At 45.6% G+C, this 144,179-nt stretch overlaps 1 protein-coding gene across 1 annotated transcript; it reads left to right on the top strand.

The window, feature by feature from the left end:
- The first annotated feature begins 239 nt into the window (after positions 1-239).
- Positions 240-69,260, top strand: LOC108939247 (cadherin EGF LAG seven-pass G-type receptor 1-like). Its single transcript, XM_029249958.1, has 35 exons — positions 240-3,778; positions 26,613-27,251; positions 29,916-30,138; positions 31,207-31,322; positions 32,625-32,713; positions 43,266-43,423; positions 44,770-44,933; positions 45,134-45,259; positions 49,157-49,323; positions 49,670-49,855; positions 50,210-50,323; positions 50,520-50,694; positions 50,891-51,032; positions 52,740-52,860; positions 53,029-53,212; positions 53,548-53,649; positions 55,068-55,162; positions 55,291-55,500; positions 56,460-56,643; positions 56,855-56,998; positions 57,452-57,632; positions 57,993-58,160; positions 58,267-58,393; positions 58,509-58,709; positions 60,670-60,844; positions 61,163-61,275; positions 61,697-61,776; positions 61,932-62,058; positions 62,394-62,519; positions 63,878-64,014; positions 64,653-64,756; positions 64,852-65,013; positions 65,568-65,807; positions 66,396-66,669; positions 67,274-69,260. The coding sequence occupies exons 1-35, from the start codon at positions 304-306 to the stop codon at positions 67,296-67,298; spliced, it is 9,054 nt and encodes a 3,017-aa protein (XP_029105791.1). The 5' UTR covers positions 240-303; the 3' UTR covers positions 67,299-69,260.
- Positions 69,261-144,179: the final 74,919 nt, after the last annotated feature.

Consider the following 144,179-nt stretch of genomic DNA (forward strand, 5'->3'; position numbering starts at 1 on the left):
AAACGTAGCGAGCGGAGCGGAGCGGCAGGTTTCTGGAGGCGCACCTACGGACGGACGAGAGCGCTGGAGCCATTTTGAATCACTTCAGACTCTTAAGTGTCTTGAGTGCGCCCAGGGCCCCGCGCGCTGCCCACACCCCGCGAAGAACCTCCCGAGCGCGTGAACACCCCCCCCTCCCCCTCCTTCCCACCCCTTCCCACCCAGCAGGCGGCCGGAGAGGCAAGATGAGTCGCCGCGCGCTCAGTTAAGACCTCGTTCTGCCGCGCGGCGCTCCGGTGAACTTTGTGGACGGGACTGCGGACGATGTTGCCCGCGCTGTGCCCGCTGCTGCTGCTCGCGCTGCCCGCCGCGCTGCCCACCGCGAGCTCCTTCCAGGTCCACGTCGCGCAGGGCGCTCCCCGCGGCACCGCTGTAGCCAACCTGTCCGTGGGCGCGCACGGCTGGCTCTACTCTGTGGACAGGACGGCGACCCCCGCGTACGTGCGGGATTTCTTGGAGTTAGAGAGGCACTCGGGAACGCTCACGGTGTCCGGGAAGGTGGACTGCGCTCTCCTGCGGAGCAACCCGGCGCATTTCGCGGTGACCCTGTGCGCCTCCTCCTCGCCCGCGCGCCGCATCTCCGCGCGTTTACGCGTGTTCGTGCACGGCCCGCGCTGCCACTTCAGGCGCACGAGGAAGAGCGCGCGCGGTGAGTCCCGCGTGCTCCTGCACTACGTGCTGGGGCCGGATGACGCCTCCTGCGTCCCCGCTGCCGCGCTCCTGCGCGAGCTCAGCATCTGCCTGCCTGCGCTTCTGTGGGGCGCGCGCGCCTCTGCGCTGTCCTGCGCCCACGGTGAGCTGCCGGCGCGCGCTGTCGACGAGCGCGTCTGCGTGCGGAGCCCGGAGCGCTGGGAGTGCGCCCTGCGGAGCGCCGGGGTCGAGCGCGCCACCGTACGAGTCCACGCGCGCATCTCTCGTGGGCTGCCGGAGTCCTGGGGCAATCGGCTGAAGAGGAACGTGAACTCACCTCCCCAGTTCCAGCTGCCCAACTACCAGGTGTCGGTGCCGGAGAACGAGCCCCCGGGTACGAGGGTCATTACTCTGAAGGCGAGCGACTCGGATGAGGGCGACGGCGGCACGGTCGAGTATGCCATGGAGGCACTCTTCGACCACAGGTCCAACGAGCTGTTCCGAATCGACCCTCTCACGGGAAGCGTAACGACGCTGCGGCGCCTCGACAGGGAGGTGAAGGACACGCACGTGTTTAAGGTGACGGCCACGGACGGCGGCACTCCCCGGAGGTCGGCCACGGCCTACCTCACGGTCACTGTCAGCGACACCAATGACCACGCCCCCGTGTTCGAGCAGACGGAGTACAAGGTGCGCATCCGGGAGAACGTGGAGGTGGGTTTCGAAGTGCTCACCGTCAGGGCCACGGATGGCGATGCTCCATCCAACGCCAACATGGTGTACAGGATCGTGAATGGCGACGGCGCGAACTCTGTCTTTGAGATCGATCCTCGGAACGGACTTGTTAAGATCAGGGTTCGCCCTGACCGCGAAACCACGCCTCGGTACCAGCTCATAGTGGAAGCCGACGATCAGGGCCGAGACCCAGGGCCCCGCAGCGCCACGGCCACAGTGCACATCACGGTGGAGGATGAGAACGACAACTACCCGCAGTTCAGCGAGAAGAGGTACGTGGTGCAGGTGCTGGAGAACGTAGCGGTCAACAGCAGGGTGGCCCAGGTGGAGGCCACCGACCGGGATGAGGGCATCAACGCCAAGGTGCACTACAGCATTGTGAGTGGCAACGTCAAGGGCCAGTTTTACATCCACTCCCCTACGGGCATCATCGACGTCATCAACCCGCTGGACTACGAGACGATCCGGGAGTACAACTTGCGCATCAAAGCTCAGGACGGCGGCCGACCGCCCCTCATCAACAGCACGGGCCTGGTGGTGGTGCAGGTGGTGGATGTGAACGACAACGCACCCATGTTCGTCAGCACACCGTTTCAGGCCACCGTGCTGGAGAACATGGCCATCGGACACTCTGTGATACACATCCAGGCCATCGATGCGGACTCCGGGGACAACGCACGTCTGGAATACAGGCTGCTGGACACGAGCCCCGGCTTTCCGTTCGCAGTGAACAACAACACCGGTTGGATTACGGTCGGCGTGGAGCTGGACAGGGAGACCACGGAGTTCTACTCCTTTGGCGTTGAAGCGCGCGACCACGGCTTTCCCGTGATGTCATCCTCGGCCAGCGTCAGCATCACGGTGCTGGACGTGAACGACAACGTTCCCACGTTCACGCAGAAGGTGTACTCCCTGAAGATCAACGAGGACGCCCTAGTGGGGACCAGCGTGCTGACGGTTACCGCGGTGGACCGCGACGTCAACAGCGTGGTGACCTATCAAATCACCAGCGGAAACACGCGCAACCGGTTCGCCATCACCAGTCAGAGTGGCGGTGGACTGATCACACTGGCCTTGCCGCTGGACTACAAGCAGGAGCGCCAGTACGCCCTGACGGTGACCGCTTCAGACGGCACGCGCGCTGACACGGCACAGGTGTTTGTCAATGTCACCGACGCCAACACCCACCGGCCCGTCTTCCAGAGCGCCAGTTACCAGGCGCTGATCAGCGAGGACCGGCCCGTGGGCTCCACCGTGGTGGTGATATGTGCCACGGACGAGGACACTGGAGAGAACGCGCGCATCACGTACATCATGGAGGACAATGTGCCCCAGTTCAAGATTGACCCTGACTCGGGTGCCATCATCACGCAGATGGAGATTGACTACGAGGACCAGGCCTCCTACACACTGGCCATTGTTGCCCGCGACAACGGCATCCCCCAGAAGCAGGACACCACGTATGTGGAGATCATCGTCATGGATGCAAATGACAACGCCCCTCGCTTCCTGCGAGACGTGTACCAGGGCACCGTGTTGGAGGATGCGCCAGTGTACACCAGCGTGCTGCAGATCTCGGCCTCTGACAGAGACTCAGGGTCCAACGGGAGGTTAAGCTACACGTTCCAGGGCGGTGACGACGGGGACGGGGACTTCTCCATCGAGCCCTACTCGGGCATCATCAGGACGGCCAGGAAGCTGGACCGGGAGAACGTGCCCAAGTACAACCTGAAGGCATATGCGGTGGACAGGGGCGTGCCTCCGCTGAGGGCGGCTGTGGACGTTCAGGTGTCCGTGCAGGACATCAACGACAACGCGCCCGTGTTCGAGAAGGACGTGCTGGACATCTTTGTGGAGGAGAACAGTGCTGTTGGCTCCACCGTGGCCCGGATCGCTGCAACGGACCCAGATGAGGGCACAAACGCTCAGATCATGTACCAGATTGTGGAGGGAAACGTCCCGGAGGTGTTCCAGCTGGACATATTCACAGGTGACCTGATCGCCCTCTCCGATTTGGACTACGAGGCCCAAACGGAGTATGTGATCGTAGTGCAGGCGACGTCGGCTCCCCTCGTCAGCAGGGCCACCGTTCACCTGCACCTTGTGGATGTGAACGACAACGACCCCGTCTTGCAGGACTTTGAGATTATCTTCAACAACTACGTGACCAACAAGTCTAACAGCTTTCCGTCCGGCGTGATCGGAAAGGTGCCGGCGCGGGACCCGGACGTGTCGGATAAGCTGCGCTACAGCTTCACCGAGGGCAATGAGCTAACCCTCCTGGTGCTGAACCCGGACACCGGCGATCTGAGACTCAGCGGGGACCTGGACAATAACCGTCCTCTGGAGGCGACCATGAAGGTGTCTGTTACAGGTGAGGACCTTCCCCTCCGCACCCGTCACCTGTGCAAGGACGTGGCCTTTTCGAAAACCTCCTTTGGATGCGTTTACTGTCTTCTCCTCCAAAGCATCTTAAAGTGCTTGCTGTGTATTTTAAGCTCTTTGCGATCCTGCGTCCAATTCGACACTTACATGCAATGTTTACTGCGTCCGTTCAGGGTAGATACCCGGCTACAGGGTACTAGAGGGTACTGGAGCAGGAGCAAGCATTCGAATCCAGCTCCTTCAGTCGCAAGGCATTGTCTCTAACCTCTACACCACCTGCTGCTCCCCTTGTCATCCTGCAGCTTCCTCCGGCGGTGTTGTTCTGATGTGTCGGGACGTGTACGTGAGCTGTGAATTTTCTGTGTGTGAACATCTTATTAAGCGGTCCTGGGAAAGGATCAGGAACACTGCACTTCGTTGTCAGGTAGAAATGTGTTTAAGGACTGTACTGGAGCCTGTCTCTAAGTGTAAGGTATCTCGGCAGGTGTCTCTCTGCAAAGTTCTCCTTTTTTTTCCCTCCGTAAACTTGTAAAACTATGTTTTTGCATCGCGTGGGTTTCATGTCCATTAAACACGTCATTTGCACCTGCCGCCCTTGATAGCGGAAGCGATTACGGCACGAGGGAACACGGCGACTTCTGTGCATTTTATGTGCATTGCTCCCAGGATGGTGTTTGGCTGTGGAACTGCGGCCACTGCGGAGTCCCTGTGACAGCTGCAGTGCTGAGGGTTCAAGCAGTACAGACCTTCCTCTGTGCTCTTCATATGGAAAGTCAGCTTGTAGATCCCTGGAACGCAACTTTTGCGTTATGAGGATGGGGGGCTTTTTGCCCTACCGCCTCGCCTCGTACAACAGTTCTGGTGTCTGCAGAAACGGCTTCCCAACAGGCGAGAACATCGAGGGTCCCGTTCAGAAGCCCTGTGCTGAGGTTTCAGCACTTTGGTGTCAGGCCAAGATAAAGAGCTTAAGAATGGTCAAAACATGGTGTGAAAATCCACAAAAGTACCTGCTGAGGTTGTAAATGAAGTGTGTATAAGGAAACACACACACACACACACATTTTCTGAACCGCTTGTCCCATACGGGGTCGCGGGGAACCGGAGCCTAACCCGGTAACACAGGGCGTAAGGCCAGAAGGGGAGGGGACACACCCAGGACGGGACGCCAGTCCGTCGCAAGGCACCCCAAGCGGGACTCGAACCCCAGACCCACCGGAGAGCAGGACTGTGGTCCAACCCACTTATAAGGAAACAGTGTTGGGAAATTTCAGTTAATCTTCATAATACCGCAGTCCTCCGGCAGCACTGGGTGTTTGAGAAAGGCCGTGTTGTTAGTCTTGAAGAAGAGATGTGTCATTCGAGAGTAGGAAAATCACGTGTAGTCATAGTTTTGGCACGGACCACCTTTCTGGCCTTCTTTACGGAGACACGGACACACATGAATGTGGTTCAGAGCCAAAGTGTGTTGTACCAGAAAGGAGCAAACATGGCACTGGTGGGGAAATTCACACTTTTAAAAATGATCTCATCCGTATGTTTGTAGAAGAAAGCATTTTTCTCGCTACAACCACATGTATTATTAAAGCTCTCTGTTCATGTATGCAAACTACACCCCCCCCCCCCCCCCGGCCGTTCCATATGTATTTTTGGCTCTGTTTCACCACCAGAAAGATTTGTTGAGACGGTTAAGGGCTTGCCAGTTACTTGATAGATTACTTCAGTAGCTGAATCAGTAGGATTTGTGAAGGACTGAAGCAATATGGAAGGGCTTGAGGTCCCCAAGGAGGTGTAGATAACAGGGCAGTGGAAGGTCAAGGAGGTCTGTGCACAAAGGCATTGTGGGAAATGCTTCTGGAATTTACATTATATTTAGTAAACACTTCTCTACAAAGCAACTTACAAGTGTTTTTTCTTTTTTTTTTTAACTGAAGCAACTTAGAGTAGGTACCTTGCTCATAGGTACAACAGCTGGAGGTCCAATTTGAACCTGTGACCTTTAGAGCCAAAGGCAGCAGCACTAACAACTACTCTACCAGCTGTTTACAGGGTGTTGGGGGTGGGAGTCAGTTTTCACTTGTATCTCAGAAGTTATCAAAATGATGAAAGAAAATAAGTGGCAATTAGTAAATTATCATCATTCAGTGAATACAAGAGTCTGCGGCACCTTTTTTTTATTTCTGAATACAGCTATTTGAAACACCGTTAGGATGTGTCATTTTTCAGAAACATTAAAACCTTTTTGCTGGAGCAGAGCGGTGTATTATTGAGTCGTTTGCTTTGCAGCTGTGCGTCTGTAGACTGCTGCCAGTTTCCACTCGCTTGTGGCAGTGGGCGTTGAGGAAAAGCGGTTGTGGGTTTGCGAACAGGTGTAAGAAACGGATGCAGATCCTCCGTTACTTCGGGAGAATCATCAGTCTTAAACGAGCGTGTTCCCTGAGTGTGTCGACTGAGCGGTGAGCGTGCGAGTGCAGGACTGTTTGTTTAAAGGTGTGCTGCTTTGCCGAAGGCATACGGAAGAGCCGGGCTGGTGAACTCCAACAGGTCCTTCAACCTCTGATGCCACAACGCATCGTCATCGCCCTCCCCTCCATTGAGATTAATAAGGGACTTGACGCCCAACGCCAGGTACTTGTGTCTGTAAGCAGAAAAAGTCCGTTACGAAAGAGCGAAAGGTGAGACGTGTTCGGCGCACGGGACAGTTGCTCTTCGCAAGGGGGGGAGCCCGGGAGCGGGAGCAGATTACATTTCAGCTGCACGGTTAGGTGGGGTGTGGTGTGGTGGACTGGCATCCCGTCACGCTGCACTCCGCTCTTGGGGCTGGATGGCTGAACCTGTTGGGTGTAACACGACACACTCTAGAGCTCTCTCCTTCCTCTTTCCTCCTCATACAAACACGCCTTTGTGTGAACGTCCAGTCCCGAGCAGGCGTCCGATTCCAACTGTGGAATCGTTGTGTTGTCACAGGCGTCCAGTGGTCAGTGCCACCGTCAGCAGTGTCTGCAGATGAAAAACTGCAACCTGTTTCACAACCTTGGGTAACCGCTTGTCTTTGAACACTTCTCTGCGGGTTTCCTTCATTTCTTTGATCTTGTTTAGATGTCCCAGGGCTTGGGATTACATAATGCCAGGAACTGGTCAATCATTGTCATTGTGTAGAAATACGTACATTTAGCTCGGGTAACTTAGACTTTGAAGTATGCGGTTGCAGAAGTACGTGTATTTGTCTTTAAGCATGGTGGTACAGCGAGTAGTGCTGCTGCATCGCAGGGCCCAGGTGGTGCATGAGGATGTAGGTTTGATCCCTACTCAGTCTGTGTGCAGTTTGCATGTTCTCCCCATGTCTGTGTGGGTTTCCTCTGGTTGCTCTGGTTTCCTCCCATAGTCCAAACATATGCTGTTCAGGTGGATTGGTGACACTTAGTCACCCATAGTGTGAGTGACATTGAGTGACATTGATCACTGATGTATGGATGAGTGAACTTTTGTAAGTAGTGTATCTGGCAGTGTAAGTCACCTTGGTGAATAAGCTGTGTGGGCTGATAAGACTACATAGAGTTCATTGAAAGTTGCTTCAGAGAAAAGTGTCTGATAAATGAAGTAATGTAAGCAGCTGAACCACCACCAAATAGTGAACGAGCAGTAGCAGCAATTCTCTGTGGATGTGAGTGTATTTTCTGTGCTGGGCTTGATGACTAGGTCATCAGCAGTCTCTGTGCTCCCATAAGACCTGGCAGAAATCAGATTCCTAAATGGCTCTGCTGCCCAGTTTCATCACTGGTGTTCACTAGAGAGATCAACTTCTAGATCGTGTGTCTCAAACTGCCTTCTTCTCTTTTAGTTAGAAGGAAAACGTATGGAAGGAGATCCAGTCAGAACCAGATGCTGATGGGCAAGTTCTCAGTTGTAAAGGAATATACTGAATATATGCCTCATGTAGCTGGGGGGCACGGTGGTGCAGTGGGTTTGGCTGGGTCCCGCTTTCTGGGGGGTCTGGGGTTCGAGTCCTGCTTGGGGTGACTTGCAGTGGACTAGCGTCCCGTCCTGGGTGTGTCCCCTGTGTTGCTGGGTTTGGCTCCGGTTTGCTGCGACCCCACGTGGAATGAGCGGTTTCAGACAGTGTGTGTGTGTGTGTCTGTTTCATGCAGGGCATTTAAACCAAAGGTCAAACCAAAAGACTCTTTTCCTGAATTAACCTTAAACTCCAGTGTGTGACAACACTGTCATTTTCAATCTCTGTGGGTATCATTGACCACGTTCTCCAGCAGGACAAAGCACCGAGTGGTAGAGACCACTTCATTGTTTCCTGTAGATGGAAGCTGAACATACACACTGAACGTGTGGCGGAAGCTTCATATTGCATGAATTCCATATTGTCATATTTTATCTAACACAAATAAACCTGTTAGATTCTGTGTTTAAGGTTCATTGCTGTGTGAAATAAAAGAACTGCTCAACTGGTCTCTCTTCTCCACTCTCGTGTCACTCACTAGTTTCTGGAAGGGGGAGCGCTGGAGGGACATCTGGACGGAGTCCCCGATGGCCTTCATCTCATCCTCATGAGAACCGTCCACTTTGTGCCTGGGCAGCGTTCCAGAATATGGCGCTTGCAGAGCACTGCTGCTGCGGCAGGCATCCAACCGGAAACCGAGAGCAGGTGCTTGATGTCGGAAGGGCGCTGCCCTTGCCCCGTGGAAGTTCACAGCAGCGCTCGGACAGATTTTGCGTGCGCGATGCAGAAACACGTCGACGGGTCTTCTCGCTCGTCCCCTAGCGGGCGAGGGTTAACCCAAAAGTAGGATTGAAGCTCCCTTCTCAGAGAACGGGGAGTGAAGAACCGCTGATCTGGTTGAAAGAAGTGGGTGTGTCTGTGTGTGTGTTGAGGTGGGGGTGGGTTTATTGCATCTTTCTAGAAGCCAGGTTGCCCCTCCCTCCCCCCTGCACCCAAATTCTACACCCATAATTGATTAGTGAAGAAAGGCTTTGCTCCTATCTGGTTGTTAAGTAACCACTTTGCCCTTTCATGTGTGCCTCTTCACAGACACCCTGGCCACAGGAAGGCTCTCGGGGACTTCCTGTAACATTGGGGGGGGTTGGGATTGCGGGAGACTCCGCTTGTTTTCCATCTGAAACGCCTCTTCTCGTATGCTAATTTTCCCGTCTTTGTTGGCCGCTAAGCCCCGGGTTCAGAGCGTTGCTGCCTGGCTGACCGCACCGCTCAGCGGTCTGCTGAATTGGGAATGAGCCGTGGAGCGACGAGCTGAGCGCAGAGGGGCTCTGGGGGATGTGCTGGGACAACAGGCTTGCTGATGGATGTGTACGTGAAAGATGGTGTGTGTTTGTGTGTGCGTGCTGTGCCATGCGTGCTCTCTGTTTGCGCTGGGCAGGGTTCCGATTGCTGGGCGCCTGTTTCATGGAGAAGCGTTGAAAGGATGTACCCTCTGGTCTGCGGCACCTCTACCGTGGCACTTCCAGACAAATGGATGAACCCTTCCTTCGCTTCTAGCTTTCAAACAAGTGTACCACCTGTAACACAACTGTCCCCGACTTTCTGAATGGTCATTTAAGGCATATTTATTGATTAAAATGCTGCAGGTGTTCTTTCAGTCTCATGAGGGTGGCGGTGAGTTCATTACGCCCCAGAAGGACATGCGTGTGCTGAAACTCCTGCGCTCAAGGCACTACTGGTGATGGCAGTGCACTGTGGGCATTTGATTCATCCCAAGTTTCTGTGATAGTGTAACCAGCGCTCCCTGCCCCTCCTTCTCATGCAGACACACATGCCACTCGACACACACTGCCGAACTCTTGCACCTGCAGAAGGTTTTATGAGAAACACGCCCGTCCCACCCCAGGGCAGTTCCAGGAAAGCATCTACCCCAGTGCGAAGTGAGTGACCCCACCCCCCCCTTCTCCTGAGATGAAGTGTACATGGGCCTATTTTGGGGGTGACTTGGAGGCAAGACTGTGGAGGAGGGGCCAGCACCACGGGGGTGTCACCATAGCAACCAGAAGCATTCTCACAGACATTTTGTGGGGATGTTGGCAGAGCTGGGGCCCCTTTTCAGTGCAGAGGTGGCTGGGGGGAGTATGGGCTTGGGAGCAGGATGCTTTGTCCCCATGATGATCCCTGTCACCGAAAGACAAAGAGCCGGCAGAGCGCTGTTTGCGCGTCCCAGTTGCTTGCAAGGCATAAGAACGTGAAAAGGAGGCATTCTTTCCCCATTTCAGCTTCACCGGCCTCCTCTCCGCCACGGACCAACAACCCGCCTCTCCGCAGACCAGCCTTGCAGGGCGTCTCTGGGTGGCAGGATGAATGAGTGGGTATTTATCTCCCTGTCCTGGAAAAAATGGGGGGCAGGAGTCAAGCGCACAATTCACTGCCTCTGCGACCCACTGGGCTGCGACCACCAGCGGTCCGCTCATGCAGACAGGGACCTTTGTTCCCAGTTCACACACCTGTGTCCACTTTTGCTTCCATTTCCCATGCTCCTGTAGGGGGGTGGGAGTGGGGAGGGGTTAATTTAATTTGTGTTATATCTATCAGGCAATTATTCTTCGCTGCTGTACGCAATAGATGCCGCTGTCCAAAGTGATACACGGTTCGGGGTGTACACAAGTGTGTTTCGGATACCAACGGGCCATTATCAGAGCACAGCTCGTGTGATACCATCGTTCTTGTCGCCACACATTACTGGAGCAGCTGCCTATAGAATTGAGTCATATATACAGTATATTGGAATGATCATGTATGTGGATAGCTATGGCTAACGGAGTGGTACAAATTCATGTCTCAATTTATGTTGTGTTATTCATGAGACTGTCAGAAAAATGGGTCTCAAAAGATAACTTTTGAGACCCATCATAAATGGTGGGGGATTCAGCAGTTCTGAGGAACAGAGGGAGCTCATTGTACAACGCCAAAAGAGCTTTATGGTCATTGCAAAAAAGTTTTTAAATGTCATTTACTTTCAGCCAACTTTTATTGCAGAGGTGATTCCGGTTTCAGTACATCTGACTCAACGCAGGATGAGTTGCGGTGCCAGATCCCCCCCCACTTTCCCTCCCTTTTCCCGGTGTCTCCCTCTGTGGTTCTCAGTACCAGCAGTGCTGACTTGCAGCCATTGTTCACCCTGGTTACTGATAAACAGGGAGCTTAGTTACCAGCCCCCAAATGATTGGCTGACTTGCGTTTGAAAAAAGCCTTGCCAGGGAACACAAGAGCTTGTGTAAATTTAAAAGAAGGCGGCGAGCTCTATAGCGTGGGGGTGTGGAGCTGTTTTCACAGTGATTACAAACTCTGAGACAGAGAGTGCACCCCGGTCCTCTGCTCGTGCTCCACCTCCCGCCTCACAGCTAGGCTGAAACCACCAGATTGCTTTCTTTCATGCTTCAGGACGCAGGACAGTGCTTCGTTCAAACAGCACCATCTTCTTACCCTACGTTGTACCGTTATTCAGAGGAGAGGAGTACAGAGTGTAGGAAAGTGCCCTTTATTTCAGACAGTTAATTACCGGTGGTCCGACGACCCTTTCGTAAGTCGACTGCGCTGTAGGTCGAAAGTCCGCTTGTATTGTATGAACCGTAAGCGTAACGCAAAAAGTGAACATGTGTGAATGCTACATTGTAGAACAGGACTTTGCTATGTTTTTCTCCCAATTTCCCACATTATTCTTGTTGAAATAATGCAAATATAGAATAAAAATATAGAGTACCGTATTATTAAATTTTTGTTATAGGATGGCACAGTGGGTAGTGCTGCCTCCTCACAGTGCCTGGGTAGGTTTGAATCCCTGCTCAGTCTGTGTGGAGTTTGCATGTTCTCCCCAAGTCAGCGTTGGTTTCCTCCGGGTGCTCTGGTTTCCTCCCACAGTCCAGAGACATGCAATTCGGGTGAATTGGTGATGCTAAATTGCCGTATGTGTGTGCGGCTACCCTACGACGTTTTTTTCTCCAAAGAGACGTACATCTCACATTTAAAACAACAAGTACGTTGAAGAAAACTACAAACCAGCACTAGACCCAGGTAGTCAGAAGTAAGACCCCTGGTCATTGGTAGACTTCAATGCTACCTCTAGATATTGAGGCTCAGAATCAATAGAAGGGTTAGTGACACAACCCCTCTGAGTGCAGGTGGTCATAAGTTGTAACTCCATGCATTGTGAAAGGACAGATAGGAGTAGCTGTGCCCAGTTATTGTAGCAGCCCTGACTGTAGCATTTCTACGAGTCACATCAATGTGTTGTCTTGCCGCAGGGCTCCCCCCGGGACTGTGTCACATGCTTTACATTCTTGTACGAACCTCTGCCTTTACTGCACAGTGGAGGCTGAGTAAGATGTGAACACAGTGACAGCTTCTCGTATGCTTGCATAAGTAGAATTTCCATGCCCAATTTGTCAGGCTCAGTCCCCCTCTTTTACTTTGTAGTGCACCAGTTTCACACCCTCAAGGATTTTCTATGTAATAACCGACACATTCCTTCGCATGGCTGTACTTCCGCTGAAGAATAGTGCGAGTTGTGTGAGATGAGCTCAAATCCTAGGTCCACCTTTTTTAATCTAGTCTGCTCACGATAACTTCCGTGACCAAGCTGACCACTCTGTCCACACTCTGTCTTCAGACTTCCAGCTAAAGCCTATTGGTTGGGCCCGGCCATGCCCACGCTTACTTGGGTTTGAGAAGGCCACGTTCACATTGAGTTATGGCTCCAGCTGCACACTCTCCCTAGGAGGCCAAGGGTGGGGGGAGTAGGGGGTAGGTCCGTAAAGCCAGTGCCGCGATGGCAGTAATCCACCTCATCCTGCTCACTTCCATGCTTTACAGCTCTTCAGAAGTTGGAATGAGAGTGAGCACCAGCGCTGACTAGGATGAGGCTTCCAATGAAATGGCCTTCTGAGGGGTATCCAGGGGCTTTTTATTTGCTTTCCTTTTTCCTGGTGATACCCACATGTGGCTTCCATTGTCCGGGCCTCTTGTAGCGGACTTTATGGCACGATGTGGGCACCTTTATGACCAGAGAGTTCCATTCACTAGCTACAGGGTGTGCACCTTAATGCCTTTTATGGTGAAGGTGTGGAGGGCTGAGACCGAAGCTGGCTCTGCTGTCTTATTAATGAGACCGACTGAGGAATGTGGTGCGTGCAGCGTTTATCCATACGTGTGCAGAACTGATCTAGCTTGCAAGAGGCAGAGTGCTGGAATTGTAGGAACGTCCCTTCGCAGGAAGAGACATTTTAAATGTGCGCTGCCACTGTGCATTTTTCCAGGGGCACCTTAAGTATAAGCGAGTTCCGTGCTGTCGTGAGCTGGAGGCGGTTCTGATTTGTTGGGTGGACCCGAAAACATCTCGGATCACGGAGGAGGGCCCTTTGAAGTGCGGGGAATGTAAAAGAGAAGGACATGCTTAGCCTGCACCCCAACGCCCCTGGGCGCTCCGCACGTTCCCGGCACATTCTATGCGTGATGGATGAGGTGACAAACAGGAATTACGCGGGCCGGTCCTTCTCAGCTCCAGCAGCCGGGCTTGGCTCTGTGCCTCACCCTAATCACCCCCTCAAGGGGCAGATAAGAGGAATTCCATCTTCCTTTTAACCAGGATTCCTACTTTTTCTGCACCTCTTTCTGGTCAAGGGGATGAAAAAATGATAGATCGTTTGGTCTTCAATGTTGGTGAGTAAAAAAAGAGAGCCTCCACTTCACAGGCATATGCTTGAGCTGCTGAGCAAATTTTTGCCAAGTGCCGGCATGCTTTCCGAGGTGTTTGCCGTGCAGGAAGATGAATCCTGGACAGTGGTACGGAAGAGTCCCCTTGTGATTCTTATCCACGTGTGGGGCTTTGTCTGCTTGTGGGTAGATGCTGTGATCGAAACCTCCGGCAGATGCAAGGGGGGGAGAATTCGAGACCTTCAGCCAGCTCAGCCCCAGGGATCAGTTATAACCCCAGATGATGATGTCACATGGATATTGCCTTGTTTTCTGTGGAAATGCATCTTGGCCGTGTTCAGATGTTCGGAAGACAGTCGGTGGGTTTGCGGTATAGCAGTTGGCCAACCCTTGTCCACAAAGAACTCCGACCTGTTGTTGTGTGGACACATTGAATGTGTTAAGCGGAGAGGAAAGGACAGGAAATGCAACTACGAAAGCAGAGCAGCTTTCGTCCTAGCACTGTCCCCAACACCTGGTCATAGACGAACAAAGAGATTCCCTCACACGTACCGTTGTCCAGCCCGCAGACACCTGCTATGGGGGCAGTGGGCTGAGGATGGACACTAAGATACAAACTGTAGGATTCTGAATTGGCCCGAATGGGTGGGCGCATGTAGCTACAGGTGGTCGTCGACTTACGATGAAGTTCGGTTCCTGTGAATTTGTCATAAGTCTCAAATGCCCTTATACCGTACTGAATGAACCTTAAGGGCACATTAACAATTAACATACACGATGCTATGCTATATATCAGGGCTTTGGTATATTATCTCACTAATTTCATGCATTCACGTTAAAATAGCAGCAGTGTACAATAAAAAAATTTGTACAGTATTGTATTTTCAAGCTGTGTCATTATTTTCACTTGTATTTCTGAATCTGTTCGCTTTCTTTAATTTTTTCGTGCAGCATTTGGGGCGGACGTTGTTATTCGTTACGACCAAGCGTCAGGACTTGAAAATAATGTAAGGTTGATGGGACGGTCATCGTAAGTAGGGCTGGTCAGAAGTCACACGTTGTAAGTCCATGACCACCTGCATTAATGATTTAGGTGTCCGTGTCAAGAATTAATTTCAGTTTCTGGTTCTGGCTTTCTGAAAAAAATCAGAGGAGGCCAACTTGTGGTTTGTCCTTTGAATTTTATGAAAGTGGTGTGATGTAAGTGTGACAAGTGTTGTGCTTTATGACACCTAATGCCTGTGTGCAATACCCTGTCTCAACTTTGTGAGGTTTGTCTTGGCACAGGGAGCTTTGAAGGAATGTTGTGGAGTCCAGAGAAGAATAGGGCTGAGCTTTGTAGTGTACTGACATGTGCATCACACGGAACAGCACCACCTGGGCCTCGCGTGGTGTCGAAAGCAGGGGCAATCCAGGAGGGGCTCTGTGATGGTACCTTAGAGAAGGTCTCGTCTGATTTGCACCAATACATCTTCTTCCAGCCATGTCACTGGCCACATATGCTAGGCACTTGGGACAAAAGTGTCAGCTGTCCAAATTAGTAGCAGCTGTTCTTTTGTAGTTTTCCTGCATTTTTGGAAAAATAACTGCAGCAGAAGTAGAATTTAAAGGCTGGGTACGATACGCATGAATACTACAGTCGTGTTCGTGTGTGGCGTGCTGTGTTAGTAGCAGAACCACATTAACATACGACACAAAAACTGCGCTCAAATGAATTTCGGCAGCTTTTTCTGCAGGAGCCCAACACGTCTGTGCTACCGGTGTGGCAAATGTGCTGTGCTCCGTTTCGCCCTCATCGGTACCTCTCCGTACGGGCGGGCGTTCCGCTGCTGTACGCAAGTTGGCCTTTAAAGCACGCTCTAGCGGAAGGCACCTGACTGCTCTTTAGCTGGAGGAAGGATTTTGTCAGACGCCACTGAGTTTACACCAATGCTGGGATGTTTTTGTTTTGATAAGATTGGGCACGTTTTCAGCTGTGTGTTGTGTCGTCGTCTCTGCACATCGCCAAGGGCTACAAAAGCTTCTAATCTGATCTCTCCTTCCTACGCACACGTTTGCTCTGTGTCTTTGATACTGTTGATCTTGGAGCAAGCACACACACACATTCTCAGAACCGCATGTCCCATACGGGGTCACGGGGAACCAGAGCCTACCTGGTAACACAGGGCGTAAGGCCAGAGGGGGAGGGGACACACCCAGGACGGGACGCCAGTCCGTCACAAGGCACCCCAAGCAGGACTCGAACCCCAGACCCACCAGAGAGCAGGACTGTGGTCCAACCCACTGCGCCACCGCACCCCTCCTTGGAGCAAGCAGCTTATTCTTATTTATTCACTGATGGCATTTTGAATGTTGTCGCCAAATTGCATTTTTATGGAAGCGACGTGATGTAAGTGTGACAAGGGTCGTGCTTTATGACACCTCATGCCTGCGTGGTGTAGCTGGATGCAAACATGGCCCTGTCTCAGTGTGATGAGGTTTATCTTGGCACAGGGCGCATAGGGTAAAGTAATGGTAAAGTTCTGCCGCTGCCAGCTCCCTTTTCCTCCGCCAAGCTGCTGGGGTTCGAATCCGCAGTGTGGGAGCATGGGAATGGCCTCCCCATATGGCTTTTCCCCGCTGCTGCTTTCTTTGCTTAGAGATTGGAACAACTATTGGTCACCCCCCCAACCCCCTCGCAGCAGCTCTTTTGTATGCTGACGGGTGCTGGACTGCCGCCAGGACGCGGGCAGCGGGATGTTATTTGGGTCAGCTGTCGGTCAAAGTGTTGCTGTGGATACAGAGGACAAGCTCTCACAAGAGCAGCATCTCGATTGCACTGTGCAGTTCATCCGCCATGGGCTGAATCGTTGCTGACCGCAGCCACCGTCTGCTCCCCTCCCCGGGGGCCTCATCTACCTGGCAAGCCCCTTACCTGACAGTGGTCAAGGAGCTGTAGGGGTCAATGGGTGGTGTAGTGGTTAGAGGACCCTGGATTGAATCCCAGCTCCTGTAGTGCCTTTGAACAAGGTCCTGACCCTAGAAATGGCTCCAGTCAGAAATGACCCAGCTGTGTAAGTGCATCAGTAAACCAGTGTAAGTAATAGCTAAACATTGTATGTCACTGTGGAGAAAAACATCAGCTGAAAAAATAAATCTAAGTATGGACTATACTGGCCCCCATTCGAGTAAACTCATGAAAAGGTTCATAGATCTCCGATAAAAATGGAATCTTTGTTAGTTACATTTACATTTATTCACTTAGCAGACACTTTCCTCCAAAGCGACTTAAAATAGATACGATGTAGTGTTACTAGCCCACACACCCTATTCACCAAGGTGATTTACACTGCTAGACACACTACTTACACTGGGTCACTCATCCCTGCGTCAGTGGAATTGTTATTTAGCCGACGTCCTAATCCAAACACACTTGATAATGATGTACACAGAGTTGTATAGCAGAGTATTCTTACTGTAGTAATTTAGGCTTTGGATTGCTAGTGGTTTCTGGTGTCATTGGGAAAAAGGCAGGTAGAGAGCTGTGTGCTCAATGCCACGCTGGCCGAAATGTTTCTTTGCGAAAGCTAAAAGAAGAGAAATACCGTGGACAAGAATTACATCTGTGTAAAATCACATTTCATGTACCACAGTGGCACAGCGAGTAGCGCTGCTGTCTCACAGCACCTGGGTGGTGCGAAAGGACATGGGTTTGATTCTTCCTCAATCTGTGTAGCTTGCATGTTCTCCCCGTGTCTGCGGGGTTTCCTCCCATAGTCCAAAGACATGCTGTTCAGGTTCACCCATCGTGTGTAACAGAGTGTGTTCCACTGATGTATGGATGAGTGACCCATTGTAAGTAGGGTATCTAGCAGTGTAAGTCACCACGGTGAATAAGGTGTGTGGGCTCATAACACTACGTAGAGTTTGTTGGAAGTTGCTTTGGAGAAAAGGATCTGCTGACTAAATAAATGTAAATGTAGGGCTCACTGGGGGGAGTCAGTCAGTACTAACTGTACTGTGGTGAGAGGACCATCCCAATTTGGACAATAAACACACTCCCTCCATCATTGATGCAACTTAACTTAATTGTGCACGTGATGGAGTTACTTTCCCCCTCTCTCCCCATTTGAGTCCGTGCCAGGAAAAGCACAGCACGGTGACGGCCCACAGCCCTTCTGTTCTGTGACTCCCACCTGTTTTGGTGTGGAAGCCTCTGGAACCCTGGTTAAACAGAAACTTGTGTGAACTCAGAGCCGCATGATGGACTTTCGTGGAGTTCCGTTTTTTTGTTCCTGCTGCTCTAAGAAGGAGCCGCTTGAACGTGTCCTGTAGTCTTGCTTCTCTTCATCACCCTTTGCTTGACCTTCTTTTAAGTGCCCGAGTGGTTACTGATTGTGGTAAGAGGCAGGGCAGCGATAGGACGGTAATATGCAGGACACACTCGTAGAGTCATCCCTGAGGTACGCCCATTTGAGTTACCAGTGTTGGGTAGGGTGGGATGGGGGCTTTGGCCTGCAGCGAGAGAATGGCAGGAATGTGTCGACACGAACGTGTCTGTGTGTTTGGGACACACTTCGAACTGTGTGAGGAAAACACAGATAGTGTCAACCAATGCAGTCAACATCCCTGTATCACTTTACAGAAGCATATTAGACTGGACGAACGAGGGAGTCACAAAAATAGGCTCTCTGAATTTGCATGCGCTTACGATGAAATGGAACCGCGGCTGCTTGGCTACACCTTAGCAGTCGGAGTTTATATGTGGAACGTGCAGAGCTTCACGTGTCCAATAATGCAAAACTGGCTCTGCTGTCCGTTTTAATCTTTTCAGTTTCACTGGAGATGTTCACTATGCGATGCTTATTTTTAAATGAGACTTTTACTCCAGAAACATTTTGTCCATCTTTTTTGCCCTAGCAAGTTAAAGCAGGTGGGTCAAAGGTTTTGGCCACAATCTCTCACACACACACACACACACTTTCTGAACCGCTTGTCCCATACGGGGTCGCGGAGAGCCGAAGCCTAACCCGGCAACTCAGGGCGTAGGGCTGGAGGGGGAGGGGACACACCCAGGACGGGACGCCAGTCCGTCGCAAGGCACCCCAAGTGGGACTTGAACCCCAGACCCACTGGAGAGCAGGACCCAGGCCAACCCACTGCACCACCGCACCCCCCTTGGCCACAATCATTGCTGTAAATTTTTCCAAGGGCTGCGCATATGAAAACCGTAGTAAGCGTCGTCTATCAAGTCGCAAATAGTGAGTTGAATCCTAAATGTCTAAAAGGAAAAATTATTTATTTTACTGTATTTTACCTAAGTGCAGTATGTGTCTATAACTGAATCATCATGTGATTCCATCAGAGCTTAGTATTTATAGTAGGTGTAGTGTATAGTAACTATTTTCCCGATGTTCCCGTGGGCCGTATGCAGCCCCCAAGCCGCATGTTGCACATCCCTGTTTGTTTGTTTGTTTGTTTTTCTTTGTGCATGTTCTTCCTCCCGTGAGAAAGACTGCAGAACCCAGAACGCAGCCCTGCGGCGCTCCTGAAAAGGCCTGAAAACGCTGCTGCTGCGTTGCGTGTTTTTTGCTTTTCCGCAGGTCGCGGGTTCGACGCCGAACTGGTCTAAAAACAGAACAGCGGCGTTCTCCTTTTTAGGTTTTTATAATGGGTGAGTCCTGTGAGCACATTGTCTTGTCAGCTGGAGGTCCATGCCATTTTTGTTCTCGGGTGCGTTACCTTTCGTCCCTTCAGTACCTGTCCTCAGTCGTGCTCCCTCCCCTGCCCTTGCTGTTAATCTTTGATTCAGTGGTATGTTTGCTTGAAAAAGGACACTGATCGCCAGTAAGGTTCCTGTGGACCGGGACACGATTCTCACCCTGGCTGCGTTCCAACGTGCCGAGGACCAACTCCTTGTTTGGGGGGGGCATGGACATCGGCACACTTCGAGATCCTGCCAAGCTCTTTGAGAGGTCAGGGCAGCTGGAAGTGCATTCTCGCCATTTCCACCGAAGTCAGTGCCAGGTGCGCGTGTCGAGGCAGATGTCAGTGATCTCCTCTGCGAGGACAATTTATGCGCAGTGATTTACTTTGACGGCTTATAACTTTACTGTATGAGAGAACACCTGCACTGCGCCTTGCCTTATGCTGTTAACCCGTGTGACTTAACTTCGCTTAAGTATTAATATTGTACAATGCAGTACAGTTTCAGGTGCTTTCATGGACCCAGAGGTTGCAGGTTTGAATCCCACCTCCTAGTATAGTACTCTTGAGCAAAGTACTTGCTTTACATTGCTTCGGTACAGTTGTCCAGCTCTGTAAATGTATCAGTAATTTTAACTCTGTTAACACTGTAATTCGCTTTGGAGAAAAGCTTCAGATGAATGTAAATATGCCGAGGCGAAGCATGTGGGATGTTTCTGACTCTGTGGGTCGGCTCTTGAACGCTCCGAGATCGCCGACTCTGTGCAAAAAAGCTTTAGGAGATCCAGCAGGGACTTCTTCTGTTGGAAGTTTACTTTATAAAGCAGCCGTTCGTGGAGAACACACACGTGTGCGCAACAAGCCGACCGCACACCCTCTTTGCTTTACCTTGCGCCCGTGTTGCACTTTCATGGTTTGCTCCAGCTGTGTGTACTTTCTCACTGACTGTTTCAATGTCTTTGGACATACAGACGACAGTTTCCTTCGTGTTGCTCCGGCTGTCTGTCCTGCTCTCTTAATGGGTGGGAGGTTTCTTAAGGAACTGCGAAAATCAGAAGACGCCTTTCTGTTTGATATATCATGCTCGTGTAATCGCATATGTTTTTCGGATGAGAACCTGCATTTCATGTTTAGTGTTCATTTACGCATCAGAGAAAAGTGCCGGGGACACAGAAAGGCTGGGCATGTGTGAAGCTTGTGATGTAAAAGGAGCTTCACATTGCATATTGCTTAGAGCCCATATCCAGGCCTTGAATCTCCCACTTTCTGTAATACTTTCGAGGAGGGTTTTAACCCTCAATTGTGGCACTTAAAAGTTACCCAGCAGTGAGACAAAGTGAAAGTTGTGTGAGTTGTGTCTGACATTTTCTAAGAAATTGGGCCCTTTTGAAACGTTGTTGATAGTTTTTAGACATTTGAATATTCAGCTGAAAGTGTTGGTACTTGTGTTTCTTATTATAATTTATCCGTGTCTTCATAATATTTTTGCTATAGGAAAACAAAGGGAGCCCAGTTAAATTGTGTGAGTGTTCCTCAATGAAGTGTAAACATTGTCTCTATTTGGGTGTGGACAGAACCAAAATAAGTTGCTAATTTGCAAGGGAAGAAGGGTTATTTCTGGAAAGAGGCAAGGGAGGTCAGAGGTCAGAGGTCAGGGCACAGACGACCTTCCCTGTGTGGCTCTAGCACAGGCAAGTCAGCTGTATGTGTCGGGGGGGGGGGGGGTCCTACCCTCCTGCTTAACAGCTTTGTGATGGGACTGTGGTTCTGGCTGCTTGTGGTCCCACGCATGTGAAGACGGGGTGTCTGCTGTATACAGCGTGCACATGGAGGGCCCCCACAGTCCTGTTCCTCTGTCCCTTTTCAGAGTTACTAAAAAGTGGGTGGGTGGCGGTGGGCACATGCTGGAGGGACACTGTTTGTGGGGTCTGTGGGACAGGCCTGGCTTGTCACTCATGGTCACATCCAGCTGTTGGACAGCGGTTTCTGTGGACGGCTCAGTGTGACACATCACCAACTGAACGTCTCCGCAGACTAAGTCCAGACCTCCAGTGGCTCAGTGGAGTGAGGGCATCTGCATTGTGCCATCGCGGCGCTAGCAGTGCCGGTCACCGCGCGACTTGCGCAGTTTTGCCACGTCTGTTGGAAATGTGTGTGTGTGTGTGTGTGTGTGTGTGTGCGAGAGAGAGTGAGTGCAGTTTATCAGTTCTGTGAAGCGGCTCCAATGCACTCATACGTTGCCGTGAGCGTTGCCTTATCACTTCTGTCTGATAAGTTCTCATTCATTTCTCATCGGTAGAAGCTGGAGAGTCGCCAGGAAGACATTTATACGCTGATAAAAGTACACTGTTGAATGACGGTAGCAGCTAAGATGTAAATGGTGTTTGGCAGTACCGGCTGTTTAATAAAAAGTGTGATACGTTATCTTGCTTAGGTCTTTATCCACAGCAGCTCACAGTGATTTACCCATTTATACTCTCACTGCAGTAATCCACAGTAAGTACCTTGATCAAAGGTACTACAACAAGAATGGGATTTGATCTAGGAGACTTCAGATACCAGGGTGACATACTCAGTGGTGCCAACTACTGAAAACCGAGCTGAAAAATAGGGTGTGTGGTATGGAGTCAGCTGGTGGTGTAGTAGGTAGCTCTGATGCCTTTGGACCAAAAGGTTGCAGGTTTGATTCTGACATATAGCTGTAGTACCCTGAGTTGCTCCAGTAAAATTAACATGCTGAGTAAATAGGTATGGGGGGTGTGGTGGCGGTGCAGTGGGTTGGACCAGGTCCTCCTCTCTGGTGGGTCTGGGGTTCAAGTCCTGCTTGGGGTGCCTTTCAATGGACTGGTGTCCTGTCCTGGGTGTTGTCCCCCCGACAGCCATATGCCCTGTGTTGTTGGGTTAGGCTCTGGCTCCCCATGACTCTGTGTGGGACAAGCAGTTCAGATGATGTGTAAATAGGTGAATATCTTAACACTGTAAGTCATGTGGGAGAAACACACACACACACACACACACACTTTCAGAACCGCTTGTCCCATACGGGGTCACGGGGAACCGGAGCCTACCCGGTAACTCAGGGCGTAAGGCCGGAGGGGGAGGGGACACACCCAGGACGGGACGCCAGTCCGTCGCAAGGCACCCCAAGCGGGACTCGAACCCCAGACCCACCGGAGAGCAGGACTGCAGTCCAACCCGCTGCACCACCACACCCCCGCTGTGGGAGAAACACATCATGTAAATGTAGTGGAAAATAGTACAAACATAGGGTATTGGTTCAAGACACTTTCAGCAGTGTTAATCCTTTGACTAGAAGGTCAGTTTTGCTCTTTTGATCTGAAATGGATGTGACTACAGTGTGTGTTTGGCGCAAAGCACTCTTCCACACGTACACATGTAATTCATGTAGGGGTGATCAGTGTGTTGGCTAAATGTACACTTCTCCAGAGTCCCTTCCTGGATCTCAACATGCTGCTGGTGGCTGCTGGTGGAACACTGTGGAGAACATGGGCTCATCTTGTTGGACCTGGAATGTGTTTTTTTCTCCTGGTGTAAGAGGTGTTCAACTTCAGCCACGGTGTGTGTAATTCCAGTGTCATGTTTTTACGTTATTGGTGTGTCTGTCTGAAAGCACAAGATAGTCGTTTAATGTGGCTGATCATCCTGAGTGACTCTGCAACTGAGGATATTTCATCACTAAACCAATAAAGGCATTTCTTAAGCTATTAAACATACCAACACACACACACACATACATTTATTTTTAAGGAAGAAGAATAATTTTGATGGTGGGCACTTTACTTTCTTCAGACTGAGGTCATTTGGCAGCAACACTGCTAATGATTACAGTTTTCTTAAGAGGAAACACAAGAAATGTTGTCATAACCTGGTCACTGGTGACATGACTTGGCTCTTTGTTTTGTCCTTATTTTGCTGTGTGGATGAAGCAGTCAGACAGGTGTTCTAGCAGTGTCCATGGCATGGAGAACAGGTGGAGGTTGGGGGTGGTGCAATTGTTGAGATGCTTGTAAAAACACTCTTCTTGACCCTTGTACCTATTAGACTGGTACTCAAAAGGGTCTTGGTATGAATGGCCAGAAACTACCAGAAATTAGAAGAATCCTTTCAAACCATTGCATGGACTGTATTGAGCAATCAAAAGTTATTGATACACTGGCTCTCTGTATTATGAATTGTGAAGTCACACATTTTCAAAGATAAAAAGTTTTTTACATTTTATTTATTTCTCATTCGCTGCATTTTCTTACGTATTTTCGAAAATATCTACTTCTTGTGGACTTGCATTACTCTGCATGGCTGTTAGTTGACTGCGCCCACGCAGGATTGAAGTCTGGGATCACTTTAATTCACCTTGCTGGTACCGTGTTTACAGCTCCGCACTGAGGGATGAATCGGTGGATGATCATCACTGAATAGGAGTTGGCGGAGACAGCATATTTTTATTTTCACTTGAAATTAATTTTAATGTTGCTCAAAGTTAATGATTTTGTTAAAATAGCTTTAAAAAGGATTTTTTTTATTAGAACTATTCAAGACCGCTACAGATCCGATTTTGAAAAAGCGAAAGGACATCTGTGTTGTTAATTAAGGTTTTATTGATTGTGACTTAGTGGTAAAAGTGACTCTAGGACTACAAACAAAGTTAGGAAGAGACTGTCTCAGGAGCCTGCTCGCATGTTTACGCAACATTATGACGAAGGAAACCCGTTGGCAACAGTACTGCTCAGCGTTCGAACCTGTGGCAAACAAAAAGGGGCGCCTGCTTTTCTCGTAAGCCCTTGTTTTTGTACCCGTACACGTGGATTCTTTGTGCGAGCAGCTGCTGTGGTGAATCAGTGTATGAATAGTGTGGTGTGTGTGGCTGGGAGGGGGTCGAGCGTCGGCCCGAGCGTGCGCTGTGTTTGTAGCCCGGGAGACAGCATGCGAGTAGACAGTGTAACCGACTGGAAACGACGCGGCTCCTTCTCTCCTTTGTTTGCCAATTATAATGCGCTGCTTTCACATGATAGCAGAGTCCTCTGCCGAACGCTCTCGGCGCACGAGGAACAGACACCTCGCACCCCCCCCCACCCGAGAGAAACACCCGAAACGCCAGACCCCTTGTCGCTGACCGAACAATGAGCGAAACTGCCGTGACCTCTGCTGACCTTGAATGCTGTTCTCTGGACACAACCAGAGACCAGACTGTGTTACTGCATCTCTACTACCTAACCCCTGTGTTACTATCTATTTTGAAATGCCTCATTATTGAAATATGTAAGAATGGGACACTTTGTGCTTCATAGGAATATCAGTACCTGTGAGTGAACAAACAACATGAGCCTGTTGCTCTTCATATGGCCCTTGAAGGTAGGGATAGGTGGGAATCCCGCACACCCGACTGCTCCGTTTTACACTGTGACGAGTGTCAAACAACCTCTTGTGCTCCTTGCGACACGGCTCTTTCCTCCGCTCCTTTGCTTTGCTCTGAAATTAAATCACCGTTTTAGTAACGAGTTGTAGATGCTCCGCAAAAGAGAAGCGGCACTGAGAGCCAGACACAGCAGCACACACACACTGCCAGCTATCAGAGAAGAATAATATTTGTCAGGAAATCAAAGATGAAGCCCTGGAGGTGGAACAGACTTTCTCATAATAGCAGGAACATTTTTGGACCACATCTTCTCTTTTCGCATTATTTTCCTTAAATCCAAACCGTAATTTCACTGCATTTATGTCTGTTCGTTTAGTTGACACTTTCCTCCAGAGCAACTTGCAGTGTTAGACTATCTTCAATTATTTACCCATTTATGCAGCTGGGCAATTTTATTTGAACAATTTATGGTAAGTACCTTGCTCAAGGGTACTATAGTTGGAGTTTGGGTCCAAAGGCAGCAGCTCCAACCATTATGCTACCAGCTCCCCCTACAGTAATAACATATAGTTCTTTAGTGAAAAATATGGTCATCCCTCAATTTATGACGTTACCCTGTTCCTGAAAGTGGCACGGACACCAAAAGCTTATTTCCCATGATTTTAAATGGAGAAAAAAATGTGTCCCCAGCTCATCCAATAACCCCAAACCAATTTCCCAAGTGTCACTAAAATATTAGAAAATACCCATATAATTATCAGGCCATAATTTCATCATGATATAAAGCACCTCCATTCACATTTATGCATTTACCAGATTCTTTTCTCCAAAGCTTCATACATCTTAAACAACACAGAAGTGCATGACACCAACAGATGGAGAGCTATAGGCTTCATGATTATGATACAGTTAATGAGGTCATTAATGGGTCTGTTTCTATGCGGTAAACTGGAAACCGTGTTGTCCTTATGTCCACTGAACAACTACGAATGTTCAATAAGTAAAATTAAGAAAAAGGTAAGTGCAGACAACAATTTTAAGCAAACAAAGCAAATGACTGTTACTGTACTCAACAAGTGAAGAGAAGAACAGTTGATTGTGAGTTGCATGTGGAGAGGGGGGCAGGCTTGGCAGTCGTTCTTGCACTGGCACTGCATAAACACATGGAACAAAGTAAACACGATACAGGAAACAAATGGGAAACAGCAGATGGTATGTTAGCGCCAACTGCAGTACATTACTTCGCTTGTACTTTACTCATGCAACTTGTAACTTTCAACATTTTTTGGATATGTTTTGGTTAAATGGTCTTATCGTTATTTAAATAACAATTTAAATATCGTTATTGTTGTTATTTAACATTATTCGTTTAATTTTCGAAATTAAAAATTGAGTATCGAAAGCAAAGAGCTGTTATATGTAAATTTCGGATAAAGGAAGTTTGTACAAATTTTTGTTCTGATAGTGATTCATACCATCCATGATTTCAGTGAGGAGGTAGCATAGCAGGATTAGGTGAAATATTTGACTAGTTCAGCAGAAAATATGCTCTGCTTTATTATTTCTATTAGGTAGCTGTAATGTCCCCGGGAACAAGCAAAGCGGCAACACCTGCATCCAATCAAGAAGACCAGGGATAAAAGAGGCTCCGCTTGCAATCGCCCTAGTGGTCTTGTGGTTTCAGCATCGGTGCCTTTCCCGTCATGTCTTGCTTGTTCTGCTGGTCCCGGTTCTGACCATTGCCTGTTCCTTTTGACCTCTGAGTTTGGATTACCTGCCTTGTCACGTTCGCCCCTGGAAAGACCCACGTTTGTTCCTGACCCTGATCTTGCCTTGTCCCTTGAACCTGATTCGCGAGAATAAAGACCAACCCGTAACTGGGTCCAAAACTCACCTGTCTTCTGTCCTCATGCTTGACAGTAGCTGATGCTATTGTCCGAGTCGCTGGCCATGACTGGTTGTTTTTCACTTGTTAAATGTGATCGAGTTGGTACAGACTCGCTCCGAGGGTACAGACGCAAATAAGACCATTAGCAGTGCTGTGGTGGTGTGTATGGAGCTCGTACCTCATGATGCCCAGCTGCGTCTCTCATTGCCTTTCAGATGGGATCCATGGTGTGACAGCGACATGCACCCTTCGTGTTACGATCATCACGGATGACATGCTCACCAACAGCATCACGGTGCGTCTGGAGAACATGTCCCAGGAGCGCTTCCTCTCACCGTTGCTGTCGCTCTTCGTCGAGGGGGTGGCCACCGTCCTGTCTGCGGGCCGCGAAGACGTCTTCGTCTTCAACATCCAGAATGACACAGATGTGCGCGGCAGCATCCTCAACGTTACCTTCTCGGCCCTGCGACCAGGTGCCGGGCCCGGGCGTTACCTGCCGTCGGAGGAGTTGCAGGAGCAGATCTATCTAAACCGCACCCTGCTGACGCTGGTGTCCTCGCAGCGCGTCTTGCCTTTCGATGACAACATCTGCCTGCGCGAGCCCTGCGAGAACTACATGAAGTGTGTGTCGGTGCTGCGCTTCGACAGCTTGGCGCCCTTCATCGCCTCGGACACCGTCCTCTTCAGGCCGATCCATCCGGTGAACGGCCTACGCTGCCGCTGCCCCCCTGGCTTCACTGGGGACTACTGCGAGACCGAGATCGACCTGTGCTACTCGGGGCCCTGCCGCAACAACGGGAAGTGCCGCAGCCGCGAGGGCGGCTACACCTGCGAGTGCCTGGAGGATTTCACAGGTGAGAGTGCCATGCCTCTATCCTGCTTTCCCTCCACATGTACCAGTTGCCTCTTTCTACCTCACCGTTTGCTGGGTACCATGGTTGGGCTTCTCTCCTCATTGCTCACGCAGACAGCTGTGCTCAGCTGGACGCCTACAGGGTTAGGGTTAGGAAATAGATTAACAGTGAAATAGGTCTTGTTAACAGGGGGGCGCGGTGGCGCAGTGGGTTGGACCAGGTCCTGCTCTCCAGTGGGTCTGGGGTTCGAGTCCCGCTTGGGGTGCCTTGCGACGGACTGGCGTCCCGTCCTGGGCGTGTCCCCTCCCCCTCCGGCCTTATGCCCTGTGTTGCCGGGTAGGCTCCGGTTCCCCGCGACCCCGTATGGGACAAGCGGTTCCGAATATGTGTGTGTGTGTAGGTCTTGTTATTTATATTGTTTTACTGATAAGCATTCACAGCTCGTGTGAAACTTTCTTTGCTTCTGTTGAATTCGCTCGGAAGGGGGGCCAACTAGAATGTATTCTGTATATGTACTTCTTATGTGTTTTTGCAGCAGGTGGCTCTGGTTTCTTATCATTGTCTCATTGTTTATAGAAATTGCCATGCGGTAACTGGGGGTGCGGTGGCGCAGTGGGCTTGGCCAGGTCCTGCTCTCTGCCGGGTCTGGGGATCGAGTCCTGCTTGGGGTGCCTTGTGATGGACTGGTTCCCTCCCCCTCCAGCCTTACGCCCTGTGTTGCTGGGTTAGGCTCCGGCTTGCCGCGACCCCGTTTGGGACAAGCGACTTCAGCCTGTGTGTGTGTGTGTGTGTGTGTGTGTGTGTGTGTGCGCGCACCGTGCAGCGAGCTCTTTCTTACTATTTGGAAATGAAAACACTTCTGAGAGAAAGTGGCTCAGCTGAACTCTAGTTTGTGCCATTAATTCTCGCAGTGCACTATGGGAAGCGGAAGGGGCCAGTAATGGTTGCAGGAAGTCTTGCGTTCCTCAGCCTTGCAGACACAGAACGTCATCCTATCAGCGCCTTCTGTCCGGAGCTTCTCCTTCCCTGCCACTGAGGTCTGCTTCTTTGTCAGTTCCTCCCCACATCTGCACAGCGGGCGATTCATCCTGCTCCACCGCTTCCTCCATGGGGGCAATTACCAGCTAATCGCCCAGCTCCGGTGCAGGGCTCCAGCCTTTGAAGGTCACACTTCTAGTCCAGGTAGCCTCTCGTTATTATGGAAGCGATGACAGCCTGGGTGCCCTCCAGCTTCTCACATTAGAGGAAGACGGATCCGCCTGTTTTGCTCTGAAAAGGGATTATTCCTCTGGCAGCCCAGTTGTCACCATCATGGTGGCTCACAACCCGTGTCCTGCTATGCAACGCCGCTCCTAGTTGTGGTGATGTGTGACACGTGAAACATGCTGGTCAGGCCATGAGCACCGCACAGGGTTCCCAGCAGGACAGTGTTTTAGTGGAGTCTGACAGTGTGTTAATTCAGGTCCTGGGTTGTAAGAAAATATAATTCCAATCCAGAGGGAGTGTGGTGGCGCAGTGGGTTGGACCACAGTCCTGCTCTCTGGTGGGTCTGGGGTTCGAGTCCCGCTTGGGGTGCCTTGTGGCGGACTGGCATCCCGTCCTGGGTGTGTCCCCTCCCCCTCCGGCCTTACGCCCTGTGTTACCGGGTTGGCTCCGGTTCCCCGTGACCCCGTATGGGACAAGCGGTTCTGAAAATGTGTGTGTGTGTATAATTCCAATCCAGTAAGAGAACTTTCCGCTGGGAAACAAGATTTCTTGCCTCCACCCCGGGTCTGTCCCCACGGCCTGGGGGTTTCCTTCAGCCTGCCCGCACGGCAAGGGCAGTAGTGGTCCGCTTGCCCCACACACCTTGGCTTCTCTTTATCTCCTCTGTTAGGGCTTCAGCAGCATTTCCTCAGTCATTAACCGCGTGTTCGAGCCGCTCACCGAAACCGCGCAGTAGTGAAAATTGGCCGAGGGAGTCCTTCCCAACTACCGGTGCTGCCGGTGTGCACTATGAGCTTTAGTGCTCGCACATCTTTGCAGGCTGCTCCCTGGATGAGAATGAAGGGCTGCGGCTGGGTCGTGACACTGCTGACTTCCCCTCTGAGAGGCTCACGTGTCCCAGAGGTGTCGATTAGTGAAAAGCACATAGTTTTACATCAGCCTCTAAATATGCATTTTTCTTTCTAAGACACAATCATTAAGAATTAAGAATTAATCACTGATACGGGTGTGGTGTGGTGGGGTGGTTTTTACGTCATGGTATTCATTGACTGGCTGGCTGTGGATAGGATGAGCCGTGTACAGACCGCAGGAGCGCGACCGTGAGGAGGGAGACGCCCTGTTTTTGTACAGGCGCCATGCTGTGGGTTTACCAGGGACGCCAGCGGTGCACCACGCTCAGGAACACAGCACTCGCTACGGGGTTCTTTTCGACACGTTCGACCAAGTGTCCGCTCAGGAACCTGAGCAGACTCGCTACCAAAATGACAAGAGTGCTCTCAACAGTACATTGTGCTTCAAAGTCGTTTCATGTACATGTAAATAATTGTTTAAATGGGTATAATCTTTATTTGCAGAACATGTAACTTGTAACTTTAATCACAAGAATGTTTATAGCAGCTCTGGCTTAATGAGCGTTGCGTCTCCCATCCGTAGTTGACGTGTCTCCCTCGTCCCCAGGCGAGCACTGCGAGGTGGACGCCCGCTCAGGGCGCTGCGTGCCCGGTGTGTGCAAGAACGGAGGGAAGTGTGTGGACCTGCTGGTGGGTGGCTTTCTTTGCCAATGCCCCGCGGGAGATTACGAGAAGCCCTACTGCGAGGTGACCACACGCAGCTTCCCCGGCCGCTCCTTCGTTACATTCAGAGGCCTGCGCCAGAGGTTTCACTTCACCTTGTCCTTCATGTGAGTGCTGTGCAAACTTGTTAGTGTGTTCATTTACACCGCGCTGTCTGCCTTCATGTCCCACCTGTGTGTCATTGCTTGTTCTCAGTCTCTGTATCCCTGATACCCCCCTTTCCTTTGTGTGTGGAGCGGAACTCCAGCTGACTGTGCCATAACCGCCTCTAATTTCTTCGCCCCAAAGACTGAACGTTCACTGACTGTGTCGTGCGCGCAGTCTTTCGTATGTCTGTCATATGCAGCGTATTCCAGAACTTTCCCCAGCTCAGCATGGAGTCCTTGGCCATGAAAAGATTCCCTGGTAATGAGAAAGTGGGGTAAATGGATCGTGCGCTCAGGGGCAGGTGTTCTGGAACAAACCCCCATTAGTGGAATACGTGGCCTCGCTAATGCCCAGAGCGCAGGAGCGCGGTCTGTGAGTTGGACGTGTCAGGACACATGTGGGCTCTCCCTCATTCCACCACCTTTGAACATGGACACTGCACCCTTAGGAATGGTGTCCAATCACTGAGACCACATTGTTGAACTAAACAGAATTAGCTGTACTAATGACTACTGATGGAGCGAATCAAAGATTCGCAAATATTTATTTATTCCTGTAGTTGATGCGGTTCTCCACAAAATGTCTCGCAGTGCTACACTTCTGTAGTAAGTTGTAAACCATTAGTTACCGGTGCGTGGAGCCCGAGGGTGCTGCATTGGTGGGGGCTGCGGGATTGCGGAGGAATCAGTGTGGGCAAACCATGGATCAGCCTTGGAAACAGGAAACGGTTCATGGTGTGGCTTCCTGTGCCTGTGCTATCTGGTCCGTGACTCCTCTCACCCCAATAGCACCCCCCCCACACAAGTGTCGCGGAGATGTGGCTCACACGGCCAGTACCATGGTGCCAAAGCGCTCCTGTGGGTCACTCGTTCAACTGCCCCTCTTTGGCTTTCCTCGCTGTTCCTGTCCACCTCCCTCCCCTCCCTTTGTTTACGGCCCTTTCCTTTCACCCATGACCTCGTGTCTATGTATGTCTCCCAACACCTCACCCTGGGGTTGTAATGGGACTCCTCCGAATGGCTGCACAGGTTTGCAACCCGAGAGAGGAACGCCCTCCTGCTGTACAATGGCAGATTCAACGAGAAGCACGACTTCATTGCCCTGGAGATCATCGAGGAGCAGGTCCAGCTTACCTTCTCTACAGGTATGAAAAATTACGGTAGTGACTCCTATCAGCACTCGAAAACGCTGAGGAACGGTCACTTTGGTCACATCTGTGGTCTCCATGTTCAGAGCACTGTCACTTTTACTGCACTTCGTTCCACTTAGATTTTTGCACCACTTCTGCGTTCGTTCTAAGTGTGTTGGCTCTACACCAATAAAATCTATAAGGGCCAGGAGATGTTGTGGTAGTTAGAGCTGTTGCCTTGAAGCTGGAAGGTTCTTGAGGGTTTCAATCCCTGACACCGTATGTCATCTTGGAGAAAGATGTGAGCTGAATAATGGATGATGATGATGATGATAATAATAATAATAATAATAATAATAGGCATAATATTTTTCCTCATAGATGCTGAGAGCATGTGCCACCTAACCGTAAAGCTGAGCGTTTAAGCGAGGGGGTGAGGTGCGAACTGTGAAGTCTGGCAGCCCTCATCAGTCCATCGTCCGGGGCTTGCTGAGGAAATAGCTGGCCAGAGTGCGATAAGGCACACATTACCCTTGTTCCCCACTCTTTCCAGAACACGCCCACCCACACCTCACACCAGCAACCTCAGGTTACAGCCTTCATAGACCGTGTGTTGGCATCATCCACAGGAGCAGTGATACGCGATCAGGAGATAGCTGCAGTGTTTTGCTGTACTTGCCTGTGTTAGAGAACAAAGCGCTGCTTAACCGTTCTTGACGGGCTCGTCACACAAGTGTGCGTTACAGTGCTAGCAGCACAGCAGAGAGAGTGTGATGGCTGGCAGCATTATCCTGGTTATTAATGGTGAGTCGCAGAGGGTCCCCAGGAGTTCCTGGAAAGATACAGTTAACATTGACCGCACTCAAGAATGACATGTCTCCATCCAAATCCCTCCCTGTGTTGGTGCGATGCACTTTTTGTACTGCTCTCTAAGATGAACGTCGCTTTGGACAAAAGCGTCTGCTGAATGAATCAGTGTAAATGTAAACATGGTAGTTGTGTTACCTGCTGCTGCTTGTGAACTCTGACAGGTGGGTCTTGCCTTTGGAAAACACCTAATAGCTCCTCTAAATCGTTGCCGGTCTGTACCGCTCTATGAACACCATTTTTTTACCTGTGAATCCCCAGGCATTTTCAACACATGATTTATGGGCACTTCTGTGAAACTTGTTTTGAGATGGAGACAAAGAAATGGAAAACTTCCCCTTTCGGAATAACCATCGCTGCACAGAAGAAATGAAAGCGCAGCTGAAAAGTTGGTGTAGGTGCTTCTTCAAGTAAATCCTTCTCTGCTGTTTCCTTGTTCCATTGCTAAAGGAGAGACGAAAACCACGGTGTCACCCTTCGTCGCCGGGGGAGTCAGCGATGGCCAGTGGCACTCGGTGCAGCTGCATTACTACAACAAGGTGAGCGACGGCCGCAGTTCCGATGCCGCACCCAAACGCTCACCGGTGTGACTGAGGGGGCATCGGCTGTTGTTGGTTCCGATCTGTGGTGCAACGCTGCCACAATGAAGGTACGCGACTTATTACACATTTCTGCTCTCTCCAACTTTACACAGTTGTCTCACCGCTGTAAGAGCCTGCGGAGATTACACAGTGCAAGTATCTCTTCGATGTACTACAAAGGCAAAGAAGTTTGCCTGTATTGTTTGGGTTAGGGCTATGGAACCATGCTCCAGTATCATGTACCTTAATGAGGAACACATCAGCGTTTCAGTTGTCACACGCTCCAGTCAGATGTTTGTTAAGCACTGTGTCCCTCTGAACGCTTCTCCCCTCATGTAAAGGTGTGAATCATATCTACTTCACAGATCTGGACATGTAAAGTTATTCTGCTGTGTTCTGCTTGTTTTCCTAATGCGCCTCTGGCTTGGTGTTTATGGAAACGTCTCTATGGGAACCACTGCGGTGATTTACCTCGCAGCCTGTCTCAGGTTATACCCTTTGTTTCGCTGTTACACGCTTGGATTCCTTGCTGTTGTCGCTACTCCTGAGTGTGATGCCGCCCATTTGGTAACCTTTGAGCTAACCCGCTGGTGTTTGTCATCGGGACTGGTGCATGTAGACTGGACATGGCTGGCGTGCCGGATGGGTGGGTGTGGGTCCTGGGGAGGAGCTCGCACGCCGAGTCCCCCGGGAGAGCACAGCTATTAGAGCTGGTGAGCAAACGTGATGTGTGGTGTCAGACTGACTTAAATGCCCTTACCTCCCAAGCACAATGGCAGGACAGAGGTGTCTCTTAAACTGCCCAGACATACCTCTGAATTCATGTATTATTATTATTATTATTATTATTATTATTATTATTATTATCATTAACCATTATTTACCCGACTTCTTTGTCTAAGGCAACTAACAATATTAGTTTTCCATTTTAAGCTACTTGCAGTGATTTTCACGTTTAAAGCAGTGTACCCTTACCGCACCAATTCAGGGTAAGTACCTTGATCAGTAGTACTTATGGGGTTCGGTGGGGTTCAGGACCACCAACTGTAAGAAGATGTCTGTAATCACTACAGTACCGCTCGCCACCCCCATATACATGTCCTTTGGCAGGATGTGGTGTGGACTCTGATACACCTCAGGGTTAAACTTTCAAAAACAAAGATGCAGGGGCTCACTGGCCCCAGCAGCATCTCGCTCTGAGCTATGGAGTCAGAGATCAGCTGTAGAAAGGTGATGCCCTGCTGTGCACTGGGGAAAAGTGAGCTGCAGGTTCTCACCGCGTATGAGGAAGGCCTCGGTGGTTGCCGTAGGAACAGACACCTTCTTGTTAACTGTTGTGCTCAGTTGCACGTGTGGCTTGTCTTGAGGGACATGCAGTAAGATAAAGGATGAAAGAGACAACGAGAAAGGCAGGATGTTTCTCCAAATTCCTTCGTATGAAAGTGTACTTCTTTCAGGATTCGGACTTGTTCAGGTTAGTGTAAGCAAAGGGGAGTCCCAAAGGGAAGGATGTTTTTGGATCAAGAAGCTCAAGGTCTCAGTGTTTATGGGACAGGAAGTGATGTGATGTGATGTCATGCCATTAAAGATATGTGATGCCCTTTCATCGCGTCAGCCTGCAAAAAGAGTAGCTGCGCTGTTCGTTTCGTCTCTGCACATAGTGCTTTCTCATATTATCCATCAGTGATGTAAACATGGTGATCAGCGGGTTGTTCAATTCCAACGTGCTTAAAACAAACAGGAGAACAAGGGCCTTCGCTAACAGGAAGCTGCAGCTCTGGCATTTTGACGGATGCTTGAAAGGAACAGGAGGCTATTATGTGTGATAATTACGGAGGTGTTAGAGGAAGGAGCCATGCTTACTGTGCCGTGTGCATCTGGTGTCTGTGTTTGCACATCCACGCTCATTTGGACGTAATTAGAGCTACCGGAACTATAAAAACATACACAGCAGCGTGTTATTACTGAAGAGGTACGTAAGTGAGGCTCTGGGCAGGAGTACGTTCAGGCAGAATGGGACAAATCTGCGTCTCCCTGTACCAGCTGCTTTGACATGTCCGCTAACAGACAGGCTTTTTCAAAAAAACAGAAAATAAGAGCTGCAGAAAAGTGAGCCTAGATTTCGAGACTGATCCGTTTCATGGCCACGTACTGAACGGACAGTGTGGGGAGGGGGGCAAGTGTTTTAAAAATTGAAGTGTGTCGAGAATGAGGAGTTGGCCATCCACTACGGTAGTTAATCTGGATGATTTACTGAAAACAGAATCCAAGCAAAGATAGCATTCTAAAAATGTACTCATTATGATTATTTTCCTGTGCATATGCATGCAGATTCATCACACAGCATTTCTTTTTACAGAGTGACATACATAAATGTGAACATTTCCACCCTGCTCCATGTTAAGATCACTGCACCATCGTTGTCTCGATGATGGCAAGTAACATTGCTGATGAAGTTAATATGAAGCGTAGTCAGTATTTAATGTAACTAATGAGTTAGTTTTAAAAAAGTTGTTTAAATTTCACATCAGTATGCATACATGTCTGCTAAATGAATAAGAGTAAATGAGAAGAAATGCATGGGGGCGCGGTGGCGCAGTGGGTTGGACCGGGTCCTGCTCTCTGGTGGGTCTGGGGTTCGAGTCCCGTGTGGGGTGCCTTGTGGCGGACTGGTGTCCCGCCCTGGGTCTGTCTCCTCCCCTTCCGGCCTTACGCCCTGTGTTACCGGGTAGGCTCCGGTCCCCTGCGACTCTGTATGGGCCAAGTGGTTCTGAAAGTGTGTGTGTGTATGTGTGTGTGAGAGAGAAGAAATGCGGGGGGTGCGGTGGTGCAGTGGGTTGGACCAGGTCCTGCTCTCCGGTGGGTCCAGGGTTTGAGTCCTGCTTGGGGTGCCTTGCAATAGACTGGCGTCCTGTCCTGGGTGTGTCCCCTCCCCCTCCGGCCCTGTGTTGCTGGGTAGGCTCCGGTTCCCCGCGACCCTGTCTGGGACAAGTGGTTCAGAAAGTGTGTGTGTGAGAAAAAATGCTGTTTGCTGATGGTGATGGATACATCGGTGCAGAACTGGCATTGAGATGGAGTGACTGGGGTCCCGACCCATGTGCGACCTCTGTACAGAACAGGTCTGCAAAAGGGGTTTCCCCTTCATCACAACTGTTTTCTTTACCCCCCAGGGGTGGGTTCTCACCTCCTGTACCTCCCCTCCTTGTGTGCCTGTCACAGGAGACCTTGTTTTACAAACGCCAAACACCGCCCGTGCTAATTTGAAGGAAGCGTGGCGGTTGTCCTGCGACGAGCCTCAGAGCAGTTTTCTCCTGACCCGTGAGGGACAGGTTATCAACACAAACGTCTCTCCACAGCCGCCCAGCTGCATGCGCTTAACCTTGACTCGCACCGCGGGAGACGCCACGTGTTTCCTCTGGCTCAAACAGCCAGTTTTTTCTGTTTTTTGGCACAGTGACCAGTGAAAAAAAAGGCTTGTTTGAAAATGTATTACTTTGTAAGTATCGCTGATATTTTCAGATTTAGAGATAATCGTTGAGCTGGTTACGTTTAAAATTGTTAAATAAAAAATAAACCAAGCGCAAACTTTAAGAAACTCTTCTTATAACATTTTTGCTTGAACTCCATAAAATGGTGCCACATGTCAAATAAACCGGTGGTGGTAGCCCATTTTACTGTAGAAGAGCTCAGTTTTTCACCAGCTGGTCTCACATTTGTACAGTCAGACTGCAGTCTAGCCTGAGGAACATCTGTGGTTCCCTTCAGGAAGGTTTTGCAGCATAAATAACTGTACAGGTGATCAGCCTGGAAGCTGAAAGGTGCTTAGAGCACATCATGGTACAGGCTTCCCTTAAAGACAAAGATGAAATGTTTCACAGTATGATGTGGACACATACACTGGAGTGCCATGAGCAGATGTTCACATTACTTGCTAGTTTTCTCCTTTGCTCCCCCAGGACTGTGTGCCCTCCCTGACCTTCCTCCTTATCTGGATGTTGAACAGAAAGCTGTGATGTGGGGGGGGGAAGGGGGTGCAGTAGCGCAAGGTCAGGGCTGTTGCCTTCTACATTTACTTTTATTCAATTAGCTGACACTTTTCTCCGAAGTGACTTACAATGTTAATCTACCGACAGTTATTTACCCATTTATACAGCTGGGTAATTTCACTGGAACAATTCAGGGTAAGTACGTTGCTCAAGAGTATTACAGCTGGATATGAGAATTGAACCTGTGACCTTTGGGTCCAAAAGCAGCAGCTCCAACCACTAGTGTATGAACCTCACGTTTTAAGTCACCTTGGAAACAGCCATCAGATAAATGTGTAAATATATATTATATATGTAGAAATGTGTGTTTGTCACATGGAACCGAGGACTCGGGGGCGGCTGGACCCAAGTGCAGGATCGGTTGTCAGGAACCAAGGGATCAAGCAAGTTCTTGTTGTCGGGGACAGGCGAAGAATCGGTCGATTGACGATCAGAGTGAGAGCGAGGGTTGAAGAACGTGGTCAGGAAATGAAGCGAAGGGTCGAAAGCCGGGAAACGGAGACAGGGAGCAAGGGACGAGGAAGAACTAGACATAGCGCAGGAGGGATGGTTGTCTCAGCGAGATTCCGCGATTGTACGGGAGCTGAGGAGGGTCTTTTAAAGGTGAGCGCTCATTCAGGTGCTTGATTGGTGTCAGGTGCTGTCGATCGCGGTGCGGGCGTGGACATGACAGTGTTGTTGTTCTCAGTTTTTCTGTGTCTGGAAAATATGCTCCTTATAATTCTGACCTCCGAATTGATCTCAGTTGTACGTTTCTCTTCAGCCTGTTATGTTGTAAACATACAGTAGTTCATAAAAGACAGGTTATAAAAAGATTTAAAAAAAGAATTAAAATTCATTTGAATGAAAAGACACTTAGCAGAGGACAGAGAGCAGCTTTTTCCTTTTCCTGCACTGCTGCCAGCGAGCACGGCAGTGTGTGGCCGAGTTAAACATTCATGGTGTGTGATGTCAAGTCGCCCTTCGGTGGAACGTTGCCGTCTATCTGCGCAGGCAGGAAGATGGAACCGGAATCGAATTTATGTGGAATGTGTGGGGGAAAAAGGGAGGGGAACGTTTCCATTCACTGGAGGGCGGCACTCTGGGGTTTAAAGTCTCTGGTCTGTTAAGTTGTGCTTTCAACTTTCCCGGTGCATTCTGGGTCATTCTCAAAGCATCCACCGGCATATTTGCTGGAAGTGCCGCTGCATCCTACCAACCTGAGGTGCGGCTATAGTAGATCTGCTCAGCGTGTCATTTCTCTTCCTTAGGGTCAGGGTCCTCACCTAGCAGTCGCTCTTACCCTCAGTGGACACAGTAAAAATTACCCAACCCTATAATTGGGTCAGTCACACAAAGGTATCATCTACAGTAAGGAAATAAGTAATAATCCTGTGCATGTTTTAATTCTGTACTTTAACTGGGCAAGTTTCATTTGAAGTAAATTCTTACTCTAGCAATGATGTCGAACGCTGGTGAAACCAGTCATTTTAAATGTGAGCGTGTGCTCACGCTGGAATTGCGGCGCCACGTCGAGCCGCAGTAAGCGTGTATTGTGAGCTGTGCACGCTCGCGTTTCAGCCCATTACTCCTGCCCAAACTGCAGCGACACACAGGGCCGCTGTCGCCTTTTGCGCTCGCATATTTCCTCGGGGATCGGAGCTCAGGTTACCGCCGGGACAAGAGTTTCAGTAACAGGGAGGAATTTTATCTTGCGGAGCCCCTCTGGCCTTTCTCAGGGCAGCAATGTCCCTCACTGTGGCCCTTGGCAGGGCAGCGCGCACACACACGCGCGCGCGCAGTCAGCTCCTGTCGGGGTGTTTTCAACAGCGCACATTGGTATCGCACAAATCTGTCAGCAGTACAAGTTCGTCTCTCAGTGACATTTCTCCGGCATGAGTGCGGTTCCAGACCCCTCTCCTTCCGCAGGCAGTCATTTCGAGATCCTTTCATAAGGAAACTGGTTAAGGGGCAGCTGCTGCTGCTTTAGCGCTATCAATATACATATATTTGATGAGTGACGGAAATTGCCGGAATGTTCCCTACTTGTTTTGGACTCTTCCCGGTAGAGATGCTCTGTCGCAGCATGGCCACGCGTTTCCCGGCGTCCGCGGCGCTCCGGCCGCGTGAATCCACACGCTGTGCTGTTGGGCCGCCGTGTTGAACGCCCTCACGAATTCTCTCCGGACGTGGGAAGGAGCGCCATAAATTTTAATGGTGAAACGGCAGAACTATGTGATCTGTGCGATTTAGTGTCTACTCAGCGGCGCTGATAAAGACAGTCAGTGGAGGATTAATCTCTCAACTTCTTTGCTCGTGTGCCATCTTAACACCCCTGAGGTATGGCTGTTAGTTGTCTCCAAGTTCCAGAGAGCAGGTTAATGTTAGCGGGATTAAGCACAAATGCCACCTGTCAGCCGTGTTTAATACCCACACAATGGCTGCACAGGTTGTGCCAGAGCATCGGGATTAAACTCACTGTACGTTTCGGCAAAAAGGTCCACTTTGAGCATTTCCAGAACTCGCACTTCCTTTGCTGAACCTTAGTTTAAATGTCATTCCATTGAGCTGGAGGTGGTTTTGACTGTCTCGGCCGGCTGACCGGAGCGAGGCCTCGCACACCGACTCTGTGATCAGCAGGTTGCGTCGAATGTGTCCTGCTGTGTGTAGCTCTGTGCAGTACGTGCTTCCTCTTTTCAAAGGGAGGCACGCTGAGCCCCACCGTGTAACACTGGCATCACTTTCGCAAGCAGTACACACCGATAGACTTACGCACGGGGTTCTGAGATCCTCAGCCTCCTGGCTTCTGCTCCCACTCATCAAGTCTTCACCTACCACCTACTCACACCCCGAATGTGTCTTTAAGTGTCCGTTCCAGAGTCCAGAGAAAGTCAAACGCCACATATCTTCCTCTCAATCACCCAGATTGTCCTAAAACTTGAGCCATCGACGGCTGCGGTGATGTGGTGAAGCGCGCGTGTGCTCGTGCGCGCGCGTGTGTGTAGCGTGAGCACCGGCTGAAATAAAACCCTTTGCTCATCTCTCACCGTGTTCTTTGTTACGTACTTGAAAAGAAAACCACAGAACAAAACAAGTGTCTGTTTCCCGCTCCTGAAAAAGGGTGCGCTCTTGACTAATGGAGCTCGTAGGATCCTGGCTAGTGATATGACCGCCGTCATGTATAGCTTTGAAATGAGCTCCTTGTTCAATGTATGTCCCGAGGCTGCCCCACTGTTGAGTCCCATAGGTTTTCTCTTCAGGACGCGGTGCTGGCGGGAAGTGAGCTGATGGCTGGGGAACCTTGAGAATGTCAGGAGGAGCCGCACGACAGGTGCTTCCAACCCCACGTGCGACAACAGAGAGTGCTCCCTCGTGGCTTTCGGCACTTTCCCCGTTCACACAGCCAGAGGATACTGAATCTGTGCTGTGCGCCAGGATGCGACCATCCAGGATTTGGACCTGCACCTTTCTGTCCAACGTATAGCTCCTTCAGTGTGTCCTCATGAGATGACTGTGGTGCTCATCCTGCCACATGGACAACAGCAGTTTAGGGCCATGATAGGCTGAGGACCAGGATGACCTCTCACTCTTTCCTTACCCGATAACAGTTTGTCCCCAGGGCTTCTACATGCAGTTTCAGTCGTGTCCTTCTCTAGGACATGACTAGTATTAAGGTAGGGTACACATATGGTAAGTGCCATCAAGTCGAAGTCAACTCTTGGCAAGTACATGTGTGGTAGTCCTGGGGGCGGACGCTGTTTGCCAGCGGGAGTAGAGGTTTGTGCGTTTCATTTTCACACGAGAGAGGAGTTCCCTGCAGGTGCAAGCCCCATGTGCCACCTCTGGACCAGCATCTGCGCAGAAAAAGCTGGAGGGAGCACCTGTCACGCATGCACTTGGGTGCACAGCCAGTGTGTTTTCCTACATGAGCTCTGTAGAAATGGTTTTATTTCCCTCACAGGTTGGTGAAAGCTTAGTCTGACAGTACTCTTCTTAAGGATGTGGCTGTAATTATGACGGCCGCTGTTATTATTATGAGTATTTACATAGCAGCTCACACTTTTCAGAAGTATGAACAAGAATAACAAATTAGAGGTATTACAGTTAGAACAGAGTACGGTGCGGGGGTGTCTCTGGATGCCGTGCTGCTGTTGCTTTTGCATTCTTCAGTGGCATTAATCCACCCCTGACATCTTCTTGTGGCAGGTTCTGGAATGCTCGGAGCATTCAGTTGCTGGCTCACGTTCTTCCTTCCATGAGCGGGTAGACTTGGCAGCTCAGGTTACCCCACTGATCCATAGCCGCCTCGCTCAGCTGTGTACCTGTCGGGTATGAAAGGACTGGGAGCACTGCGAGCATTTTGTTTGTGCCCTACCTGTCTACTGCTGCACACCGCCTCCTCGATTCATGGCCCAGACCGGAGTTATTGTGCAGACTTTCCTGTTAATTCAGTGTGACCGACGGGCAAGTATCTCTCTGCCAAGGTGCTCCCATTCTTTTCCAGGCTGAGCAGGAAATCTGCGCCACTTACCTGTGTTTGCAGATGGGTGGGCCTCATCGAGAGGCTTTATCCCACTGGAAAAGAGCGATCCTGGCTTCAGCTGCTGGCTTCAGGATTCAGCTGCTGCCTGGCAGAAGTGAGCTGTATTGGCGTGCGCCAAAAGCACTTGCTCCTAAGCCTGCTCTTGGAGTGTGTAAAGCAGTTCTTGTGTCAGCCTGCTTGGGTAATCTCTCTCGCTCATGGTCAAATAACAGGCATCAGGCTGGAATTTCTTACGCATTGTGTGTTTGGGGTTGGGCTGCGAAAAGGGGGGGCACCCAGTTTCTGTTTTCACAGCGGTGCACTGAGTAGCGCCGTTGTCTCACAGTGCCTGGACTCTGAGACATTATGTAGGTTTGATCCCTGTTCAGTCTGTGTAGAGCTTGTGTGGGTTTCCTCCCGGTGCTCTGGTTTCCTCCCACAGTCTGAAGACTGGTTGCAAGTTAACTGATGACTCTAAATTTGCCTGTGTGTGTGTGTGTGTGAGAGAGAGAGAGAGAGAGAGAGAGAGAGAGAGAGAGAGAGAGAGAGAGAGAGAGAGAGAGAGAGAGAGAGAGAGAGGGGGTGGTGGTCTTTTGTAGAAATGAGTGATTGACTGTAGATGGTGCACTGTAGTGTACTGTTAGCAAGCTCGGTCAAAAAAAGGGTCAGCTAAGTACTACAGTGTGTTCACTTTCATATCCCAAAGTGTTCATCGCAGAGCTCCTGGGATCTGTTCTCAGATGTTGGTTCAAACCTGGCTCAGTTAGTGTGGGATTTGCATGTTCTCCCTGTGTTTGTGTGGACTTCCTCCCTCAGTCCAAAGACAGATGACTGATTGATTGATTATTGATAATAGATGGATATCTGCACTCTTCTTCCTTGTGCTGCTCACCAGTGTGTTGATTCAGAGCTTTGGAGGAAAACTAAACCGGCCACATGGAAGGCTAGACAGAAAGGATACAGGTTGGTTGCCACGGTTTAGGGGAAGGTTCTCACATTTTACATGTACGTTTATTTAATGAGCAGATGTTTTTCTCCGAAGCGGAATATATATAATATACAATACAATGAGGGCATTACATCAAGAGAAGGAGATCTGTTCATGGAGACACATGATTCTAGAGTACAGTCACTTCTTCTGTATTAGGAGTAGCGAGTTTCACACTGTGTAGTGTTGGCAATTTGCTCGGATGAAAAATGGTCCACTGGGAACCTGTTCTGAGGTTCTTTCGTTGAGAGAGGTTCCAAGTTGAGATTTGAAAAACAGCAGCTGTGACTTTGGGGTTATAGGTCAGAGGTGAGGGGAAAACTACAGGTTTCTTCTCTGTTACACATGTGATCTGTGGGACTAATGGTCTGTGAAGAAGCCTCTCGCAGTTTGAAAGAAGCCATGGCCAGGCTCACCTGTCAAACAACGCCGGTGAATGGCAGGTATTAGCTGTGAATCATTTTGCATCACAGCGGAATAACAGCGATTTTCGCTTTGTTTTTCTGGCTGTAAATTGACTTGAGAAGCTCTGGAACTTTAAACATTTTTTATGACCATGCTCTGTTTTGTCAGTAGGTCGACATCAGGGTAAGGGTGTGTTTTGGCACTCTGTTCCACCAGTAAACCCATCACTGCGTTTGCTTGAGCTATAAATTAAGGAGACCCGGCTATTAATGATTTTGAAAACCTTTGCAACGTGCAGCTAGATGCCCGGAGGTATCCCATGAATCCTTGTGCTTCTGGCCTCGTGCACACGCACCCTTGTTGTGGACAGGTCGTGCTCCATGAGTGCTCGCTGGCACATCCGTGGAGTTGGATTGTCAGGTTGTCATATTGTTCAGGAAACGCTCCTGTGTGTCTGTGATGTTCACCGCTGTTGCAGCCTCTCCTCTTCACCTGTGTGCTCTGCCGTCCTCCTGTTCCTGTTTACCTTCGCAGTGACTCACCTGTGTGCTGTTGTGGTCACCTTCACAGCCCAACATTGGACGTCTCGGTGTACCCCATGGGCCCTCTGGGGAGAAGGTGGCTGTGGTCGCTGTGGATGACTGCGACATCGCCATGGCAGTGCACTTTGGCAATCACATTGGGAATTACTCATGCGCCGCTCAGGGCACCCAGACGGGACAGAAGAAGTGAGTCCGTTTTCCCGTCTGCCTCTGGTCTGTCTGGATGGCACCAGTTCACAGCCCTTCCTTTTGCTTCAGATGCCTGCTCTAGGGCTCTTAACTCCTCTCTGGGATTATGGAGTTCTCAGACTTTTTGTGGTTTCATAACTAGTTTTTCGGTGACTACCTGTCAAACGTTACTCGAGCGCTTGGTTACTAGTTCATGCCAACTGTCCTGCCGGATCACTCTGGCTGTCTACACCATGTTCAGTTTTCAGAGTGTTGTGGACCTGCAAACATGTTTGATTCAATCCGTACGTTTTAGTGCCTTTAGTACATAGTACAGTGTTTCTGCTGTTAAAGGAAGGTGGCGTGACCGTGCCAGTGAGGCGTAGAACACAGCTTGAACAAAAATGATAAACAGTTAAAGATGGAGTGAAAATAAACACTACTTAAGCACAGAACCAGTCTCTCCAGTCTGATAAGCAGCGACCTGTTTGATAACTTCTCTTGCCACTTAGTGCTCAGGTGAGGTCTTCATTTCTTACCGACAGGTGCGGCCTACGCGGTCTTCGCTCACATCAAAAACACAGTGTATACAAGCACTTCGCTGGTTAAAATGTGTCAAATTACTGTTAAGAAAAGTAGTTACAATAATCTGAAAAACAAGGGCAGTGTGTCAGCGTTAGTCTCAATGATTCCTGACAGTTTTAGGGTTTCAAATTTTATGCCTGTAACTAGGGTAAATTTGAGCTATGATTGAGTAAAAAAAATCAAATGACCACACTAGAGTGCCGCCCGTTGTGTGCAAATGGCTCCATTATCATAGCCGCACATTATGCGATGTTATTACATCATTACGTCAGCAGGCCTTAATGTGACACCGTAATCACCTTAATTTACCTGCCTGATTAACCTCCTTCTTAGGCTAAGTCTATGTGGTCACTATATGTTGAGCAATGTGAGCCAAAGCCCATTTTTTAGAAGTTTCCCATGCAACTAAGCCCTGCCCTTTACTTCCTTAACGCTGTTAGCCACAGTTCTGTTAATGCTCTGCATGGTGGTGTGGTTAAGAACACTTCATGTGTAAACGAGTGGTTGAAGGACAAGGGTGAAAGAGACCCTTCTATGGCACTCTAGAAAAAGGCACCTAAAGTGGAAAACATCTAGCTGTAAAAACAAGTGAATTTATGTTGCTTTCAGTAGAAGTGTCAGCTATGCAGTAAAATAATAATAATAATAATAATAATAATAATAGCTTAAATACACTCATTCTTATTCAGCGTCATACAGAGAGGCCATGTTCCTTGTTCCATCCTCTTGGCTTCTCCTGAGGGAACTTTGGTGATTCATCATCTTTCTTGTCTCTACAGGTCTCTGGACCTCACGGGCCCTCTGCTCCTGGGTGGGGTACCGAACCTGCCCGAGGACTTCCCCGTGCACAACCTTGACTTTGTGGGCTGCATGAGGAACCTCACCATCGACAGCCAGCCCATTGACATGGCTAGCTTTATTGCCAACAACGGGACCACAGCAGGTCCGCATTCCCCGTGTACATCAACTAATATGTCTATTAGTGTTTGCGTTCATGTTTTCATATATTTCACACGTTTCAGTTTGATAGTTGCCAAATGTGCGATAATCTTATTTGTCCATAACGCTCATTTTAACAAGTAGAATGATCTATTTTGCCACCATCCGCATTTTATACAATGTTTTCGTGTGTACCGTGTGCAGGATGCACAGCAAAGCGTGACTTCTGCACAAAGAATGTGTGTCAGAACGGGGGCACCTGCATAAACAAGTGGAACACATATTCCTGTGACTGCCCGCTGCGCTTCGGGGGCAAGAATTGTGAGCAAGGTGAGGGGCTTCAGACAAACGTCCCCTGTGTGTGTGTGTCTATGTGTATCTGTATTTGTGTGTGATAGAGAGAGAGAAATTCTAAAGTAGCAACAGCCCCCGGCTATAAGTGATTCATCGGGGGTGGTGAACTCTGCTGATTATACAAGGCATATGTACAGGATACAGACACTGGGATTAAAGTGTCTAAACTTCCTGTGAAGGAAACATCTGCCTGAACAGTTATATGGCCCCATCAGGAAACTTCGCTGTACTCGCACTCCATTGACTTCTATCCATTGCAATGCAAGACGTAGGAAACGGAGGATCTGTGTTGTGTATTTGCTAAAGAAGGGAAGCATCATGGGAAGCAGGTTACCTGATTCTCTGTATCAGGGCAAACAAACGATGTGCCCGTGCTCATGGGTACCAGATTTTGGAGCATAGTGTGGCCAACAAGAAATATAAAAGGGTTTGCAGTTGGTAGTTTTTTGTAGAATTAATAGGCTTTTCTGATGTAGCTGCCTTTAGTATCCACAGTCTATTTTAATTTTAATATTTTTCTTTGTTTTTTGCCTTATAATTCCATCCATCCATCAGTTTTCATCAAATCCTTCTCTGGTGGGTCATGGTGATTTGGAATCTATCCCAGAATCATAGGGTGTGAGAAAGGCAGGGAATGTACTGGATGGGCAGTCTTACATGCACATACAGTCATACACACAGTACAAGCAATTTTGGGTCACCATGAAACATGTCTTTGGACTGTGCAAGGAAACCCATGCAAACTCCATACAGACTTAGCTAAATTCAAACCCTTGGCCGAACCCAAAGCCCAGGAGCTGTAAGGCACCAGCGTTACCTGCTGCACCATTATGTGCCCCCTTTTTTTATTATTACTGACCTATAGATACACTTTTATGTAAAATGGGGTCTCCTAGCACCATGTCATATAATTTTGACAATTCGCTGTAAAAGCACATATCTAGTGTAAACCTCTGTTATAGAGTCACTCCATAATTCCGGACTTCCTGACAGTGATACAACTGTACATACACGAGGACTACTAGTTACAGGACAGGTAAACACTATGAGAGAAGTTATGCTTTGGTCTTCACCAGCCGTAGCAGTCAGTGGAAGACTCCAGGTCTTCTGTGTCCTAATGACAGACAGGTTGGGGTAATGGAGACACAGGGAGGGGCTGATTCACACACTTGCCAGTTTGCACTATACAGTGCGTTATGTGGTGTGTGTTTTGCAAGGTTTATCTGGTTCTCAAATGTTACCCTGTGAATTACATGTTGCACTCCCTTGTGGAACTACATTAACAATGGTGCTGCAATGGAATGATGTTAGCAAACCACGCCAGTTCAGTACACCCTGGGAATGCAGTAGCTAATACACTTGTAATTAGAAATGTAAATTGAGTGAAATTGTACCTTTTAGCAATTACAACAGTCCTCTGCTTTCAGCCAAATACAGGGTATTGACAAAATATTAGAAACACACACACTTTCTGAACCGCTTGTCCCATACGGGCTCACGGGGAGCCAGAGCCTAACCTGGCAACTCAGAGCATAAGGCTGGAGGGGGAGGGGACACACCCAGGATGGGACGCCAGTCCGTCACAAGGCACGCAAAGCAGGACTCGAACCCCAGAGCCACTGGGAAGCAGAACCCGGTCCAACCCACTGCGCCACTGTGCCCCCCTTTATTAGAAACATCTCAAGGACCCAAGAAAGAGTAGGGCCACCCTTTGCCTTCAGAACAGCTTTAGTTCTTGTTGAAGGCTTTTATAGAAGTCCTGAACTGTGTGTAATGTGATGATTTTAAATTCACCCTGGTGCTCTTGAAACTACTCACATTGTTTGGCAGTGCGTATTGACCCATTATTGTCTTGCAGTTTGGTGACGTTACTCGGGAACAGTGTTTGCACCAGAGGGTACACTTGGTCCTGTAAAATGGCCTCATTTGCACAGAAATTATCGGCCCAAATCAATCAAAACAGCAGAAGACAGGACAGTCATCACTAAACAAGAAACAATTAACGCGGTAAAAAACAGAAGCTATTACAATATAATAATAAATACTATAGATTTAAACATACTAATTAGAATTTCTCCTCAACAGTAATTACCTTCCTCTTCTTCTTCTTGCCAGTAGCAAGAGACACAGATGGGCGTTTCATATATTTACATTTATTCATTTAACAGATGCTTTTCTCCAAAGCGACGTACATCTCAGTGAAAATACAATTTGTGCACATGAAGGATGCACAAAACACAACATAGATACGGGAGAGGGGTATCAAAAAAAAACTCTGGAAACACAGAAAACTGTAGAGTATCGGTTGTATACACTTGCGACCGCATGATAGACTGTGAGATGTGGATCACTGCCACTGCCCAGCTGCCCAGCATCACGAGAGAGTATTGTTCCGTGTATCACTTGCCCAGGAAAAAATCAAAATTCAAAGTACGGTTTCTACGGAATGTCTATTGGCAGCTCACCATCATAAAGTCAAAAAATCCTAAGTTGAACCATCATAAGTCAGGGACCACCTGTTTTCGTTTAGGAGACGTTTTTCTCCAGAGCCACATACATTTCTGAGAACAATTAAAACAAAAAGTCCAATTAAACTGTTCCTCTTTGTCGATGCAATCTGTCCATGTTTGGCATATGCCGTCATTATTTTTCAGACTGTTCCCTTTTACACATAAAATAATTTTGCAATTTTTGCAATCAATGCACGTGTCATTCAGGTGCTAATTATTTTGCCTCTTTAGAACTCTTTTAGTTGCCTCATGTTGCTCATTATTACAGCTCCTTTATAACTGCCACATACTGTTAACTTGGTCATCAACCTGACGACTCACCTTTGCAGTTGCATTTGTAATTGTGATTTACAGTAGTTCTTCCAAAGTTAAACTCCTTTTTCATGGAGTGTTTCTATTATTTTGTCCAACACCTGTACTCTCCTCCTGGTATCTGTAGTGACTGTACTTTTTGCAGTATGGCTACTGTTTGATTCCAGGAGAAAGACAGAGACTCATAGTATAGCTTCTGAACAGCTGTTCCACAACCTCCGCCCTTCTTAATAAGTGTGGTCAGTGCTCATTTGCCCTGGAGGCCTCATGGATTGAACTCTCCAGTTGCTTCCAAAGGAAGTGACCTGAGTAACGCTGACAAAGCCGCAGGGTTGGTGCTCTTCCAAAATCGTTTCCTGTGATGCAAAAAGAAAACAGTCTGCATCTGGGTGTTTTCTTTGTGAGATTGTGCTGGTTTTGGGATGACATCTTCTTGGAAGCACTGCAGGTTTTTTTTTCATGACCATGTCTGCTACTGGTTTTGCGGTATGTTTGGAGCGCGTTGTCCTTTCTTCATGCTTTCTCAGTTTGAGACCCTTGGCCGCGGGTTAATTGAGGTACACATTTCTTCCACATAGAATCGGGTGGGTCCACAATGCAGAACTTCATAGCTTGTTGCACCTTGTAGATGGTGACAGTGAAAATGGATGGATTCTCTGGGATTTGTACATTGCACTGCCTCCCTTTTCTGCTCACTTCTTCCTGGGCCTTCCTTTCTGTCTGGTTGGGTGTTGGTGCTGCAGAATGTTTGTGTGCACTGTGCATCGACCACAGAAGGTGGCAAGATGCTTCAGCAGGTAACCGTTGAGCTGCACAGTCAACCCTAGGTATGACTCCAACTCAGAGCGTGCAGAGTTCGCACACTCTTCCCGTGTTCGCTGCCTAAAGATATGCAGAAGAAGGTAATGGTAAACCACTTCGGTACTCCCCCTTACCATGAAAATCACACAACTGGTTGCCATGAGTCAAATTTGACTCGACGGCACCTACCCTTGCCTTACTGACCCAAGCAAGGTTCTGATCCATCACATCTTTCTGTGTCCTGTTGTAGCTATGCCATCCCCTCAGTACTTTGACGGCCAGGCTGTAGTGTCTTGGAGCGAGCCAGACATCACAGTTGCCATTCCCTGGTACCTGGGCCTGATGTTCCGGACACGGCGGAGCAGTGGGACATTACTACACACCAGCATCGGGATGTCTTCCAGGATAAACCTTGAGGTGCACCAAAGGCATCAAGTTCTGCATCATGCTCCAATACACACTTCACTGCCCAGGGACAATTCACTGTAACTACTGTTTACATTCCCAGCCTGAAATGAAACGTAGATAAACAGCCCCAGTGTTTCTTTTGCATGCTTTTACTGTTGACAACCTTGCTGGACTGGTGCCACAAGCTTTGTGGACTATATACTGTTGCTCCAAGGTAAAGTCACTGGTATTCGAGTGTGGTCCCAAAGGGCTCTAGTAGTGCCCATAGCTCATGTTAAACCTCCTTCAGATGAAGACTGGAGAGCAATATGGGATTTAGCTGCAGTTTCACCCCTTGTCCCGATTATCCTTTCAGATCAGCAATAAGCACTTGAGCTTTAAGGTGTTCCTCGGAGAGCAGAGGGTCGCCAGTCTGGAGTTCGCCCAGGTCCGGGTCAATGATGGGGACTGGCATCACGTCCTGGTGGAGCTGAAAAGCATCAAGGATGGAAAAGACATCCAGTATATGGCTACGGTCTCACTAGACTACGGCATGTTCCAGGTGAAGTTGTCTCATACAGAAATTTCAGTATCACAGGTTTCATGTCCAGCCATGTTCAGAAAGAGCTGCTGAAATCAAGAGATCTATATAAGAGCCTCCAAAGCTCATACAGCGCTGTCACATGCTGTGCCCACTGTTGAAAGTCTAGTGGCCTGAAGGTGTAACTATGGAGGTTAGGGACTACAGCAAGCATCTGCAGTGTCACCTACTTGTGAGATTTCAGATGTTCACAGTGGAACAGTTGAGGAAGGATCAGTTTAACTAGGAATGGTAAACACTAGCAGCATGTTTAGGTGTTAGGGATTAACCTGATGGGGGTGGGCTGTTATAATAACCAAAGGATCTGTCCCACAGAGCACAGTGGAGATTGGGAATGAGCTTCCAGGTCAGAGGCTGAAGAGCCTGTTTGTGGGTGGAGTCCTAGGCCCAGATGGTTTGGTCAAGCATGGCTTCCAGGGCTGCATGCAGGTGGGTTCCTGTTTCCATCTGACCTCTCCATTCTCCTGTGCTCCTGCTCTCTGATTTAACTGTATGACCAACCTCATTTTACCTGTGTCTGTATGCAGCACCAGTTCCACACACCTGTTTACCTGTATGTACATGCAGTGGCTGAACAACCCAGCTATTCACCCGGAGTCTTACGGATGACACCTTTGTCCTGCAGGGTGTACGTATGGGGGAAACAGCCACCAACACAGGCAACATCAACATGCTCCAGGGCCTGAAGATTCGCGTGGAGGAGGGGTGTGACTTGGCCGACCCCTGTGATGCCAACCTGTGTCCCGAACACAGCCACTGCAGCGATGACTGGAGCGCCCATACCTGTGTCTGTGACCCAGGTGGCCTTCCATAACCCTGCTACCCCCTCCCAGTAAAGCTGGACTACCCATGATCCTCTGTATCGACCAAAACTGCAACAGAAATCCCCAAAACACAGCTGGTCACACATTTCCACAAATGACAGGCATTTGCAAAGGTTGTCTCTGCATGTGCTCTGGAGACAGGTGCTGAGACTGCTCTCTGCTGCCTCCTCAGGTTACTTTGGGAAGGACTGTGTGGACGCCTGCCAGCTGAACCCCTGCGAACACACTTCCAGCTGCATCCACAAGCCGAGCTCCTCCCACGGCTACACTTGTGAGTGCGGCCAGAACTACTACGGACAATACTGCGAGAAAAAGTATGACCCTCACCTCTCACTCGCCCAACCGTCGCATACACATAAATCCTTATACCTTTCAGTCCTAGGATACATGAGGTATTTTGAGGCCACCTACTACCCTGTCTCACGACAGATTGGTCTGTTCATGGTGGGAAGAAGAACAGCTTTCTTTTAATAGCTTGGCTGCTTGACTTTGCCACACAGGGTGTGTGTGAGTGTATATATGTGTGTGTGAGAGAGACTGTGAAGGCGATGGCCTCCTGCAGCATTGCACAATGCTCAAATCAATCATCCTGGCAGACTCTGCTGGGCTGTAGTGGAAGCTGTTGCCCTGTGATTTATACCTCTGTGTCGGTGTCCTGGCAGCCGCCCTGTAGCGCCGGAGGAAATTACAATAACCGACGTGCTGCATGTTCGTACAGGTGCCCGTGTGTGTTTGGCATTTCTGGTTGTTCCTCTGCACACCCTGCTGACGCCCCATGCAGAATCACCTTCTGTGAGGGGTAGCAGGTTGTCTGGAGGTCGACCGCAACTTCAGTATATGTTGTTTAGATCCCAGCAGAGAGTCCTCTTGTTGTACTCTGAGAAGGATATAATATGTGGCACTCTATTAGAAATATTCAGCGAGTTCTTTATCAGTTTTGGATTAAAAAATATCCCTTGAGATGAACTGGCAGCCCATCTGGGGTGAATCCTGCTTTATTTCCTATGCCTCCAGGACTGCTATTGGTCACTGAAAATGAAAAATGGTCAAAATGACAATAGTAAATATATCCTTTGACAGTAACACTGAAACAGGCTGTTGTTAAATTAAGAGTGCCAACGAGTTACCGTGCCAGGATCCATGTGTGGACACCCGTGGCTTCTCAGCAGACACATCCCTGAGAGGCCTTTGGTACCTGGAGGAATTTCTTCAGCAATTACAACAAGCCAGATGTGCTCGGTGTCATGTGATGCGCAGCAGTCCTCAGTGCTGCCTCTCCATGTAAAGTTTTGACTGGGTGTGTTGACTCTCGCAGCCATTGACTCTTATGGCTTTTATTGCTCTTCCCCCATGGTGGTTTGTATTGTCGTAACTGATGTACAACATGTTCCCACCTCCTCCCTCACCCTCTGCGAGCTTCTTCGGGGCCACAGTTCTCTTTGAGGGATACATATAGGTTCCTGTACCCTTATACTATGTTCATGAGCAAAATGTAAGTGGGCATCTCTCAGTATGGAGAAATGTGAGAAGCCTCAAGGTGTGGTGGACCCGCAGCCACTGCACCACCCGCCAGCGTGCCTGCACAGCCGGCTTTACGCACGGCTTCCACGTCTCGTAGGCCTGCAGCAGGAAGAGCTTGCCGCTTCAGCGAGTCTCTTTAGATGTTTGGTCTTTCACTCTGCGGTTGCCCTCTGATCACCCTGGTGCTTGGGCACTGCGTTGTCTGGGCGCGTGAAGCAAAAAGGGCTTGAAATCACATCTGTTTGCTCGAGGTGTGGGACTAAAAGTGCCCGAAACTACTAGTATGCACAAGCAGAGCATCTTTGACTGTGAAATTAAGTAAGATCCATAGTCAGTTATTGTTGTTGATGCTAACAAAGAAAAAAAATGCTTAAAGCCAGTAATCAATGTTCATTTTCAGTTTCAGGTGATGAAATCCTGTTAATGTAATAGCAACTGTGGAGGCATCTAAAGTCGGAGCTGTTGACCGTGTCATGTGCTTGCAATTTGTGTTCACGCAGGGTGGACCAGCCTTGTCCTCGCGGTTGGTGGGGGAACCCAGTGTGTGGGCCCTGTAGCTGTGACGTCATTAAGGGTTTCAACCCAGACTGCAACAAGACAACGGGCGAGTGCTACTGCAAGGTAGGGCTACAGTGACTGGAGCTGCTCACTCGACATATTGCCTGTCAGCATTTAGTCTCGCAGCTCTTGACGAGAAGGGGTTTCTGGGTGTTTTTTTTTTTTTGCTCACCTCACGACCACTGTCAGCCTCCACCCAGCAGGAGGTACTAAGTTCTCCCTGGTTTTCAGGACAATTACTACAGGCCAAAGGGTGAGGACACCTGCTACCCATGTGACTGTTACCCTCTGGGTGCTCACACGCGCACCTGCGACCCCCACACGGGCCAGTGCTCCTGCAAGGCAGGCGTGATTGGGCGCCAGTGCAACCGCTGCGACAGCCCCTTCGCCGAAGTGACAGCCAGCGGGTGTCAGGGTAGGTGTCCACACAGAACTTTCAGAATGCCCTAGCTTTCTTATATGTAAAACATCTTTTTATGATTAGCTAAAGTTCAGATGTCTGCTTCTTCACTGGGTAAGTGAAATTTTAGCAAATCGGGTTGTCTCTTTTCAAATTAATTATTAATATTTCTGTGTTGTGAGTATTCTACCTTTCAAAAGCGTGGGAAAATTACAATAACTTGCAATAACTGGTTTTTCTTTAATGTGAACTGTTAAAGGAACTGGATTGTTGGGTCAATTAGGCCATTGGTGAATGTATATTGGTGTGCCTCGCCTTTAACAATAATTCTTGTTGTGTTTCATACACAGTCGTTTACGAGGGCTGCCCGAAGGCCTTTGACACAGGAATCTGGTGGCCCAAAACCAAGTTTGGCCGTCCTGCAGCCGTGAACTGTCCCAAGGGATCCGTTGGTAAACAATATTTATTTGTTCATGTAAAGATCTGTGTTTAATTGGCACCAGCAGGATGTGTGACATTTAGTGCTTTAGGCTTGTAGGTCTGAAGGTTCTTGAATCAATTCCTATTTCTGCTATGGTACCCTAGATAAAGTACTTACCCTCACTGATTCAGTGACAGCACCTTGCTGTATAAACGGGTAAATCAGTGTAAAATTGATTATCTACCTCTGTAGGTCAACCTTGGACAAAGGTGTGTGAGATAAGTACAAAAAAAGCATTTAAAAATGTTTTTTAAAAAGCTAACAGTTTCTCATTTTGCAAGACACAAGAAAATGCCAATGACTGGAAACATATTAGTGCAGTATTTTAAAACACATACGTAGCTAATGTGTGTCTTGGCTCTTGTGTTTATTGGAAAGCACTTGGAGACAGAAGCTGAATTGTGTGGTCGCTCTGGCTCCTGGCCTGAAAGGCTTCAGGTCACTGGCTTGTTGAAGCGTGTTTTCCGACAGAGTTCTCATTAGCCCAGATTGGCACTGAGAAGCCTTAATTGGCCGAGCACGTAGATGAATTGTCCTCCCTGGCACGCTCGGCGATTCCCTGAAGAAAATCTCCGATGGGTCAAATCTTTTGTCCTGGTGACTTGGGAGCGCTGCCCGAAGGATCCCTGGATGTTTCTTGTAATGGAGCACACTCGGTGGCGCTCTGTGCGGAGAAGAATGGCCTCCAGCTGATTTCAAGTGCTTTCATAGGGCGAGAAGGAGCAGAGATATGGGAACAAGGCACACTCACAAAGGGCTTTTCTCTCTCACTTTTACCCCTGCTGGTGCCCTATACTCTCTGGTTCTGCCTTTGAGTCCTTTTTTTTTCCTGGCTTGGAGTCCCCCAAACTTTGAGACAAAACTCTTTATTTATTCATTTTTTAAACTGCAGGACAACAACTAATGTAGTGCTTAGAACTGCTGCCCTGCAATCATAGTATCTAGGTTCAAGTACAGCCTCAAGTACCCTTAAACAAGGTGCTTACTTCCGATTGCTCTGGTAAAAATTGTGCTGCCATATGAATGTTCCATGTCTAAGTTGCTTAATGACAAAAGTGTTTGATCAATAAAATTTTTTTTTTTTTTTTGCTTAAGCAGTCCAATCAGTATTTAATTTTTTTTCATTGCTTAATTTTTACTTTTTCAGTCCAGTTATTGTGATTCTGAAGATAAATACACTGATGCATATCTATATTTCAGTTTTGCCCCCTTCTCAAAGGTTCCTTCCGGTTTGTGGCAACATCTTTTCTACAAATACACTTTCTCTTCAGTTCCCAACCACTGTACCACCCATTGTCCAGAGACAGTCACAGAGGATGTTGAGAAGCCACATCCTAGCTGTCCTTTGTGGATCTTTTATTCCTTTCTTTCCATGTTCTTCCCCTGCAGGCACTGCCATCCGACACTGCAGTGATGAGAAGGGCTGGCTTCCCCCCGAGCTCTTCAACTGCACCACCGTTACCTTTTCGCAGCTCAGGAGACTGGTGCGTTTCCAGCTAGTGTCGTTTGAAACCCTGAGCGTGGCTGGAGAATAGCTCTCCAGGAGCAAAGCTCATCTGACTCTTCACTTCTATGCATTTAACCTGTCTGCTCTTCTCTGATCTCACTCCAGAATGAAGAGATGCACCAGAACGAAACAATAATAGACGGCGAGAAGTCCAAGAGCATTGCTCGAATGCTGCGGAACGCCACCGAGCACACAGACACCTTCTATGGCAACGATGTGAGGACAGCATACCATCTTCTCTCCCAGCTACTAGAATATGAGAGCCAACAGCAGGGCTTTGAGCTTGCAGCTACGCGGGACGCTGATTTCAATGAGGTCTGTTGCTCACCAGTTTGTAGCCGCTAGAAAGTTTCACCTGTTCTTTAGCCACTCTCAAGCAAAATCCTTGTAGCTATATGACCTATGGGAGTTTGGCGTACAGTGAATTGGCGTACTGTCTAGCTGAAGCCTAGAATCACACTGCATCTTTCTGGCATAATAATAATAATAATAATAATAATAATAACAGTGGCACAGTGAGCTTTCCCCCAGTTTCCTCCCACAGTCCAAAGACATGCTGTTCAGGTTTCCCCATAGTGTGTGAGTGACAGAGAGGGTATGTTCCACTGATGTATGGATGAGTGACCCATTGTAAGTAGTGTATCTAGCAGTGTAAGTCACCTTGGTGAATAAGGTGTGTGGGCTGATAACACTATATAGAGTTCATTGGAAGTTGTTTTGGAGAAAAGTGTCTGCTAAACAAATAAATGTAAATTATATTATTCACCTATGCTGTTAACTTAAATCTGTTTGTTAAATGCCTCTTGTCAGGTCAAGTATGTTTTTAGTAGATTTTGCCCTGTAGAGGAGTGCAGTCCAGGCTCTGACAGACACAGCTCAGAGGATTATGCAATACAGCACATGGTAACAATAGCCTGGTGGCCGGGAGTATGGCTCTCAGTTACACTCAGTTTGCCTGCTGTATCGCCCTGCTGAGCACAAACAGTGTGGATTCCTTGAGGATCACGTCATAATGGAAGGTGTTGGCAAAAGGGTCAGCCAGGACCGCTGGCAAGGACAATGGTTGCTGTGACCACACTGGTCATAGGCAGTAGTAGAGCAGGCCCACAGAGACCTCAGGTGTCACCAGCGGTGTGGTATTGCTTCATTGAATGACCTGTGCTGAAGGAAGGTTAAGACTGATAGTCTTATCCTCCTTTATCCTCCTGCTCACATTGATTGATCAGTCCACTCTGAGCCTTCCCTCTCACCGCCTGTTTTTGTGAACATTACAGAACATCATCAAGGCTGGCAGTGCCATCCTGGACCCCAGGAACAAAGATCACTGGGAGCACATTCAGCGGTCTGAGGGCGGTACTGCACAACTGCTTCGGCACTTCGAGGAGTATTCTGACATCCTGGCGCAGAATATGAAGAGGACCTACTTGAAACCCTTCACCATCGTCACAGACAACATGAGTGAGCAACTTATCTCTAGACTTACCATGGAGTGCACACTCTTGTTGAAATGAAAAATTTAGTTCAGATTAATGAATATAATTTCTATAAAAATTTGGGTGTGTGTGTATTGAGGAAAGGTCAACTTTATCTTCACACTGTTACTCCTCAGATTTCTCTGATGCACACAGTCACAAAGAGAGTAACTGTACTGGTTTTTCCTTACGTCCAGTTGTAGCCGTTGACTACCTGGACACCTCCAGTCCGGATCATGCCAAGATGCCTCGCTTCCGGGAAATCCGGGATGCCTATCCCAAAGACCTGGAATCTTCCATCCAGTTCCCCAAGTTCACCCTTACAGCAAGTGATGGCAAAGGTACGGCTGTGCCCTGTTCTCAGCTTAACCCACAAAACTGTTGCATTTAACAGTGAGTCTCTACACATCTTTGCTTCTCGCAACTTGTGTGAAACACCCAGGCTGGTCTCAGCTCAGTGTGAACATGCAAACAATTGAAGTTTAGCCCCCGATCTCTATATGGAGACATTGCATGAGGAAAATCTGTTTCATGTGTAAATGCTTTACACACAAGTTGTGTCCATGTCCATACATGGCTGCTCACTATCAGTTGTTAGTCCCATGTCTGTGTAAACTCTGCACACACACCATAGTCCAGATAACAATTTCACCCCACAAGTTGCTGTTTCTAAAAAAGGTTCCACCCAGTCTGGGGCAAGCCAGAATGTATTTATTATAGAAAGCTGCTCCCCCACCCCATGCTAGTGTAAGTAATGTGTCTTCACCATGATTCCTGCCCTTGTGCCTCCTCAGGGGAGTCCACAGAGGAGCCTTTCACTCAGACGGACAACACTGGGGTGGACTTCACGCCATCTGCAAAGAAAAGGCGACATGCAGACGGCAACGGGCCGCTTCCTGTTGCCGTGGTGATCGTCTACAGGTCCCTTGGCCAGCTTCTGCCCCAGCGCTATGATCCGGACCGCCGGAGCCTGAGGTAACGTTCTTAGTGAGGGAGCCACTCCACAGTAAATTACAGGAACCTGTCACTCCAGAGAGACCACCAGCACAGCAGCAGCACCTCTGTTTCTTTAACATGACACGACTATCAGCTGAGGTTGTAAACTGTGCATCACAGTCCATGTACACAAAACGGTCTTCACATACAGTTCAGAGTGGAAAAGACTCTTATGCAGTGTAAATGTCAAAATATTTAACTAGGCTTTTACAGATGGTTACTCCAGAGAAAACACACTGACACAGCATACTCTGAAGTATCTGAAGTTGGCCACTTGTCTTGTCGCCACATGCAGAATGAATGCATACATAAAGAGGTCCCATTTGCCTCTGTGTCTAGACTGCCCAACCGGCCCATCATCAACACTCCCATTGTGAGCACGGCAGTCCACAGCGAAGGGGTGCCGTTGACTGCGCCCCTGGAGCAGCCCATCACCCTGGACTACACCCTGTTGGAGACAGAGGAGCGCACAAAGCCTGTCTGCGTGTTCTGGAACCACTCCATAGCGTAGGTCAACCCCCTATCCCCTACACCCCCATCCTCTTCACGTAAATGTTTACGTATGCAACCGTGCTGTTGGAAATAATGATCCTCGTCGGCTGATTTGGTCCAGGATTGGAGGAACGGGTGGTTGGTCCTCAAAAGGCTGCGAGCTGGTCTTCAGGAACAACACCCACATCCGGTGCCAGTGTAATCATATGACCAGCTTTGCTGTGCTCATGGACATCTCCAAACGAGAGGTAGCCTCGTCCAACAGTACCCAGTATACTGAATAAGCCCCAGTGCTCTCTCCAAGGCGCCCCATGCTAATTTCTCATTCACCCACTGTCCCTGCTCTGTCTACCACCCCCCCAGCATGGGGATGTGCTGCCCCTGAAGATCTTCACCTACACTGCAGTGTCAGCTTCTCTGGTGGCCCTTCTGCTCACCTTCATTCTGCTGGCTATAATTCGAAAACTGCACTCCAACCTGCACAGCATCCACAAGAACCTGGTGGCGGCGCTGTTCTTCTCCGAGCTCGTCTTCCTCATCGGCATCAACCAAACAGAAAACCCGGTGAGGAGCTTGTTGCCTCCTTCTCATGTCTAAAGCCCTCACGCAGTCCTGTGGTGTTCCTATGAGTTCATAACGTCAAGTGTACAGTTATAGTTACCAAGCCAAGCAGCGAACAGCAACAACACATGCTAAAATTACACATCTTTTGTAGCCTCTGAAAAAGCTGCAAGCAAAGGATTAACTTGAGTTCTCATCCTCCACACTGAAAAGTTTTGAAAGTATCTCAGCAGCAACAACTTCCAGATGAGAAAGTAAATTGTTGGCAGTGGGCTGCTGTTCGCTTCCTCTGGTTCATCTAGTAAGTTCTGCCATTTCTTTTGAGACACATGGTTTTTGTTATATCTGCAAACCCATCATCTTCCTTAAGAGTTTAAAGTGCATGATTGCACATGAGGAACTTTGGCTCTAAACAAACTGAGGGGATTAAGTGGGAGATGGGCGTCTGGGGCTGCGTTAGGAGTCGGACAACATTGGTGAAATAAGAAGGCAGATCTGAAAAACACCACACATCAGAACCACATTGATCACACTGGCTCAACATTTGACAATTAATAGTGTATTTTTGATCATGATACAAGAGAGGCACTGCTTCAAGGGGTACAACACAATGACAGGGCAGAAGAGGGGCCGATGTGAAGAATTCTGTTGCCTGTGGCTTGGCAGAACTATGGCAGGCAGGGTGATTAGAGCTGGGATTTATGGGTACAGAGCCCATGTAGGTATGTCTGCCTGGTTGAAAGCAAGGGGTTGGGCGGAGCTGGGAAGAGACGTCGACTTTGTTCGCCCCGAGCACTCCCAAACATTGGCGATGACAGGAGATTAGCTCACAGTAAAGGCGTCTGCCAAGGCATTAGGTTTGTCTTTTGTTTGTCAGATGGCGTATCTTCTCTCCAGCTCGCAACGGGCATTATGGCATTTTCAGGACCCATGCTTAACATAAGCTACAGAAAGCGCATTAAACATCCAAGATGAGCTTGTTGCCAAATACAGGCACACATCCAAATATGTGTTTGTAATCGTATACATGTTGAGAATACTCCTTTTTGAGCCTTGCTGAATGTTGCTGCAATTCACTGGTAGGTTGGTACGCCTCCGATGAGGAATCTCAGTGCAAACACCCTATGCTACTCTGGACCATTGTCTTTGAGAAGGTGCCAGGTTGTGATAGTCGTGGCTTCTTCCTTGCTGTAGGTTCACAGATCATAATTTCAGGAATGCTTAAACTTCACAATGGCTGCTTGTGAGAGAGGGGAATGGGTGTGTGATTTTTTTTTTCCTCCTTCCAAACCCTGCTGGGTGCCTCACACACTCACCTGAGAACATACAGTGTGACCCACCTACCAAACCACCCACACAGAAAGGGGGAATTCACCATGTTGTGGTGATTTATTGCCTGTTGGGTCCTCGTGTCTGCGGCACGCAGCTCAGCTGAGACCCTGTTATGGCGTTTGTGGATCTGCCATGGCCCACAGCGCAAGATGAGCTCCTCACCTCCTCAGGTAGGGATCAGGCTCTGACAGGCACTGCCTCCATACACAGGAAGAACTGAAAGTAGTAGAAATGCTGCTAATTAGCTGTTCTCAGGCACATACCAGCAGTCGGGAGATGGGCCGTGCTCTGGTCCATCTGTGTTCTCACCATGGCCAACCAGAATGATCCAAATCCACCGCTGGTTCTCATAGAGCACATCTGCATATTAACATCCTCAGTCCATTACAGCAGGCTTAAGGAACCCCAAGATAGAAATTCCCCGTAACGTCTTCATCAGGATTTTCAAGTTTCAAGTTTATTGTCATAGATACAGTACAATGTACATGTTTTCTGCCTTCAATCTCAAGAGCTCTGTATAGTTGGGAAAGCAGAATTAACTGTTTTGCAGCTTAGTGTTACATGTTGATCAAGGTTAATGGTTCTTCTGACCTCTAACCCTACCCTTTTCTGAAATCTGTCTCTCCCCTAGTTCTTGTGCACCGTGATTGCCATCCTTCTGCACTACTTCTACATGTGTACCTTTGCATGGATGTTTGTGGAGGGCCTGCACATCTACCGCATGCTAACCGAGATGCGCAACATCGACCACGGCCAAATGCGTTTCTACTATGCAATCGGCTGGGGCATCCCTGCTATAATTACTGGTAAGAGTTGCTGCTGCAGCTGCCATGTAGTTCCGTTGAAATTAGGCATTTTCTCTCTTTGTGAAAAGTTCTCTCCAGATGGCTTCTCTAGATGATCTGAGATGCCAGTTGCCACAATTCAGACTCATAAGATTTCAGGTTCCAAACTTGGCATGAGGAAGCTGGCATGTGGAGGGATGGACACCAACTCACAAACTAAAAGGAATCACTTGGATTTTCCTTACAACTCACTGCTGGCATAAAAGCCAGTGAGCTCTTTGGTAGTGCAGTTCTGCCCTTGGTGCAGAGCCATTCATACTTTTTTGGGTCTACTCTCAGGTCTGGCTGTTGGCCTTGACCCGCAAGGCTACGGAAACCCAGACTTTTGTTGGCTGTCTGTCCACGACACCCTCATCTGGAGCTTTGCTGGGCCCATTTCTGTTGTAGTTCTGGTAAGCTCATATGAACTTCACACTTTACTTCCTGCAGCTGGTAGTGTAGTGGTTATAGCTGTTACCTTTGGACCCAAAGGTTACAAGTTCAAATCCCACCTCTAATTGTAGTACCCTTAAAGACGGTATTTACCTTAATTTGCTCCAGTAAAAATTGCTCACCTATATAAATAGTTGTTGCTAGATTAACATTTGTTACTTTTGAGAAAAGCATCAGCTGATTGTAATGTAAATGTCTGTGCTTTACTTTGCCCCGTGCTGTCTCCTTGGTATGGAGAGTAAAAAAAAAAGACAAAAACTGTGTCTAGATCTTTATGCAGCCTGAACCTGTTATTTTCAACAGCAACATATCATAGGTTGAAGTGAATGGTTTGAATGCATTTGTGTGTTTTTTTGAGAGTTTTTCTCTCCTCTCCCAAAGGTCAACATTGTGGTGTTTGTGTTGGCTGCCAAGGCCTCGTGTGGACGAAGACAGCGAATGTTTGAGAAATCAGGAGTCATGTGAGTCTTAAACAATGATCTCTTCCCATCAAACGGTGAACATGGTGAGCGTTGAAGGATGTGTGGAAAGAAGGCCTCTTGTAATGCTATGGTTCCTCAGGGAACTCAGGATTTGTGTTCATTTACACTCATTTACCCCCTACCTATCCCTGTAGATCAGCTCTGCGCACTGCCTTCTTGCTGCTGCTGCTTATCAGTGCCACCTGGCTACTGGGCCTGATGGCGGTCAATAGTGATGTCATGACCTTCCACTATCTCTTTGCTGTGTTCAGCTGTCTGCAGGTGAGTGAGCCCTCCCGGGCAAATTCCTGATGAATGTGTCTATGGTGTGATGTTGTGGGGTTGTAATGTCATCATGTTGGATACAACACTAATTGCTTTATACGCTGAATCAGGTATTACATATGCAGCTTTAATGTAATGACCAGTGTTGAAGTTCTTGTCCAGTTTCCAAGTACTGTCTTGCTCAGGTGGAGGGATTCCATATGATGCTGATATTGCTGTACCAGGAGGTACACAGGAAGAGGCCGCTGGAACGCCTGATCCTCGTAATGGAATGAGTGCGTGAAGCTGAATACAGCCCTTGTCTCACATGCATGCTCTCCATCTCCTTTTAGGGCATATTCGTTTTCTTCTTGCACTGTGTATTCAATAAAGATGTGAGAAAGAATCTGAAGAATGTCTTCATGGGCAAGAAACCACTTCCAGATGAGTCGAGTGCAACCCGTGCCACTCTGTTGACTGTAAGTAACCTGGCTTCATGCTGCTGTCATGGGGTGTGGTATATCACAGTTAGGATAGGGGTTTTTGTCCATTCTGTTTTTTTCTCCAAACTTTACTGACATCAATATAGTATCTATAATACAGCAAACACAGCATACTAAAAAAAAATCAGACACTTCCTATACATCACAATACAAATAATGACTGAATCCGAAACAACATACACTTACAAGAAGCCATATTGAACAAAGGGTTTTGAACAAAGTCCAGCCTCTAACTAAAAAAGAACATACTAAAATTTAAAAACCAAATTGTCACTTGCATTTGTCAGAGTATAAAACCCACAGCACCAACAAACATTAAACCAATAATGGCAATAAATAAAACATCCAACCTCTCATCAGCTAAATTTCTGAAAATCAGTCCGCGCCATCACCAATAAGTCTGTCATCATCAATAAACCATACATACTGTGTATTTATTCAGTCCACATGACATTGTCCATTCAGTTACCCATGTTGTCATCAGTTTATTTCTGAGATAACACTGCTGACCCAATATTACGTAGCTCGATGTAACATGAGCTTATTCATAACGTGGTCAAGGATGGGCCCCTGTTGGCTATGGGTGTGTGTAATTCCAGTACGAATGAATAAGTGCAGTATAAAGTGGGCTCCTTTATAGCAGGGCCAAATAAGAAAAGTTTCTTTCCTCAGGCCATCTACCTCATGAACACCTAAATCTCTCCCCTAGAGAGTAAACCAGTGCAATACATAATGCTGTTTATATTTACATTTATAACTTTTTATCACATCATATCTCTTCTCACACTCCCTTGCATTTGTAACTAGTGACTATTTTTGTATATAATATTGGGTACTGTATATTTTTATATATTTTTCATCCCTTATTCACATACTCTATCTTCTCATCTATCTCGCCACTGTCATTCTGTCTGTGCTGTGGAAGTTCCTGTCACCAAGACAAATTCCTTGTATGTGTGAACATACTTGGCTCGTTCTGATTCTGATTCTGATTCTGATATCTTAACCCCAGCATCCACGTTATACTGGGTTTACAGTCTGTATATAGTCGTACGCAGTGATGAAATTTGGGCCACTTTGATAGCTGAGAGATTTTTTTGTACTGTAGTGCATGTGCTCATTACTTTTGAAATAATGAGTCAAGGATAAGCAGCAAGGTGGGCTCAGGGTTAGTGGGGATGAAGATGGGTTCCACATAGCACTGATTTAAACTCTTTAGCTCTTTAGAACTGCTTTTATTGGGCACCTTAGGAAGCAATGTAACAAATCCAGGTATACAGATGGTGCAATAAAAGACATGGTACTAACTGCTCTCCTCATCCTCCCACCTGCAGCGATCTCTGAACTGTAACAACACATACACCGAGGACGGAGCCCTGTACCGCACACCCATTGGGGAGTCCACCGTCTCCATGGAGACCAGCGTCAGGTCAGCCCACAGCCACCGCAGCTACCTTACTCACGTTTTCAGGTACTCAGCACTGCTGTTCTATGCCCAGCCAGGCTTTCGAGTGTTTGCAGTCCCCTAAGGCCACTGTTGATCGTGCCAAGCTAATGCAAATGTAGGGATGCTGTTGTTGCCAATTTAATTGTACCATACATTTTGCTGCTTATTCCAAATTAATGCTCACATATATTCACTGTGCAAGGTAATACTAAAACAAGCCTGATGCTTTGCCCAGTTAACAGTAGCCCGCTGCTCTTCACTGCCTCCCTCAGGGGGCCTCTTTTTGAGGGTCTGAGGTGCGCACTCATGCATGGGCATGTACGCAGATGCATAAACATGCTGTAGCATTGGTGAGACTACTGTGGATGTTAGAAGAAAGATCTTGCTGACAAAGATATATTGTAGTTCACCTCAGGGAGCACTGGCTATGGTCCAGCCTCTGTAGGGCCCCCGCCGCATGTCCCCAACCCACTAAATAAGAAAAGGTTGGGCCTCTGTGTCCGAGGCCCAAAGCCAGACATGAAACAACTATGGTGAGGTGTCATCTTATTCACTGAAGAAAAGGAACGTTTCTCAGTATGCGGTCAGCTGAGGCCTCACACAGCTCATGGCCCCCTTTCATTTTATTTCCTATTCTTACCCCACCCAAACTTCAATCACAGGGACGACTCAGGACTTAAGCCTAGTGGTTCATCAGGCACGGCCAAAGTTGGACACGCTGACGGGGAGACCTCCATTTTCCAGGGGAATGGCACCAAAGGAGATGGTACAGTGCAGGCAGGGCCGGAGTTGTGGACAGGTGGTCAGTTTTTTTTGTTTCCCATTTTGCAACATGTCTGACTCAATTTCATATCTGGATAGACTCAGATTCGGACAGCGAGCTCTCACTTGACGAGCACAGCAGCTCCTACGCCTCCTCACACTCCTCAGACAGCGAGGAGGATGAAGTGGACATCAAAGGCAAATGGAACCCAAGCACACCCAAGAACAACGAGCGCCAGCCTCTGCACAGCACCCCAAAAGGTATCGGGGTAGACACGACTCTGAAACCAAATCAGGAATCAAAATCCCAAATCCCAAACCTAGTCCTCATACCTCACTAACAATCTTTGTTTGGCAGTCCTTCATTTAATGCCACTCAAATGAAAAGCCTTCTCACTTCTACTCATTACATCCAGGCATCTTGTGCTGTCTAGACCTAGGTTCAAATCCAGCTCAGTCTGTATGGAATAAGTCACCTTGGGTAAGGGTGTCTGCTAAACCCTTGTTAATAATCGTTGTACATCACTTCGGAGAAAAGCATCTGCTAAGTGAGTAAATGTAAATATACAAGTGTATGGCCCATCCCCAGTGCAGTTCTCCCCTCAGTACACCCCCCACCCATGTAATTCATGTGCATTTTAGAGTTTTCAATACATATATACACATACTCAATACATGCTTAAGCTCAGTAATCTCAATGTCATCACAACATCTAGCTTGACTTGGTTTCTAACTCAGCTTCAAGCCAGGGATGTCCATCAGCGCACTCTCACGTGGTCTCACTCAAACGGTTTCCTCGTGTCCATGTGCTACAGTGGATACGTTGTCCAATCACGTGAAGCCTTACTGGCCGACAGATGGAATGACAGCCAGTGACAGCGAGGATCTGAGCAGAGTGGAGAAACTGCGGGTGGAAACCAAGGTCGACGTGGAGCTTCACCCAGAGAACAAGCTGAACCACATCAAGGACCTTCCTGAGGATAAGGAGCTGTCGGGCAAGGAAGTGAGCCCACCCAGCCAGCTCAACAGCAACCACAAGGCTGAGCAAAGGAAAGGTGAGGGGTGCTACCAACTCTGGATGAAACCCACTGCATTGCCTGCGTTCCAAAAAAAAAAAAGCTATCAGGGCTGAGAAGATCATAGGAAGCTGAGAAGGACTTCAGAATTCCACAAGTCATGTAGTCAATTGAAGTAGCGCTGCTGTCTCACGGCACCTGAGTGGTGCGAGAGGACATGGGTTCAATCCCTGTTCAGTCTGTGTGGAGTCTGCATGTTCTCCCTGTGTCTGTCTGGGTTTCCTCCCACAGTCCAAAGACATGCTGTTCAGATTCACCTGTTGTGTGTGAGTGACAGAGAGAGTGTGTTCCGTTGATGTATAGATGAGTGACCCAGTGTAAGTAGTGTATCTAGCAGTGTAAGTCACCTTGGTGAATAAGGTGTGTGGGCTGATAACACTACATAGTTTATCTGAAGTCGCTTTGGAGAAGAGCGTCTCCTAAATAAATAAATGTAATAAATGTAAATAAAATAATTTGTCAAAACTTGGAAAAGCAATCAACAAAGACTAACATGATTATTACCTAAAATGAGCTGTTGACCCACTGCTTACCATCGATAGTAATGTGAAGTTTGTAAATTCCCAGGGATTCTAAAGAACAAGATCACATACCCACTTCCGCTGACAGACAAGAATATGAAGAATCGCTTGCGGGAGAAGCTGTCAGACTACAACCCACCTACCATCACCAGGGCATCATCTCTAGGGTCCAATGAAGGCATTCGGCCGGCCCATGGGAACAACGGCGTAGTCATCAAGCCGCCACATCGGCTCTCGCCAACACCCAGAGAGCAGCCCAACGGGGTTGCCATGAGCCTGCGGCGGGGCTTAGTCAATGGCGATGACGACACGGACTCTGAGTGAGTGACCACACGAGCCGCACTGTCAACACACGTGAGCACACGTGTACACGGACACGCCACAGGACACTGAATAGAAAGGAAAAACTAAGTCATATCTCAAAAAAGATTATAACCATTGATGATACTACATGGAGGGGTGCGGTGGCGCAGTGGGTTGGACCGCAGTCCTGCTCTCCCGTGGGTCTGGGGTTCGAGTCCCGCTTGGGGTGCCTTGCGACGGACTGGCGTCCCGTCCTGGGTGTGTCCCCTCCCCCTCTGGCCTTACGCCCTGTGTTACCGGGTAGGCTCCGGTTCCCCGTGACCCCGTATGGGACAAGCGGTTCTGAAAATGTGTGTGTGTGTGTGTGTGTGTGTGTGATACTACATGTGCTGTGGAGATAAAAGAACGATCAATTCACAGCCCCAAACATCACCTTTCAATGTCACTGATGTTGAACACGTGTGATGTAGCGCTTGGTCTCATCGGTTTTCCTGCTCGGTGAATGGCTCATTTTCTTCCGTAGGACTCAAGGAAAGTGCAGTATCTGTGTGCGCGTGTGTATGTATGTGGGGAGACCTCTACCTGATCCCTCATGCATCCGCTTCTTCTCTTCCCGTGCAGTGGCAGTAACGAAACCTCGATCTGACTCTCAGGATGCCTGTGGAGACTGCCTCTTGCTGGTGGGGATGTCAGAATTCCCACGCAGACCCACCGTCGAAAGCTTACAGCCCACCAGCTCTTTGGCTCCTGTGGAGTACAGTATTAACGCACACTTCTGCCTGCCAGAGAAAAAAGGAATGAATGTGACCACACGGCCACCAGAAGGGGACAGGGACTCCACCCTGAGCATGTGGCTTCTTAAACTCCAGACTGTATGGAACTCTGTGGTACAGGAAACTGTCACTAGGGGGCCATGTTTGCCACCATTGGTCATTTTTGCTCATTTGTGTTATTGCGAACTAAAATCAGACACAAGTGCAGTTGCTACTGCCACTGTGGGAGGGGTCCGCATCATGTCAGTGCTTGGTCCTGACCTCGTGCACAATGCAGAATCTCCTATGAATCCATTCTCTGGGCAGGGATGAAGTCACTGCACCACAAAACCATGTTCCGGTCAGTCTTCCTTCCAAGAAGAACAGTCTAAAATTAATGACCTTTGAGTGAAACTAATCTGTAGATACATTTTGAATGTGATATTTTGTATTTTGTCACCTTTGTTGAAAAGAATGGGGGGATAAATTCTCATGTGTAAATTGCAACTATTTTTTTTACATCTCAAGGTGAAATGTTCTGCTCTGGAGGTTAATTTTACACTTTTTCTTCCAGCTGTGTATTACACAGTGTGTCAGTGTGATTGTGCCATATGGTTTGTTTACATCAAAAAAAGCATTTGCTTTTGCCTTAGAAAAAATGTTTTGGGGGTAAATTTGAAGCATTATTTCAGAAAGCTGAAAAACAGTTCAATCAGTGATGTACCGTGATGCCTTCTTCTAAGCATTCCCACCTCACACGTCTGCCTTAGACCCAGAAGCAGGAGTTCGAGGGGAGGGTCACCACGCAGTGTTACGATATCCCCCAAAGTAAACCCCAAAGGTCTGCCATTTACAGAAGCAGAAGATGCTTCATGGACACCGGGTGTAGTAGAAACCCAAATGGTTTGGTACCAAGTGAGCAATCCATTCAGTTTTATTTGGCACCCATCAGCACCAAGCCTCCTCTGAGCCTTTGATATGAAGTCTTATGGGGAACAAAGGCATGGAACAGATACTGCTGGCAGCAACGAAACCATGTTGCAGTGGATGGTGTCGCAGTAGCAAGGTGTTCGCATTGCAGGATCCTTGCAGAAGCCCTTGGTTCGGAGCAAGGTGGCCGACACGAGCTCAGCTGCTTCTTGAGGAGCGCTCACCCACCACCAAATGCCTTACAGTACAGTGAAATGACAGCTGGAACTACTCTCAGGCGTCGGGAGCCATAACTCCACCGAGGAGCACAGCGAGGCCCCCTTCTATAGCACCAGTCTCCGCATTTACACCCATCCTGCGAGTGTTCACTCTCTTACGGTGTCAGATATCTGAGAATAAATTTGGTCTCGCTCATGTAGATCATTTTAACGTTGCCATAAAAGGAAGCGGCTACCAAGGTTTTGCACTAAACATGCTATTAAAGAATGTTCTCAAAGTTTTATAATCAAAACTGTTGCTATGGTGACGGCATGCCCTAGAGTACTGGGGTGTACTTTTGAAAATCTTTTTCTGTGGTATAGCGCCCACAGTACAGTCTCGAAGACTCCGCATTTGTTAAAGAGCGATTTTACGCCAAGGACTACTTCTGTAAGAAACTCGCTGACGTAAAACCTACAAGAATGAATCATAGCGCAGATGGGATGTTGGTGACAAGCAATGTATGACCGCTACCGTCCCATGTCAAACAACTGAGAAGACCCCCCCCTCAGTCACCACCTCAAGTGACCACATCTTTCAGCTGCTTTTCTCTTAAAGCTGTTTTTTTTTTTTTTTTTTTTTTATGAACATACACACTGGATATGCTTTGTAACATAAGTGTATTTATTTTTATTTACTTTCAAGACACTGGAAAAGAAACCATTAAAACTGCAAAAATTAAACTGAAGATGAATTTTTGTAACTTATGATGTTTTGTCTTTACACAAAGGGACATACATAAGTGTAGGTGGCATGGTGGCGCAGTGAGTAGTGCTGCTGTCTTGTGACACTTGGGTGATGCCAGAGGACATGGGTTTGATTTTTGCACAGTCTGTGTGGAGTTCATATGTTCTCCCTGTGTCTGTGTGGGTTTCCTCCCACAGTCCAAAGACATGCTGTTTAGATTCACCTGTTGTGTGTGAGTGACAAGAGTGTGTGTGTGTTCTACTGATGTATGGATGAGTGACCCATTCTAAGTAGTATATCTAGCAGTGTAAGTCACCTTGGTAAATAAGATGTGTGGGCTGGTAACTCTACATAGAGCTCACTGGAAGTCACTTTGGAGAAAAGTGTTTGCTAAACAAATAAATGTGTTGTCAACTAGGGATATCATTAACCCACAATACTTAGAAAGCAGTCAAATGTGCTGTAAATAAAGTGCCATATTAGAAAATTTTTGTTGGATTGGGATCCTTAACTGCGGTGCACTTATCTCACTGCTCACCACATTGACCGAGACACACCTGGGTCCAGCTGGGGTGTGGCATTAACCACAAGAGTTTGCGCCAAGACCTTGTATGGTAATGAGTCTCCTTTTAACACACTTGTTTGAATTGATCTTCTTGGACAATTGTGAGCTCTTTTGGAGACGTAAATAAAGTGGTTTATCACAGTTCTGGATGGAGCCCCCCCCCCCATAATGTATGTTAGCCATTGCAGACAGCTGCACAGCCACAGTCTCACTGCCAAGCTTATACACTCCCCTCCTAATCTATTTGAGACGATAAAATAAGACCATCCAAAGAGAAGCTTGGTATTCCAGAAATTTCCAAGGCAGACAAAAGTGACAGCATATGAGTAAGATTTAGTGGAGTTCAAATGACATTACATTTACATTTATATTTATTCATTTAGCTGATGCTTCTCTCCAAAGTGACTTACATCTCATAGAAAATACAATGTGTACATTACATTAGCAGAAAGGGAGACATAGTTGCAGATGTGATTTTTAAGTACAGTTAAGTTTCTTTCCACCATGTGAACCAATGTTCATCACATGAGTAGCTGCATAAAACTATCAGAATATCAATGATTCCTGATCACCTTTCTAGTAATTTTTATTTTTGACATGCATTTAAACATGTACATTATAATACAGGAGTAGCTGCATAAAGAATTGATCTGGGCATGATCTTAAAGTTATACTGCATGAACATTTATCCCTTACATGAAATTAAGAGGTCATGGGTGAAGTGAGTCTGGAAGAGATGAGTTTTAAGACCCTTTTTAAATGTGGACAAAGATTCAGCAGTTCTGAGTGAGACATTATGAAAACATGGTAAATATAGCAGAGGACACAATAATGAATTCTCCAACACGCACACACTAGAATGGCCTAAATCGGTGCATGTGACTTTCCAATGTCTGTTAGCTGCTTGTTTAATTCTGCTCACACAGTATTTGCTGTAATACAACACTAGTGAAATGCGTGATTCCTTTATGGTACGATCTGGGCAGAAAAGTGAACGCAACTCAACACACAGGTGTTCTATACCTCTAGGACTATCTGTACCCATTTGACACAGCGTCTCATTTCCTGAATGCCTTGTGAACAAATTCTACATTGCAGAAAGTGTACTCAAAGTTTCGACTAGAATATTAAGAGCACCAGATGGTGTGGTTGTGAAGGATGAGGGTTAGTCACCTCCAGGCTTATGAGGGGCCCAGCCTTGAGCAAGATGCTCAAACTTGAACTGTAAAATATACAAATCTGTATAGATGAAGGAGATTACAAGTTGTCACAGATATGCAATGAAGTAAAATCCGAAACATTTAGGATGGGAGGTTTGCATGGAATGTGGGTTAGGGCTTGTTGGCTTTGAACTCACGTGTTCCAGGTTCAAATCCATCTGGCTGATATACTACCTCTGAGCAAGGTGCTTACCTTGAATTGCTGTAGTAAAAAAAAATGCAAAGCTAATGATAATTGGTGATAACATGGCAAGTTGCTTTAGAGAAAGGCATCAGGTAAGTGTAAGAAAATGTCCATTTTAATATAAATAAGTGATATAAGTAATATACACACACACATTTTCAGAACCGCTTGTCCCATACAGGGTCACGGGGAACCGGAGCCAACCCGGTAACATAGGGCGGAAGGCCGGAGGGGGAGGGGACACACCCAGGACGGGACGCCAGTCCGTCACAAGGCACCCCAAGTGGGACTCGAACCCCAGACCCACCGGACAGCGGGACTGTGGTCCAACCCACTGCGCCACTGCACCCCCCATAAGTAATATAAATAAGTGAAATAAAAGTGATTTATGCATTACATATTCATTGATGTTTTTTCAAATGGATAAATATTGAGAGACACCATTCTCAATGCTTTTTACAGGCTCTAAAAAAATTGAGCATTGTAGATTGTTAGTGTGGCACATTAGAACACATACCCACACCTCATACATAGCATGCTATCAGGCTGAATGTTTTTGGTAATGTTCTTGTAAACTATTCTTGTGTTTTTTTGTTTTTTAAATAGCACTGTTTCACTAAAGTTGTGTGTGAGAAGCAGGACCTGTCTCATACTGCCACATGCCTGTCACTGAGCTGTGATTGCCCATGATTGCCAAGTAGTGGACTTGTCCTGCAAAAACTCATTGGCTGCCATTGATCATGAAATGTATGCAGTGTTGCCCTGTCTTACGAAGGTGATGCATTCCAGAAAAATCCTTCTGGATTCATCATCTAGAGCTGCATGAAAAAAATGCAATCAAATTTGAGGGGGATGTTAGGGTCCCCCCCCCCCCACTACTTCTGTCTTTCCCCAGGTACATTACCTCCCTCCATACGTATTCATATTTCCCACCCCATACCTTTTGGGGAACTCTGGGCATTGGTGGATGAGATCACTGGTGTGGCAAACAGTGTCAGGTGCTCCTCCTCCATTCCTGGATTTCCAGGAGCCCCCCTGTTGTGAGTATACCAGGTCCAGTAGACTCACCACCTCCATGTAGACCCTGGAGGGAGCGCAGGCTGTCTCAGTGGCTTAGGCACGTCGTGATGGGAGAATCGTTGGTTACTGTATAATCAAACTCAATTTCTGTAGGATAGGGTATTTGGTAGAAATCAAGCAAAAAACTTTGTGGTTATGGTCCAGCAGGTGGCTAGAGTGAGCAACATATTGTACCTTATTTCAAACCAAAAACAGGTGATAATTACACGTGATATCACAACATGAGGATAAACTTTTATCAAATTCAATTTCTGTAGCACAAGACATATGTGAGATATAGTACAGCAACGCTTGTGGTTTATATAACACATTTTACATTATTGCAAAGCCAAACAGATTTAAACCCTGCACTGTCTACATAATGGACATAATATGTGGAATGAAAGTCAATTAGGTTTTTAGCGGTACTACAAGGCATTTGAGCAGTCGTGTTAAAAAAACAAAACCCATGTACAAGGTCCGGCACGTGGCTATGACGTGCAACATATTGTACCCTGTTTCAATCTTTAAAAAAGATGAAACACACATTTTACACCACAACATGAGGATAAGCAGTGTCTCTGGGAATGATACCCCTCATCCTGCGCTACGGCGCCTAAACACATATTGTGATGATGGAAGAGAAATTTAAATGAGAGAGTGAGCAATTGAATAAATAGATGTCGCATGCGTGTATAGGGTGTGTCCGATCATGCCAGTGTGTCAGCAAAGGGGCCAGGTCCTGTCAGGCAGCGTCCCGTTTTCCCACCGTTTCCCTTTGCTTCACATGCCATGCGCGTACCCCTTTGATTGTCTCTCTCTATGTCACAGGTGAAGGAAAGGAGAGGTCAGGGAGGGGCTCGTCACAACTTACCACACACCGGATGGACCTCCCAGCCCAAGGCGAGCTACAACCGGGCCCAGTGGCAAGGCTCTTCAGCAACTCCGGTTTTTATTGAAAATATACAAATCTTTTTCCTTTTACTTAGGATTTCCATGGAGAGAGACATGCTTGAGTTAAGACTTTGGAAGGCAGTGGGCCGCACCTTACGTCCATTAAAAACGAAGCACCTTGCCCCTATCCCACATTGCCAGGGTACCACGCAACCGAGGCAACAGTGTGGGTGCCTAAGGGGGCAGTGCTCCGATCAGCCACCTTTCACAGTGTTGTTGCTCAGTGTCTTACATTTTTTTGCCACTAGGTGCGGTTGATGAGCTTAGCAAGGGTAGAGAGGATTGTAAGGTGTGCCCAGTAGGTGGCTTGACCGCCACTGCCACGGGGTGATCCTCTACTCCTGAAGGCTTTATTTTCCCTTTGTATAGTCTGAGAAACCTAATGCATATTGAGCAGGTGGCGTGACCGCTGCTGTCACAGGGCAAACCGGAGATTTCTATAATCTTTAATTACCTTTAGTTTAGAGTATCCATTAATATTTTCTTGGCGAGATCTTCATGTGTGGGGAAGGAAGCTATAATGGATATGACATTGAAGAATGCGGATGGAACGGTGAAGACAGAAACTGGTAGAATTCCTCTTGCCAAATGGAATACGGACAGCAGAAGGAGGACTGTTAAAGAACACTGCCCTGTTTCATTTGAGGTTTGAGGAAGACAGACTTCCATGACTGACTTACCTTCATTAAAGAGGTAATTCTAGGTCTCCTTGGGCTCACTGTGGAAGATGTCATTTGCATCCAACAAAATAATCCAGGGGTTCTTCGATGTCAGTTTGGCTACAGAACTGGGATTTAAAAGGAAGATTTAGAACTATAGAGTTTTATCTGATCATCCCATCTTAAAATCCAGGTGACGTCTGGGTCCCATCTACACCCAGTAGATGTCTGACAGCCTGAGCAACTCCACGTTCTGAGGGCATCCCACCCAGCGGAACCATTGATGCAGCAGGTGTAACGTCTTCACTATGTTGAAGTGTCTGACTCTGGCGGGCTGCGTATGCGCCACAGCACAGCTACGGGGAATGAGCAGCCGCCACAGGACCTGGCCACGCACTGGCCTTTCCCACCACCTGCACAATAGCGCCCCCTGCAGGGCAAGGCTGTCTCACTGTCAGCAGTAAGACTTGATGGTGGGCCCGTGCGAGGTAATGGAAATCTGTGGACGTTGCCCTGACTGCAGGAAGCCCCAAACTATTGCCAGCTACAGGTTGGTCTCCTGGGACACGTGGACCAGCCCCGCGTTGTCTGCGAACAACCCGTCGTTCGCTGTGTCTGCTGCCGGTTGCTGGGTTGAGAAGGATGCCTACAGATGCAATGATCACTGTCGCTGGGAGAGGGGTGGGAATTAGCAGCAGGATAAAGGATAGCTTAGCTAACACACACATTTTCAGAACCGCTTGTCCCACAGGGGGTCACGGGGAACCAGAGCCTACCCGGCAACACAGGGCGTAGGGCCGGAGGGGGAGGGGACACACCCAGGACGGGACGCCAGCCCACCGCAAGGCACCCCAAGCGGGACTCGAACCCCAGACCCACCGGAGAGCAGGATCCAGTCCAACCCACTGCACCACCGCACCCTCACTTAGCTCAGCTAACAGTGAAGAACAAATTAAAACAAAGTAAGGAGCAAAGAAGAACAACAACCATTTGATATTATATATAAATATATCAGAGAATACTGTAGAATCACTACATTATTATTATTACAATGTATTATCCTTATTGTTATTATTATTAGTAGTAATATAAAACCTCAAAGCAGACGTGAAAGTCAAGGTGTACAAAGCCATCGTCCTGACCACCCTGTTGTATGGCACTGAGTCTTGGGTCACATACCATCGGCACCTACGACTTCTTGAGCTCTTTCACCAATGCTGTCGCCATGCCATTCTCAACATCCATTGGATTGATTATATTACCAACATCAAAGTCCTTCAAAGAGCAGAGTGCACTAGTACAGAGGCCACGCTCCTCAAGATACAGCTGCGTTGGGCAGGGCATGCCTCCAGGATGGACAACCGTTGCCCGCTCAAGATTCTACTATGCCAAATTGTCCACAGGTTAGGTGGGGGCACCACGGAAGCGATGCAAGGACACTCTGAAAAAGTCCCTTGCATTCTGCGGTATAGATCACTATCAGTGGACATCCCAGGCTGCCGACAGAGACTTGTGACAGCTGACAGTCCAGCAGGCCACTGTACAGTTTGAGATAAACTGCAGGGCCAGCATGGAGGAGAAGAGAAGAAAGCAGAAGAACCCTATTCTCTCAGCACCCACCCTAAACCAGTCCCTCCCATGCAGCCACTGTGGTAGACTCTACCTGTCTCGTATTGACCTCATCAGCTAACAGCATGCCTGCATCAGACATGGACTCTCTGCTTTCTAATCTTCATTCACCAAGAGTAGTTAAAGTATTGTGGCCCACAACACCGTAGGTTTGGATGGGGTGAAGAAGGGTGCAAAAGCAGCATTCATCTCAAACATTTTATTGGAACACCAGCACACAGAAAAATGATGCTCTCTATCCAAGGACCTGCCTTCCTCTAAGACCTGTGCTTCTAGCCAGCCTTCCCAGCCCACATAGACTGGCAAACCGGTCACCCCATCATTTTCCCCAGAAGTGACCCCAGTGGTTGCACCTTACATTCCACATTTTTCCCCATAATGCAACTACTTACATTTAACAGGTTTCCCACCTAAAACACACTGTAATGTGGGTCGTTACATAATTATATTGCCCAGTATGTTGCTTATTAGGTTACCAATAAAAATGGGTAATTAATTTTATTTGCTAAAAATCATCACTGAATTGCAAATGTAGTACTAGAAATTAATTTAAAAACCTCTCTGATCTCTTTAGATAGGCTCAGACTATAATGTTTATAGTTCACATATTTTAGTTTAGCTATCTTGTACACTATGGTTTTCATAGTGTGTGTCCAATTAATGGAATTGGTTAAATTCTCTCCTGGGGAATAATAATAATAATAATAATAATAATAATTTTTTTGTAGCACAGTTGGCCTCACTCACCTTGACTCCATCAGCTGAGATCCCTATAGCAGAGAGGAAGGTGGTCAGCACCCACCTTAATCTGTTCAAGATGTCTCCTTCATCATTGCTTGGTACAAAGAAGATTGAGGCTATACTCAACACAATAGGCTGATTTTGCCACCTTTAAGATGATATATTGAAGAATGCCAAGTACGTCAAATCAATGCAGTGGGTCCCACCTGGTACTGGAACTAGCAACCACCAGGTACTTGTAACAAAGTACTGAAGGTCTGAATCCTTGTGATTTTTTTTTTTTTTTTTGTCAGTGTCATGCAACAGAAAAACAGGACTAAAGTTTTCATTTTAAACTCTAATTTGTAACTTTGAAATGTTTACTTCCCATTTCACAGTACACATGACAATTCTTTTTGCTGTCTCTTTTAAATAATGCTGAGGGGGCTTGGTTCACAGTTGACTTGCATAACATACCTGTGCATGCCACTCCCTGCACCCACATTCAGGCACTGTCTTATCTGCCCCAGTCTCACGCAGTCACCTGCCCTGCTCTGCCGTTGGCCAAGCTGGACACGCAGCTGTCCCATCGCACTTGGCAACAGGCTAAGCTGGGCCTGGCAGTCCCCCTGGAACCTTTGTACCATGTTCTGTCTTGATAGGTATGCTTTGTTGTAGAGCCAACTGTTTTCATAAATCTCCAAAGTGCACGTGGAATAGACAGCTATAATGCCAGCACCAGTCATCCCTTGCATGCCACAGAAGCTCACACTCATCGCAAAGTAAAAGAGAATGTATTACTTCTCTTAGGGATGTTTACATCGGGACTCTTCATTGACTGAAGTCAGTTAAGCAGGACTGAGAAAACCAGGAGGATTGTGTTTGTTGGATTGCAGCAGTGAACCACCTGATACAGCTTTTTGAACCCAGAGCTTCTTGAACGCTATGTCTCTGTGATGTGAGGAGTGTTCAATTTCAGGAGTGATTTTTAATAGATACATTAATATGCATTTCAGCTAATGACCCTGAAATCAGAGACTGAGGATGTATTTAGTGTCCTTTCACTGCATCATATTTATAGATTATAGACACGGAACTGACTTAAATGTGGCCTGTTTATCATTTTTGTTTGCAGTTTTATTTATTCACTTATCTACTCTGGGGGGGGTGCGGTGGCGCAGTGGCGCAGTGGGTTGGCCCTTGTCCTGCTCTCCAGTGTGTCTGGGGTTTGAGTCCCACTTGGGGTGCCTTGCAATGGACTGGTGTCCTGTCCTGGATGTGTCCCCTCCCCCTCCAGCCTTGTTCCCTGTGTTGCTGGGATAGGCTCTGGCTCCTTGTGACCCTGTATGGGACAAGCTGTTCAGAAAGTGTGTGTGTGTGTGTGTGTTGCTTATCTACAAGACCTGATCACCCACTACACCCCAACCTGACTGCTACTCTCCTCTACCTTTGCTCAGTTGTGGTCCCAGGCCAAAGAGGTCCACAAGCACACAGGTTTTCTGTTTGGCTCCAGCGTGGTGGAATGACCTCCCACTCTCATTCAGAGCTCTTGAATCGCTCTCTAAATTCAAAACTCACCTCTTTCGGACACGCTTCTCCTTTGATCTCGTAAGCGCACGATAAACGTATAAGTGTTCATGTTTAAAAATTTTTAATAATTGAATAAATAATTGAAAAGCCTTTATGTAGCCACCCACATAATATATACTGATTCATATAATGGAATTTCACAGATGGACTGTACTCAGCAATCAAGTGTCTGCATCCATATCTCTCCATCTGTTGATGTAATGCACTCTTTGTGTGATGTACATTGGTGTGGTGAAAAGTGTCTGCTAAATGAATGTAATGTAATCTGATACTTTTCTCCAAAACAACTTACAACCATTTATTCATTTGTACAACTCGGTAAGTTCTTTTGTAGGTTTTTTTACTTCATTGATCCAGGGTAAGTACTTTGATTAAAGGTGCTACAGCAGGAGACAGGGTTCGAACCTGAGTCCGTTAGGTGCACAATGGCACAATTAATGACTGCACCACCTGCTGCCCCAGGTTAACCCTAATCCTAAATCTTATATCCCTTATTTCTTGTTTTTTTTTTTTTCTGGTTTCTATGTTAGTCTGTGTTCAAGTAGCACATTTGGGACTCAAGTAATGCAAACCACATTGATGCACTGTTCTTATTTTAGCTGCATGACAGTTTCGCATAACAGATCACAGTGTACATTTATTCTAAAACCCTTTAAATGGGCACACTGTGTGCTATGTATAAAAAAATGCTGCTACACAAATGACTAACTCACCAAAATCAGCTTTAAACTAAGTTGGAAAAACATGTAAGCTAAATAAATAAATATAAACAAATAAATGTAAACAAATACATAGGGCGTTATTCTCTGTGCCGCTCCTCTGCCGCTTTGAAAACCCGGTACGACAGTCTTGGCTTAGGTTTCACCTTTGGAATATCGGGATTTGATTTCCGGATAATTAGAGGGCCGGTGAGGACGTGAAACTGCAGTGAAAAAGCAAACAATTGTCTGCAACTTTGAAAGTGGGACGGGGGGATGGGAGAGAGGGAGGAGGCAGCAGGACGAGGGAAGGTGTTGCGGTCACCACAATGCCCCTTTCACATCAAGGCAGACTCCCCGACAGAAGGCACCCAGAGAAAGAGCAGCCCACCTGTAAGACAGTCTGCTGTATCGTTGCCTTAGCCTCACCGAGCGGCCCTGGGGGCTGTAATTATGTGGGCCCCTGTCTCCTGGCACCTTTCTGCAGGCAGGTAATCTGACCACCCTACCTGGGGTCACCCCCTACTACCCCACACAGAAGGAGCCCCACCTGTCCACCAAGATGTGGGTTTGTTACCATGCCGTTAAGCCATAACCTCTGATTCCCTGTACAGCCTGTCCACTTCCCCCTTGTGCACCTGTCAGCCAGGTGGGAGCTTATCACACAGCCTCGCCCCGCCCTGTGTGTTGATTCTTTCACAAGGTGCAAGGACAAGGAGAGTCCTCCCATGGTGCCCTGTGCTGAACTCCAAGTATTGTAAGTATCAGCAGTCGTGGTAAGCCCTGACATCAGGGTCCTGTCCTTGTGAAACTCACATCTTACACCATAGTGAGATTTAAAATAGGTCTACAAGGGTACAGCACCTCCCCCTGCTCTTGCTGGTGTAGGATGTATCTCAGGAGACCAGGTTCCCCTGATATCCAGGGGTTTAAAACCCAGGTAAGGCACAGCTTTTGCTCCACAAGACCAAAAGAAAACAACATTAATTAAATCTGCTGAAAAGTCGATGTCATTTTATTGAAATTCTCAATTCCACTTTAAGGATTGTACCATAGAGTAAAAAAGAACCTTTTTTTCTTTCCCGCTCTGGGAACATTGGCTGAAAGCGGCAGTTCAAAGCGCCAGGCCTAGCAGCTAAATGAAGGGCTTTTTAACAAATGTCTTCCAGATCAGCCCAGTTTCCAGTAAAAATTAACTTGTGATCAAAGTGCAATGTGTTTTCTGGCAGGAATGCCCCAATAACATTCTAGCGCCGTCATCAGCCCTCCCTGATTAATGAATCCCTGAGCCGTTAATTTGCATACAGGTGAGAAAAAGAAAGAAAGAAAAGCCCAGGGCTTGAGGGCCAGAAGGGGAAAAAAACACTTAAGGAGTGTGTGTATGTGTGTGTGGTATTAAGGGGGTAAAGCAATTTTATTGATGTATCAATATTGGTATTTCGAGAACTCCCTGCAGCTGTCTATAAGGCTGTATGATTAGTTGAAAGGAGGGAATTAGTTATCCTGTCTGTTTTAAGCCTTTTCATCATGAACATACTGACTGGAGTCTCCTCTAGATGGCAGTAGCGTGTGCCGTGTCGCCACAAATGGTAGAGCTTGCCTCCCTGCTGTCTTCTCAGTCCTCCTCAAGGGACAAAAAAGATTTGTCCCAGTTTTAAGGAGCAACTGCAATTTAACCTTACCGTACAAGAAACCTTGTTTTAAAGGCTTTAGTATAAAGTAATACTGTAAGGTAATGCTCCCATGCGACTGCTAGTAACACAGCTGGAGAGTTGCTGCCATTGGAATCATACATTTATTCAGTTAGAAGATGCTTTTCTCCGAAGCGACGTACATCTCAGAGAACCATACAAAAGTGCCTTTCACCAGTAGAATGAGATCTTGATGCAGACCTGCGATTCCTGAGTAGTCAGTTTGTCACATACAGCCATATAAACATGTATACATTGCATTTTTTTTTCATTTGAGCAGATTACATATGAGATGTTTTTAGGGTACATAAGAGATCAGAGGAGAAGTGATGTGTTTTGAGACCCTTCTAGAATGCTGAAAAAGATTAAGCAGTTCTGAGTGAGAGCTCATTCTACCATACTGGAGACATAACCAAAAAAAAATTGTGCTTTTGACCTCTTGTGCATGGGCCTATGAAGCAGGCAGAGGTGGAGTGAGTGGTGGGCTGCAGGTTTAAGTATTTTGATCAAGGGTACTACCACAGGAGATCTCCTACGGGAATTTCCTGCGTTATTACCCTTGGTCAAGGTACTTACCCTAAAGTTACTCCAGCAAAAGCTAGCCTGATGCATAACTATGTAAATAACCATAGGTAGCTTTACAATATAAATGAAGCATTAGCTAAATGACTCTATGTCGATCATTTGAGAAAGAATGATTTTGAAAGAAAATGTGAGCGTTTTGTTTTTGGGCTTGCATAACAGTTTAAGAGCAAAGACACGGCACCACACGTCCCAATATACATTCGATGCCACCACCCAAACTTTCCATTAGACAGTGTGTGTCTGGTTGATTTCGGTAGCCCGTTTATCCTGGCCCAATCTCTGCCTGATGTGACTTTCAACATTGCAGGCAGCATCAGAACAGAGGGCTGTGCGTTGGCCAGCAGGCTGCCTGATAAAGCAGTTTGGAGCTGAGAGAGCCAGTCAGCCTTATCAAACGAAAGCAGGCACCACGTTACCACACCCCCTGCAGAGGACATCAGTCTCAGAGCCCAGATATCACAGGAGGTCACACATTTATACATATAACTCTCATGTAAAAAAAAAAAAAAAAAAATCAGAAGAGTCAGGGATATGGCATCTTAAGTTTCTTGGTAATCGCTCTTGAAGGAAGTACTCAAGGTTTCCCACAGGATCAGGACAATGTGCTCAGTCTTGGCCAGGGAACTCGATTACCTTCTCCCTCCCTCCTTCCCTCCTTGCTTCCCTTTTTTAACCTTTCAGTTTTTGGAGGGAAACCAACATACTTTCTCCTGTCACATGACCCGTCACGCTCCCCAATGAGTGGTGATATGCCATTGTTCATTTTGTGAAACCAGTTTTTTTAAGATATTATTACATATTTTTGGGTATTGTTCCATTCCTTAGATTACTTCCCCACGACTTCAGTTTCGCAAGCTTGTTTAACAGAATAGGCAGATATTTGAAATAAGAACTCAACCACCGCAGATTGTTTTTTTTTCTTGAAGTAAGTCTTATTTATCCTCTTCTTACCGTTAGCTCTGCTTGTTCCCAGAGATGAACCAGATGTCTCCAGCTTTCCTCACACTAGAGATGGAGTGGTGGCTGTGTGCCTCCCTGGTTCCTGGTTGTAATGAGTAATAGGAAGCCCATCCGGACCTAGATCTGGAAAAAAAGGCAGTTTGTCCTGGTTGCTATGACCCAGTGGTATCCCTAGCCCATAGTCTCTGTTGGTTGCCCATCCTTTAGCCCATAGTCTCTGTTGGCTGTATGGCACGTTTCCCACATTTATGCAGCCATCCACCCTTCACCCGTGGTGTCCTAGTGATGTCATGGCACTATTTCCAAGGGCATTGTGAGCTTTCTGTATGCAGAGTCCGGTTGGAATTGACTTTGGTTGTTATAGAGGTGGGGGGTGGACCTTTTGGATATAAATTTTCACATCCATAGCTTGAACATTGCTACTGATGATCCTTCAGTGTTAGCACTTCATTATTTCATTACACCCAGTATCAATAACATCTGAACAGCTATTTTTATTGTAGTGACTGGAAGTTAGAGGAATTACTAAGGCAAATGTATGTGTGTGTGTGTGTGTGTGTGTGTGTGTGTGTGTATTAAATAGCTTTATTTACTGGTGTTGTGAACATGTACACTGGCTCATTTTAAGCTGGTCAGATGCAGGATGAGTGTGGCTGACAACCTGAATTTCAATTATTTCATTTTAAAAAAAGAACCAATTAATTTCTTTTTCCCACAGTTTCTGAACAACCATGTAATTGTATTGTCCTTTTATTAAGTACATGGATGAAATTCCAATTCCCATGTACAGAAGGAGAATAAATATAAAACCATATTATGCAATACAGCATTCAGTTGTCTTCTAATATACTGTAAAGTAGACCATCTGTAATGAAAAATGGAAGTATTGTCAAAAAATGAGGGGTGCGGTGGCGCAGTGGGTTGGACCACGGTCCTACTCTCCAGTGGGTCTGGGGTTCGAGTCCCGCTTGGGGTGCCTTGTGACGGACTGGCGTCCCGTCCTGGGTGTGTCCCCTCCCCCTCCGGCCTTACGCCCTGTGTTGCCGGGTAGGCTCCGGTTCCCCGTGACCCTGTATGGGACAAGCGGTTCTGAAAATGTGTGTGTGTGTGTGTCAAAAAATGCTGTTGTGAAGAAACAGTCTTGTGTTTCTGAAGTGACAATCACAACCTTGTTCGGGTGCCATCCAGGCATGTGGTACTCACTCTTTTATTTCTTTGAATAACATAGGGATGGTCTGACCCCAATCATAACAGATGTGATTAAACTCTTGATATAGTAGAAGGGTTAAAGTTGACCATGGTAAATGTGGAAAGAGTTTGGTAACTGTGGATAACTATGAGCAGATATAGCCTCTATGTTGATAAAGGCCTATCAAAAATTACTTCCACTTGTGCTTACAAACTCAGAATCCAGGATCCAAAGACTGTATCCTATGTCTGCTCTTGCATTCAGCAGTTTCTATATTTATACAGACAATGATGACCTGGAGATGCTGACTTGTACATGACTGCAGTCTTTTACTCACATTACCGAATTGAGTTTTCTTATTTCAGGCTCCCTTTGAAAGATTTATTAACATTTAGTCATTCAGCTGATGCTTTTCTCCAAAGTGACTTACAATGTTAAGCTAAGTGCAATTACTTACCAATTTATACAGCCAGGTAAGTTTACTGGAACAATTTAGGGTAAGAACCCTGCTCAAAGGTACTATAGCTGGAAGTGGGATTCAAGCCTGTGACCTTTGGGTCCAAATGCGGCAGGTCTAACCACTGCACTACCAGCTGTAAAAAAACAGCCCGATTGGTGTACAAAACTCTAATGGATTTGAGAATCTGGTAATTTTTGGAGATTTTCCGGTGTGCTGTTGCGGAGAGTTGCGAGCACGAGCAGAGGATCGTAGGGTGATTTTTAAAAATTTTAATTAATATGTAAAAAAAAGCAGAGGAGGAAAACAGGAAAAAAATGTGATGGAAATTAAGCTGAGTGCAGCCTTTCAAGGAAGAGGCTGAGGGTGGGGGGACATGAGGGAGTTTAAGAGTGGGGCGCCCCCCCATGCCCTTGATTAACACTGCTAGTATTTAGCATGCTGACACACATACCTCACACAGTTGCCATCGTTAACAACAACCTGTCAGCCATTCTTGTTCTGAGCGCTGTGCGGCCTTTGTGCTGGGCGGCCAGTGGGCCCTGCAGCTGTCGAGGAGACTCGCCTGGCAGCCTGTGATCAGCCAGGCATGAAATCTGGCCTGAACAGCTCCATATTCACAGTTCTGACGGGTCCTCCCCACCCCTACCCCGCGACTAAATCTTCCCCAGGCATTCGGGGCACAGCAGTTGCTGGCGCCAGTTATTTGTTACTCCTTCTCCTTGACTCACGTGCTCCTTCTCCTCACCCCCACCCACGCACACATGCCCCCACCCCCATCACCCCAGTCTTTTCCCACTCCTACCAGATCCACCCTGGTCCGTTTCTTCACCTTCATCTAGGGCACGGAACCACATCTACAGCACAGTTTGTCGTAGATTTTATCCAGATGCCTGCGGGAATAACCTTGACATTCATGCCTTGTGTGAGGGTAGCACTGAATGAGTTCATTCATGAGAACGAAGTTTGCATGACAACATCAATGGCACAGCCGGTTATTTTGCACCTCAGTATAATGTGTATTAATCTTGGCAGCACATTTAATAGGTCAGCCCTAATGCTGACTTCTGATACATAGCTGTGATGGCATGATGCAACTGTTAAATGCTGTGCTTGCATTTTAATAACCAGATTTCTCATTTGGACTTGACCCCGTTATATTTTACGTAGTGTGAGTAACTGTGTGCAGTTAAAATCGTTTCAGACAAAAGCACCCACGAAAAAAATAAACGTGAAGTTGGAGAGATTTGATTTGTTTACAGTAAACATAAACAAACTCATACCAGTTGATCCTGTGTTTTGTATGCAATGCAATACGTTGAAATCTGGGAACAAGGTGGTGAGGGTGGGAGAGCTTTCGGATTGGAAAATTAAGTTTTTCTGAACATGTTACTGCTTCAAAGGAGTGTCGACTTAGGCCAAAGAAATAGAGTACTGAACCCAACATTAAATGTTACGTAGCAAGGACTGGAAAGCTGTTGTGTCTCTACAGACAGAGTTTCAGGGATCTGTATGGAAAACAAACAAAATGGTAGTGCTTCCCTACATATTGAATGGGCACTGGCCCAGCGCAGATAACAGTACAATTTGATATTCGAGAAGGCATAGTTCCTGTTCCTGTGAGTTGGGGGAAGATCTGCAGCCACAACATGATTTCCCAGCTGCATACGGGAAGAATGTACCATTTGCCATAAAGAAATTTTTATAACAGGCTATAGGTCCTATCCAGTGTAAGGGGTTCTGGCTTTGATATGTTGTCTTCACCGTTTAAGTAGCTTTGATTGAATTACTATAGAAGAAATCACCACGCTAATTCGCGCAATGAGATACCTGTCGTTTAGACCCAGTCCCTACTAAATCACTTAAAGCCACAATTTTTATTCACTCGGAGCCTATTGTTAATATCATTAGTACTTAATTTTACTCAATGACATGCTTTTAAAGTTGCCATTATTGAGTCGTTACTAAAGTAATTAGATCTTAACTGTAATGACCGAATAAATTACAGGTCTGTCTCTAATGTGTCATTTCTGTCCAAAATTTTAGCAAATATTTTGGCTTCAAATGGTAATATAAATATTACCATTACAACATGTTACCATTGGGTGATATTATTCATAAGCATAATGCAAGCTTTCGTTCAACTGCTGATGACACTCAGCTGTATGTTATGCCCCATGATTAATCACATTATCATTTTTTAATCTCTGAATGCCAGTATAACAAAGGTACATGTGGTGGGTGGTGGTGCTGAAACCCTTGATGCAGGCACATTATTCTATACTACTCAGGATTAAGCTTTACGGGTACATATTTGTGTCTTACGTTGCTCCATTGACTAGGTTATGCTTGCTTCAGTTGCAAAATATAGCTAAATTAAAATGATCTTTTTGTAGGCAGGATTCAAAGAAACTGGTTCATGTTTTTGTTTTGAGTAGATGGAAATGTAGTAAAGCTCTGTTAAAGGGTTTCTGTAGTGGACTGTGTCCAGGTTACAGTACAGAATGCTGCTGCCAGAATTCTTACAAGAACTAGGAAGTACGACCATGTAACACTGGTGCTTAAATCACTGTATTGGCTTCCCGTTAAGTTTCGAGTTGATTATAAAATCTCACTTTCGACCTATAAGTTAGTAAAGGGCATTACTCCAGCTTACCTTAGTGAGATAATTGATTTTTATGTTCCAGAATGTTGTATTTCTTGATTGGGGGTTACCCTAAGGTACCAGTTATCAATAACATCTCATTTGGAGGGCATGCCTCTATAACTATAGAGCACCTAAATTTTTAAATACTTTTAAGCTGCTTACAATGATTTACCCATTTATAGAGCTGAGTAATGTTACTGGAGCCACATAGGGTAACCACATTACTCAAGAGTACTATAGCTAAAGGTGGGATCAAACCTGCAATCTTTGGGTCTAAAGGCAACAGTTCAAACTACTATGCTACCAGCTTTTGTTAGGAACAGTCTATTTCTCTCAGCCTTTAAATCTAGGCTTAAGACTTATAAATTCACTCTGGCACATCCATGACCAATGTAATTCTTGTTTGCTGAGTTGGTGTTTTTTAAGTATGAAACTCTTTAATCTCGTGATGTCTTTGGTTACTAACCCTTTCTTTCTTGTTGTGCATTGTTTCCCTATGGTGAAACCTGGGAAGCTGACAGTGATACTAACACTTCCATGTTGATGACGACTGAGAACTGCATGCCATGGTAGATGCGATGTGCAAAAGGCTATAAATATAAATTGATTTAAATTGACTTAAAACTTATTTACTAATAATAATCTCAACTATGCAACAATAATTGCATAGTGATTGTAGTAATTTAATATTTAGCCAACCATTTATTTATTTATATTATGCCTCTGATCTTTTTCTTTGTGCTTTTTCTCACTGTGTGAGAAGAGTGCTCTATAAAAATAAATTGAATTGAATTTTTCTGTCCAGGTTACACCCAGTTTGTCCTCTCTGCTCAAGACAGCAGTAGACACCTTTGTATGAAACCTTCAGTTTCCTGACAATCTGACACATGGAATAACTTTCATTTTGTAAAGCAACAATAGACTAATGTGTTTCTTCAGAAAGCTGATTTGCTTTGGCCATTTTTGAATTCAGAAATTAATTTTAGGAGTACCAGTACCATGCAACCCAAGGAAAGACGATTTACTTGCTTTCTTAAGCAGAATTATGTGTTTCAGCTGTCGTAGCACAATTACAAAGATTCCTCCACCATTACGATTAGAGTTTGCCATTAGGACACAACTGAAGACTGCTGAAAATGAGGCTTTGCTGTCATATGTAAATGATAAATGATAAATCAGTAATTTCATCAGGAATAGCCATTTACAATAATAGTAATGATGCCTGGCTACAGAGTATATTTTAATCAGTTTAATGGTACCTTGATTTTAAAAAGTATGAGTTCTTTCAAAAGATAAAAATGCCTGTTATTCCAAGTGTTTGAGCTGTAGTGTATATTATTATTGTTATTATTTTTATTATTATGCTGATCTGACCCATAATGACAAGAGCATGGTGATAAAAACATACACATCCATTTCTCTGTATGAGCTCCAATGACACTGACTGCCCAAATGACCCTTACTGTGACAAAGGGTATTTTTATGACAGTGAAGTTGATCTGAAATCATTCAGGAGACTTAATTATGAAGGGCGCATAATGACTTCACAACCCGCCTTTGTGTAGCATGTCAGGGCCGGTCACATGGTATTATGTGTCAGAATAAGGCTGACCCAGACAATGATGTATCTGCGGTTTTGTGCATGTGTGGTCTGGAGCATCCTGGAATTATGGGAACTCATTTGTATGCAAACCTTGATTTGAATGCTTATTACAAACCATAGCTACATATTGACGATCTGCTGTGGGAAAAGACACAGGATGTTTGGTTGGCGACTGAGTAGCGTGGTTGACTGGATTGTTTTGGAACCTTGTCCACCACTGTGTCCTTTGAAATGGACAGACTTGTCATGACAATTCATCTGGAAAATCATAGTGGGTGACAGACTAAAGTATATATTTTTTTGCTCACAGTGGAAGGAAGGCATTTATGTATTTTTTTGCCCCCAGTGGAGAGTAATCATTTATTTTGTTTTCTGAAACAGTTTCTTTGTAAATAACTAAAGTGTCTCAATTGCAACAAACTTAGGGGGAGGGGGGTACATTTAAAAAACGACTATGACTGAATACAAAAATAATTTATCAGCTGTCTTTTGCTTATGGTGTTTCATCATGGTAAATATTGTTCTGATGCTCTTGTACTCTTCAACAAAGTTCATCATCACTGCCCTCTTCACCATGTGGGTACCTTGATGCCGAGATGTATTACTATAATATTGTATTGTGTAGTAAAGTTTAGTATTATAGCACCAGTTTTTTTTTTTTTTTTTTTCCCCCACTAAACATTTGCTTTAAAAGTCTGATCAGGAAATATACACCATGTATTCCAAGCTCTTCTGCAGCAGTTCCCAGAGATGTAGGACACTTGTGGGTTGCTTTACTTTCACTCTTCTGTCCAGTTTATCCCATAAAGGTGTTGCCTAGCTTGAACAGGCGTACCCTCCCTTTGGCTAGTACTATATGTACCTGAAGGTCAGCTGCCCACACCCCATTGCATTTTTCTAGTTCTTAAATTTACAGTAGTATTGATGCTTTTTTTGCTTGTTTGCTTGTGACTTCGTCTTCCCATTCTTCTTTTTTCCTTTTTAACAGGGTAACTTTCTGTCTCTGTCTCTCTGGGGGAAATCTTCCCCTTTCTATTCTACCTCCCTACACTAGTTCTTCAACCTGGACTAGTTTTTGCCTGGTTGGTGTAACCTAAAATTGAATTTCATGTATTAATAGAATGTGGTCAAAGAAGTATTTGCTGAAAGAAAGAAAAGTTATAAACCATTAAAATGGATGTATGTATCCTAGATACCACACAGATATATATACACACACACACCTTTAAAAGAAATTTACAAATGCACTTTAGGCAGCCCTATGGATTATTGTGTAGCAGGTCATGTGTTAGTTCAGTAAATGTACACTTGGCTGAAAGTGTCTGTGTCCAAAGTCTAATAGGCAGCAGTGGTTATGTCTTTAAATCTGTCACAGCAAGTAGCACTTCTGTCTCACAACACCTGGGTGGTGCAAGAGGATTTGAGTTCAATCTCCGCTCATTCTGCATGGATTTTGCATTGTTCTCTACCTGTCTGTGTGGGTTTCCTCCCACAGTCAAAAGACATGCTGTTCAGGTTCACCCATAGTGTGTGAGTGACAGACAGAGTGTGTTCCACTTATGTAGGGATGAGTGACCCAGTGTAAGCAGTGTATCTAGCAATGTAAGTCACCTTGCTGATTAAGGTGTGGGCTGTTAACACTACGTTGGTTCATTGTATGTCACTTTGGAGAAAAGTGTCTGCTAAATAAAGTAACGTTGGTTCGTGCCCAGTTTTGTTTCAATTCATATGCAAACACTAAGCGTGCAAAATATCAAAATTAATAAAAGGGCAAAACAGGCATGTTTTACACTAGAGATAAAAGCGCAGTAAAAGAATCAACTTCCCATTCCTCAACAACATCTGCATTTCACAGGGTTGTCATCAAAACTCCAGAGTTAGTATGACTGCACTGGGCCCGAGAAGGGGTAGAGAAGCAAACTTTAGTCGTGAAAGGGGCTGATGGATGGGTGGGGAGCCTGTGGAAAAAAACTGCCTGGCGATAGAGGGGCAGGGGGGGCAGGGGCTGTGTTTCAGTGGGAAGGATGTTGAAGACCAGTCCTTCACCTGTGATTAGAGTAAAGTAGTCAGCTGTGACACAGTTAATCCACTTGAGATCTTGATGTGCCTGTTTAGGTGTTTATGCTGGTGTGTGGTGGTGGTATGGTTTCCTTCTAATGCTGCTGAGAAAAATTGTACCTTAATGTACATCAATCAGGGCCTTGCGATCAAAAAGACTTGGGTTCAACTTGCTCTAAATTTCTCTTCTAAAAATTTCCCAGTTGTACATTCACAAATAGCACGGTAAGTCACTTAGGAGAAAAGCATCAGCAAAATGAGTAAATGATAATACTGCATTTTTTTCAGCCAGTAGTGTTTTAGGAACTGATTCAGTTCTTACTTTATTATTTCGTATATGACATGAGGAAATTTTTAAAAATTATTTTCCTTTGGTCAGTTCTTTCCTGTTTGTTAGCTAGTTTTATAATCTCCTGTATTTCTCAGTTAAGCACTGGCAAACAGAAGCTTGTCACTATTACCCTTTAAATGAGAAATTTAGCCAAAAACTTGGCATACTATTGGTTGTAACTATTTTATTGTTGCTTAGCTGACAGCTTTGTCCAAGACAACTTTCAAAATCAGGTTAATGTACTAAACTACTAATTTGCTTATTTATACAGCTGGATAATTTTTAACCAAGAAACTCGGAATACATTTAGTACCTTGCTCTAGGGTACTAAAGCTAGATGTGAGATTTGAAATCTGTACTTCTATTCCAAGGAAACAGCTCTAACCACTACACCACTTGCTTTTTTGATTTTATGTTTTGTGTCAGGCCCTTACACTCTGCAGTTCCCATTATAGATTGCTTACACGCTAATTCAAAGTGGAGGGTCCTATGTAAACTCAGTCTGCTACAGCCCCAGAGCTTTGATCCCACCTCTCTGGGTGGGAAATGGCAAACTCCAGGTTGCCCAGAGGGGTGATGACTGGACAGGAATGCCAGGGCTGTTTATTTACCACAGTCTCCTGTTCAAGCCTGGACAAAAGCCACTTCCAGGCTCCCTTTATCCGGAAGAGTTACTGTTTTTTCCTTGCTCCAGATCCCGGGCCTCCATTCAGCTTTGCAGGGTGAGATTTGTCCTCATTCAGTCAGAGGTCAGGCAAGGACAGACAGTCCCTGTGTCAGGTAGGGTCAGCAACTGGGAGGCCCATCACATTACTTCAGCTCTTTCAGGCCTAAGCTCTCTCATTTCACAATTTCCTATTTTTATCCATAACTTAAATTAATTTGAAATTAGATATCATTCTCCACATAAAAAATTTTCTGCAGCACGGTGTGGTAGTATTTGATTATTTGCACTGAAAATGAGAATCCACCATTTAACATTGTTTTAAATCTTATTTTTAATTTTAAATAAACAAATGTAAGGATGGGTGGGTTTGGCTGGAGCCTGCTCTCTGGCAGGTCTGAGGTTCGAGTTCTGCTTAGGGTCACTTGTGGCGGGCTGGCAGCTTGTCCTGGGTGTGTCCCCTCCCCCTCCAGCCTTGAGCCCTGTGTTGCCGGGTTAGGCGCTGGCTCACCGTGACCCTGCTTGGGACAAACAGTTTCAGACTGTGTGTGTGTGTGTAAATAAATGTATAAATACATACATACTGTAAGGGACTGAGATCTTGTCCAAAATGTATCCCTCTCAGCCTTGCACGAATTGATTTCCAGATAGGCTCTGGACCCCCGCAACCCTGACTAGGACAAGCAGTTAATGATGGATGGACAGGCATGCTGAAATACCCTTAAGCAAGGTCTAGTAAAAACTGCTATGCTCTGTATATCAGAATAAATAAATCGATTAACTTTGTATGTTGCTTTAGAGAAAAGTGTCTATTAAATGAATAAATATAAAGTGAGCATAAGTTCAGGTGTAGTTTATGAAATGGTTTCAGTGTGTCCTCTGTGGAGGCTTGTAGGAAAGTTAAGAGCTTCTTTTCATTCTGCAGCAGGAAAGGCGGCAAAGGGGTGGCAAGGTTTGAGATAACAGTGCAGATGATTAAATTTCAAAAGCATGTGGCCAATTGCACAAACAGGCTCAATCGGTGACTGGTACAGTTGAACCACTTATTCTGCTGCTTACCTCAAAGGTGAGTGTATTCAGCTCCTTTTCATCCTAAGCAAGATATTTTGAAAAACTGCAAGAGACTAGGCAGATGAGCAACTTATATTTCGTGGCTCTAATTATTGTTTGCTATTATTTGGATATCTACTTACAGTGATTTACCTATTTAATTTTGCTGTATTATTTTAGGATAAGTACTCTGAACATGTATGTGAACATATGCCCATGGACTGCAAGGCAAAAACTGTAACTGCTATGCTACCCCCTTGCCCTGTACGTTTTTATATTTAATAGAAATGATGGCAAATTGCCATGTTTTGCATGTGTAGAATCTCAGTCCTTTATTTTTTCCTTTAGGTCTGTGTTCAATTCAGGCACTGAAACTTCAGCAAACTTGACACAGCAGTAGACAGTGAGCGAGGTTTGAAGTGATAGCTCGAACGGGGAGAGAAAGGCTTTGATTGTTTTTTTTTTTTTCCCTCTCTGCCCCCGCAACTGACCTGGGTGCTTTTTAAAAGAAGAAAAGGAAAGAAAGAAGGGCGGAAAACTGGGTAGTTTTTTTTTCTCCCCTACCCAGCAGCTGCTCCTGTTGTTGTGTTTAAGAGGAGAAAGAGGAAAGTGGAATGAAAGCGAGTGAGAGCACGGAGCCCAGGCACACTCCACACAGACCCAGACCAGGGTTTATGGACTTTCCTTGCCTCTGAAGTTCCTTTGACAAAGCTGTCATTGTTAATGAGCGGGTGAGCTGGAGCTGAATAGCGTGCCAATCCCCCCCAAGCCCCAGCTCCAGCCCAGCGACCTTCTCCACCCCACCAGCTGCCCCTGCAAGCCGTTTCATAAAAAAAGTACAGTACAAGGCTCAGGTCCGTCAGCTGTGTGGCCTACAGATTATGTGAAAGGAGGATTGCTTTGCAGCAACCTGCACTGTTTGACTGCCCAAGTTTCGCACCAGTGCTGTGACTTAGACACCCAACCCATGCATTTGGGAAGGCCGTTCAGGCTCCACACTTTTTTACTGTCATCATGTTCACTGGTGCTCTGATGGTGGTGTTGGTGGTGATCATTCTAATGCGGCATCTTATATGGTACTGCCTCTGTACTCTCATTGGGAATAAGCTTTTAGAAAAGGATTCCAGAGATAGGAATAGCAGATGACAATGGGCATACATGTGAAATGATTTCTGTAGTATTCCATCAAAAACATTTATGAAACTGAAAAATCACAATAAATAAAACAAGGAATTGTCATTCTCTCCTTCTGTCTTTTTTATTTTGTGTGTATCTTTAGTGCAATATGACTTTAGCTCCAAGAAAAGCACTAAATTCCACCTTTTAGGAAATTTGTAATTTGATAATTTTGATAATTTTAGCATAATTTGTATTATCATTAATTTTTTTTTTAATTGTTCACTATTAGGGGGGCGCGGTGGCACAGTGGGTTGGACCGGGTCCTGCTCTCCGGTGGGTCTGGGGTTCGAGTCCCGCTTGGGGTGCCTTGCGATGGACTGGCGTCCCGTCCTGGGTGTGTCCCCTCCCCTTCCGGCCTTACGCCCTGTGTTACTGGGTAGGCTCCGGTTCCCCGTGACTCCGTATGGGACAAGCTGTTCTGAAAGTGTGTGTGTGTGTGTGTGTGTGTGTGTGTGTGTGTGTGTGTGCGTGTGTGTATTACAATTTTGCTCTTAATTATTAAGCTCTTCATTACAATTATTAAGCTCTTCATTACAATTTTGTAATGTAACTGGCTCCTCTTGATGCGGAGGAGCAGCGGCTCTACTCCGAGCTCCTCCCAATTCAATTCAATTCAATTCAATTTAATTTCAATTCAATTCAATTCGCAGAGTGCTCTTCTCACACACTGACACAGAGTGCTGCACAAATGGTTAGAAGCATAATACAAATAAATGGTTGGCAATACATTAAATTACTACAATAATTATGTAATTATTTAAACTGTAAGCAAGCTGGGGGTGCGGTGGTGCGGTGGGTTGGACCACAGTCCTCCTCTCCAGTGGGTCTAGGGTTTGAGCCCTGCTTGGGGTGCCTTGTGACGGACTGGTGTCCTGTCCTGGGTGTGTCCCTTCCCCCTCCGGCCTTACGCCCTGTGTTACCGGGTTGGCTCCGTGACCCTGTATGGGACAAGCGGTTCTGAAAGTGTGTGTGTGTGTGTGTGTGTGTGTGTGTGTGTGTAAGTAAGCAAGCAAGCAAGCAAGCAAGCCTATTAATTGAGCATACCTCCCTCTTGCACAAGGTGAAGTTTATGGGGCCATATGTTAACAGTCACTACAAATGATGGCATAAAGTGTTAAAAGGACAGAAAAAGCCAGCCATGCCATAGAAACTCTATTTCCAGATGTCCAGAGGAAGACAGAGATAGTGGTGAGCAATGTGGAAGTTGGCTGATCTGCAAAGGAATGTGGGTAGCTCTTTGACCCCGTAATTCACCATCTGATGTGTGGCTCAACGAAAGGAAACCTCTGTGATGTTCAAAATCCTACCTCTTGGTTGAGCTTTCTAACAGCAATAGAAAATGTTTCCATGTCAGGTATGAGCCATGAAAAAAATCTTTTTTGAGAGTCAGCAGTAATGCTTTAACAGTGAGGAATAGATGCAACTGTCTCACATTAGTCTCTTTGAAGTGTTTTCTCCAACTGTGGGTTAAACCCTGGGTCACCCAAGATGGTAAAGGTCCTTAAAAATGGCAGGGGGTGGGGATGGGGCAAGTCTTCAGTGTATCTGGGAGCTCTTGAGTGCTGTACAGAAGTAAAAAAAGTGTTGCTTTTGCCCCATGTATCTTCCAGTAATGCACAATTCCAAGACTTACTGTCCCGCTAACTTTGGAGGCTTGACAACATCTGGAAATTAATACTTATCATTAGATCCTGAACTGGTGGCACTTTTTCTATAGCAAAAGGCCATTTGGTTATACCTTGAGATGGACTAGTGTTCTGTCTAATGTACACCCCATCTAGCTTAATCCTCAGTGATTTCAAGATAGACTCTAGACTGTTTCAATCCTGGCCAGGATAAGCAGTTATCAAGAGTGAGTGAGTGGAGATTTTTTTGTTATTATTTTTAAAGCTTTTACTATGTCAATGTTATTATTAAAGGTTTTGTTAAAGCTTATTTAAGGATCATATTACTAAAATGTATTATAATTATTAAGCTCTTCATATTATTAAAAGGTTCTACGATTTCAGCAACATTTCTTGGATTTGTTCAGCAGTTATTTTGGTTATAGGTTACACCATTAGCTATGAATTCTATATGTTTAGAAATGCAAAAAGTATAAAACGCTACTGTAATACCATAATTGTTAGTCATCACTTTAGTGGTATTTAAAAGAAGAAGTGAGCAATCTGGTTTCTGTAGGTGTTAATGGGAGGCTTGTTAGGGGATGTGCACCCAGAATCCATTCAACCCATTTACAATAGGCCTTTTTATGAATAGAAATTCCTGCCCATAGCCTGACAGGAATGATGACAGCCGAACCACATGGGGCAAATTTGTTTATTTAACATGCTACTTCCTGCTTCAGGCAGACATTTACATCAAGGTTAGTGAATTCTCGCTCCCGAGGATGTTTGAGCACTTTTATTGATTAATATATTCATATTTAAATAGAGACCATCTGTGCTGGAAAAGTGCCATCTTCACACCATGTTGAGAACTGTTATCTAGCCAAGGGTGCTGTCTCTTGAACCCCTCTGTTCTTCATATGTCAGTGCTACCTGTACAATGTCTTGTACAAACTGTTTCAGCACTCACCCTTTGTACTCTGTAAGCACCCGTCACTGGCGCTGTATGTTGGAAGTTTTCCACTTCTGAATATTCATGTCCCCTCCCTTATCGCATAAGATGCATGTATCAAAAAGATGCATTGTCTGGGGAGCTTCTCTTTAGAGTTGCCTCCCAGCATGTTGTTTGTATGGAGACTGATAAGAAATAAAGGCCTCGGCATTTCACACTGTGTGTCTATTCGAACCAAATTCCATGACACCAGCAAAGGTACTTGATCAGTTTAACCCCCCTCCCCTTACAGAACAATGGAATGTTCTTTCTTAGCCAGGGGTCTCTTGGTCTCAGAGGGAGGAGGACACACTAAAATCTCACATTGAAACCATTACATGATCATCATCATTTGTTTATCATTATTCGTTTGCTGTTAGGGCTTTTTCTAATAGCACACTACATGTTCTCAACAACTTGAATGTGGCAGCAAGTGGCATAATGGTCAGAGCCATTGGCATGTATTCGAAGGGCCTAGATAAGAATTTTTGCTCCTTTTACAGTACCCTTGAACAAGGTACTTACCTTGAATTATTGCTGGAAAAAATGCCCAGCTGTATAAATGGGTAAAATCATTGTTAGCAGCTTAGTATACAAAGCCAACACTGGCAGTCACTTTGGAGAAAAACATCACCTAAATAAATGAATAATGAGTATATGTCATATAGATACTTAAAGCTGTTTACTTACCATAAGAACAGGTCTTTTTTAATTTTCGTTTCAGGAATATTTAAGGAAGTGTACCAGCTTAACTGTTTCCTCAATAGTTGTTCCCTTTCTGGAATTTTAGCTCACTAATTTGTGGTCACATATCGAGTTCCCCAGTACACTTTTATGTGTTTATGGAATCCTAAGTGTTGCTATAGATGCTAGTTTGCTCTACCACCTGCAAGGCACCGTTGAAGCAAATGCTGCAGAAGAAGGCTGTTTCTACCAGGTTATTTTGCAAAAACTCACTTTGCATCCAGTTACATAACACAACTGCACCAAGATTTTTTAGCCTGCGCTGTCATCCTATAACCAGCACAGCTGGGTATCTGAATAGCCATCCTTCCAGGTTCAGTTTACCAGCTGATAATACCAAACTCCTTATGATGGACAACGCACACCTCTGTGGGGCTTTCTACTCACTGTCCAACAGGGACAAATACATGGTCATCTGCTGGTGTGTATCGCCCCTTTATTTGTTTATTAGAGTTTAGCGATAATGTTATGAATAGGTGTTTAAGTTGACTTAAAACTCTTTTTTTATCTAGAATACTCAGGAGGGGTGAGCTGCCACTGGCTTTACCCCTAGTGTTTTTTTTTAAACTTCCTTCGCCTTTCAGTTGGGAGTTTTTGTTCCTTCCTTCCATGGAAAGTTGGCTATGGTTTTAAGAATTAATATAATTATTACAATAATCTAATTCATAGCCAGCCTTTTATCTGCAATTTTAATTTTATTTTGTCTCCAATCCTTTGTTCAGCGTTCTGTGTCACTCAAGTGCCAAAGAAGAGAGCTCTGCAAAAATAAATTGAATTGAACTTTATAGCATTTTAATCCCTTTTTTCACTGATTTCTCAAGCAGTAGCAGAGAAGCACTCCATTCTATAGACGTGCAACAAAAACTGACCACAGTATTGCGCAGCTCCAGTGAAACATAGGTGCTTCTGATCCCCCCCACTAACCTCTGAATGTATAACAGGCGTGCGACCAATGGGACTGGACCATATGTGCCTGACTCTCAACTATTCAATACACTCAGTTTTGCTGCAAATCATAAACTGGTGCAGATAGAACTCTAAGAGTCTATCCCAGGCTATTCGATTTTTTTCTGAGCCTGTATTTCTTTTAAACAAACATTTGGAGGCTTGCATTTTGTGAATGAGTAATCACAGCACATTGTGTCTGCTGGCTGTAGTATACTGATTGCCTGTCGAATTGGATTAGGGTGACTTGGTTGTTTGGGCATCTTAAGTCCACATTCATTCAGTAACTGTGTAATGCCTCCCTGTGTTTGATTGGGTGGGTGTGGGGGGTTGTTGCTTTTGTGGTTTTATAGGATAGTTCTGAATTGGTGCCCTATCGAAGAATCCACTGGAGGGTTTACATATTCAGAAAACCCTACCACTCTGTAACATTAGAATATCATTCCTTCAGAAAACCCCATCAGAGGAGACACAGTTGAATCACTGATGGAGGGGTTGATACCATAAAAAACCGTGCAGTCTTGCTTTTTAATTTGGAGGTTCATTCCTCATTCGAGGGCATTAAAGGTTTTCTCTTTTATTCTTAAAATGGTTTTTCTGCGTGTTATATGATCAACAGGCTCCTTCTTCCTGCCATGTTCTCAATCACTGTGTATACCAGCATAAGTGTTATATGGCAGTCTGTTCTGCTGGAGCCGAGCGATGCACTTTTTCAGGACACCTTTAGATGGGGCTCATCTGCAAATGAACCCTATCCTGATAAATTTTCAGTCTGACTTTCTCTGATCCTCTCTCTAAAAATGAAACACTTTTTATTTCTATTTAGTGCATGGAATTGCAGGTTTGGTATTTATTTTACTACATTAACATTGATCTGAACCATGCGCGATCAGCAATTATGTAATTATTCACCAAAAGAATGTTATCCTCAAATCTGATTCAGGTGCCCAGTGACATTTCTTAACATTCTTCACTCCTTGGAGTAACTTCAAATATACCTTTCTGTTCGTTGCCATCTCATTACTCTTACAAGAAAACCAAAAATAGGCAGCTGTACGAAAAACCAAACTAAAGCAGCAGCAGAACTGCAGAGGTGGAGGAGCTCAGCAGTCTAGTAGGGGTACAGAGAATTGTCAGGTCTTGTAGCTTTTAGGAAGCAGATCCATTATGTCAAAAAGCCTCCAGACGTACTATTAAGGCCAAATTGTTATTATTGTTGAGCTTTTGGGGGGCGCGGTGGCGCAGTGGGTTGGACCAGGTCCTGCTCTCCCGTGGGTCTGGGGTTCGAGTCCTACTTGGGGTACCTTGCGATGGACTGGCGTCCCGTCCTGGGTGTGTCCCCTCCCCCTCTGGCCTTATGCCCTGTGTTGCCGGGTAGGCTCCGGTTCCCTGCAACCCTGTCTGGGACAAGCAGCTCTGAAAGTGTGTGTGTGTTGAACTTTTTTTACTGCAGGTTTATTTCGGGAGGTTCTACAGCTCCAACAGTTTTTTTTTTTTTTTTTTTTTTTTTTTAAGCTGCAGTTACCAAAGAAAGTAATCAGGTGAGAAACAGCTGCTTCTCGGTACGAAAGTACAATTGGCTGAAGTCACCGTCTCAGGATGGCTGTTTTTAAACTCTGAGCTAAGGGGTGACAAGCATGAGTGTGTTTGAAGGTAATTTTGTAGTCCACACTGGTACCAGGACCATCCAATCAGCTCTTATCCATGTGGACTAGGCTTTACCATACTCATATATTGCTCTGACCAGGGAGTTGAATGCATTAAAAACAATTATTTAGTTATTAGTGTTCTACCTCACAGTGATATTTGAAGGAGAATATCCAGCTGGTTCTCCAGCAAAGCTGCTCCTTGAAAATGAAGCCCAGGTTGGAAGCCCTATTTTATAGAAGTTCTTTCAACACATTTGCAGTGCTCTGCTGGAAAGCTGGCTTTGGGTTTCATTTATAGTTATTCATTTATTTCTTGCATTTCTCTAAAACAAATTAAAATGTCAATCTATGTACAGTAACACACCCACTTATACCTACTGGGTTACCTGTTTTACTGGACCAGTTCAGGTTAAGGGTGTTCAAGGGTACTACAGTGCAAGGTGGGGGTCAAGCCTATGTCTAGCTGCAGCTGTCCAATCCTCCCCCCCCCGCCTTCCGGCCACACACAGTAACATGGGTCTGCAGTATCTGATGGAAAACCTTATGTCACTGTGATAAGTTTATGTTGCTGGGCTTGGCAACCGTCCCAAAAATGATTTCCCAGACAATAAAGAACACTAAGGCAAGGGTCATGAGCTTCCCTCCACTTGTAGATGCATGAGGTTGTTACGGAGTGTGGCAACAAAAGGAGCAGATTGTTTCTCTCTGCTGTGCTTTTTTTCCAGGGATGCTATGGAAGTGCACCCGTGGGTGTATGTCGCTAAGAGGGCGGGGTTTGGTTGGTGGTGCAAAATCTGGGGACTCTCTTCTTGATGATACAAAGCAGAACGTAACAGATGTAAAACCATGTGCCCCCCTGTTCCGCCACCATGACCTGGGGTGTGCCACCAAGTCCCCAAAGGAGTTTGCCTTTTAAAAAGAGGTGGGGTATGGTGGTTGGGGGTTTGCAGGGTGGCTGGGGGGTGGAATTAACAACGGGAGCCTTGTGCCGGGCACGTGGCGGGACAGTGTGGGGGTGTTTGGGGGGGGGCAATCTGGCAGGTGTTGTTTTTGTCTCTAGGGCTGGCGCTTTGCAGACAATGACCATGTTGACCAGGCCCGGCCGCATTTTTCCTGGAGGCCCGTTACAGTGTGGCCCCCGGTGACAGTAGCCAGAAGGGGGGATGGCACCTTTGACCCCTGACCGTCTGGACTGGGCCGCCTGGTGGAGAATAGGTTAACCCCTGTGTGCCTTACCCTATACTCAACCTGTTGCCACCTGCCACCAAGCTCGGCTCATTGTAAAGACCAGGGTTGTGTTCTGACTTGGAAACGTAGCAGGGGTGAGGGGATGGAAAGGGCCAGGGCATCAGAGGCACCGGGACGCTGAATGGCTTCAGACTGAGCCATGATGGCATGGGGCAACACAAGGAGCAAGGTCCTTGTTTGTGGAGGAGGCATCTAGGCCTGGCTGAAGTCAAACCTACTGTAATTGCCTTTTTTTTCTGGGGTAGCATTAACAGAGTAGAGCCATGCTCACTTTGTCTTCCCATCACTGTTAATACGCATGTTAAAACAGGGAGCCTTTATGCTGCACCATCCACAAGACCACTCATTTGCACTATAAAAAGCACCATTGGCTTCCAAAGGCTTTTCCAGATCATTGTGTTCCCTTGGCGCTCAGTTAATTACTATGTCCTTTCAAGGTATGGGTGCAGAGGCTGCCATGCAGGGAGAACTTGTCCTCAGTCATTAATTAGGTGGCCCGGCAAAAGCACATAATCAACACACAGGGCATTACATTTGGTTAAAGAATAAATGGAGGATGGCCTTTTATGGATTTTACACCCTGTAGATGGCTGTACAAGCTTTTTCTGGAGTCAGCCTGGTACAAATTCTTTTGTGTGTGTTTCGAAATGCAGCTTCAATGGGACTTGTTAAAATTTGTCTCACTTTTCTACAAAGAATTTTTATTTTGAGTAAAATTAGAAATGTCAGATGCGTGGAATGGAATTCGGAACAGGTCACCCTGACAGAGGTGCGTAGCCACAAGTGTAGGTATTCTGCTGAAGCCAATGGTTTGCAGGCACGACTTGTCAAAATAGTTAAATTTATGTTGGCAAAGGAGAGCTCACATGCACAAATATGTTTGAGGTTATAAATATTTTTCGTTTGCATGCTTTGATATACTATAAAGGCCCAAGTGTGATAAGACTATAGATCATTTCATCATTAAACTTAATTGAAGGGCCACAGTAGGTCCAGTAAAACATGAATGAATGAACGAAGGAACGAATGAATGAATGAATGGATGAATGAATGAAAATTCATTAAACCCAGACTGAACTTCCACTTGGTGGCAGCTGCATGCCATATACACCATACTGACATACATATGCCATATATACATGTATACATACACATGGAACACAGATAAATATTTCGATAGGCAAGTATATGAGAAAGCATTTTTACTGCAAATAACAGGCAAGGTGAAGAGAGGAGCTGCAAGATGTAGATTAATAAAATTTAAAATATACAACATTTAACTGAAATAATTCCCTGTATTCAGATTTATGGACAAAATTTATATTTATTCAATTTCAGTAACTGCTTATCCTGAGCAGAGTTTCCATGAAGCAGAGCCTATCCCAGAAGCATTGGGAGCAAGGCGGAGGTGAGGTACACTCTGGATGGGATGTCAGTCCATCACAGTAGCCACACATGCACACAGTCACTCACCCATTCCCACACTACCGCTAATCTACTGTCACCAATCCACCTGAACTGCATGTCTTTGGATTATGGGAGGAAACCAGAGCTCTTGGAGGAAATCCATGTAGACACAGGGGAAAACTCCACACAGACTGTGCAGGGATCAAACTCACGCTCGTTCATGCTACTATGTATGTCTATAATATATGGTCAAAAGCAACTCCATGTGCATCATAATGTCCCGCATTGGCTCAATACCACTGAACCAGCAATGCACAAATAAGAACTGAATGAGGAAGATTATATCAAAGTTTTCAGCACTGTGCATTACTCTTCTTGCTCTGTGTTTCCTCTTCATCAAACCCATGTGTCTAAGCAGCTTCCTGCCTTACAACATCTTCCCTCTTCCTTTACATAGCATTCATCATTCACTTGGCCCTGTCCTTGTCCACATTGATACAAAAATAAAGCTCAAATAATAGAAAAAAAGCACGGAAGTGGGTGTTGCTGACATCAGCTTTTGTTTTGTTTCCTTTTCAACCCTCCCTAAAAGGTGTCCAAGGACATGCTAAGATTGTCTTCGATGACCACATTTTACAAAGATGTTTTCCGTCCCATGGCGTGATGCAGGCACTCCGTGTCGGGTTACAATGGAGTGAAGGCTTACTATTTATTCTTATAATTATTATTTGCTATTATTATATGTGTTGTTACTTTAATCTACCTGATTTGCTCCACTTAACAATGTAAGCTTATATACCATACTGGGGGTGCAGTGATGCAGCGGGTTTGGCCGGGGCCTGCTCTCTGGTAGGTCTGGGGTTCAAGTCCTGCTTGGGGTGCCCTGTGACAGATTGGCATCCCGTCCTGGGTGTATTCCCTCCTCCTTCAGCCCTGCACCCTGTGGTGCTGGGTTAGGCTCCGGTCCCCAGTGACCCCGCTTGGGACAAGTGGTTTCAGAGTGTGTGTGTGTGTGTGTGTGTGTGTGTGTGTGCCATGCTTCATATGTTTGACAACCAAATAGTAACTAAACAATGGCTTGGATAAATTTATGTTCTTGAGACCCAGCAGGAAAGCTTTTTGTTTATATTTCTAGGACTGCTACAAAATTTTCCAAACCCCACCCTCTAACATGTCATATAATTTAAAAGCACAGAATGTCCTCTATAAAGCACTGTCATCGCGGAAGAAGGGAACCCAATCGCAGGTGTGTTTATTACAGACAAATCCAAAAGGGCAGGCAAAAACCGTGGCCAGGGACAGGCGTGGGTCAGGCAATGCACGGATGTTGTTTTGTAGGGTGAGGTGAGGGACGTAGTTGGGAACACACAACAAGGGTCAGAAGCCTGGAAAGAGAGGCCACGAGAGAGCATCAAAGACATGCCACATGCAGACGTTATAGTTGCTCAAGACAAGGTTCCATAAGCAGGTGTGGAGTCCCAGCCCATTTATACTGTTCCTCCTTGATCAGAGGCAGGTGTGAGTGTTGTGCACGAGTCCATGGGCGTGACAAGTGCATTATGAGTCATCACGAGAGCATGTACAGTTTGGGAGTTGCACTAAATATAAATCTTTTAGGGTTCACAAAAATGTTTGGCTGGGTCTCCAAAGAATAAATATGATTTAAAAAATTGTTTGGTATTCGGTCTGCTGAATCTTTGCCTTTTATGCTGGCCAAGTTGTGTTGTTTTTGACAGCTATTTGTATTACTGTAACTGAAAGTGTGAGCTGGCAGGACTGTGAACAGCAGACAAAGAACTGAAACAATAGGGCATGCTACTACTAGCTTTGAAATCACACCTGTGCTGTGACACAGCATGCATAGCTGACACTTGACATATTTATTGCAGTGGTAACTGAAGGCACTTTCGGAATTGTAGTTAATTTATTTATGAGGTTTATTGAATTCAAGCTGGTGAGGCTAATTAAAATCTTGAATAGTCTCTTAGTGTCACAACCCACAGGGACGATACCCCTAGTGACCAAAGGATGCGCCACTCAGTTCCACTGATCCAGCCACCTGTTCACAATTTGATAATCAGTCACAAATAAAAGAAGCAAACAACTGAGGCAAGGTTGTGCATTCTTAATCAGTGGTCTATTGCGAACCTTACCTACTCACTTTCCCAAATCCAAATCCAAATCCAATTTCCAAAGTCTTGTTCCATAGGTGTTTATGTGCCAGTCTCTAGTGCCTGTCCTGTCTACTCCTGCCTTTTGTGCTCCAGTCCAGGTCCAGTGTTCCAGTCCGGTATTTCATTACACCTCCATATTCAAGTCCCACTCGTAGATTCATGGTTCACTTTTCACCTTTGTGGGAATACACTGTGTGTCTCTTTGTCTCGTGGTCATTGTTTAACCTTTACTCTGTACTTTATAATTCGCACTGTGCACTTATAAATACACTCTGCACGTGAGGTCATTATACTTCTTGTCCATATTCGGACGTTACAGTAACATGCATCCATGGCATATCGGTCCCACATCTAGATGCAACACTTAGCTGTTTCATTAACTTGCTAAACTGCAATTATGTTAAACACAGAGGTATAGAGAATCACATACAATTCATTTTCAGTTTTAACCAAAAAAGTGAGTTTTGAAACCTGATCAGTTTTCCTAATTCATCATCTATTTTATGTTGAGAAAGGTTTTCCACTCTGAGAAGTGTCTTCTCTTTTCTTTTTTAAAAAAAAAAAACACTTGGAGCACAAACTGTGCTCTCCACCTACAGTTAAATCCTTGGATCCACTGCCTCATGTAGCATCTTATCCAAATACAATCTCATCAGGAAAGGAGCCTTCTGAACATGTTGCATGCTGGTAGTAATGATATTCGTACATTAAGTTTTCACTCATATACTGACAACTTCGGCCATCACATATTGTGTCTTTAGCAAACTTTTACCAATATAAAATTATGGATAAGTGTTTTTTTTTTCTCTGAATGCTAGCAAAAGAGATATTTGAGATGGTTGGTGGAGCCAAAACCCTTGACACAGTCATGTCAGTTTACTCCCCATGGTTAAAGTTTCACGGGTACAGAATGTGTTGAGGATTTGGATGTTTTGTTGAGCAGAAACCCGCCATTTGTCTCATGCTGCTACATAGACTTGGTCATGCTTCCTTCAACCAAGAAACTTAGCTAAAATAATTAGATTTTTATGTAGACAAGATTCTGAGAAACTGGTTCATGCTTTTGTTTCGAGTAAGTGAGACTATTGTAACATTTTTTCCAGGCTGATCATATATGATTCGTACTTAAATCGCTGCATTGGCTTCCATTTAAGTTTAGTTTATAAAGTATTATTCTTGATAAAGCAGTAAATGGTATTGCTCTGGTCTACCTTAGTGAGATTATTGATTATGTTCCAAAAATTGTCTTCATTCATTGGATTTGGATTACCTTACATTACCTGTAAGGAGAGGGGTGCGGTGGCGCAGTGGGTTGAACCACAGTCCTGCTCTCCGGTGGGTCTGGGGTTCGAGTCCTGCTTGGGGTGCCTTGTGGCGGACTGGCGTCCCGTCCTGGGTGTGTCCCCTCCCCCTCTGGCCTTACGCCCTGTGTTACCGGGTAGGCTCCGGTTCCCCGTGACCCCGTATAGGACAAGCGATTCTGAAAATGTGTGTGTGTGTGTGTACCTGTAAGAAAATCTGAGTAGGTGGTGCTGCCTTTGAGTGCCTAAATTTTGGAACAGCCTCCAGTTATTGTCTGGAATGCCTTGTGTGTGTCAGCCTTTAAATCCCGAAATGAGACTCACTCTGGCATGTCAAAGACTAGTGTAATTCGTATTTGCAGTTTTTTAGCTTACTTTCTTTATAAAACAGTAATCTCACATCAGTTATTAACCCTTTCTTGTTGAGCATTGTTGTCCTATGATGAGACCTAAGAATGCCGACCGTGATGTCAGCACCCCATGTTGACAGAAGGTGATAACTGCCTGCCATGCCACGGTGGACAAGGCATGCCTATGTAAACTGGGACATCAAGTTGTTAACACTTAGCTAGAATGTTTTAAATAGCTGTAAATTGACTTATCTTTATTAAAATGTAGAATTCCCAGAAGGGATGAGCAGGTACTGGCACCTCAGAGGCTGTGTTGTTTTTTCCTCCTCCCTTGCCTTTTGGTTGGGAGCTGTCATTACTTTCCTCTGTGGCCAGTAGGCTTACTTACAGCTTTAATTGCATGGTTATTGCTGCAAATTAATGTATACCGAACGCTCTTATGCTTTTGTTCAGCAATCCGTGTCACTGTGTGAGAAGAGCGCTCTGTAAAAATAAATTGAACTGAACACCCTTTGGGGAAAGGGGGACAGTATATTTAGTATTCAAAGGTATTTGTGAAACGCCAGCCTGCAGCAGTGTTTGTAGGAAGACCAGTGACTTACTAGTAAAGAATATAGACTTTTACCTGAAACAGTACCCTTGTGTAAAGTACTAAATATAACCTGTCCTAGTGAAATATAACATGCTGCTGGAGGAGTTGTAAAAAATAGTAAGTTACCTAAAGGACCTGTAGGCCTTGTGCAAGCAGAGATATGATCCTGGAGCCATTGTTCCCCATGGTTGTTGGCCAGAAGTCTAGGCTTCTCAGGGAGTGTGGTAAACCCCCAATTTCAGTCCATATTTTTCATATTTATGATTACTTTTACTCTCCATTTATTCCCATCTGGTTCCTATTTGTTTGAACACTTTCTCATAACTGTGTTGTGCAGCCTAACCCAGTTATAACACCTCTGACTTTGTCACTTTTTTCATTGTTGTATTTATTTCATTTGAAACCATTGAAGACTTACATGATCTATAACAGGCAGTCCCCAAGTTATGAACGCCCGACTTATGTACAGCCCATACTTACGAACAACCCCCTTACTGACTGGAAGTTTTTTTTTGTGACCCTTAAGCAACAATCAGATGAAAACTTCATAACTAAGCCTATTATATTAAAAATTCGACTTACTGTATATACATTGTTTCATAATAATAAATGGGAGCTACTTTGCAAAGAGCATCAAAACATTACGCATCTACAGCGGTCTGTCGGCTCATCAGCCTGAGGTAGGACAGACTTTCTTCTTTTCCCATTAACGGTGTCTTGTGTTACTGTATTTGGATTCAATTTTTTTTTTTTTGTTTTTACCTTCCTAACCATGGCACCAAAGTGTGATGGTGACGCATCCAAGAAAAAGGAAACAATCACGATTGAAACTAAAGAGTAAATAATAAAGCGAAAAGTGAAATGCCAATGAACAATGGAAAGTGAACATTAAAGTTTCTTTAATGCTTTGCATGCATACGCACTCTCTCAGACAACCTCCCACCGCACATCCTTAAACCTCCCTTGCTCTGCTTTTCCAAGTTCTATCCCTCTTTGTTCCCCAGTCCCGTCCCATGTCTCTTTGATAACGAAGGCCTGCCTTGTCCCTCGACCACAGTTTCAGATCCTTGCTTCTGTTCAGTTCGCCGATCAGTCGACCATTAGCCCTTCCCCGACCACAAGAACACGTCTAGTCCTTTAACTCTGAATAAACGATCCTGCACCTAGGTCCAGTCTTCTCCGTGTTCTCTGTTCATTATCACAGTAGTAACATTTATTATCTCTAAGTCTATCATAAATACTCTAGTTACATTGTATTATTATTACTGTTACTACTATATTGTTATATTAAAGATGTTTGAGTGTATCCAAAGTGTTTCTTTAATGTTTTTTATGCATAGAAAAGTATACAATATACTAAGTCAAACATTTGACAAACTGACATTAGGTACCTCATTGTTCCGACATAACGTCAAAATCTAACTTAAAGACAGAGTGAGGACTTGGAACTCGTTCGTAATTCGGGAACTGCCTGTATACTCTTTATATTTGCAGTGCAGTACTCTATATTCTCTATTTTTATGATTCATCACACTCTGGGACATGCAGCAATTAAATTTTATGTGTTTAATGACAAAAGTTAATTTAACTGAGTCTGTAACCCTGATGGTCACTATAGTCAATAGCAAATGTAAAAGATGTGACTGTCATCCGTGCCATTGGCTTTAAGACCTGCTATGGACTTTCAGCTCCCTACTGAAGAAACTCACTGAGAAACCACTTTAGTGAAATGCCAACATGATGAACATGATCTCCTGGATGTCAGGAATGTGGGGTGTGCTTTGCTGTTAACTGCTGATAAACAAGCACCATGTCACCAAAGAAATACAAATACAAATCACACAATCCATTCCCAATGGCTGATGGAGGCCCAGCCCTCTAGTGATGTAACAAGGACTTCTTTATACCAGAACACATCAGCCTGCCATACAGAAATCTCACACAAAAGGAGCTGGAAACTGGTCTATGTTAATAGAGATGAGGTTGTGTCACAGTGGGTGGCTGGCTAAGCAACAGATGGGAGATGGGAGGAAGGTGCCACGAGAACTACCCTCCACCCTGCAGTCCCCTGGTTGCACTTGTGTCCACGAACAGACAGTCAAAAGATCACAGAGGACATCACATTCTGTGGTTCTGTCACCCGGAAAGCAGTCAAAGTCTAAGGAGCAGATGCCATGTTCCACCTGCAAAGAGCTCATGGTTCTGAGCTTTGAGTTTGACCTGCAGAACACACTTAACTAGGTGAAATGAAAAGACCTTATGCGGAGGTGCATTCCTGGTGTTCTGTCACTTTGGTGGTGTTACAACTTCAGCCTGAAGACAAAGGAAAACGTTAAGGACAAAGAATTTTTCATATCATATATCACATGCCAAAAATATTTGTCCATTTAGCTTTTCTCCAGAAGGACTTACAATCTTAGGATTGTACACTAAGCTACAAGTATTTGCCCATTTCTACAGCTGAATAGCTTTAACCCAGGATTTGACAGCAAGGTAATGGCTCTTAGGGAAGGGTTGGGGAAGGGCTAGTGGTAGACCTAGGGAAGGTTACACCAGAGGACCACAGTAGAAGGTCATCAGAGCTAATTCCACGTACATGATAAACACTTGCACCTCATTAAAACACTCTTTAAAAAAAGACCACCTACTCGCAGTGTTTGTGGAATCTCATTGAGAAATCTTGCCTTTCCTTGTGCTCAGCAGTGCTCTTTACACCTTGTTCTTCAGATCTTGACCCTTTCCTTTCAGACTACAGTCTCCACATTTGAATCACGGCTCTTTGGATAACGACCCTTGCTCTTTGAACCACGACCACAACTCCTTGGACTGCAATCTTCACATGTGAACCCCAACCCTTCAGATCTCAACCCTTGCTCTTTAGACCATGACTACAACACTTTGGATAATGATCTCTGTGCTTGCGTTGTAAATGACATCTTACCAAATCACATGACATGATAGACCTACATTTACATTTTATTTAGCTGACAGTTTTTCTGGAGCAACTTACAGTGTTAAGATACTTACATTAAACTATTCCATTTATAGAGCTTGTTAATTTTACTACAGCAATTCAGGGTAAGTACCTTACTGAAGGACACTACAGCTGGAGATAGGATTTAAACTGCAACCTGAGGTAGCTCAAACCATTGTACCTTCTGCTGTTTTGTAACTGATCATGTCTCATTATCTCTGAGCTGCATGCGTTTCTGTCCGAAAAAATATGTTTCATAAGTAGGGTTTAATTATTTTATACCTAATTGCCTGTCTAGATTACATTGCAGTGCAAGAGACATACAGAACTCTATGGTGATGTGAAGACATTGGTGATTCTAGCTTTGTCACCAGACAGATGGGAGTATCTATTACAAATAACTTTCTTTAATTCAAAAGGCCCTCTCAACAATTGCAGCTATTGCAGGATAATAGACCATAACATGAAATGAACAGCAACTCAGCCTGGCAACTTCAATCAAATGCTTTCAGGGTACAGAGTTGTCAGGTATCCGGTTTAAGAGCATTCCTCAGGAACATTTTTGCAGATGAAGACTGATCTTAGTGCCACACAGCAAAACTCACCTGAAAGATGTACAGTTGTTATGCAGAAAAAGAAAAGAAGAAAAGCTTAGTGTAAGAGAACCTTTCGGGAGTTTCCTTGTACAAAGGGGAGCTTGACTAGGAAAGGTTTGAGTCCCACACCAGATAAGAGGGCAGAAACATGTAGACTAACTTTTGCCATTGAGGCAAGGAGACTTTTGCAAGCCATCGTTCTTTATCAGGGTACCAGAGCGGCAGGCTGTAGCTCCAACAGGGAAAGCAATTCTGTGAGAAAAGTACTATATATGTCTCTACGAGCGGAAGCACTTCATCACTGGTCTTTCAATAGAAACCTGACAGGAACATGAAAACGCTTGATTTCCACCAGCAGTGAGAAAACATAGCAGTCAGATGACAAAAGTTGAAACTCCTTGAATAACTGAACGCACTATGTTTGTGTTCGAATGGGTATTCCTATTCATGAGGGCGATAAAGTCTTGTCTTTTTACTATTAAAAGAAGAAAATTCTGTTCCCCCCACACTGTAGCTACAGTATGACTGCAGGAGACAACATTCATCCTCATGCCAATGCCTGTATTGTTGGAGAGCATAAAAAAACGGCTGCTCTGTAAACCTGGTCCTAATCATTCTGACAGGTTGTGTTCAGAGAGTGGGGTGAGCCACCAACAGATCACTATTGTTCGCTAATGTCGCACATAATGCCAGACAGGCAGACATCTGAGCAACATGAGCACCAATCATTGTTTCAATCGGCAGCCAGAGACCAGGACTGGTGGAAGTAATTGCTTGCTGGCAGGATGAACCGCAACCACGCCATATGATGGAAAGCACACGCTTCTGGGCATCATAACAAAGTAATATGCAATGTACTGGAACCTATTCAACCATTCTGCCAGAGTTTAAGTTAGTCTAATTAAGTTTTCTAAATTAAATTGGCAGTTTTTCATTTGGCTGATGAGTGAGTGTTCTCTCCTTTCTCCCTCTGTCATGGACAGATGGTGGGAATACATGAAGATCAGCTCAGTGATGATCATCTTTGCTTCATATCTGGATTCAAAATGAAAAGGATTTAATTAACTATTCTGTGACATTTATAATAACCAGTGACACTTTAAGCTGTGATTCCAAACTGCCACCACAGAAAAAAGTTTGATGAGAATTTTGAAAATTTGTATTTTTTACACATAAAATATTAAGAAATTAATTGTTTCTCTTCCTTGAAGTATTTTAGGAGATTTTTCATTTGAAATTTGCTAAATATTTATATTATCCAGTAAATGCTATCTTTTGTGTATTAAAAATGTAAATTTAACCAGATAATATTTTTTATACAATAAGAGAAATCATAATGCAGTTTCCTTAATGAAGTTCCCATTAATTAAATAATTTTTAAAATTAATTGAATGAATGAATTAATTAATTCATTTAAGATACAGTTCATCTCCTTTTTTAAAACTGAGTTTCCACATAAAAAATTAACATCAGACTTGTAGGAGAAATGTTTATTGCCTCTTCAGCAGAAAAATAAAGCATCACAAAGTATATTGATGTCATTCCGGCATCTTTACACTGTATATGTTTATATAAATTTATAATATGTATATGTGAGTATTTTGGATAAGAAAAATCACAGTTCTTTAATGGGAAAATCAAGTTTGTACATTTTGTGCGGATGTACAGCTACCTCTGCCTGTCATGAGTAAATGACTAAGGTTCATTATTTTCCAAGATATCACAGTCTTGCCAACGGTTTTAAATCCATCCACCTGTATACGAAGATGATTATTTTTACTGAGTCAGAGATCGCAGACCCCTCCCATGCTCATGTTTCAGTTTATCTTAGGTCGAATTCTCCAGCCAATGTGCCCACACTGCTTCTTGCCACCCTCCATAAAATGCACACCAGCTGTTCCATGAGCTGGGAGGATTATTTTGGCTTGTTGTGCCCATTTCTCAGGAATGGTTTTGGTTATGCCACATCTCCTCAAATGGGGGAGCAACACACTTATACCTCCTCGTTCATCCATGTAAGGATCAATGTTTCACCATTGTTGTGGAGTTCTCAGCATTGTGAAGTTTTGAGTTCACTGGTAGTATATGCAACTTGACGTGGCAACATTCAAGGGAGGGCTGTATGAAATGAGTGGGCAGCTGAAAAAGCCCTGGAAGACTTAACATACTATAGCTGTGGCCAAGGTGTTGCAGGTTACTCCATGAGGAAAATGTGGTATTACTATACTGTACCATAATGACCTATCACTCAGTCATCATTCACACAGCTTATAGTAAGATATTTAACCTAGTACAGAAGAGATCCTTCTTCAGAACACATCATAAATAAAAAAAAAAGTTGTAAGTGGCTGATAAACCAAACCTTGCATTCCACGGTGCTTTGGAGAACAGCATCAAATAGATAAATAAATAAATAAAAATGACTTCCTGCTGAAAAAAAATCTGTTTATTTTATAACACATAGTATTAAGTTGAGGTACATCTAAAGAGGTAGGCCTATAATATTTACCAATAAAAATGTCCATTGCATATTTTGAAGACAATCAATAAAAGACACTGCAAAGGAAGTCCTTTTCTCAGTGCTATACATAAAAATGTGCGTACATATATATGTATATCTATATGTGTATGAATTTTATCTGTAATAGTCATACATATCATATTTCTGTAAAAAACTGGTAACATTTTTTAACCAATATATTTATTATACTGTAGACTCGATACAGCACGGCTCTGTACAACATGGGATTGCGTATAATGTGGTCAGAGCTTGGACCCAACATCTTTATCAATCAGTTTATTTTCAAATCTGGGTGGTTACCAAATACAGTTCCGAAAGTTGAAAGGTAAAGTTACGCAATAGAGTGATTAGGAGAACACAGACCTACGGTGGGGAAAAAAAAATGTTGACATTTTATGAAAAACCTTTTGAATGATGCCTTTACTCCTGATTTTTTACTCCTGTCTCTTTACAATTTGCATCTCTTCTTGTAATGGCTCCTGAGGGGAGTTGGAATATATAAATTTTTTATATTTTGTACATAGTGTCAGTTTACCATTCAAAGGGTCTTTATTAATAGTTATGTCCCCTTTCAGTCTGCATTTCCTCTGGTAATGTTTCCGGGGGGGTTGGGTCCAGATTATTGGTAATTCAGTGGTGCATCACAGGGGTTGGCCTCTTAGATCTGCATGAACACAAGTTTAGGTTTTTGTATTACTTCCCTCTTTTTTTGACACCACAGAGATTTCAGTTCTTTAAAATATTCTCCTTTCGCAAAATGTTTTTCTTAAATTGAAATGACTTCACTGTAATTCAAAAGTTCTCAGTAATATTTATATGTTAATAATTTAACATGCTTTTATAGGAGTACTTGTCATAGTGCTTTTATTTTAATTTTTTAGTCACCTTCACGTGTTAACAGAAAGTTTAAATTGATTTTGCAGAAGTAGCATTAACTTAACAAAGAGGGAACACACACACACACATGCACAAATAAAGCTCAGTAATTTTTACTGCAACAGTTCACATAAGTACCTTGATCAGTAGAACAATAGCAGGAGCAAAGATTTGAAGGCAGGTTCTTCTGACTGGCAAGGTGAAAGCTTTAACCACCATGCTGTCTACTGCAACTATGTTGCTATTTATTCAGACACGTTTTTGGAAGGAAATTACAAAATTTTGTACACTTCTGAAGCCCCCAACCACGTGCCCAACCACTATACCTGCACCAAATCATGGAGACCGGGTATAAGGAGGCTGTCTGGACAACTTCAGACTGTGGAACCTTGTTTGAGCAACTGCAACACTGTGTAATCTCTCTGTGTTCTCCCTTGTGCTCTTCCTCACTCACTCCTCTCTTGCCCTTAGACACGACTCCCCTCGTTCCTCAACTCCTTGCTCCCATTCTCTCGACTCCAGCTCCCAAACGCTTTCTCAGACAACGAACACCGATCGACCGACCCTCTCCTGTCCCCTACTATTCTCTCACCTATCCCTCAATAAAAAAGTACCTGCAACTGAGTCCTGTCTGTTGGCTCCTTGTTAGACCATGACAGAAGGTTCTGCCTCACCCACGGACTCAGCGGTGCTGGACTGTCTGCACTATGTCGTCTTAGTTCAGGCAGCCATGCTGGGTTCTCACGAGCAATCCCTGCATAGGATCGAGAAGACACTACAGGGGACTGATGTCCATCCTCCAGGTCAGTGGGCATCGTACAGACTGCTGACGCTTCCGCTACACCCGAACCCAACACCACTCCTTCTCCTGCATCGGACCACCAGCCCCATGCCGACCCACGCCTAGCTACACTGGAGCGGTATAATGGGTCACCGGACAATTGTCATGGGTTTCTGATGCAGTGCGAGCTAGTGTTTTCCAGTTTGCCCCAAAACTATCAGGCAGATGAAACTAAGATAGGTTACCTCGTCTCGCACGCTGCTGGGCTACAGCTGGCTGGAAGACCTGCACCCTGATCACCTGCGAGGCATTCAAGAAGCAGTTTCAGGTGATCTTTGAGCATCCCCTCTCTGCCTGGGCCGCCAACGACCACCTTATGGAAATCCGGTAGGGCAACCACTCTGTGGCTGAGAATTGGAATTCTGGACACTGGCTGAGCAGAGCAGAGCAGATGGAATTCTGTTTCTCTCCTGACTAGTTTCGAGAATGGGCTTCACCCCAGATCCAGGCAGAGCTCGCATACCGCGGCGAGGATTGGACCTCTAACTACTCCGTTGAGACCGCCATTACCATCAACAGCCTGGCCTGGGAGTGGACCCCTCGATCGTGGCTGGCTATTCTGGAACCCACTGGTGAGAACCCCGAATTGATGCAGATTAGTCAAGGTGGGCTGACCGCAGCTGAGAGAAGACGCCGTTTCCAACAGAGGCTGTGCCTTTACTGCGGTGCGCCCGGATGCTTTCGCACCATCTGCCCAGTCTGACCCCCCAGGGAAGCCGAGGGGTTGCACACCCCTTCCTGTTGCTGATAGACCATCACAGCCTGGAGTATCTCCACCCTGCACATCGACTCAATCCTCGCCAGGCCAGATGTGCTTTGTTCACTTGGTTTTGGTTCACAGTGTTGTACTGGCTTGGCTCCCAGAACATGAAAGCTGATGTCCTATTGTGCTTCCATGACTGCGACCCGGTTTCTGAGCACCCCAAGCTAATCCTGCCTTGGAACTACATTGTTGAGCCGGTGAGGTGGCAGTTTTTCTGACATCTCCAGACAGCTCAGGCGGCCAACTCGGGTCTCGTTGACAAACCAGCGGGCAAGGAATACATGCCAGCTGGCATGCGGCCATCTGTGCTTCCATAGGCTCTTGACTCTCCTGCAGTTGGGCACCTGGGCACTCGCTGGACGCGCTCTCTCCTGAAGGGAAGGTTCTGGTGGCCGTCGGTGCGGGAGGACATCCAAGAATATGTCGAGGCCTGTACCACCTGTGCCCAGACCCAAATACCAACCCAAAAACCCGTAGGACTGCTGGAACCCCTGCCGGTGCCCTCTTGCTCCTGGTCCTACGTGGCCGTGAACTTTGTGGTTGACCTACCCCCATCAGAAGGCAAGACCATGATCCTCATCCTGGTTGATCTATTATCCAAGGCCTGCTGCTTGATCCCCTTGCCCAAGCTCCCTACGGCATTGGAGAGAGCCAAAGTTATTTTTCAACAGGTGTTCCGCTTTTTTGCCCTCCCAGAGGACATTGTATCAGACTGGGGCCCCAGTTCATCTTACTAGTATGGAAGGCCTTCTGGAACAGGCTGGGAGTGTCCGTAAGCCTCACCTCTGGGTACCACCCCCAAGCCAACGGCCAGATGGAACAACTACAGCAGGACATCATTTGGTGCCTCCACAGCTACTGTGCACAGAAACAGCACCCATGGGCTTGGTTCCCGTCCTGGGCTGAATATGCTCACAACGTCCTGACCCATACGTCCACAGGTATGTAGCCTTTCCAATGCGTAATGGGTTATCAGCCTACCCTGTTCCTGTTGCAGCCCTGCCATAACAATGTCCCCACTGTGGACGACTAGTATAAGGAAAGCAGCAAAACCTGGCAAGCCATCAGGGTCCAGCTCAAGCAGAGCTCGCAACTATATAAGTGTCAAGCCAACCGCCATCGGTATCACCTCTCCTTCTGCCGGGGCAAAGACTCTGGCTGTCCACTAGGCACCCGAAGCTTCACATCCCCTCTAGGAAGCTCAGCCCCATTACATCAGTCCGTTCAAGAGCCTCCTATGGATGACCCTTGTGACCTACAAGCTCCAGTTACCCCCAAAACTGCGTGTACACCCCACATTCCATGTCTCCTTACTCAAGCCCTGTAGAACATCTCTCCTCTAGGCCACCAGCGGTGACGCACTGCCTCCTCTGGTGCAGGTGGACAGGGGGCCTGCCTGCACCATGAAGGCTCTGATGGACTCCTGTGACATTTTGGATCTTGCACTAATCTCTGATTTTCACAAGGACCACCTGGACCGGCTGGTGCTGCATCCCCAAGGGCGTCCACCCACCCGGAGTAGGGTGGCCGGAGCCGCCCATGAGGGGGTACTGTCACACCCCCAATTGCATGCCCAACCATCACACCTGCACCAAATCACGGAGACCGGGTATAAAAAGGCTGCCCGGACAATCTCAGATGGAGGAACTTTGCTTGAGCAACTGAAACGCCATGTGATCTCTCTGTGTTCTCCCTTGTGCTCTTCTTAGCTCCTTTCTTCCTTGCTCTTGCACACGATTCCTGTGGTTCCTTGACTCCTTGCTCTTGTCCTCTTTACTCCAGCTCCCGAAGGCTTCCTCAGCGACGAACACTGATCAACCAACCCTCCCCTGTCCCCGACTATTCTCTCGTCTAGCCCTACAATTGAAAAAAGCACCTACAATTGAGTCCCGTCTGTTGGCTCCTTGTTGCACCATGACAATACTAACTGTTTTCAGTTGTTTTCCCATTTCTACAACTGTGAAATTTACTGTATCAGTTGATAGTTAGTAACTTGATCAAGGGTACTGCAGTGGGAGGAGAAATTCAAACATTGGCCTTTTGACTGCAGTGCAACTATTGTAACCACTAAGCTCCCTTCTGTTCCAACCATGAAGTCATACTGAAGTATTACAATATCTTGGAGTTAAAACATAAAAACACACACACACACACACACACACACACTCACACACACACACACACACACACACACACACACACACACACACACACCACTTGTCCCATACAGGGTCGCGGGGAACTGGAGCCTACCCGGCAACACAGGGTGTAAGGCCGGAGGGGGAGGGGACACACCCAGGACGGGACGCCAGTCCGTCGCAAGGCACCCCAAGCGGGACTCAAACCCCAGACCCACTGGAAAGCAGGACCTGGTCCAATCCACTGCGCCACCGCACCCCCCTCAACATAAAAACACTAAATGTAAAATCATGAAGAGCAAAAATTCAATCTAACTGATAACACAGTTATCACAGGTCAAAATTTCTCACCTTATCTTTACTTCATGTATAGAAACTAACATCAAAACACCTGCCTGCGCCCAAATTGAAAATACAGCAGTCTACAACCTGATGACTGAGTAACTTTGTTTGAATGGGCTTTTTGCTGTTTTAACAAATATTAACCAGCACTGAATTCCTATGGGGGGGTGTGGTGGTGCATTGGGCTTGACTGGGTCCTGCTCTCTGGTGGGTCTGGGGTTTGAGTCCCACCCGGAGTGCCTTGCAATGGACTGACATCCCGTCCTGGGTGTGTCCCCTCCCCCTCCAGCCCTGCACCCTGTGTTGCTGCGTTAGGCTCCGGCTCGCAGTGATCCCGCTTGGGACAAGCGATTTCAAACAATGTGTCTGTGTGTGTGTTTGTATTCCTGTGATTGTAAAACTTGTTCCCATAGCACATTCAAGTTCAGAAAACATCATGTGGAGGACAAATTTAAATGATTCATATAGAATGTAGACAGGGCCATTATCTCTCACCTGCAACCCAGGCAGCAGACCCCTTACCACCTGACCAAGGGCTCTGATCAGCTGAAGACTGAGCACATTCTGGGGGCAGAGGTGCTGATAACCCTCCCTAATAGACAGGAAGAGGTGCTGAGGGTTTAGATCACTATCGCTACAGCAACCATGAGAGATACATTATTCTTCTGCAGGATGTCTTTATCTCAGTGCCTTTTCTTTGTTGGTTTTTTTAATATGAGATATTTTTTGTGGGTCTTGATTTTTAACAAAATTTATTCTTAAGGGTTTGAATTTTGGCAGCAGTGCCACCCGCTGTGCCACCCTCAATTCAATTCATGTTATTTCCATGAGTGCTCTTCTAAAAAGAGTGACACACCTGAACAGTTGATCATAGAAAGATCGGAATTTAAACAGAAAAAAATCTGAGATAATTGCAGGAACAGTAACCAAGTAAGTGAACTGGTAGGTTAGGAGAGGAAACTCTTTAAAAACTCCCAACATGAAAGGGGAAGAGGAATAAAAATCAGCCTCTGGAAGTATAAGCACCCTTGACTGTACACCCCCCCCTGGCAATTTTAATGTAATACATTTATACTACAAGCACTAGCTATCCTCTTATACCCAGATCCTTCAGTGTTTTTGAAGGAGCTCTCTATTATACAAAACATTAGGAAAAGGTAGTAACAAAGGACAGAGGTTTATCTGTGCTTGCTTTTGTGTTTGCTCATGTCCATTTTCAATCCTGTGTAGTCAGTCACAACAGCAGGTGTTCAGAGTGGCCTGTACTTATGGATGTTCAGTGCTTTCCTAACAAATGTGACTTCATAAAATCAGGTCAGTCTTATTTTTCAGTCGTCCATTCCAAACCTCCTTCCCTGCAACAGCGTATGTGTGATGATCAGCAGAAAGATGTTTTTTTCCCAGAATTCTTGTTGAAATACCTCTTGATTGAACATTCTCTTTGTACCAAACAAACCTAGACTTTGCCCATTGTTCTAAGTGCTTGGCCAGCCATTAAAATGTTAATTTTCAAACCTAAAAATAAGAAACTGATCTAGAACAAATTTATCCGGCAATCTATAAATAAAAAAATAATCATCAATAAATAAATAATTTGAGATTTGACCAATTAAGGACTTTTTAATCATGGAATTGGCCAGTTCTATGAGTATGTACCTTCCTCATTAAATATTACTGCCTTCTTGTGACATGTGTAGTGTGGATGGTTGCATCTTCGATGGGATCATTGAATAACAGTCACCCATAAATCCTTCAATAATTTACCAGATGAGTTCCTTTCCTACCTCAGTTGCCTGGATTGCCTTCCTTCTGCCCTACACTGCCTCAGTGAGTGCTGATTTTCTCACCTGCCCAGCAAATTCCTGCCTGAGCAAACAATGCCAGGGACCCCCATCTCATGCCCATAGTCATGGGAGCTGATGCCACTTGCTCTTCAGTGTGTGGCAACTCACCTCTTTCTTTAAAATATGTTGTTCTTTCTTGTGGAGCGACACTATTGGACATGAGGTGATGTGAGTTACCCACTTGCATGGTTCATTGTTCTTAAAGTTCCCTGTAAACATGAGCTGGAATTCCAGTGTCCTCAGGAAAACTGGCCAATAAAATCTCAAATCATTGAATGTTACAGCTACAGACATTCTGACGTCAAGTTCATAGAGTTAATTCTGTCTTCTTCTGTTCATTGACATCACATCAAGTTGCCTACTCTGGCTTCTCTATCACATGCTTTTGCAATGTATTCTTACTTATTAATGTAATTCTTTTTTGTTCTTTTTTTTGTTATTCATCTTTTGTTTTCAACACACACAAAAAACATAAAATTTGAGGTTGCCAATGGATGATCTACTACAAACTTGTAACTAATAGTGTTATTTTATGGAAACTTCTTTGTACATTTTGAATAAAGATCAATTTAATTTTAAATGTAAATGTTTTTTTGATTGATTTTTTTTGATGATTTATTTCCCCAGAGCAAGGTACAGCTCAGAATAAACAAAGTATTGAATATGTATTTATTCTGAATTCTGCATGCATGTTGAGAGCCTGACCTTTGAAAATGGTGCCATGTGTACTTTACTTCTCTCGCAACCTTACCTGAGCAAACATCGCCCTGTAGTGCTGACTCACAATCCCCTTCTGAACTCAGTGAGTCAGTGTTGAAAGCGGCTGTCTCCACCCTGAGAGTGTGATTGTTTCCCTTTGATCAGCAAATGTTGACTGTAGAGACCCTTGTGGTCCCAGGCCAAAGAACGTTTGGACTGACAGTGCATGGATGGGCTATGGGGTGCCCCATAGCGGACACACCTCTTGTATTACACGTGTTGTCATTGGTGTTTGTCCACACTGGGATCAACAAAAAGTGGAGAGTCCTGCCTAGAGAACAAGCTGCGGTGGGAAACAAAAAGGCACTTTTTTAAAACCACTGCTGGTATTTTGAGCCTGGATGAAAAACACTCTATCAAATTGTTGCCTTCTGTTCCATTGTTTGAATTCCTGAATGACTCACAGGGGAAAGTCTTAATATGCTTTTGAAAGAAGAAATGAATCATGTTTATGAAATTTCTTTCTTAAAGACTCTCCATGGAATGTTGTGTTGAACACATGTAGGTGGAATAACTTTAGAGGATAGGAAGGAATTTCATTGTACATCCTTAGGTGTGCAAATAAATCCAAGTTTTCAGGTAATTTTTAGCTCTCTCTGCAATGTAAAAATAAAAATAAAGAACAGGTTCATTCATCTTAAGTGGTAAAGCTGATGAATGAATAATTGTGTGTAAAATGATGTGGGTCTATTTATCTTGTCTCCAGTATTCTTTGTTAGTTCTTTGGTTTCGTTATTAGTCATCAATCAAGACAAAAGTATCCAGTGGTAGGGTGGTATTTTTTACACTGTTAACACTGCAACTGAATATGTACACAAAAAGTTTCCCATTACATTATAAAAGCAAACAGACACAGTGCCTAAAATTCAGAGTAAAATCTTTGTGAACTTATGCAGCAAACATTAAATCACAATTTTTGTGCAATTCTTAGTAATTCACCCATTAAAACCTGCTTATAAAATTGGGGGTGGGGCATGAATGGAAAATTATGCAATATCTATGCCATATGTTGTATGATACCTAACTTTTAGTTTCAATATTTTAGCCACACAGCTTTGCACTTTTGCACCATGTGTCCCAAATAATTCCTTTTATGAGGGCAGTTTCCAGCCCGAGTCTGATACATGTCATCTGGTGAGTTTAACTTATCTTGCTGAATGCCTTTGAAGTTCTTTTTTGTGTGTACTTGAAAAGTCCCCAGTGCAATAATTAACTGTACATACACAACTGAGCCTAAAAGCAACTGATTGACCGGACAGAACTGTAAACAGCAGTGGAGCCCAAGTCACTGTGAGAAATGAGCCAGATGTGGAAATGTGAGAAAACGTATAAAATCAAAGCTATCACAGAACTGAGGTATATAACTGCAGTCCTGTTGCTTTCAGATAATACAATTTGTTTCTGATTAACACATGAAAGATAATGTAATTTATGCTACTTATTAGAAGAGCCAGTGCAACATGGTCTAGAAGGTTCATCCATCCATTATTGAATACTTGTCACAGTGCAGGGTTGCAGTTGTCAGAGTCTATCCTGAGACTATCCCGAGTGTACCCTGCACTGTAAATGAGACACAAAAGTCATGACTCAATATTACAAATGAGCAAATGTCAGTGATCTGGCTTTGGATTTTGAACAAGGAGGAGATTACTGCATTTCTGTATTTTCTTCTCTTTAAAAACACTTTTAATAACACAGAATATTCATGATGGTTTTTGTTGAATAATAATCTATTGTCATCTGTAATTACTTCCAAATTAATGGGGAATTCTTGTACAGCCAGGAGAAATTTAATCAGATCTGAGTTTGGAGGTGCTGTCTACTTGGCTCATATGTGCAGCAGAGCAGTATATGTCACAGTCCTCATGTATGTTGAAAGGTATCTATGTTTTCGGTGAGACAAGTGCCCTTAGTCCCAGTGAACTGTGCCCTTAACACGAGCATGATAGAGCAGGTCTTTAATCCGTCCACCTGTGCATGGTTCCACCGTGACTCCCACACCCACACTACCCTTGTCCTGCCACTAAACTCACTTGTGAGGAATGTGTTAAGGACTTTGGTGTTTTGTTCAACGGAAACCTGTCTCATGTTACTACTTGGACTAGGTTGTCCTTCCTTCAGCTGTGAAATATAGCTACACTAAAGCCATTCTTTATGTAGGCAGTATGCTGAGAAACTGGCTTATGCTTTTGTTTCAAGCAGTTGTACTATTGTAATGCGCTGTTATTGGGCTCTTTGTACCAGACTATATCTGGTTTACAGGTACTACAGAAAGCTGATAACAGAATTGTTATATGAACTAAGATGTTTGACCATATAACACGGTTCTTGAATCCCTGCATTGGCTTAAGCTTAAGTTTAGACTAGATTCTAATGTTTTTTTTTTTTTAAATACACACACACACACACACACACACACACACACACACACACACACATTTTTGAACAGCTTGTCCCATACGGGGTCGCGGGGAACCGGAGCCTACCCGGCAACACAGGGCGTAAGGCCGGAGGGGGAGGGGACACACTCAGGACGGAACGCCAGTCCACCGCAAGGCACCCCAAGCGGGACTCGAACCCCAGACCCACCAGAGAGCAGAACCCGGTCCAACCCACTGCGCCCCCACACTAAATATACATATTTCACAGTAAATTAAAATAAAAAAAACTAAAAATATTTCTAAATATTGAAAATGACAACTTACTTTGATCCATATATCAGTCATTAGTCAGTATTATAAATGTGCAACATAACATGACCTTTGTCTATTATAGAGCCTATGGATGTTGCCAGATAAATCTATTCACTGAAATTTTTTCTAGAGAGTCTATGTTAGACACTATGCAAGCCTTTTGTTTCTACTTCCACCTGCTCTCTTAATGTAATGCATGCTAACATATTTTTTGATTCTCTGTTACATATTTAAGATGAGAAACTGGTATAGTAATTATGTTTACCTTATATATGAATGCACGTACGTACTTCTTTAAGTGAAATGAAGTTTACTAGTTCCTAAAACCAAAACACACAGAATGTTGTAAGGACTAGGACCGGAAACTAGGTCATTTTCTAGATAATTTTTCACTATACGTTATTATTAGACATGGTCACATAATGAGTAAAACGTATTCTCTGCCCCTGGTGTATAACTGGGTTGAGTTTTTCAACATGTAAATGTACCTGAAAGGGCATACATAATATACAAAAAAATAAGAGGTCTTTGATATCTCTTTCTTTGTTTGTGCACTAAAGAAAACTATAATAAAGATTTCATGGTAAATTTGGAAAAGAAAGTTGTGATCAAATATTGTTTATTGTAAATGATACATGAATGAGAGCACAACACATTGTACAACAAAATGTAAAGTCTCTAGACAGCGTATATATTTTTCCAGTTAATTTTTTAAAAATTAATACTGTAATTCATGCTTGCTATTTTACAGAATTTGACTTGTCATTGTGCTTTTGAGGCCTTTAGCTGCCTTGAATGCTTGTGACCCTTGCCGCTTTTTCCTTTGTTCCTTCTGTACAGCACAACATCTTTTTTTCACCAGATCTGTGCCTTCTGCTCTAGCTTCTGCGCACAACAATTTGGTTTAAAAAAAAAAAAAAAAGCACACAAGGTAATAATGCAGAAACACAAACATGGTCCTGGTGCACAGTGCTAAACCAAGAAGAAAAACAGAACAGGGATCTCCAAACAAGCAAGGAATGGTGTCGTTTACAAACACGCGGGCTCACTAATTCTACTGATTGTTTTGATATATATAGCCACTAAGATCTGTTTGTAATGCCTGCTCGAAAATCTGACTCTACTGTAAATAGAGTCTGCTGTAATTAGACAGGAAATAACCGAAAAATATTTCACAGAAAACCAAGAATAGGATTATTGTGAAGCCCGTATCTGGTGGTCTCGGCATGACCAGAACTATGGCCCAGACAGGAAAACATGAAAAGAGGAGGGGTGAAAGAAACCCTGGGGAAAGACACTTGAGATGGCATAGATCCTACTCCTCACCTCTAGGAGGCGCAGGTGATCCAGTTCAGTCTTGCCTGTAACCAAGGGAGAAAGGCAATAGGTGGGTCTTGCAGGAGCTCCTAGTAGCATCATAGAACCCATCTAGCATGAGGTCCCAGATACTAATGGGTTTGCTCCTACAGGAGATCCCACTTGCTGTCAAGGCAGTGAAAGCCTTTGCAGTCCAGCAACTGATCAGATGCCCCTCAGACTAGGTTAATGCCAAAAGGTAATCATGATTTTATGAGTTATTAACTGAGGTTTCATATATTCATATCCACAGCAACCAGTTTTTGAACATCTAGTCATCTGTTACAGCTCTATATGGTTTTAACATAACCATCTGAGAAAACAGGAACAATGATACACAATAACATATGTTTCCTACATACAGGATGTTTTACAAAAATTTGCTTGAAGCAAGAGATAGATAACTGGAAACGGAAAAAAACTGTTATTACGGATAATATAGAAAAATATTAAATAATATTAATAATGCTGTTACAAATAGAGACATTTATTCATTTAGCTGATGCTTCTCTCCAAAGTGACTTCCAATGTTAAGGTATTTACAAGTAATTACCCCTTTATACAACTGAATAATTTTTTACTGGAGCAATTTTAAGATAAGTACCTTACTGAAGAGTACTGCAGCCGGAGGTGAGAATTAAATCACAACCTTCGAGTATAAAGGCAGTAGCTCTAACCACTATGCTACCAGCTGAACGGAGTAATATGTTAAAAAATGGCCAAATATGTGAAAATCTGAGAAACTGACCTTTCGTTAGGTGGCAATATCTGACTAAAACATCTGTGATTATTATGTGTTTTCTTATTATAGTTATTATTGTAATTATAATTATTATTTTGTGCATATTATTAAGGCAATTATCATCTGCAATTATTGTTACATTATTGCTCTGTGCTGCATATAACTACTGGTGTTTCCTCAACATTTTGGGTTCCTCTTATTTACCACCATGACCCTAATTAACTCTCAAAGATACCTCCTCCTCTTCCTTTTCCTCTTCCATCTCCACCCCAAGCTCCCTCCCTCGACCATGGCGGGCTGTTGCTTTCAGTCCAGATGGGACAGTCATATACAACAAAGGATTCCAGGCCCACACACCAGGCAGGCTAATGCTCAAGCGTAAACCTTCCTAAGAGCTCTGCGCCCCAGTCCCGCACCACGTTGAGCTTGCTGATATTTGGCACTATGCCACGTTATAATTGAAGTACTGGGGCTTTCCTCGAGCTGGGGAGGTTTAGCTAACAAAAAGTTCAAATCAGACATTCCACTCATGTGCCAAAAACAGACATCTACATTTCTCCTAGATCATCTGAGATGCTTTAGCCTTAGATGCATAGAGTAATTTATATTGTAATAATAAATATTTATTAGTAAATCTAAGGGGGTGCGGTAGCGCAGTGGGTTGGACCACAGTCCTGCTCTCTAGTGGGTCTGGGGTTCGAGTCCCGCTTGGGGTGCCTTGCAGCGGACTGGCGTCCTGTCCTGGGTGTGTCCCCTCCCCCTCCGGCCTTACGCCCTGTGTTGCCGGGTAGGCTCCGGTTCCCCGCGACCCCATCTGGGACAAGCGGTTCTGAAAGTGTATGTGTGTGTTAGTAAATCTTCAAATTCAACCTCCAGCTATTGCACCCTAGATCAAAGTACTTACCCCTGATTAATACTCTTAAGAAACAGCTGTGTAAATGGGTACACTATTGCAAGTAGCTTAACATTGTAAGTCACTTTAGAGCATATCCATATTGTAGCTAAATTAATCAATGTAAACTGGGGTCCTGCCCAGGATGTACCACCCTCACCCTTGTGCCCAGTGATTCCAAGATAGCCTAGACTGCTGCCACCCTGAGCTGAACAAACAGTTAATGAAAATAGATAGATGGATGGATCTCTCAGACCATCTGCTTTTCTCAAACTCAGTTGGAGCTTAATCTAGAGATCTGCCTGTGTTCAAGTCTCAGCTTGCTGGGAGATTTCCTCCACATTGGGGTCCTCCCATCTTGAACTTCAGTCTTTGTGATTATCCATCACAAAGGATGTCTCCATTGAAGTTTTTATTTTGTCTCTGTCTACATTCACACTTTATTTTATATTCTTTGGTCAATGCACCTGACTGATGTTGTTTTAGAGGTGTTATGTAATGTGGTAAAAAATATATCCTAGGCTGGCAGTGCTTGGGAGGAATGCATGTCAACTTAAGTTGACCAGAGAGATTAGACTTTTTTTTTTCATATTGGCTCCACCCCCTAAGGGCATCCATATATACTTACTTTATTGACTGAGTGAATTTTAGGGAAAATTAATTGCTTCCCCATGTAGGTCAGGTTTGTTTCCAGAACAGGGAAATTCGATTGTCATGCAGAGGAGAGCTGATTTTCAAAAATGATTTCTCTTGTAGTTTCCTGTGTCTTTGAATCCTATTTAATATTAGTCAATTCCACAGCATTTATGAATTAAAGAGTAAGGTGGTTTAAGCCTTCTAACTGTATTACTGCTTTTACATTACTGTGGAAAATGCTGGATAAGGCTCAGTTTTTTTACTTGTGCTAAATCTTCCTCATAATGGACACCACTATTATTGTATCATTTCTCCTTGTTTCAACTCTTTTTTGCCTTCAACCCAAGACTCCAGTGAAAAACACTCCATGAAAAAAATATGGCTTGTAATGGTTTCCAGTATGGTCTGAGAATGAAGGCAGTCTGTCATTTTCAGGTAACAAATTAATTGAAGGAATTTGAAAAAGCATGGCAAAATTTCAGTTTTCATAAACCTCATATATTTTCCTTGGTCAAGTAATTCAGTTCAATTCGATTTATTTTTATAGCACACTCTTCTCAAAGAGTGTATCACTGCGTGCAGACTGGGGACCCAGGTGTGGACCTAGTTGTGGGATCATTTGTTGTGATGGTTTTTGGGGCAAGCCAGTATTTTTAGTCAGGGACAGTTGTGGTGAATCCAAGGCACAGATGTTGTACGTGGGGAGAATCCTAGGATGTGATCAATGAGGACGCTGTGAGGGCCGAATTAGACAGGAAAAGGGACGAGGAGATGGGCAAAGAAACAAGGAGGGAGGTAGAAAGGGGAGCGCAGATAGGGCACTGTAGACAAGAGGTGACTGCAAGAGGCCCAGCTGTCTCAAAGAAATTCCACAACTATAACACGGACAAGTGGTGGTTTTTACAGCCATGTGTTTTAACTGAAGTCAAGTGCTCACCAGAGTCAGGTGTTGCTGGTTGAGGTGCGGGCATGGTCGTGACAGAGTGACACAGAGCGTTGAACAATGACATTAGACAAATAGATAGTTGGCTATACAGTAAATGACTGCACTATCTATATGGTTATTAAAACTGTGTGTGTGCCTACTGGCCACAGAGGAAAGAGAAAATAATCTCAACCAAAGGGCAAGGGAGAAAAAGAAACCCTGGGGGTCAAAATGTCAGTGGCTGCCCACCCCTCCTGGCCATTCTAGATTAAAAAAAGACTTTTAACTCAACTTACAGCTTCTTATAACATTGTAACTCATTGCTAACGACTTGATGTCCCAGTTAACATAGGTATGCCTCATCCACCATGGCAGGCAGTCATCAACTTCCGTCAACGTGGGCTGCTGATATCACAGTCAGCATCCTCTGGTCCCATCATAGGACAACAATGCTCAACAAGAAATAAAAGGTTAATAACTGATGACTTCTTATTGAGATTATAGAGTAACAGGAATTACACTCGTTATTGATATGCCAGTTTGAACATGTAAGTCTTAAGCCTGGATTTAAAGGCTGAGGGAGATGGGGAATTTCAGACACTGACAGGCAGACTATTCCAAAGTTTAGGTGCTCTATAGCTGAAGGCACGCCCTCTTACTGAGATCTTATTGATCACAGGTACTTTAAGGTAACCCACATCTAATGAACAAAGACACCATCTGAGAATATAAGAATCAATAATCTTGTACAGGTAAGACAGACCAATGCCATTTACTGCGTTATAGGTTGGAGTAAGATTTTATAATTTCTAAACGTAACCGGAAGCCAATGCAGTGATGAAAGTACTGGTGTTATATGGCACAGTAATGTATTTTTTCCTTTTTATTTTTGTTTTGTTATTTTTATTTTCTGTTGACTTTCATCCGTTTTATCCATTTTTCATTAACAGAGTAAGGGCAGCATAATGGTGTAGTGAGTAAAATTGGTATCTCAGAGCTCCTGGACTGTGAGTTCAAACATGGTTTAATATCTGGCTAAGACTGTGTGACATTTCTATGTTTTCCCCATGTTCATCTAGGTTTCCTCCCACTATTCAGATGCATGTGTTTCAGATGACCTGGTGACTAAATTTCCGAGTGTGTGTGGGACTGCTCTGCAACAGACTGGTGTGCCCTGCCATCTTTCCAGAATAGGTTACAGACCACTGCACTGGACAAGTGGACACTGATGATTAATTAATGAATTATCACCACGGTTAAGGCAAACAAGGTGCCAAAGAATTTAAATGTTAAGCAGTGTATAAAAATATTAGCTAATAATATTTTAGCCTAGTGTATAGTTTTGCATACAATATTTTCTTTTGTGTCAACTTCTCTTTTCTCAGTAAACTAGGGTATACACACACACAGACACACACACACATTTTCGGAACCTCTTGTCCCATACGGGGTCGCGGGGAACCGGAACCTACCCGGTAACACAGGGCGTAAGGCCGGAAGGGGAGGGGACACACCCAGGACGGGACGCCAGTCCATCGCAAGGCACCCCAAGCAGGACTCAAACCCCAGACCCACTGGAGAGCAGGACTGTGGTCCAACCCACTGTGCCACTGTGCACTAGGGTATACAATAAGGTATTTAACACTGAAGCTGAATAATACAAACAAGGAGGAAATGTTGATAGCTAGGCTCTCTGTCTGTTTATTTCTTTATATACACACACACACACACACACACACACACACACACACACACACACACACACACACACACTGCCTGAAACCGCTCATTCCAGGTGGGGTCACGGCAAACCAGAGCCTAACCCGGCAACACAGGGCGCAAGGCCGGAGGGGAAGGGGACACACCCAGGACAGGATACCAGTCTTTCACAAGGCACCCCAAGTAGGAGTCGAACCCCAGACCCTTCAGGAAGCAGGACCCAGCCAAACTCACTGTACCACCACAGCCCCCTTGTCTAATCTAATGAAAACCAATTATTTTAGTATAAGAGGCAGAAAAAGAGTACATCAGCCGCAGGGTTTTGTCCTTAGTTCCTTTTTCCAGTGTTGCATTCTGTGTTTCTAATATGGAACAGAATTACATTTGACACATGATGCCTGGTGTCAGCCTTTTCTAAAGGGCTCAGAAAGGCAGGTGGCAAAATCCTGAGCACTGCAGTGTAGTGAAATCAGAATACTCTATTGAAATTCACATTTTACATCAGAATGCACAACTCCTTTTCTGGGAGAAATTAAAACTACATTTCTGTAACCTGTAAACTGGCCAGTGGGTGCAGTCCTCTCATGACATGCATGGCTCAGACGTACACTCATGAAACCAGCAGTGCAAGTAGTGACAGCAGGCAGCAGCACAGCAGTGCTTGCGGAAATGTAGCTTCCTCCTTGGTCACCTGCGCCGCTGTAACGTAACACTCATCACTCAGCTGTCCCCATGTCCTGCCACATCTCAGCCCACTCAGGCTGTCCAACATCACCGCAGACAAGAAGTGGAATGTCCCTATCAGCCTGAGGTGAGAAGCCTCATACTGGAAGTGCCTAACATCACATTTGGTTCTCATACAAAGCAGGCCTGGCTGAGAGGAACAAAGAGTAGGTTATCTATTGTCAGTGACATGAGTATCAGTTGTGACAAGGGGTAGATAGACAGACCTGTGAAGAGAAACAGAAGCCAGTGAGAATAGTGAAGAAAATTGGTATCATTTATATTGTATCGCAGAACATAAATTTTGGCAGCAATGATTATTCTAATCACATGGGGCCACATTCTGGTTGTATTTTTTTTATTAGTTATGCTCTTCATGTCTGCAGCAAACTCCAGGATTTCACATATACAAAACATCTGAATTCCTAAAAAAGAAAAAAGATATGAGTATCTAAAAAGATATGGAAGGTGGAGCTTTACGAGAGTAGAACATAAGTCTTAAAAGGAGTAAGATAGAGAGATGTTCATATCATATTATATCCAATCTTTGTTATTGTACTTACTCTTCATTTTAATGGAAATTTGTAAACTTGCTGGAGAACAGGTTCATATACTGTTATCTGCTAAGTATTACATTGCTAAAGAATCGCCAGATGTGTCTGTTTATGCACTTCGGGAAGAATTGAAAGCTTTAGGCTCAATGTCTGGTTTAACTTTACAGTTACTACAAATTTGTTTATTTACCTGATGCTTTTCTCCAAAGTCATGTACAATGTCAAGCTCAATTATTTATCCATTTATACAGGAGGTAATTTTGCTGGAACAGTTCAAGGTAAGTACCTTGAAGGTCAAAGGGTACAACAGCAGTAAGTAAGATTTGAATCTGCAACCTTTGGGACCACTCTAAGTGCCCCATTTTCTTCATTTAGCTAATACTCAATAATAGCTTACGGTTATAGGTTTCAATTTCAAGCTAATTACAATTATTTACCCACTTATACAGCAAGGTAATTTTTACTTGAACAATTCCGGGTAAGTGCCTTTGATCAGGAGCATCACAGAGAGAATTACTAAATATTTATTTTTAGAGTTAATTTTTATGCTGTAGCATGCATATTTCTAACACTTTGAGGTTCTTTAACATTCTTTCAAAACATTTCATAGTTTTTGTGTCAAAGCAGCTTACAAAGGAGGAAAGAGCATAAATATAAAGCATCAGCATCTGCAACCAAAAACAGTGAGTCAGAAGGCAAAACCATTGTGGTCACCTCTAAAAACAGGAAACATTTTTCCTCATGATCTTCACTTATAAATTCATGCAGTTTGGAGCACTATGATATAACTAGGCCTTGAAAAACAAGTAGCACTACACACACAGTTTCTGAACCACTTGTCCCACATGGGGTCACAGGGAACCAGAGCCTAACCCAGCAACTCAGGGCATAAGGCTGGAGGGGGACACACCCAGGATGGGACACCAGTCCGTCGCAAGGCACCCCAAGCAGGACTCGAACCTCAGACCCACCGGAAAGCAGGACCTGGTCCAACCCACTGTGCTACCGCACCCCCTGTACAAGTAGCACTAGTAGACTTAAAATAGACAAATCTTCAGCTCTGAGGCCACATGTTCAACTCTGGCCTAAGAGGACCAAGGCTTTGATGCTGAACCTAGCTGACAATCAAAAACCAGGCTTCATCTGGAGACGTTCATCACTGCGTGTTCTGATATGTGACAGAGATGAAAGAGGGGTAAGTTTCTTGGGGATAAAGAGAATGACTCTTATGTTTTCAGGTTTCTGGATGCTTCCTCCTATTAGAATGACAGAAGTTGCTAACAGAAAGCTGTGTTCAGTAGCATTTCTACAAATCACAGTTGCTTCAGCAGAAGTGAAACCAAGTGGGTTGGCTGTTCTGCATTATAGCCTGTCCACCGGACTGTGACAAAGAAGGTAGTAAAATCAATAGTCTGCATAGAACAAATCACAATAAAAATAATGTACATTCAGCAGGGCAGAAAAAAAACTGCTATGTCCATCCCTATGTTTTCCCCACAGTAGGAAATATTTTATTATATGTGTAGTGCCTCCCTCCATTTCACCTGACTATGAGGGTGGTGCCCTGGGTTCTATTCTAACTAAAATGTTATAACCCAAGTATTTCAGTAACAGAACAAACATTTAATAAATACTCCAAACACCTTGTAAATAAAAACCCAAAGAAATATTCAAAGTTATATCCAATACACAATCCCTAAAATCCCATCAGCCAAGCAAATGCAAATAACCAAAACATTAAGAAAACACAAACTTCACAAATACACTCCAATATATTACAAACAACAAATAATCTCACTACTACACTTCAACACACAACAGGCTCTAGAAGTTTCCAGCAGAACCTTCTTTTGCGTGCACATAATGAATGATAGTGCCTCGAATACTCCGGACTGTTTCGAACATACGTAAAACACCTGGCCCTACTAGGCTCGTTGCAGGCCTGGACGCAGCTTGTGTGCATTGTGACCTTAATAAGGGTCGCTTCACTCTTGCAAGTAAAACGGAAAAAAAAACCACAGTTTACCTTGTCAGCCGTCTACTCGTGTTCAGGGCAGGTGAAAACTCCAGCGGTGCCCGAGGAACTATCGGGTTCGCCTCAGTCCTCCTCCATCACTCAGTCTGGCAGTTCGGCGCGACAGGCTGAAAACTCGTCGTCTCATAATGGGCTGTCTCGTGGGACCACGAGTAAACCAAGGAAACTTAAACCTCAGTAATACACAATCAATGCGAAATGACATTTTGCCTCTTTTTGGTTGTTCTTCAAGCAACCAGGAAAAATATCACCTTTTCACACTCTGGAACACTCTTTCGAATGCCTCCCTTTTTTTCTCTCTCCCCGGACCCCTCTAGAAAAATCTAGAAACTTTTCCCATTCGTTCCATTCCTCTCTCCTCTCATTGGTTCTTCCGCAAACTGAAACCCAATCAATTTACAATACATGCAAACTGACAATGTGTAAGTTGCACCTGTTCCAACACATGTTCATATGGCTTCAAACAAACTCTATCAAATTGATGAAGCTTTATTTAAACCTTCAAAATGAACACACACAAACTAGTAGCGCTACAGGGCTACATTATCCCCCTTCTGATAAGTTGATGCCCTCATCAACTCGTATAGCAGCTTCATAAAGAATTATCACTTAAATGTACCACAACAAGAGCACAGTGCCATAGGGTGACACCGCGAAGTATGGCTGGAACAGCGTTGGTTATCTCCGTAAGCTCCACAGCCAACAAGTAGTACTCTTCTGCTCAGAATATCTAGTGGTCAATCTGAGGGTTTTCCAAGCTCATTGTAGGTAAACTGTACCACTGGTCTTCTCTCCCGTCTTGATCGTTCAGGCAACACGTTGTCCTGCAATGCCTCAAAACCATCCTGGTCGTCTGCTCCCCCTTCTAGATCAGTTTCCACTGCTGAACCTGAAGCAGGAGACTCCACAATTTCGAGAGCTTTTCCTGAACTGGCAGCTTCAACCCCTTCCAACTCAACTTCACCTCCGGCCCCTGCCAATGAAGAACTGTGACTTTCATTTCCACAGTTGGCCTGGCTCACCCCAGATATTCCGGCTAATGGTAATACATTGTCCCAATTCCGTCCATCGAACGTAAAGGGCTGAGTGACCACCTTGGAATCTGAGTCTGAGAAGGATGATACCGCTGTCCTCGTCATGGAATCACTCCTCTGATTGCAACTCAACTGTTTCGTCTTTGAGAGACTCTGCAGCTTGGTTACTTGTCTCTGCAGAGGATCCGATTCATCCACGTTCCCTGGCAGTCTCACTAAGCACCCAATGGGAAGTAGATGATTACGGTGGACTGTCCTGATTGCCTCAGAACCACTCTCAGGCTTGATCTGGTACACTGGCAGATCATTCATTTTCCCCACCACAATATATGGTAAGGACCTCCACCTATTCTGTTACTTGTGCTTACCCGTGACTGGCATTTGTTTATGGATAGTTTTAGACCGGCTTCTTCCAATCGGTCTAGAACTTTGAAAAGACGTTCTTCATATTGTTCTAATGTTTTTCCAAAAACGATTAGATCATCACGGGGGCGCGGTGGCGTGGTGGCGCAGTGGGTTGGACCACAGTCCTGCTCTCCGGTGGGTCTGGGGTTTGAGTCCCACTTGGGGTGTCTTGCGACGGACTGGCGTCCCGTCCTGGGTGTGTCCCCTCCTCCTCCGGCCTTATGCCCTGTGTTGCCGGGTTAGGCTCCGGTTCCCTGTGACCCCATATGGGACAAGTGGTTCTGAAAATGTGTGTGTGTGATTAGATCATCTAAATACACCACCACTTCCAACAGATGCATGTCCCCCACTGCCTTCTCCATGAGTCTTTGAAATGTTACTGGAGCCCCTGTGACTCCTTGTGGCATTCTCTCAAATTGGTAGAAACCCAGCGGGCAGATGAAAGCAGTCTTCTCTTTATCCTCCTCTGCCATTGGAATCTAGTAGTGTCCACTACGTAAATCCAATACAGAGAACCACTTGCTTCCACTGAGACAATCAAGTGCATCGCCAATGTGTGGCACAACATACTGCTCAGGGATAGTGTGGCGATTCAATGTTCTATAATCCAGACACATGCGCAATTGACTGGATTTCTTTCAGGCAATAACTATGGGGGATACATAAGGACTTCTGGATTCCTTTATGATACCTGCCGCTAACAGTTCCTGTAGATGACACTGCAAATCATCCAGATCAGTGGGTGCCAAACGCCGGGACCTCTCTCGAAACAACTTATCATCAGTAAGTCTGATCCCATGTTCCACCCCCTTTGCCAAACCAACATTCCACTCACTCAGTGAAAGCACATTGGCTCGTTCAGCTAATTTATGTGATAGCCTTATCTTCCACTCTTCAGGAACGGGGGAATTCCCCAAGTCAAACAAGGCCGGATCAATCCTTGAGGGCTTCTTGGTGTCATTACTCTTTGCGACAGTCACTGTGTTGGCGACATGTAAATGTGAGATGAGGGTGCCAGCTGGAATGGAAACATCTCTACATGACTCATTGCGCAACATAACCAGAAAGTTGTCTTTATCGACAGCTGATGAAAATAACACGGTGCTGTACCAGCACACCAGAAGGAAGAACAAGAGTAGGAACTCGCTTTGTAATCAGAATGCTTTTCCCCATAGACTGTGTTTCTTGAATCTTACAGAATGTAACATGCTCACCAGCAGCAGGAACAATCAAAGGGTCAGGGCCCACTTTCTGACATCGGCCACTCTGTCTCCAGCATCGGGGGGAACACGCCCCATCTGGGCTGGTGTCCTCGTTTGAGACTTAAAAGTGCGCACATTCAACAAATAAAATGGATTAGCACTCTTATCCTCCTGGGCGCCGAAGACAAAAAGTCGTATCCTTTGCACATTAGTGCCCAACAAAACAGGAATGTTCTCATAACACCGTGGATCGGGGCAAACCAAAGCAAGAACATTGATGGGATTCCCATCAGTCATCCCTTTTTGCAGAAACTCCAACTCCACCTGCACATATTCTCGATAAGGATAACCATCTTCAGAATCACTTAGACCGCAGATAGCTAACCTGCTTACCGGACACAATGGTACATGTTTTAAGTGCTTATTATACCAGCTGTCAAAAATAATTGTCACCTGGGACCCACTGTCAAACAGGACTGTACAGATCTTCCCTTCCACCTTGACCTGAACAGTGGAGGGCAGTCCCACCAATCCTTTAGGCAACCCACTAGCTTGGGTACTGGCGAAGCCTCTACTCACGTAAATATCTGAGGGGCTTCCCTCAGCTCAAATACTTGACCCCTGTTTAGTGGCTTTTACTGTGCGTTGTGCACGAATTAACTTTTGGATCACTTTCTGTGGGTCCTCTGATCTGTCACATTTTGCAGCCATATGCCCGTCTTCAGCACAATAACAGAAAAACCCACCCTGTCAACGACATGGAAGGAAGCCTCGCTGTGGTATAGCTGAGGATGGTGGCCTGGGACCTGACTTCTCAATGACTGCAGTAGCAGGCTTAACTGACATAATCTTGACTTGCTTTCTGAGTTTCTCACCTCTTTTTTTTAAGAGCTCTTTTAGAGCTTTTTTAAGACTTCAGCTTTTGTCGAGAAGCTTCATATCCCTCTTCAGTGCGAATCTCACTCAACAGTTTTAAGAAATCAGGTGGGTTGTCTCATCGCTCTCTCAACCTCGGATTCAGACCCAAAAGTATTTTTAATAGTCTCAAGATACTCTTCCAAAGATGCATCAGGGTTGCTAAATCGAACTGCCCAGGCAATCTCCGCTGCTGGACCCTTTAAACGTTCTACAATCTTTAATCTCTTTTCTCTGTCTGGCCTCTCACAGTTATCCACCATGAGACGTGCTTGCTCTATCCAGTTTTCCAGCTGTTCCTCACCCAGTGGGGTGGGGACAACTCCTGAGAAAGTACGTAACCTCCTATACACATTGCTATCTACAGACAGCCTTCCCTGCCTCTCCATCAAATCCCCAACAGCACGAATGATAGCTTCAGGAGAGCAGGCTTGGAGAGGCACATATTGTTTTCCTCTGGTCAGTCTGACTCCGAAGGGCATTGACTTCTTGCAGCTTCATCTTGTTTGTCTGAGACTCCTAAGATCCTCCATGGCTTGTCACTGCCCTGTTGCAACATGTCCAAGGGGATGGCCTTGACATTCACCCTTTCACGGCATTCACATAAAGCCATCAGAGGTTGAGTCTGGGGGTCATATCTTCTTCCCCACACTCTAACTCGTCCTAGTGCCTTGATGGATTGCAAAGTCTCTTCAATGAGAGTAATCTCCGTATCTTCAGGAACATCTTTCACCAACAGAGCATACTTGGGGTTAATGGCTTCTCCCCTACACCAATTACGTAGCTCAGTCATCTTTCAGTTGTGGTCACTGTGCCTTGCCTGATACTAAACTGAGATTAACAGCCAAATTCTAAGAACTCTAAGGGCCTGTATCAATGATCACTGATAAACAGTTATGGAACCTAACACACTTTTGTTCCCTCCATAACTCCACACTGCAAGGGTTATGTATGTCCCATATGGTAAACAATAGTCAATTCAGAGATTGTTACCTATTTATCCAAAATTAATTTATCCCAGCGGTGCATCCATTTTATGTGTAGTGCCACCCTCCATTTCATCTGACTATGAGGGTGGTGCCCTGTGTTCTAACTGAAATGTTATAACCCAACTCAAGTATTTCAGCAACAGAACAAACATTTAATAAATTCAAAGTTATATCCGCTACACAGTCCCTAAATCCCATCAGCCTAGAAATGCAAATAACCAAAACATGAAGAAAACACAAACTTCACAAATATACTCCAATATATTATAAAAAACAAATAACCTCACTACTACACTTCAACGCACAACATGCTCTAGAAGTTTCCAGCAGAACCTTCTTTTGCACGCACATAATGAATGATTAGTGCCTCGAATACTCCGGAGTATTTCGAACATACGTAAATTTTAACTGTAAAACACCCCTAGGCTCGTTGCAGGCCTGGACATAGCTTGTGTGCGGCGTTGTGACCCCAGAATAAGGGTCACTTCACTCTTGCGAGTAAAAGGGAAAAAAACCGCAGTTTACCTTGTCAGCTGTCTACTCACCTTCAGGGCGGGTGAAAACTCAAGCGGTGCCCGAGGAACTTTGTGCCTTGTCGGTAGCGCGAAGCGCTATCAGGTTTGCCTCAATCCTCCTCCCTTAAGTTAATCTGCCTGGCAGTTCGGCGCGACAGGCTGAAAACTTGTCGTCTCATAGCGGGCTGTCTCTCGTGGGACCATGAGTAAACCACGGAAACTTAAACCTCAGTAATACACAATCAACACGAAATGACATTTTGCCTCTTTTTGGTTGTTCTTCAAGCAACCAGGAAAAATATCACCTCCTCACACTCTGGAGCACTCTCTCTCGAACACCTCCCTTTTTTTCTCTCTCCCTGGACCCCTCTAGAAAAGTCTAGAAACTTTTCCCATTCGTTCCATCCCTCTCTCCTCTCATTGATTCTGCGCCAAACTGAACCCCAACCAATTAACAATAAATGCAAACTGACATAACGTATAGGTTGCACCTATTCCAACATGTGGTGGTATAGCTTCAACCAAACTATAAATCAAATTTATGAAGCTTTATTTAAACCTTCAAAATGAACACACAACTAGTAGTGCTAAAGGGCTACATATGCAAGACTATGTTTAAAGCCTTTTATTTTTGCACATGTAACAATAAATTCATTCTACCATCCTGTGTTCTAAAAAGTGTGTTCTAATGTGCAAAGACAGACCTTCTTTCCGAATGATTTATACAAAATGAAGCGGAAAAAAAACTTGAAAAATGTTGGATGTACGTAGCTTGGATTTTGAGAAATACTGTATGCAGACTATACATAGGCCAACATACTTCACATGATTTCTCAAAGACCCAACTGACTCAAAGATCAACAGCATTACATGCCTCAAGATTCCTGTAAGATAGAAACCACAGCCTGTTTCACCACTGAATCTTGCATAGCGGCAATGATTGCAAAATAAAAAACCATTACATAATGTGGGAACATAATCATTCAGAGAAACTTTTAGAGTTACTCTAGCCTTGGACCTGGAAGGCCTGCAATGTGCTAGGTGCTTGTTGTCACAGTGCTGACAACACATCTCATACTACAGCATAGCAACTGCTCCACATGATTGACTGTGTTTCGGTTTTTCCTCAAGAACACCACCCAGAACTTCTCAAGGCACATCAAAATTACTGTTTGATGTTTAATATCCTTGCACACCGGAAAGGAGCCCAGCTAACCTTTTTCCCACATCTGCTTTCTTTGAGATCTCCATACTGAATTTCGGTTTAAAAGCAATGCAGTCATTGTTGGGGCTCTGAAGCAATGATATCCACGTATGATCATCAGCAACAGGAAAGCCTGCATTTCAACAAATGTGATCATGATAAATTACACACACATTTTCAGAACCGCTTGTCCCATACGGGGTCACGGGGAACCAGAGCCTAACCCGGCAACACAGGGCGTAAGGCCGGAGGGGGGAGGGGACACACCCAGGACGGGACGCCAGTCCGTCACAAGGCACCCCAAGCGGGACTCGAACCCCAGACCCACTGAAGAGCAGGACTGTGGTCCAACCCACTGCGCCACCACACCCCCTCCATGATAAATTATAAGAAGGAAAATTTATTTTACCTATCTCAAAAGTAAATTCATGCCAGGGTTGCTTAAAATTTTGTCCATTTCAAATATATTTTTGCATTACAGGGTTTCCACAGTCTTTTTACTGTACCTCAATATAGAGACATAATACAGAAAAATGTCAAAACATTTCAAGGAGTAAAGCTGGGGACAAATTCCATTTGCATGTGCAGAAAGGACACAATGTTTACTTGGAAGTTACTAGCATTAGATCTGCCAAGAACTGTCAAACTTTGCACTTTTTGATAAAGTTGACCAAAAAAGGAAACCTTCTCTGTTTCCTTCCTGATTGACCCAGGGAGGAAAATAAAAACTCACTTTGACGCTTTCTGAAAGTATATTTGTGTTATGCCACATTATACTATCCTTAAGCCAGAGACACACTATTCGGGATGTGAAGAACTTCAAACTCGAATTTGAATGTTGTCAAACTTCAAACGTTTTTGGCAGATCAAAATCCTTCGAATTTTATCAACACTTTTGTGGTGGATTTGAATTTAATGTGGAATAAAGTAGTCAAAGCAAGGCAACTCATTATAAGTCGAGTTGGTGATATGTATGACTGTAGTTTTGGATGTTTTTTATGTTTGACTTTGCGGTTGGACTGGGTCCTTGTGTCTAACCGTTGTAATATACATGGGGTATAAAATCTTGTCCTGTGTTTGTTGAACGTATATATGCGCTGCTGTCTGCAAGTGTAGGTGCACTTGAGAGAGACCGTGATAATACATATGCACCGGTGTACACCTTTACATGCAAATCACTACTCAATTTGTGTGTATATTCGTATATCAGTTATTCAGTGAAATGCATTAGGGCTATTTTGTAAACTTTTGCATACCATATTATGTCATTGCAGTCTTTTGTGTAGCATAAGATGATTTGTGTAAGTTCACATATATGTGTCAGTGATGAGGACAGGAGATCAAGGAGAAGGTGAGGACCCAGTTGCTTGTTATTTTTTCTTCAGCACTTAAACAAGGGGGCAGGGAAGAATCATATTCAGAAACAGGCAAGGGTCATTGGAGGTGCAGACATTCTCTGTGGGGCAAGGCCAGAACTGAGAGGACACACACACATTGATTGAAACCACTTGTCCCAAGCAGGGTCACAGCAAACTGGAGCCTAACCTGGCAACACAGGACACAAGGCTGGAGGGAGAGGGGACACACCCAGGACAGGACACCAGTCCATCATAAGGCACCCCAAGCAGGACTCAAACCCCAGACCCACCAGAGAGCAGGACCTGGCTAAACCCACTGTGCCACTGGACTCCACTGACAGGACAGTAATCAGGAAACCAGGAGAAAAGGGCAAAGAGGGATTAGGCGTCTGAGGAGCAAGTAGTCGTCGCTTGGATACTGCAAGGGGAACGATGGACGGGGCTGCCTCTTTTATCGCCAGGCACTCTGATTGGTGTCTGGTGTAGTCGCTTGACTTGATGGCATGGGCGTGGTCGTGAAGCATGCAGCGTGTCTCAAGTTTTTAAGAGGGAATACTCATATTGATATACTGTAAATGAATGCTTATATTTTTGCTAATAAAGCTACCTTTAAGTTACTAATAAAGAGTCCATGGGAAGAACAATCATAGTCACAGTTTTGAAAAAAATGCAGTTATCCCTCTAACCCTATAGATCATTGGTTCTAGTTTCTTCCTAAAATGCTCTCCTAATGAAAAATGGTCATAATCATACATGGAGAAGCAAAGAAAAAAGCTTAATTTAAAAAAGGATTGTAGTCCAATTCTTCCAAACGAAAAACGATCAAGGTCCGAGTTGTGTCAGCTGATTGATGTAACGTGGCATCAACTGACCAGTTGTTTACTTCTGTTGTGCTTTGACTCATCCAAAATGGTAGAAGCCAAGAACACAGACGCTCACTGACAAACCAAACAAACGGAAATTTAAAGGAATACAACATTAATTATACAAAAGCTTTCAGTATATTCTGTTAGCAAAGATTGCAAATGCACAAGACTTCAGTGTTTTTATGAGACCTTAGGAGAAAAAAGTTGTGTTAGTGAACCACCTGAGCAAGATGAAGATAAAAGATGAACAAGACTCATACTTATCGACTTTTGTCTGTTTCAGGAACGTAATTAGATGTCGTCCAAGGGCAGAATCCCAAGTTTCTGCACCAAATTAATATTCTTACAACTATTATATCCACATCAAGAGAAATGAACAATGTGTTAAGGTGCCAGTATGTGCAAAAGCGTTCATCTCTATCTTCAGGATCACCAGTCAAAGATTGATCACAATCATAACAGCCCCAAATACTAAATGTTTAAAGCCAATATTTTGTTGAATTTTCACAAGAATTTTTTCCTTTTTCAGTTTGCTTGGATTAGAACTTGATAAACTTGTACTTGTAAACTTGGTAATCAGTTAAAAGAATAGAGATAAGAGTTGGCTTTTTGGTTAAAGAATCTTCTGTGGGCAATACATTTTCACATTGACATACCAATATCGACCTGAAGTTTTACCTTAAATGTTCCATAAATTAACCATTCTGTAATTTTTAATGTCCTGTTTCATGAAAGGGCATATTTACTGTTATTTTCAATGAAACTGCATGTTAATTTAAAAGGGCAGGTTTTGAAGAAGTCAGTTTGTCATTCACACATAGAAAAAAGATCCAGATTGCGTAACAAGATTTAAATCATTTCCAATACCAGAATTATTGACTAAAGTGCACCAAACACCATATGTTTGTGTTGTTCAATTTTTATGCATGGCAACTATATAGGTGGAATAAAATATTGTTTCAAAGTTAAGTTTTCGCCGTTTTGATATTTTGTGACCTTGATTGTTCTTCTCATGGACTCTTCATTTAATTTGAGCATAAACCAATGTTTTTTGAACTGATGAAAAGGAAAATTACTCCTGTGTATAAAGATGAAATCAAATAAATATTTATTCTTAGTTTTTAATTGACCCACCCTTGAACCGCCACCTTAGCGTGGTGGAGGGGTTGGAGTGCCTGAATGATTTCAGGAGCTATGTTGCCTGGGGCTATATACCCCTGGTAGGGTCTCCCGTGGCAATCAGGTCCTGGATGACAGACGAGAAAAAGTGCGGTTCAAAAGCCCCTTATGATGACAATTAAACCAAGGCTTTCATTTACCCCGCCCGGTATGGCTCTGGAGCTAGGCCTGGGGGGGGAGGGATCGCATGTGAGTGCCTGGTGGCCAGGTCTATGCCCACGGGACCTGGCTGGGCTCAGCCCGAAGCCATGACGTGGAGCTGCTCTTCAGTGGGCTCACCACCTGCTGGAGAGACCGTAAGCGGCCGGTGCGTTGTGATTTGGACAGTGGTCAGGGCCGAGTGCCCGGCCGACCCAAACCTCGGGCGCCAACTCTGGTTTTTGGGACTTGGAATGTCACCTCACTGGCGGGGAAGGAGCCTGAGCTGGTGCAGTAGGTTGAAAGATACCGTCTAAATATAGTCGGGCTCACTTCCACTCACAGCTTGGGTTCTATTCACTCTTCTCGACCAGGGGTGGACTCTCCACTATTCTGGCATTGCCCAGGGTGAGAGACGGCAGGCCGGTGTGGGCTTGTTAATAGCCCCCCAGTTCAGCCGCCATGTGTTGGAGTCTACCCCGGTGAATAAGAGGGTCATCTCCCTGCGCCTTCGGGTCAAGGAACGGTCTCTCACTGTCGTTTGTGCTTATGCGCCTAGCGGCAGTGTAGAGTACCCAGCCATTTTGGAGTCCCTGGGGGGCGTGTTGGAAAGCGTCCCACTGGGGACTCTGTCGTTCTACTGGGGGACTTTAACGCCCACGTGGGCAGCGACACTGACACCTGGAGGGGTGTGATTGGAAGGAACGGCCTCCCTGATCTGAACCCGAGTGGTGAGTTATTGGATTTCTGTGCTAGTCATGGTTTGTCCATAACAAACACCATGTTCATGCATAAGGGTGTCCATCAGTGCACTTGGCACCAGGACACCTTAGGTCGGAGGTCGATGATCGACTTTGTAGTCGTTTCTTCTGATCTTCGGCCATATGTCTTGGACACTCGGGTGAAGAGAGGGGCTGAGCTGTCAACTGATCACCACCTGGTGGTGAGTTGGATTCGATGGCGGGGGAAAAAGCTGGACAGACCTGGCAGGCCCAAATGCATACTGAGGGTCTGTTGGGAACATTTGGCGGAGGCCCCTGTCAGAGAGGTCTTCGACTCCCACCTCCGACAGAGCTTCAACCAGGTCCTGAGGGAGACGGGGGACATTGAGTCCGAATGGACTATGTTCCACACCTCCATTGTTGGGGTGGCGGTTCGGAGCTGAGGCCATAAAGTCTCCGGCGCCTGTTGCGGCGGCAATCCCCGAACACGGTGGTGGACACCGGAGGTAAGGGATGCCGTCAAGCTGAAGAAGGAGTTCTATCGGGCCTGGCTGGCTCATGGTGCTCCTGAAGCAGCTGACGGGTACCGGCGGGCCAGACAGAACGCGGTTCTGGCAGTCGCTGTGGCAAAAACTCGGGCCTGGGAGGAGTTCGGTGAGGCCATGGAGGAAGACTTTCGGTCGGCCTCAAAGAGATTCTGGCAAACCATCCGGCGACTCAGAAGGGGGAGCGGTGTTCTGCCAACACTGTTTACAGTGGAAGTGGTGCGCTGCTGACCTCAACTGAGGATGTCCTCGGGCGGTGGAAGGAGTACTTTGAGGATCTCCTCAATCCCTCCGACACGTCTTCCGTAGAGGAAGCTGAGGCTGAGGATTCGGAGGGGGACTCGTCCATTACCCTGGCTGAAGTTGCTGAGGTAGTCAAAAAACTCCTCGGTGGCAAGGCTCCGGGGGTGGATGAGATCCGCCCCGAGTTTCTCAGGTCTCTGGATGTTGTGGGGCTGTCTTGGCTGACACGCCTCTGTAGCATTGCGTGGAGTTTGGGAATGGTGCCTCTGGACTGGCAGACCGGGGTGGTGGTCCCTCTTTTTAAGAAGGGGGACCGGAGATTGTGTTCCAACTATAGGGGGATCACACTCCTTAGCCTCCCTGGGAAAGTCTATGCCGGGATACTGGAGAGGAGAATCCGACCGATAGTAGGACCTCGGATTCAGTAGGAGCAATGCGGTTTTCGCCTTGGCCGTAGAACACTGGACCAGCTCTATACCCTCACTAGGGTGTTGGAGGGTTCATGGGAGTTTGCCCAACCAGTCCATATGTGTTTTGTGGACCTGGAGAAGGAATTCGACCGTGTCCCTCGTGGCTTCCTGTGGGAGGTACTTCGGGATTATGTGGTTCAGGGATCGCTGCTACGGGCTGTTCATTCCCTGTATGACCGGAGCAGGAGCTTGGTTCGCATTGCCGGCAGTAAGTCAGACCTGTTCCCGGTGCATGTTGGACTCCGCCAGGGCTGCCCTTTGTCACCGATTCTGTTCATTATCTTCATGGACAGAATTTCTAGGCGCAGCCAGGGAACGAAGGGTGTCTGTTTTGGTGACTGCAGGATTTCCTGTCTGCTTTTTGCAGACAGTGTGGTCCTGTTGGCTTCATCGAATCAAGACTTACAGCATGCACTGGAGAGGTTTGCAGCTGAATGCGAAGTGGCAGGGATAAGAATCAGCACCTCCAAATCCAAGGCCATGGTT

Source organism: Scleropages formosus, chromosome 2 (assembly GCF_900964775.1).
Source record: "Scleropages formosus chromosome 2, fSclFor1.1, whole genome shotgun sequence".
Lineage (NCBI taxonomy): Eukaryota > Metazoa > Chordata > Actinopteri > Osteoglossiformes > Osteoglossidae > Scleropages > Scleropages formosus.

What these genes read in the sequence shown, in the direction of transcription:
- LOC108939247 (XM_029249958.1), top strand. Translation starts at nt 304, where the DNA reads ATGTTGCCCGCGCTGTGCCCGCTGCTGCTGCTCGCGCTGCCCGCCGCG. An exon ending in GGACAATACTGCGAGAAAAA is followed by an intron (nt 51,033 to 52,739) that starts GTATGACCCTCA and finishes GTGTTCACGCAG; the next exon opens with GGTGGACCAGCCTTGTCCTC. An exon ending in GACAGCCAGCGGGTGTCAGG is followed by an intron (nt 53,213 to 53,547) that starts GTAGGTGTCCAC and finishes TTTCATACACAG; the next exon opens with TCGTTTACGAGGGCTGCCCG.